Source organism: Citrus sinensis, chromosome 8 (assembly GCF_022201045.2).
Source record: "Citrus sinensis cultivar Valencia sweet orange chromosome 8, DVS_A1.0, whole genome shotgun sequence".
NCBI classification, from domain to species: Eukaryota; Viridiplantae; Streptophyta; class Magnoliopsida; order Sapindales; family Rutaceae; genus Citrus; species Citrus sinensis.
The window spans coordinates 4529824-4670000 of NC_068563.1; the positions used below are offsets into that span (position 1 = coordinate 4529824).

A 140177-nucleotide genomic window follows, 5' to 3' on the forward strand; every position below is an offset into this window, starting at 1 on the left:
TGTTGAGGATAGCGATGATAATGAGGGCAATGATAGTGATGCTGATGTATTACTGGATGATGATACCAGGGAAGTCGAAATGGTTGTTAACTCTTCAAATGAAGACAAAAATGCTGGCAGTGTGCAGTTTAGAGATTATTTAGAGAAACATGAGTATAAATTAGATGCTGATGGGATTCACAGGCTGAGAATGGGTGATGTGTTCAGAGATGTGGGTCATTTTAGAGAAGTGTTGCATGAGGTGATGGTTAGGAAAGTGTTTAACATTAACATAAAATATAGTGAACCAAAGAGATATTATGCAACTTGTAAAGAGCCTGGCTGTCCATGGTTTGTCAATGGTGGAAGACTGAATGACAAAAATGGTTTTTGGTTGTGAGGGTATCACAAAAAGCATGAGTGCAGGCTTACGAAGCAATCTGTGAAAGTGACCTCAACATGGATTGTTGAAATGATAAAAGGACATGTTGCTATTGATTCTAATGTCAAGATATCTCTTCTCAAGACTTATATGAAGGAAAAATTCAGATTGAAGATTGAGAAGCTGGCAATGTATAGGGCTAGAGAAAAAGTAAGGATTCTGGTGTATGGTGATCAATCTAAGGGCTATCAGAAGCTGTTTCAGTATGCTGCAGCTATTCATCAGGCTGATTCGGGAGCTATGTGCAAGGTGCTTTGTGATACAGTCAGTTATCCTGAAAAATGTCTGTTTCAGAGAATCTTTGTTGCTTTTCCAGCACAAAGAAATGCTTTCCTGAATGGTTGCAGACCGTTTATTGGAATAGATGAATGCCACTTGAAGGGGAAATATGGTGGAGTGTTGTTGGCTGCTGTTGCTGCAAATGTTAACAAAGGGATTGTCCCATTGGCATTATCTGTATGCGAGATTGAGAATACCGAAACATGGAGTTGGTTTCTTGAACACTTACACAATTATTTCGATGATGGAAGGCAAGTAACATTCATTAGTGATAGGCAAAAGGGGCTGTTGAATGCAATCCCAAACACATGGCCTTTTGCCTATTACAGGGCATGTTACAGGGATGTGTATGCTAACTTTGCCAGAGACCATGATGGTGCCAAATTGCGAAATCTTTTTTGGAGGGCAACTAAGAGCAGTAACAAACATGATTTTGATGAGGCAATGGCACTGATCAAAGATGAAAAGATAGAAACTTATAATTGGTTGGAAAGAGAACTGCAGGGGTACACTTGGTCTGTTCATGCATATGACAGAAACTGCAAGGTAGAGAGAACTGACAATAATGCGTCTGAATGCTTCAACAATTGGATTTTGCCTTATAGAGATAGGCCTGTTTTGTCAATGCTTGAAGAGATTAGATGCAGATTTATGAATAGATTTACAAAGAGAAGAAATGAGGCAAATAGCTGGCCAAAAACTATTGCTCCCAGAATTTACAAAAAGCTGGATAAAACTTACAAAAAATGAGAGAAAATGACTGTGCACCCTTAAGGAGACTTGAATTTTCAAGTCATTGATAAAGCTTATTATCCAGCTTGAAGGTTTGTAGTAAAATTAGAAGACAAGACCTGTGATTGTGGGTATTGGGAAATTACTGGCTTACCCTGCTCTCATGCCATGGCTAGCATAGGTTATGTAAGACATGAAACTGAGGAGTACATTCCTTTTTGCTTCACGAAGTAGGCTTATATTAATACTTACTTAGTTATGTTTAGTCCCACTCCTGATGAGCGTACATGTGAGCGTGATGAAAGGCCATTGATTGATCCCCTAATTGTGCAGAAAAAATTTGGAAGGCCAAAGAAATGTAGGAAGAGGGCAGCTACTGAACCTAAAAAACGCAGCATGAAATTTTTTGTCAACTGCTCGATTTGTGGTGGCTCAAACCACAATCTAAGATCTTGTCCATTGAGCCCATCAGCTAGAACTACAAGTACTAATACTCAGTCAAGTACCAAAACGAGAAATACAGCGATGACATACCGTGTACCAAGTGGTCCAGGTGAGGGCTCCAGTGTTGGATCAAAGAAAAGAAAAACTGCAAGTATTGCTGGAACAAACAAAACAAAAGGTTGAATTTCTTTTCTTGTATTTCATAGTTCATAATTGTATATATAGAAGTTTAATTTATTTTAAATTTTATAATATAGGAAGGGCTGTAGGTGTCAACTTATCCCCAGGTGAGGGCTCCAGTACTGGATCAAAGAAAAGGAAAATTGTTATTGCTGGACCAAACAGAAAAAAAAGTTGAACTTGGTTGAATTTCTTTTCTTTTATTGCATAGTTCATAACTGTATATATAAAAGCTTAATTTAATTTAAATTTTGTAATGTAGGAAGGGTTGTAGGTGTCCGCTTATCCCAAGTCAACCAATCTCAAAATCCATCACAACGGTCGACTGTAACAGGTGCTTTGTAATGAGTTCGATGCTCAATTTCAGTTTCCTAAACTATGTTGGTTATCTTATTTCAACTGAACTTAATTATGCTCTTGCATGAGCCAAATCAGATTTTTTACCCGATTTTTTTAATGTGTTTTATTTGTTGGAACATGTATTAGAAGAGATTCTAATTTGTCATTTCAATATTTTGGATGTCTCTACTGGATTATTACTATTGAAGATACATTATTTATTGGATGTTTTTTTGTTAAAGATATATTTTATTTATTGGATGTGTTCTGTTAAAGAAAATTTATTTCGTGGATGTGTTTTGTTTAGATGATGGTTGTTTTAACTGGATTTTACAGTCCAATTCCAGATTATTATTGATTACTTTCTCATGAAGACAATTACAAATACACATACTAGCACAATTAGAATATATTTAAGCTTTCCCTAAATGATTTTCAGCCTCTTTTTTATTTTCACCACCTCGTTGGCCAGCTTTGAGTTTTGCTTGTATGACATCTCCTCATTAGTATTAGGATATATGAGAGATTCAGTAGTGAGCCATTCCCAAAAATCACAGTGCTGCGCTCCACAATGCTTCCACTTGCATGACCAAAACGTTGCATTAGGATTTTGCAATGTAGTTGACACCATAGCCACTGCCTGCACGCCACGCTTGCAATATTTTGGCTGGCATTTCACTTTTTGTATCTTTTGAATTCATTGACAGCAGAGCTTGATGCTTCACTAGAGGCCATTTTCAAATGAGAGTATTTTTTATTGTATTTGAAGTGAATGTTATGTGTGTGGTGAAAGAGAGTAGGGGTATGCTGCTGGTTTTTGGTTATAAAGGGATAGCAAATTTTTTGTTTGTTACAATGTAATGCACGGTTGATTTTTGGTTATAAAGGGATGGCAAATGTTTTGTTTGTTGCAAGGAAATGTGTTGCTGATATAGCTCATTATATAGCCAAAAATATAGTCGTTATTGCCTCTAACGGATCTATTTTTCTTTGCTTGAATTGTGGGGTATTTCTGTCTTTCTGTGGTTTTTTTAGTTTTAAGGGCATATTTGTCATTTCGCAACAATTCTGTTAGTTTGCAAACGGTGGCTGATGGAATAGTGGTTGGTAGATACATTTTGGCATTTTTGGGTGGATGAGTGATACACCTTGAAAGTGTTGTAGTATGTTTGATAAAGATGCATCTTTAGGCTACACGAATGATAATTTCCCTTAAAAATATAATAGATTTTTCATTATACAAATGAAAAATCATATCAATATATCTTACAAGCTATAGCAGCTGGTGTTTATCAAACACTTTAATACTATATCTTTTAAGATAGAGCTGTTCAATATCAATTCCAAACATACACTTAGTGTGTGTACGCGCGTTTTAATTCAAAAATGTTGAATTTCTATCCAATATCATAAAATAAATATAAAAATCCATTCTAACTAGTTAAAAATATATTTAATATATAAAAAAAAACTCTAAAAGTAGCTTTGAGAGTATAATAAGAAAATATTATTCCCCCCAAAACAAGGTTCTAAGATAATTTAGGTATAAAAAAGTAATTGAACAAAATTACAAATCCATGTTTACCCGTAACCGTGGGATTTAAAATCATTAGTTAATTAGCTCGATTATTTTTATTATGAATCAACTTGACCAGATTATCTTCTTGGAATGGTATTACCTTTCACAATTAAGTCACCATAGATATGACATAGATCTTGTCTTCACTGATAATCCAAACACAACTAGTTTCCATGACCTAAAGATTCTCTATTATAATATGAACTCGAAAACTAATTTCTTGAACATGTAAGTTATATTAGGAGATTGATCATTAGATGAATCTATGTTATCGTTATAAAATAGAATAAAACAAAAGAAAACAAATTTTAAACAACGTGTGTTAAAAAATACTAGATTTGAGAAGGGTTTGGTCACGTACAGTAGAGTATTAATGGATATGTGTGGGGGTGGGCGCCATTTAAGTTGATATAAATCTCACGCATCCACACCGATGTTGGGAGTTTTCGTGAATAAGCTAAATAAAAAAATTTTTAAAATGGTGTCAATTAAAATTGAAATATTATCATTTGTATACCCGATAAATACTCTGTTATCAAAAATACTATAACACTTTAAGTGTGTATCAATCATCCACCCTAAATTGACAAAAGTTACGTGCCGACCACCAAACCATTAGCTGCCGTTTGAAAGTTAACGGAATTATAACGAATTAACGATTTTACCCTTGAAAAGTATCACTTGTATACCCTTAAATTCTTTTATTATCACTTGTACATCCTTAAATTATTTTATTATCACTTGTATACCCTTAAATTATCACTTGTATCATATGAAAAGACCAAATTACCCCTCTGGCGTTATCCTATTTAAACGGCAAATAACGGTTTGGTGGATGGCAAATATATTTTGTTAACTTAGGGTGAACGATTGATACACCCTTAAAGTATTGTAGTATTTTTAATAACAGAGTGTTTATAGGGTATATGAATGATAATTTCCCATTAAAATTTAATGGTTTAAATTATAAATCCAGTGAGTTAGGTTTTAAATCTGGAACGGTTTGCTCACACAGTTTCTGCATTTTGCATTGTGGTCAATCAATCACCATACATATTTAGCTAATTACAAAAGTTTAGGAACCAAATAAAGGCAGAAGAATCATCTTGTAGTACAATGGCAGATTTTAAATACATGCATGCAAGTATCCAAGGTAGGCAAAAACTGGTTAGGGTTCATCTCTCAGCCAATTGTTTCCTATAATTCATTCTAAAGCAACATATATTTGCTTTTCAACAGATCAATTGATGTTAACTCGAAAGCAATAGGGACTAATTAAAATGTTCTCATTTTTTTTAACTAAATTTTTGTGCATTGATGTGAATGTGGAGACGCATGCATATCAGTATCATATTATTACACCAGTTGTTGCCTGAAATTTAATTTTATTATTTTCAGGATTTAAACAAGATTTTTTTCGTTGCTTTTGTTATTATAATTTATTCAGACAATAGTTATTAAAATATAATCAGTTAGAAAAGCCACATTATTGGCACTGCAACTATTTCAAAGTTTAATTAACAGTTGTTTTCTGTTTTTCCTACGTTTCAAAACTTTTGAAGCTGTTCGGGTGCAAAGTGGTGGTTTTTTTTTTTAAAAGAAAAAAATAGTCACTTTCTAAAGTACAGTGATATATTGATATTTTTTGCATTAACATTAAATGTTGCTAGTGACAAGATTTTTTATTCTGGATAATAAGGTAATTTCAAAAATTTCTAGTGACATTTATGATCACTTACGTATATTAGGTTGTTACCAATCAGCTTAATAATAGTAAAGCAAGAATATTTTATATAAGGATTGTTTTGTTGTAAATAATAACTAAAAGGGGTCAAAAATAATGAAAGCTGCTTTAAAAGCTTAATTTCAAAAAGACATAGGAGTCCTTTCATACTTAATGACTATTAACGGTAGAGGTGGCAAAAATACCCGCCCGGTCCGGACCCGGACCGTACCCGGGTGTTGCGGGCCGGGTAATACCCGGCCCGGGTATGAAGCCGGGTCGGTCTTGGGCATCACTTGATAAACCCGGAATCCGGATTTTATTAAAAAAAATTATAAAATATATATTATTTTAAATATTTTATATTTATTTGACTTATTTATTATACATATATAAAGTTTTAAACACTTAAAGTTTATATTTTCATGTCAAATTTTATTGAAATAAACTTAAAACTTATAAAATTATCAAAAAATAAAAAATATATACACATAAAATATTAAAAAATATAAAATCCGGGTACCCGGATGAAAACCCGGCCCGGACCCGGACCCGGACCGGTTGCATCCGGGCAGGGTCCGGTCATGGCAATACCCGGACCCGGCCCGGGGTTTTGCCATCTCTAATTAACGGTGACCAAAGTATAGCTATTCTGATATGGAGGTTACATCAATAAAAATGCATAATCTTTTAATACTTGTGCAATTTAAAAAAAGTCTGATTATTTTGGACTTGCTCCATTGTGGGGTATTGATGATGACCACACAATCACAGAGATAAATATTATATCTAAACTTATTGTTATAATTTGACGGTCATCATCAGTCTTTTACGGTGGAGCAATTCCACAAGAGTAGTACTAGTGTAGAGAAATATGAGAGAAATTTACCTTTTCTCTCTCTACCCACCCACTATCTCTCTTCCCTTTTCTTCTTTATTTCTTTCATCTTTCTCTCATCTTTCTCTACACCGAGTATTTTCTATTCCACAATATCCACTACCTTTTATAAAAAAAGTTTATGTCCCACTATATTTTGCGTATTACAATTCTCTAGTGTTGTATCAAATCAAGATATATTATCGATTTAAAATTTTAAGTCAAGTGATTTATCTAATGTTAATTATCAAATTTATTATTATTATTTTACTGTTTTAAAAAGCATAAAATAATAAATGAGCGTAAATTGTATGGGATATAACACTTTACATCTATATCATAACAGAACTTTATATTTTACACTATACTACTATTCTTACTGCTATGACATCGGTATGATATAATAATTTTAGTAAAGTTGTAACAAAAGTGCAGTAAAAATATAAGATTTTGCGAAGTCATAGTATTAAAGTATTACCCTCTAATACTATTAAGAATTTTAAACTCACCCAAATTACATGCAAAAAATATCAAACAAATAATAAATAAAAAAATGGATGGAGAATAATATCAATCACACAACATAAAAATTTGCATGGAAAATTCCTATACTAAAAGAAATATGTTGCCAAGGACAACAAGACGAAAATTCACTAGGTGAAAAATTATTACAATCACTCTAGTTTTTTTTTTTTTTTTTACACCCAAAGCCCCAACAAAATACTCAATTTATCAATAGACTTACTGTTTCTTTCACGTTAGAAATTGTCTACTTGTAGAGGACTGATTGCGTGTTATAGAAACGATTGAACTCAACCTTCCTACATATAGTGATTATTTCTTGTAAGAGAAATATTTGTTTCCTTATACTAGTTGTACTCCTCATTAAATAAGTCAAATCCCAAAGAAAAATTACTTATTCCTTAAATAGGAATCTTACTGAAAAAGAAAATATCCTAGAAAATTCTTATTAAAAAATAAGACATATTTTCTAACTACCTTCACTTTGGCGAGTTTTTCAATTAAGTAACAAAACATGATCCACCGTGTATCCACACAACTACGTTGTCTTCACATTTTTTACTCCACCGTAGATAAAATCTTGTGACAATCACTCCATCATAGATAAAATTTTGTTTCTATCTAGTAACCATAATTCTTTATACCAAGAATCATCATACTCCACTTTATCCAGAGTACACATATGGGGCATACGTCGATCACCTTATTGAAAGTAGCTACTCTTAGGTTTAGCTTCTTTGAGAATCTCTAGCCATTGACATAAAAAAATTCTTCCACACTTTGCATAATGTCAAATCATGTCTCGCGTGCAATCTTGTGGACCCGCTAGTAGTAACACATCCTCTTTCATGGCATGCCAAAAAGGATAAGTCAGTCTCTCATGGAGAAAAAAAAAACACACCACTAGTTGACATTATCAATATCTATATCTACTGATTTAAAACTATTTGGTGAACTTGCTCTATTATGACAATCTTTTTTACGTCGTCCTGCTTTTTAATGTGTAATCAAACTGAACCAATATATCCTTAACTTGAATTTGCCACAAGTCAAAATTGATTTTTCTATCAAATTTTTATATTCCTACCTCACAGGTTTTGAAAACCTCATTGCTGACATATTTGTATTGTGTTGCAACCTTAACGCTGATACCCTTTAATACTGTTAAAAAATTTTAATCTCACTTAAGATTTTGTAAGCAAAAAATATAAAAACAAATAATAAATAGAAAATAGATGGAGAATAAACTTAATCATATAAAACAAGAATTTACATGGAGAACTCCTATACCGAAGAAAAACCACAGCCGCCAAGGATGATAAGAGAAAAATCTATTATATAAAAAAATTATTATAATCACTCCAATATTTTATTGTCACACTTCAAATCTCAATAACACTTAGTCTTTGAATTAGTCTTTGAATAGATATACAATTTCTCTCACATTAGAAACTGTTTACTTGCAGAGAACTGATTGTTGTTTTATATAAACAAGTGAACTCAATCTCCTTATATAGTGATTATTTCTTGTAAGAAAAGTATTTCTTTCGTTATACTAGTTGTGCTCCTCCTTGAATAAGTAAAGTCTCAGAAGGGAAAATTACTTATTTCTTAAATAAAAATCCTACTGAAAAAGAAAATATTATAGGAAATTCGTATTGAAAAATAAGACATATTTCCTAAATAATACTTATTCCAAATTTTCATTGTTTCACTTTTCTTAAAGTAGTGAAATCGTAATAAAACTCATCAAATTTTTAATGTTTCCAATGTTTTATAAAACAATGAACGTCGCAGTCATAAATAAACCTATGAACCAACTTCGGGGAGTTTCCAAAAGATCAAACAACTTGCCCACGCAACAAGCAACATGATTGCAAGTTGCAATTACTAGACATTTATTTATTCATTTATTAATACTTTTCATTATCTTTCCTTAATGAATAATTTTTCTTTTTTATTTTTGATTAATCCGAGATTAGACCAATTGATCGAATAAGATTGAACCTGCTCTGCCAATCTTTCGGGTCAATGTCCCGATATTAGTTTTTAGTTATTTCAAGTACCAAATGGATCAATTAAAATTGAAACATGATTAATTAGAAAAGATTCGTGAATCTCACTATAATCAAGGAAAAATTTAAAGTTCTTCCAATTGACTCAGCAACTAATACAAGTTGTGAAAAGTTATAAACAACTTGAATCACACCAGCATGCTGGGTTGAGGACTTGAGGGCATACAAACTTGTATCAATTAAATTATCAGTAAGAGTTTATTTATAGGATAATTAACCTGCTTGTAATTTCGTTATTGATTTGGATACGACTGCTTGAGTGTATTTTTTTAAATAAAGAAATGATTTTATCTATTATTATGAGGATTAATTAAAAAAAAAAAGTAGCACATACCTTGTAAATGTTGGGTAGAATAGTCGAAAATAAATCTGAAAAAAAAGTGTGATATGTACGATTCAAAAGGGCGTGCTTGTTTAATTATTTTAAAAATGTAACATGATAAGAGTATTGTTAATAAAATAAAGAATAAACAAAAAAAAAGGTCTATTGTTTCTTTTTATAAGTGTGAATCGGAAACGTAAACGTAAGATAAATTGTGAATATATTCAATGTTTCTGTCGAAAAGATCCTCACAAAAAAATAATTAATGATCCGCTCATAATGAATAGTTTTTAAATGAAATCAAAATAAATAAAGTACTTTTACTTTTCAATAAGATTGTGATTGTCCTTATCGTAAAGCTTAGATACGTTCTTTTGCAGCACTGTCGTCTATCCAATAAAGTCCCCAACTCAATCACTCTTGTAAGTCCACCATTTCCCTTGAATATATATATATATATATATTCAAATTTTAAAGGAAAATGATGATGTGTTTTGAAATTGAAGGTCCTGTAGTCAAATTGTTCACTCAAGGATCCAATTATATGAGTATTTTTATATCAAAATTTCGTCGGTTTGTAGGAAAAAAACTAAACAAAAGAAGATTTGGTTTATTATATAATATGAATATGAATACGTGCTATAAATCTAACATCTATTGGCACGTACATTAATTTAACGTGTGAAGTTGCAAAAATGAAGTGAACGTTTGCGTTTTTGCATCTACCTAATTTGGGTCTTAATCACTAGTTTTAAGTTGCTGGGTAAATGTTTTACAATATTATTATATGGATTCGATGAAAATTATTATATGGAATTAGAATATGGGCATGGATACGAGAGATTCGACAAAACTAATATAGATGAATTATTTAAATAATTGAAAGAAAAAAGGTGCATATATACTAGAGGTTCGAACACTAAACCTAGGATTATAAATTAATGTTGTATGAGATTATTACACTTTATACAACTAATTAATTAAAGATTAATGATCATTCATTTTAAAATTTGAAATAGACAATAAATGAAGACAACTCACTCAATTTGCAAAGGGTAAAAGCTTGTTTAGTCCCTATATTATGAGGTTAGTGTCCATTTAGTCCCTGTATTTTTAAAAACACCTCAAAATGTCCCTGCTACTAAATATTGACACTTATGCCATTATTTTTAACTTGTTTTTACAATATTACATTTTTACAATAATGTTTTTTTTTGGATATTAATAAAAAATTAAATTATCAAATTAAACTCAAAAATAAAATAAAAACAAAAAAGGTATATATTAATTTTTGTGGAAGCTCACGTATGTCTAAAAAATTAATATCATAAAAATTATATTATCAATTTTTTAGAAAAATTAATATTTTAACTCAAGAGTGTGTTTCACAAAAATTAATATATTTATTTTATTTTATTTTATTTTTTGGTGTTAAACTGGTAATTTATTTTTTTCTTTTTAATAATGTCTAAAAAAATTATTATAATAGGGTTATTTTTTCTTTTTAATAATGTCTAAAAAATTATTATAATAGGACAATATTATAAAAATAAGTTAAAAGGAACAAAAGATAATGGCAAAAGTGTCAATAATTTAATAGTAGGGATGGTTTGAGGTATTTTTAAAAATATAGGGACTAAACGGGCACTAACTTTAAAATATAGGGACTAAACGAGCTTTTACCCATTTGCAAAGAGCCAAGGGAGGCGTCTTGACTCTTTTTTAAAGTGAAGTAGGCCATTTATTTTTATTTTGGATAAGGCAAAGGCTGTCTTTGTTGACCCATGAATTTTGAGAAGACTTTATTAGCTCACAATTGGACAAACGAAAATCAAAATTAAACCAACCACCATACTTCATAAGACTGTATGTTTTTGTCTTATTCATTGACTTGCCTTTGCTTGACTTAAAAAAAAAAAATCAGTACAGAGATGTTATTAAACTGGCCAATAGGCTTAGATGTTACAGCATCTTTAAAAAAAAATTTTAAATAAAATTTTATTATTTATTTAAAGAGTCACATCAATATTTAAAATTTTAAAAAATATTCTAATTAAAATTTTTTAAATAAAAAATATTATCTCTCATAGAATTACTTTATCCTTCTTAAGTTTATATTTTATTATTTTTTATTGAAGACGGAGAGAAGTCTTTTAATTACCATTTATTTTTCCTTTGAAAAGATATTTATTTGATTAAAATAATATTTATTAACTTATTTATATTTAAAGAGTCTTTTGAATAATAACATATTTTTTATTTTTTTTATCACATAGGTAAGTAAATATATATTTGAAAAGTAAAATTAATAGAACATTTTGGAGATTATCTTAACACATTGGCAAAATACCTGTACCCCAAAGTTGAGAAGTTGGGACTCTATTTTTCACCTAATTGGGTACCGATATTTAAATTCTCCAACTACTATGGTAGAGAATATGTATCTCTTAGATATTAACATGCTCATTTTGGCAAAGGAATAAATTTATGTGCTATATCATAATAAATTTAATCTAGGTTAGTTATAATAAATTTTAAATTATAAATATATGTATGTTTCTAAATGTAATATAAATACTTAAAAAATTAAAAAAATATATTACAAATATAAATTTTATACACTTATTATAAACACTCGTGATCTAACTTATTTTTAAGTGTGACTGAGACTTATGAGTTTTTATATACTATCAAAACCAAACTTGTGCACTAATGGACCTACATTATTTTACCAAAGGGTAACAAACATAAATTTTACTTATCATATGTTTATAACATAAGTTTTATTTATCTTACACATAAATTTATGTTTATAACTCATGCACGAGTACTTCTAAGTATTAGTTAGATTAATAGTTTCACCATTTGAGTACCTTTTGTCAGGAACCTGCTTTTATACTCTTATATTTGTAGCTATTCGAGACGAAATACAATTTATGTTTTATTTGCACCAAAATACAAAAATACCCTATTTACGAGGTAATTAAAAAATTATTTAAGTTTTCTATTTTAAACGAGGAAGTGAAATATGGCATAATTCAATAAGGGGTAAAATTAAGAGACACAACTTGCAAACACAACTTTAAAGGTATGGATTAAAGAATAATAAAGAGTTAAGATTTGACGACATGAATTAATGAATAAAATTCTCTCTCTTCTAATTAATGTTAGAGATTAATAAATGGTCAAGATTAGATGAGGCGAATCAACAGTCATTTAACTTTTTTTTTACTCTCTCTTATTTATTCATATTCTCTCCAACATTATTTACCCTTTGTTTCCTGTCAAAATATTTTTTCTTATCTGGCCATCGTCTCCATCTGCTTCTCTCTCTCTCTCTCTCCTTTTTTTTTTCCTGCTCTCGTCTTCTCTTCTTCTTTCTAGCCATTCAAGATATATTTAACATGCTCTCATCTTTTCTTCTTTTCTCAAAATTAAAGATAGTCACTCAAGGTATATTTGACATTAATTTTTTTTTTTTTGAGATTGACAAAAGACAATCCGATATTATTGAAAATGAATATGAGTTCATATGAATGACTCCTAAATTTGGATTCGGACATAGTCTAATTTGTAATTCAGTAGAATTTCAAGGTTGTGCAAGTGTTCAATTTAGAGTTTGTTTCAGATTGCTTTTGGAAGGTTTAAAAGTGATTTTGAAAATTTAAAAGGTAATTTTAGTGTTTGGTGAAAAAAAAAACAAAATCACTTTTGTCAAAATTAGCTCCTCCACCAAAACAAAATCACTTTTGTCAAAATTGGCTCCTCCTACAGCTGATTTTGAAAAGTAAGAAAGTAGTAGCTTTTAGATTTTGATTTTGAGAATCAATTTTATCTTTTAATACATTTCCATAAATATCCTTAAAATTATTACTTAAACCCAAAATTATCTTTATTCAAATTGGAAACAAAATCAATTGTTTAATAAATTTTTATTATAATTCATCAATATAAATTTAGTAATATCAATTTGTTAGTCAAATTATTATTAAATTTGTTTAACTATATTATAAATTTCACTATCAATTGTTTTAAGATAAAAAATAAAAAATAAAATCAATATATTATAAATTTTATTTTTAGTAAAAATTATCATAATACACAATTAAATTTTTTTTATGTATATGTTTCTATATGTATAAGCAATTCTATATTATGTATATTTTAGTTATTTGTTTTCTCTCAGTAGTTTAACAGTAAAATTTATCAAATATTCATAATTATTTTCAAAACTCACAGTACTTCTAAAAATAAAATTTACCAAACACTTAACTGATTCTCTTCATAGTTAATTATTTCTATAACACAGCTGACAATAATTATTTTAAAAATTACAGTATTTCCAAACTGGCCCTTAGTTTATGATTACTTTATAGGCTTCACAAAAACTAAAAATTTTCACTTTTAGATCAAATTTTAACGCATGTTGATGAAAATTTTGATAGATATGTTTCTTTTTAGAGTTATTCATTTTATGCTCTATTAAGCAATTATAAGATTAAAAGAAAACAAGATTATTTAGAAAGTAAAATTTACTATGAGAGAAGATGTAGTTTAAAAAGAGAGAGAGAGAGGGTGAAAATAATAATAAAATATTTAGTAATTAATAAGGGAGAGAAAAGAAATTAAATGAGTTACAACTCTTCCCTTATAACGAATCTTAATTAGTAATCTAATGGCCCAAAAATTGTGTTTAGAATTATGTAAAAAAATTTATTTCTTGAACCTGCCCCTAATAAACTATAGATGTAAACATTCTACCTAAAATATACTTTTAGATTTAAAAGATGGAGACAGATTTTTTCAGTCCTAATCCGAATGGTTTCTACTGAACTGATTGGTCGCAAAATAGACCGAAAACGTGTTTTTGTCAAACCTAATTGTATGTTTTTGTCAAAAAGCTTGTAAATTACTAATCGAAACGTACAAGTAATTTTTTATTTTTTTTTTGTTTACAGAAACGTACAAGTAATTGGTCCCATATGTTTTTGCAAAGCACGAATCCATCCTCTTCAAAAGTTCAGATCAAATTTAACAAGGAGACATAACAGTTATAAAATTTGATAAAATCGTTTTATTTATTGCAATGAATAAACTTTCACTTAATTTTGATGTCTTATTAACAAAAAAAGAAAAAAAAAAGATTTTTCTCGAAAACTGACATAGGTTATTTTGTTTTCTAACATTAAGTTTAATTTTAAGGAGTAAAATTCATTGTTCCTTTAATTTTCTTTTTTTCTTTTTATAATTCTTAATAAAGCTTCTCCCCTTTGCCGAAGTTGGACAAAAAAAAAAAAAAACTCTGATAGTCAAATTATTTGTGTAAATACAAATATTGTACTAATTAAGGGCATGTGTCTTTAATTAGAAAACTTAAAAGATAATTGGCTATGCATATCATTTATTAATTCTTCCAAAAATATCGTAAGCTAACAATTCCGGAGAATATCTACTATCTGCAAGTTGATTTTTGTAGCTTTTCAATTGTTAGGATGGCCTATGTTTTCCAACAACCGAAAACTAAAGCCAGCTTGCTACCATTTCCTTTGTCGCACAAACCAATCACATGCTCAATCGAAGGTGTGGGGAAAAAATTTGCCTTCTTGGTGCTTGAATTAATGTACATTTTTTTTTTCAAAATGCAAAATTTGCCTAAGATGATAATTAACATGCATCATGTTTGCTATCGTTATTGATTTTTCTTGTTTTCTTTAATTATTTTTCTAGAATTTTAGGTCTCTACTCCTCATCAATTTAATTTCATAACAATAAAATAACTTTATCAACTTGAAACAGCGTTTCTAAATTTTAGAAAAATACGTTCAAATTTCGAATTCCTAATAACCTGTTTTGTGGGATGCTATGAGATATTCTCGCAGCTCACTGATTTTGTAAGAGGCATTAAGCGTGACATGCCTAGATACTAGTTCAGCAATTAAGAATTTGAGAACTTAAGTTTTAACTTAATTTGAATGGAATTTGTTATACTCTCAGGGAGTGTCTTTAAATATCATCATGAAGTGCGAGCACAGTTAGATTGATCTAGAGTTAGTTTTTAATAGTTTCTAAAAAGTAAAATTAATATTACTATAAATGACATTGATTAATTGATTGTCACTTCCTCGCTTCATTCTTTAGGGAATTAGAGTAAAGATTGGAATCCTTTTGTGTGCATATTTATAAATAAATTTGATCTATTTTAGATCCAAATATCTTTTCTACACTATTATAAAACTAACATATTATTTAGAACATCAAACTCATATTAATTCAAGCTAACCATATAAATGATCCCAAGAAATATATTTGCCAACCAAATTGTAAGTAGGATTCTATTAAAAAGCTTTTAAATTAATTCTTAAAAAAAATGAAAAAGGTAGAAGGGTACATAATCTCACTTTCAACAAGCTACCATATATATATATACATTATTAATTAATTTTGAGATCTTGAAGCACTTTCCCTGTACAACGACATAACGTGTTGTAAAATCAAGCTAAAACAACACAACAAAAAACTTCGACCCTCATTCAATGACAGTATGAAACGCCAGTGCAAATTTTGTCATATTTTTGGGGGCCACCGCCAATTTGCATCGTTTCCCCTGTTCTTTTGGATGCTCGCTGGCAACCAAGTGGGTCGAATTAAAAAACTAATATTATTATCATTTCATATCTAAAAATAAATATTAAAAAAAGCATTATTATTTACAACCCATTATTCCCTTTCGATCAAAACTATACATAAAATACTAAATATCAAGCAGCAACCATTAATATATTGAGAATATAAATAATTAAAAAGAAAAAAAACAGCACATTGGTTTCAGTTTTTATATATCACATATGCACAGCATGATTGACACTTCTATCCTATTTTACCTAACAGGGTTAAAGATCCACATGGCTTTACCAATGAGTGAAAGTGAAACAAGGACAAATAATCAAATAATAATTAACCTCTCTTTTATTTGGACTCTTTGGTCCAAGCAATGATGTAAGCTTCGCTCTATATAATAAGCTTATAACCTAAGCTGTCCAGCAAATTAAACATACACTTCACACACAAGGCTTCTTGTTTTTGTAGTAGTTTCATGGCAGCTTGAGTTTCTATCTCTTCTTCCAAACCCTAGCTTACATAATTAAACACTCGCAGTCTCTCTCTCTCTCGCTCTCTAGCTAGCTAGCTTAGCAACAACATGGCTGCAGGCTTGGGAACCGAGAGCAACAACAATACTGACCCTCAAAACCAAAAAACTCTTGCGGATTTTGATCCCCAAAAGAAACCAAAAAGAAATCTGTATGCCTCCGGCGCTGCCATTTTGGCTTCCATGACTTCAATCTTACTAGGTTATGGTAAGTTAACTTTACAAGAACCCTTTCTTGTACCTATAAGTTTGCTTTACATATTGATTCACGAAACATGCATCATGGAGATGGAAGTAATAAAGTTTCTTTGAGAACAAAATTAATCTTCTCAGAAAGTGGATAAGTTTTGTGTGGGTGTTAGTCAATTTAACAGAAAAAATCTGTTTAAATTAGTATAAGAAATTAAGAGTTCGGATCTCGCTGTCATAAGATTTTATTTCATGCATGCGTAATTGGTTCTGCATGCATAAATTAATTAATTTTTTTTTTTTTTGTGTTCTTTTCTTGTAGACATTGGAGTAATGAGTGGAGCTGCACTCTACATCAAAGACGACTTGAAAGTCAGTGACACAAAAATCGAGATCTTAATGGGAATCTTGAATATTTACTCACTCATCGGCTCACTGGCTGCCGGCAGAACCTCCGACTGGATTGGCCGCCGGTACACTATCGTGTTAGCCGGGGCCATCTTCTTCGCCGGAGCGCTGCTCATGGGGTTCGCCACAAACTACGCTTTCCTCATGGGGGGTCGCTTCGTCGCCGGTATCGGCGTCGGATACGCTCTCATGATCGCTCCCGTTTACACAGCTGAACTTTCTCCGGCTTCTACTCGAGGCTTTCTCACCTCATTTCCTGAGGTTTGTGCTTCTTCTTCTTGTTTTTGGAAATAGCTTTCTTGTTTCTTAAAACAGAAACAATTTTGAACGGATGATACTTTTACTTTCCAAAGTTTTGAAATACAACCTTCAAACACTCGAATGAGTAACGGTATAAATGCGTTTCTCTCTTTTTGTATTTTAAGATTTTATCGTCTAAATCGTGACGTACTGACGTATTAATTAAACAAAGTAATCTCTAGTCCCATCACTAGTGCTAGGACCTATCTTAAAAACCAAGCTAATATTTGATACTTAACTAAATATAATAAAATATAAGGGATTAATCGATATTATCCTCTTTTCAACGTTTCAGGTTTTCATTAACGGCGGGATATTACTTGGCTACGTCTCGAACTACGGATTCTCCAAACTACCCCTCCACTTAGGCTGGCGCATGATGCTCGGAATCGGCGCCATTCCGTCGGTGCTTCTCGCCGTCGGCGTGTTAGCCATGCCAGAATCTCCGCGCTGGCTGGTGATGCAAGGCCGACTCGCCGATGCAAAGAAAGTTCTCGACAAAACCTCGGACTCGAAAGAGGAGTCTATGCTCAGACTCGCCGATATCAAAGAAGCAGCCGGCATTCCTGAAGACTGCAACGACGACGTCGTTCAAGTACCGAAAATCAACCGTGGCGAAGGCGTATGGAAAGAGCTGCTGGTCCGTCCTACACCGGCCGTTCGTCACATCATAGTCGCAGCCGTTGGTATTCATTTCTTCCAACAAGCATCCGGCATAGACTCTGTCGTTCTTTACAGTCCTAGAATCTTTGAAAAAGCTGGGATTACGTCAAAAGACGAAAAGTTACTCGCTACTGTAGCCGTTGGATTTGTCAAGACCACTTTCATCCTAGTGGCTACGTTTTTACTCGACAAAATCGGACGGCGTCCGTTGCTTTTGAGCAGTGTTGCGGGCATGATCGCCTCGCTCGCGACCCTTGCTATCTCTCTCACAGTCATAGATCAGTCACACAAAAAGATGATCTGGGCCATTGGTTTGGCCATCTCAACGGTTTTATCCTACGTGGCGTTTTTCTCAATCGGGATGGGGCCCATCACGTGGGTTTACAGTTCAGAGATTCTGCCGTTGAAGCTACGCGCTCAGGGAGCGAGTATTGGGGTCATGGTGAACAGGGTCACAAGTGGGGTCGTATCGATGACTTTCCTATCGCTTAGTAAAGCGATCACGATTGGCGGCTCCTTCTTTCTATACGCGTCAATTGCATCAGTTGCGTGGGTGTTTTTCTACACGTGTCTCCCCGAAACGCAGGGTAAAACCCTTGAAGAGATGGGGGCGCTCTTTGGTAATTTCCGTTGGCTGAGGGATTCCAAGAGAGAGAAGAGGAGGAACAAAGCCAACGAGATTAACGGTGACGGTGCGAGTAACGTTCAGTTAGGACCGGTTTCTAACGGTAACTGAAGGGTATTTTAGTAAATACGATGCTTTTTAAAATCTTGGTATAGCTTTTTAAAATGAATACTGTGTCGCGGTGTGTGCGGGCTGATCACTAATGGGCGATTGAAGAAGTCATTATGCAATGAAAATGAAGCACTATGAATCAAATAGATATAATACTTCTTATAATTCCTCTCTCTTTAAAATTTGCGTGAATGGTTAAAATTTTGGTTCGCATTCCAATGATGATTCTAATGCCTCAATTGTCATTCTGGAATTGAGCAAAAATGTTATGCCTAAAACCTTTTGTAATCGTATTTAATTCGATAGACATATTCAAGTTTATTTATTTGATTCGATTGACATAATGTGACTAAATTTCTATGTAAGTACTAACCAAAGAACGTAATTGTACTTCAATAACTCTTGTTATAATGATTAATGAATTAGTGGAAATGGCAAAATAAATTATGAGGAAGTGGGAAAGCTCCAATTATTGAGGAGATGGATATATGTTGTGATCAACAAAGTGTCTTTGTGCATGCATTTGGGGCTGAAATTGCCATGCGCTTGGACACTTCATTGTTGGTGGTGAATGGTGATGGTTATTTTTCTTTTTTGTTTTGTTTGGAAATGTTTTTCTTATTTTTGTTTAAGAAATTATTATAATTTTTGCTTGGCTATGCCCTTTCTTACCTATAAATTTTCGTCTTCTTATAATAAAAGAGATTAGTTTATGTGGTTTATGTTATGTGGCTTTTAGAATAAGTGGTCCATTCGTGCATATGTCGACAGTCGATTGAATTGACTACTTATAAAGTTTATTTGAAGTAGAAACAAAGAGACCTCGCAATTTTTATGCATGTTGCCTTTTCCTAGTTTAGTTTAATTCGGAAATCATGATATGTTTATAATAAAATTTCGGACATGGGCTTTTTACCGAAATATTAGCTAAAGAAGGAATGGTCCCCTCCAAAAAAGGCGTAATTATTAATTTTTTTTTTTCTTGGTGTGTGAATTGTGAGATGCGTGATTAAAACAAGCTGACGCTGTAAATTAAGTAACCTTCTTTGGTTTTTTAGGTAAGACAATGGTTTTAACTTTGAAGGTTTTCAATTCCTTGGAAATTTGTCTTAATAAAACTTACCCATATAAGTTGTGCATTTTGAAGCAACATAACAGGAAAAGATTTCAGTACATAATAAGGTCTACAAAGTAACAAGATTTTCATTTTTTTTTTAAAATAAAACAAATGTACATGGAACCATACGACCCTAATTACCAAAACCAAGAGATGAAAATGCAAGATATGAGCTCCCGTAAGCGATCAAATAATGAGGCATTTGATGTGGTGTTTTCAATACATGGATCAGCGCATAATCGGTCTGTGCTGGGAATTTCAATCTCATTCTGACAGAGCACCTGCTTGATATCTTGAGAGATCACGTTTCGGGGACCCATCATCCTAATTATTATATACCGTCCATGCATTAATGTTAATATGCCCACTGATGAATGGTTTTGCAGCTTGAGTAATATGGTGGCAATTTGCAAATCCTACACGTTTTTTTTTTTTCACTCTATTATCATTTATCACTAGGACAAAGTAACGAACACCGACATCAGACTGGCCTCTTGTCTTATAAAGGAAAACACTACACTGGAGTATCTCTAACCAATACAACGAAAAGGTTCGATAAAAAATAATGTCATGTCAGTTGTATCTGTATGACCAAATTCACACCTTCTTTCACCTGCTGATGCAGTAAGCTGTAGAAGTGTGATTGATCAATCGACACTAAAAATTATATCTATACTGTTGGGAAAAAATACAGGTTTTTAAATTTTTATAAAATCTTTTTCAAATCGCTCTCATATAATATATAAGAATACGTAATTTAAAAATCATACCTTAAAAATTCGATTTGACTTTTTCCGCTGAAGTGATTTACGCTCCTAGATCACGATCCGTCACCACCACTCCTGTTAGATCACGATCTGTCACCTCCACGCTTGTTAGAACACGAACTGACACCAATGATCTTCTAGGTTATGACTCAGGTTTGATCTGCACTTGTCGTGTGGGCGCTTTTATCACTACTAAAGCAACTAGTAAGAAAATTTTTCTCTCAACAATAGAGAGAAAAATCTTTTTCTCTGATCTGTATAAAGTGTCTGCTCACCTTTTTCTTTAGAGAAAATAAACATTTTTATATCTCCCTTTAGTGAAAACCCTAGACTCCAAATAATGAAAAACAAAACTCACGTTACTTGTTTTTTCTATAGGGAACCCACCTTGTAAAATAACATAAGGCCCCTTACACACAAGCTAATTAAATGGAGCTTCCCACTAAATGATATATTTAGGCTTTTGACCCAAATAGCTAGTTATCTTGCTTATTAATCCAGTAGTAGTGCAATCAATTAAATGAGCTAACCCGGGGATCATTTGAGAATATATAATAGTGGCTACAATAATTAGACCTGTAATTAAATTAGCCCAATTATTTAATTCCAAATCTACTCTACTAAAAGATTAGAACTGACTTCCATAATTGTATGCTCGAATAATAATTCGTCCCAAGCCACATTGATTTCTTTACTGCACAATCCTTTGTACCACATCGTTAATTAAATTGATATCTCAAATGTCCAATCAATTTAATAACATCTTATTCCTTGATACTTACTGGTTTTCTCTAATGATCATTTTCAACATACTAAATATGTTGACACACTCTGGCCAGAGAATTCTATAATCAAGTGCCGAAAACCCATCAAGAGATGTGTTGTACAAATTTTATATTGTTAATCTATAACTCCAATACTCATAAATGCTCCCACCAAGATACCGGGTAATCTAAACTACAAGTATGTGTCATGCCCATTGGTAACTCAAATGGAATAACAATTACAATCATAAAATCATAATTAACTCAAGATTAAGATTACAGTAAAATCAATGCCTATGAAATTTAATAAGCCTGACAGTTATTACAAAGTTAATTAAATCTCATATGTGATCCTGTTCAATGTAGTCGTACTACATCAATAAATTCATACATAATTAAGACAAATCATTCAATGAATTTATTACAGTCTATACCTAAATAAAGTGCCTAACTTTATTTATCAACTGCGAACTAAATTTATTTAATCATAAGATAACTTGTATTTATGTCTTATGTGAATCCACGTGGTGATCACATAAATACATATAATATGATTAAATGGACTTTAATAAAAATATTAATATAATTAAGATATTTGAATAAAATACCTCATTAATTTTATTAATCAGAAAAAATATTTATTACAATTAAATAAACACATATGCTTTTAAAGAGCATATTTTCCCAACAATCTCCCACTAGCTCTTAAAGCATATCTAGCATATTGTACATGCTCTAGGGCTCTAAGTGCAGGTTATAAAGGTTTCCCACTAATGACCATTGTAATAAGATCAGCCGTTTAGCATCTAATGCCACTTGGGGTACTGTCATATAACATTTCTACACTATTCCCTTATAAGATGATATTTCCTCTCAATATGTTTTTGTTTCTTGTGGTTCTTTGGTTCCTTAGATTGAGCTACCGCACCACTATTATCTCAAAATAGTTTAAGGGGTGCAGTTACAGCAGGTACCACCTCAAGATCTTGTAGGAACTTGCAGAGCCATACAGCTTCTTTTGCAGCTTTGGATGCAGCCACATATTCAGCTTCAGTTGTGGAGTCTGCGATACAAGATTGTTTCACACTCCTCCAACTAATAGCTCCACTTCCCAATATAAACACATAGCCGGAAGTTGATTTTCTAGAATCCTTATCTGACATAAAGTCAGAATCAATATAACCCACCGGAATAAGTTCATCACCAGAATACGCAAGCATATAATTTTTAGTTCTTTTCATATACTTTATAATATGCTCGACTGCATTCCAATATTGAAGTCCAGGATTAAATTGACATCTGCAAACCATCCATACCGCAAAACAGAGGTCTGGCCTAGTGCAAAGCATGACATACATGAGACTTTCCACAGCTTCTGCATAGGGAACTCGTCTCATTCTCTCTATCTCTTTCAGATGTTTTAGGTGATTGATCCTTAGAGAATGTAATTCCATGTCTGAATGGTAATAAACCAGTCTTGAAATTTTTCATGCTAAATCTAGCCAATATCTTATCGATATAGACTGCTTGAGACAATGCTAAAGTTTTATTCTTCCGGTCTCGTAGTAACTTGATACCAAGAATATAACTTGCCTCTCTCAGGTCTTTCATATCAAATTGTTTTGCTAACTAACTCTTTATTGTAGTCAATACTCTTATATAATTTCCAATTAGGAGAATATCATCTACATAAAGAATTAGGAAGGTTATAGATTTTTCTTGAATTTTCTTGTACACACATGATTCATCAATGTTCTGAATGAATCCAAACAATTTAATTGCTTGATCAAATTTGATGTTCCATGACCGGGATGCTTGCTTCAATCCATAAATGGATCTCTGCAACTTACATACCATGTGTTCTTGGCCTTTTTGTATAAATCCATCTGGTTGCTGCATGTAAATATTTTCTTCAAGATGCCCGTTAATAAAGGCAGTCTTGACATCCATTTGCCAAATTTCATAATCTAGCACTGCAGCAATGGAGAGCAGAATCCTGATAGATTTAAGCATAGCAGCCGGAGAAAATGTTTCCTCATAATCGATTCCCTCTTTCTGAGTAAACCCTTTGGCTACTAATCTTACTTTAAATATTTCCACCCTTCCGTCTACTCCTTTTTTTCTCTTGTAGATCCACTTGCAGCCTATAGGTTTTACCCCATTTGGTGCCTCTACAAGTTCCCAGACTTTATTAGAATACATAGATTCCATTTCTTGATTCATGGCCTTTTTTTCAAAATTCAACATCTCTATCTATTAGAGCTTCGTTGTAACTAGTGGGATCTTGTACATGTTCATCTGAGATAGCCGTATAGGTTTCTCCTTAAAGCATATATCTCGTAGGTAACCTAGTTACCCTCCCACTACGATGAGATTCTAAAAGTGATGGTTGTTCAGGGATAATCCTGTGTTGATCATTTGGTTGTTGCTGTTCTTCTTGTTTTGTAACAAGCGTTGAAAGCAGAGCATCAACCTGATCACCTTTTTTATTTCTCTAGTTTTACCTTACTCTTAGGTAAGAAGTTATTATATAGTCTTCCTCAAAGAAAGTAAAGAATATGTCCACAAATACATTCCTATCTTGAGGACTATAATTCAGACTTTCCTTTATTCCATTAAGATACCTTAAACATGCAAGATTCTGAACACAAATCCATCTTCTCTACCTCTGATTCTAGTAGAAATACTAGTAAACTCCAAATACGAATGTGTCTCAAACCATGTTTGTGACTTTTTCATAATTTCTTAGAGTAGTAGACACCGAGATAGATGAAACTAAGTTCAATAAACTTTGTAGTTTTAAATACTAGTATCTGGAATCAAAAAGGTAAATGATAAACCACTTAGTATATATCTTGTTTTATACAAAAGAATCTTGTTTCTCCATTTAATTAAACTATTGTATCATAGTGTTCATTAACAACCAAATAGTGCTTGAATTCTCCATAGAGATATTCTTTATTTCGATCATATCAAAGTTCTTTTATGTTCCTGTCTAATTGCTTCTGTCTTATCCACGTACTCTTTTGAATTTCAAAAGCAATGGAATCATGACGCATTTAGACAAACATAAATAAAATGAATATTCATCAACAAGATTGATAGAATACTCATAACCTCTTATAACATGTAAACTGATTAGTCCGTATACATTTGTATGCGCTAAATCATCAAATACAATGTTATGCTTTTAGCTCTAAACGAGCATCCTCGTCATATTACTTTTCTAAATAAGATTTATATAGTTACAATGATTAATCTTAATAGGCCAACAAGTCTATCATTAATCATTTTCTTAAAATCTTATTATAGTTTATATGACTTTAGCATAAATATTAGAGGTGATTTTGGTTTGAAGAAACATTTATTTTCTTAGATAAATGCATATACTTTTTATCATTATATCTTGCTTTGAATAGATCAATGGACTTATATGATATAAATTGTCTTTATAAATAACCAAAATAAATAATAAACAGAAGATCAAAAAATAACAGTGTACTCCTGTTTATTAAAACAAGTCACCGAAATTAAATTCCTCTAATATTTGGAAAAATAAAGACAAATATCAAAACTTTAAGTCTTGTAAAATTGATCTAGCCTTTCAATTGATATAAACTAGCATGTCCTCAACTGCTGTTTGAAGTTTTCTTCACTTAATCTCTTGGTTTCCTGAAAACCAAATAAATGAATTACAAATAAGATTAGTTACCTCAGAATTCATTATTGTACGAATCAATAGAAATATGAACTAATTAGGAAGCTTAAAGATTTCATATACATGATTTTAATAATCTTAGGACAATCTTTCTTCCAGTGACCCTTCTGTCCACATTTGTAACACTTGCCTTTTGGCTTGCCACTTCTTTTAGTGGATAGTTTGCCGATCCCAACTCTTGCTTGCTCATTCTTGTCTTTCGACTTAAGCCTTAAAGAGAATCATTTTTCAGAAAGTTTTCTGCTATGATCAAATTCTTCTATAGCATGTAGTTCGTGCATTAATTCAATTAAGGTCATATCTTTATTGTTTAAGATATAACCGACCTTAAACTCTTTGAATGTATCAGGTAAAGATTCAATCACCATGTTAATCTTTGGTTTATCATTTATTTGAACACCATGAATCTCTACCTCATTCAAATATTCCATTATTTTGAGGACATGATCACGAACTTTTGTGCCCTCTTCCATCTTAGTATCCGTAATACGTTTTAATGCTGCTTCTCTAGCAAAATGAGTATTTTGCCCAAACATCTGATGAAGACTAGCCATTATTCCAGTGGCTGTTTCCATGCTTCGATGTTTCTTATGCTGTTCCACAGAAATCGAAGCCAATATATAGCGCTTAGCCATTTTGTTAGCTTCGCATCATTTCTCATAAGGCTCCCTCTGATTTCTATAATCGTATAACGATGGTTCAGGAGGACAAGGCTGGGTCAACACATATTTGCAGCCCTTAGCAGTGAGAATATTAAATAGATTGTGTTTCCAATCTAAATAATTTTCGCCAGTGAATTCATTTTAACAAGGATAATTAATAATTGGTTGATGGAAGACATTTTCTAAAAAAATAAAATGCACATGCATAAATACTTTGAAACAAAATTCACAATAAATGACAAAAATGCAAAAAAAACATAAATGTATTTTAATTTATTGTAACGATAATCTAGTACCATTTTGACAAGCTATCCGTTGAGGAAGTTACGTCTACACTTACTAGACCAAATTATCCATTGAATTATTTACTTTCATGTAAAGACATGATAAATAATTATTGTTATCCCTTTGGGCCTAAATTTGTTAACAGAGCTTCATTGGGAATGTTAATAACAAATTTTAGTTGAGTGTATAACCATTGTTTCAATCTACGTATTTTTCATATCAATAGTCGCCGTTGGGGTGAACAATTGATTGAAAAAATATTTCAATTTTATCTTTGAAGAAGTTCATCAAATAAAATATCTAATATATATACCCTCCGTATGGAGCATCACCGTATCATGAAGTCGAGGTATATATATAATTTTATTATTGAACTAACAATGGAGCCCGTGGAAAAAATTATCTTGAATTTTCCCTCTCCCACTCAATATTTTAAAAATTAGTTTTTCCTTTCTAAAACATACATATTGTTAATTGCATGCTTCCTATAATATTATCTAGATGATATCCAATATTATTAAGCATACGCAAATTACAAACAATATAGCGAGATTCATAATTAATGAATGACATGTATCATTATGCATAGAGTAGCACTACTTATTCTATATGACATGTTATCATGTCATGTTTTTATCCAAAACATAACATATAGAAAAACAATTAAATAATCTTAATTCATGACTTTCCTAATAATGAAAAATACATTAACCCTAAACCTAATCTTCATTGGGCTTCTTGTCAATGTCCATCTTCCATAAGCTTGTCTTTAATGGACTAGGGGAAATTGAGCTTTTAAATTTATAATTGGTTCAATTTTAATTTTGAAAAGGAAATAAATAAATAAATTTATTAAAATAAAACTTTTGGACCAAAAATAAATTTAATGTATTCAATTTTATCTATGCATTTTAAACCATTAAGCCCTATTGAAATTGGGCCTAAAGCCATAATTCATTAAGCCCAAAACTGTTTTTGGACTTAAATGCAAAAAATTTAAACGTGTCTGCTCAAAAGAAAAAACTATGGAGCCATAGGGACCTCAATGATAAAGACCATTGAAACCCTAAATCCATCTTTTTCTCTTTCCTTTCTTCCCTAGCCTCTATATCCAAAAAAACAGCCACTGTTCGCTATTTCTGCACCAGACAGCCACGCCATCAACGCTGGAAACAAACCAACCCTGCGCGCGATGCTTGCTGGAGCGCACGCTGCTGCTGCGCACGCTGCTACTGTGCACGCCGCTAGCCAGGCTGGCTATGCGCATCGCTTGCTGCGTGCAGCGCGCGCTGCTGGCAGCGTGTGCTGCCTGCTACGCGCATTGCCAGCATGCGCTTGCAGCGTGTACTGCACGTTGGCTACAGCGAGTGCGCTGGTCGGTGGTCACTGTCGAAATTTCCGGCCTCCGACGCTATGAGCTCGTTTTCCAGTGATGATTTTTCAGTGATTTGCAAATTTTCTATGCCAATTTTTGGCTTGCAAAATTTCCATTACAGTAAAATAAATAAAAAAGGAAACATGGTGATGAAAAGCCACCCCTCTTGTTACAGATCCAAACGAAAAATACAGCAGAAAATCTAACCATGAATTAAGATAAACCAAAACATGCTTTATTCATATATTAAACAAATAATATATATCTGAATAAATTGTGCCACTCTAATACATAAATTTCAAAAATGATTTCAGACAATATTCTTATATATTAATATGAGATGGCTCTGATACCAATTGTTGGGGAAAAATACAGGTTTTTAAATTTTTATAAAACCTTTTTAAGATTGCTCTCATATAATATATAAGAATATGTAATCTAGAAATCGTACCTTGAAAATCCGATTTGACTTTTTTCGCTCAAGTGATTTAGGCTTCTAGGTCACGATCCGTCACCACCACTCCTGTTAGATCACGATTCGGCATCACCACTCCTGTTAGATCACGATCCGTCACCACCACTCATGTTAGATCATGATCCGTCACCACCACGCTTGTTAGAACACGAACTGACACCAATGATCTTCCAGGTTATAACTCAGGTTTGATCTGCACTTGACGTGTGGGCGCCTTTATCACTACCAAACCAACTAGCATGAGAAAATTTTTCTCTGATCTGTATAAAGTGGCTGCTCACATTTTTCTTTAGAGAAAATAAGCCTTTTTATATCTCCATTTAGTGAAAACCCTAGACTCCAAAAAAATGAAAAACAAAACTCACGTTACTTGCTTTTTCTATAGGGGACCCACTTTGTAAAATAACATAAGGCTCTTTAAAAACAAGCTAATTAAATGGAGCCTCCCACTAAATGATATATTTAGGCTTTTGACCCAAATAGCTAGTTATCTTACTTATTAATCCAGTAGTGGTGCAATCAATTAAATGAGCTAACCCGAGGATCATTTGGGAACATACAATAGTGGCTACAATAATTAGGCTTGTAATTAAAATAGCCCAATTATTTAATTCCAAATCTATTCCACTAAAAGCACTACAAGAATTATATTCTTTCGCGACCATATTTTCTGTGACAATATAATTTTTGTCACAGAATGTCACTTTTTACGACCATAGGCAATCTCATTGCTAAATGTCTTGTTTTTCTATAACCAAAATTAAGTTTATCACAAAAACTCACTTTTTGCGACCAAACACAATTTTCGTCGCAAAAGCATTTGCCAATTATATTTACTTTTAATTTATTTGCGACCAAAAACATTGTCGTCACAAATTCTATACTTTCAGCGACCACCTCAAGATTTCGTCGCAAAAAAGAAAGTGAAAAAAATAATGTACAACTTCCTTTTTGTGACAAAACTAAATTTTCGTCTCAAAATATCTACTTTTTGTGACCCCTTTCAAGTTGTCGCAAAAAGTCGAAAGATTTTGGCGGGTAATCTACCGCCAACCAAATAATAAAAAGATGTTTATAATACTTTTTGCGACAAATCATTATTTGGTCGCTAAAAATGAAATATTTTGGCGGAAATTGAACCGCCTTATACAATTAAACTCAATTTGAACAAGTTTTTGCGACTAAATTTAAAAGTGGTCGCAAAAGACAAGCATGTTATATATATTTGTATTATTCTTCTCTCTTTCATTTTTATCTCTAAGTTCTCTCACTCTTATAATTCTCATTTCCTTGTTCTCACTCTATCTTCCTAGCTTATTTTCCTTACAAACTTTTTTTTTTGGTTACATAATTTTATTTAATTATCATGTGTAGAAGTTAACTAACCTTTGTGCTTTTTTTTTTTGTAGAAATTAAATATTGAAGATCATATACAAAGAGGTGAAGAAAATCAAGAAATTTATGAATAAATATAGTTGTTCCAAATATTACAATGTTATTTGAAGATCATTATGTAATTGTTCCAAGTGTTACAATTATGTAATTGTTCTAAATAATGTAATTTCATTTGCAAAAATTTTTGGGTATTTTTTTTATCAATAATAACTTTTAATTTAATTTTTCTACTTTCATGAAGTTGGTTATAATTGTCTTAATTATTAAAGAAAAATTAAATAAATTATAATTTTATAAAATTATAATTAAAACAAAATATTATATTTAAATTTTTTGCAACCAGTTTGAGTATGGTCGCAAAAAATTCTAAATCCGTGACGAAATAATTGGTTGCAAAAAAGTAACGAAGGCAAAGTGAAATTATATTTTGCGACCATTTTTTTCATCGCGAAAAGTTATTTTCTGTGACCAACTTATGAAGTGGTCGAGGATACTTTTCCTCGACAGACCTAATGTGACCAACTTGCGACCATAATTTTTTGGTTGCAAATTATTTTTTGTGACGAATTTGATATTTTCTGGGACGAATTTATTGGTCGCATATGACCATAATTCTAGTAGTGAAGATTGGAACTGACTTCTATAATTGTATGCTCGAATAATAATTCGTCTCAAGCCATATTGATTTCTTTGCTGCACAATCATTTGTACCATATCGTTAATTAAATTGATATCTCAATTGTCCAATCAATTTAATAACATCTTATTCCTTGATACTTACTGGTTTTCTCTAATGATCATTTTCAACATACTAAATATGTCGACACACTCTGGCCAGAGAATTCTATGATCAAGTGCCGAAAACCCATCAAGAGAAAACCCATCAAGAGATGTGTTGTACAAATTCTATATTGTTAATCTATAACTCCAATACTCATAAATGCTCCCACCAAGATACCGGGTAATCTAAACTACAAGTATGTGTCATGCCCATTGGTAACTCAAATGGAATAACAATTACAATCATAAAATCATAATTAACCCAAGATTAAGATTACAGTAAAATCAATGCCTATGAAATTTAATAAGCTTGACAGTTATTACAAAGTTAATTAAATCTCATATGTGATCCTGTTCAATGTAGTCGTACTACATCAATAAATTCATACATGATTAAGACAAATCATTCAATGAATTTATTACAGTCTATACCTAAATAAAGTGCCCAACTTTATTTATCAACTGCGAACTAAATTTATTTAATCATAAGATAACTTGTATTTATGTCTTATGTGAATCCACATGGTGATCACATAAATAAATATAATATGATTAAATGGACTTTAATAAAAATATTAATGCAATTAAGATATTTGAATAAAATACCTCATTAATTTTATTAATCAGAAAAAATGTTTATTACAATTAAATAAACACATATGCTTTTAAAGAGCATATTTTCCCAACAATCTCCCACTAGCTCTTAAAGCATATCTAGCATATTGTACATGCTCTAGGGCTCTAAGTGCAGGTTATAAAGGTTTCCCACTAATGACCATTGTAATAAGATCAGCCGTTTAGCATCTAATGCCACTTGGGGTACTGTCATATAACCTTTCTACACTATTCCCTTATAAGATGATACTTCCTCTCAATATGTTTTTGTTTCTTGTGGTTCCTTGGTTCCTTAGATTGAGCTACCGCAACACTATTATCGCAAAATAGTTTAAGGGGTGCAGTTACAGTAGGTACCACCTCAAGATCTTGTAGGAACTTGTGGAGTCATACAGCTTCTTTTGCAGCTTCGGATGCAGCCACATATTCAGCTTCAGTTGTGGAGTCTGCGATACAAGATTGTTTCATACTCCTCCAACTAATAGCTCCACTTCCCAATGTAAACACATAGCCAGAAGTTGATTTTCTGGAATCATTATCTGACATAAAGTCAGAATCAGTATAACCTACTGGAATAAGTTCATCACCAGAATATACAAGCATATAATTTTTAGTTCTTTTCATATACTTTATAATATGCTCGACTGCATTCCAGTATTGAGGTCCAGGATCAAACTATCCATACCGCAAAACAGAGGTTTGGCCTAGTGCAAAGCATGACATACATGAGACTTCCCACAGCTTCTGCATAGGAAACTCGTCTCATTCTCTCTATCTCTTTAGATGTTTTGTATGGAAACGTGATGTCTTATTAACAAACAAAGAAAAAAAAAAGATTATTCTCGGAAACTAACATAGGTTATTTTGTTTTCTAACATTAAGTTTAATTTTAAGGAGTAAAATTCATTGTTCCTGTAATTTTCTGTTTTTCTTTTTATAATTCTTAATAAAGCTTCTCCCCTTTGCCGAAGTTGGACAAAAAAAAAAACTCTGATAGTCAAATTATTTGTGTAAATACAAATATTGTACTAATTAAGGGCATGTGTCTTTAATTAGAAAACTTAAAAGATAATTGGCTATGCATATCATTTATTAATTCTTCCAAAAATATCGTAAGCTAACAATTCCGGAGAATATCTACTATCTGCAAGTTGATTTTTGTAGCTTTTCAATTGTTAGGATGGCCTATGTTTTCCAACAACCGAAAACTAAAGCCAGCTTGCTACCATTTCCTTTGTCGCACAAACCAATCACATGCTCAATCGACGGTGTGGGGAAAAAATTTGCCTTCTTGGTGCTTGAATTAATGTACATTTTTTTTTTCAAAATGCAAACGTTGCCTAAGATGGTAATTAACATGCATCATGTTTGCTATCGTTATTGATTTTTCTTGTTTTCTTTAATTATTTTTCTAGAATTTTAGGTCTAATTGATGAGGAGTATCACTCTACTCCTCATCAATTTAATTTCACAACAATAAAATTACCTTATCAACTTGAAACAGCCTTTCCAATTTTAAAAAAACACGTTCAAATTTCGAATTCCTAATAATCTTTTTTGTGGGATGCTATGAGATATTCTCGTAGCTCACTGATTTTGTAAGAGGCATTAAGCGTGACATGCCTAGATACTAGTTCAGCAATTAAGGATTTGAGAACTGAAGTTTAACTTAATTTGAATGGAATTTGTTATACTCTTAGGGAGTGTGTTTAAATATCACCATGAAGTGCGAGCACCGTTAGATTGATCTAGAGTTAGTTTGAAATAGTTTCTAAAAAGTAAAATTAATATTATTATAAATGATATTGATTAATTGATTGTCACTTCCTCACCTCATTCTTTAGGAAATTAGAGTAAAGATTAGAGTCCTTTTATGTACATATTTATAAATAAATTTGATCTATTTTAGATCCAAATATCTTTTCTACACGATTATAAAACTAACATATTATTTAGAACATCAAACTCATATTTATTCAGGCTACCATATAGATGATCCCAAGAAATATATTTGCCAACTAAATTGTAAGTAGGATTCTATTAAAAAGCTTTCAAATTAATTCTTAAAAAAATGAAAAGGGTAAAAGCTCATTTCATTCATATATTTTAAGATTAGTGTTCATTTAGTCCCTATATTTTTAAAAATACCTCAAAACATCCATACCCTTAAATTATTGACATCCTTGCTGTTACTTTTTGTTTCTTTTGACTTGCTTTTACAATATTACCCTCTTACAATAATGTTTCTTTTTATAAAATTAATAAAAAGAAAAAAAATTAAATTATCAATTTAACCCTAAAAATAAAATAAAAATAAAATTCATATATATTAATTTTTGTGAAAGTTTACATGTGTCCAAAAAAAATTATTGTAAAAATAATTAAATTACCTATTTTTTTGGACATTAGTAATAAAAAAAATATATTAACTCCTTCGCATTGTGTTACAAAAAAGTAACATATATTAATTTTGTTTCTATTTTATTTTTTGAGATTAAATTGATAATTAAATTTTTCTTTTTATTAATGTCCAAAAAAATATTGTAAGAGGGTAATATTATAAAAATTAAGCCAAAAACAATAAAAATAAGAGGAAATGTGCTAATCTCACTTTCAACAAGCTACTATATATATATATATATATATATATATATATATTTATTTATTTATTTATTTATATAATTAATTAATTTTGAGATCTTGAAGCACTTTCCCTGTACAACGACACAACGTGTTGTAAAATCAAGCTAAAACAACACAACAAAAAACTTCGACCCTCATTCAATGAAAGTATGAAACGCCAGTGCAAATTTTGTCATATTTTTGGGGGCCACCGCCAATTTGCATCGTTTCCCCTGTTCTTTTGGATGCTCGCTGGCAAACAAGTGGGTCGAATTAAAAAACTAATATTATTATCATTTCATATCTAAAAATAAATATTAAAAAAAGCATTATTATTTAACAACCCATTATTCCCTTTCGATCAAAACTATACATAAAATACTAAATATCAAGCAGCAACCATTAATATATTGAGAATATAAATAATTAAAAAGAAAAAAAACAGCACATTCGTTTCAGTTTTTATATATCACATATGCACAGCATGATTGACACTTCTATCCTATTTAACCTAACAGGGTTAAAGATCCACATGGCTTTACCAATGAGTGAAAGTGAAACAAGGACAAATAATCAAATAATAATTAACCTCTCTTTTATTTGGACTCTTTGGTCCAAGCAATGATGTAAGCTTCGCTCTATATAATAAGCTTATAACCTAAGCTGTCCAGCAAATTAAACATACACTTCACACACAAGGCTTCTTGTTTTTGTAGTAGTTTCATGGCAGCTTGAGTTTCTATCTCTTCTTCCAAACCCTAGCTTATATAATTAAACACTCGCAGTCTCTCTCTCTCTCGCTCTCTAGCTAGCTAGCTTAGCAACAACATGGCTGCAGGCTTGGCAGCCGAGAGCAACAACAATACTGACCCTCAAAACCAAAAAACTCTTGCGGATTTTGATCCCCAAAAGAAACCAAAAAGAAATCTGTATGCCTCCGGCGCTGCCATTTTGGCTTCCATGACTTCAATCTTACTAGGTTATGGTAAGTTAACTTTGCAAGAACCCTTTCTTGTATCTATATCTATAAGTTTGCTTTACATCGTGATTCACGAAACATGCATCATGGAGATGGAAGTAATAAGGTTTCTTTGTGAAGAAAATCTTCTCAGAAAGTGGATAAGTTTTGTGTGGGTGTTAGTCGGTTTAACAGAAAAAAAATCTGTTTAAATTAGTATAAGAAATTAAGAGTTCGAATCTCGCTGTCATAAGATTTTATTTCATGCATGCGTAATTGGTTCTGCATGCATAAATTAATTAATTTTTTTTTTTGGTGTTCTTTTCTTGTAGACATTGGAGTAATGAGTGGAGCTGCACTCTACATCAAAGACGACTTTAAAGTCAGTGACACAAAAATCGAGATCTTAATTGGAATCTTGAATATTTACTCACTCTTCGGCTCACTGGCCGCCGGCAGAACCTCCGACTGGATTGGCCGCCGGTACACTATCGTGTTAGCCGGGGCCATCTTCTTCACCGGAGCGCTGCTCATGGGGTTTGCCACAAACTATGCTTTCCTCATGGGGGGTCGCTTCGTCGCCGGTGTCGGCGTCGGATACGGTGCATTGATCGCTCCCGTATACACAGCTGAACTCTCTCCGGCTTCCACTCGAGGCTTTCTCACCTCATTTCCTGAGGTTTGTGCTTCTTCTTCTTGTTTTTGGAAATAGCTTTCTTGTTTCTTAAAACAGAAACAATTTTGAACGGATGATACTTTTACTTTCCAAAGTTTTGAAATACAACCTTCAAACACTCGAATGAGTAACGGTATAAATGCGTTTCTCTCTTTTTTGTATTTTAAGATTTTATCGTCTAAATCCGTGACGTACTGACATATTAATTAAACAAAGTAATCTCTAGTCTCCTCACTAGTGTTAGGACCTAGCTTAAAAACCAAGCTAATATTTGATACTTAACTAAAATATAATAAAATATAAGGGGTTAATTGATATTATCCTCTTTTCAACGTTTCAGGTTTTCATTAACGGCGGGATATTACTTGGCTACGTCTCGAACTACGGATTCTCCAAACTACCCCTCCACTTAGGCTGGCGCATGATGCTCGGAATCGGCGCCATTCCGTCGGTGCTTCCCGCCGTCGGCGCGTTAGCCATGCCAGAATCTCCGCGCTGGCTGGTGATGCAAGGCCGACTCGCCGATGCAAAGAAAGTTCTCGACAAAACCTCGGACTCGAAAGAGGAGTCTATGCTCAGACTCGCCGATATCAAAGAAGCAGCCGGCATTCCTGAAGACTGCAACGACGACGTCGTTCAAGTGCCGAAAATCAACCGTGGCGAAGGCGTATGGAAAGAGCTGCTGGTCCGTCCTACACCGGCCGTTCGTCACATCATAGTCGCAGCCGTTGGTATTCATTTCTTCCAACAAGCATCCGGCATAGACTCTGTCGTTCTTTACAGTCCTAGAATCTTTGAAAAAGCTGGGATTACGTCAAAAGACGAAAAGTTACTCGCTACTGTAGCCGTTGGATTTGTCAAGACCACTTTCATCCTAGTGGCTACGTTTTTACTCGACAAAATCGGACGGCGTCCGTTGCTTTTGAGCAGTGTTGCGGGCATGATCGCCTCGCTCGCGACCCTTGCTATCTCTCTTACAGTCATCGATCAGTCACACAAAAAGGTGATCTGGGCCGTTGGTTTGGCCATCTCAACGGTTTTATCCTACGTGGCGTTTTTCTCAATCGGGATGGGGCCCATCACGATGGTTTACAGTTCAGAGATTCTGCCGTTGAAGCTACGCGCTCAGGGAGCGAGTATCGGGGTGATGGTGAACAGGGTCACAAGTGGGGTCGTATCGATGACTTTCCTATCGCTTAGTAAAGCGATCACGATTGGCGGCTCCTTCTTTCTATACGCGTCAATTGCATCAGTTGCGTGGGTGTTTTTCTACACGTGTCTCCCCGAAACGCAGGGTAAAACCCTTGAAGAGATGGGGGCGCTCTTTGGTAATTTCCGTTGGCTGAGGGATTCCAAGAGAGAGAAGAGGAGGAACAAAGCCAACGAGATTAACGGTGACGGTGCGAGTAACGTTCAGTTAGGACCGGTTTCTAACGGTAACTGAAGGGTATTTTAGTAAATACGATGCTTTTTAAAATCTTGGTATAGCTTTTTAAAATGAATACTGTGTCGCGGTGTGTGCGGGCTGATCACTAATGGGCGATTGAAGAAGTCATTATGCAATGAAAATGAAGCACTATGAATCAAATAGATATAATACTTCTTATAATTCCTCTCTCTTTAAAATTTGCGTGAATGGTTAAAATTTTGGTTCGCATTCCAATGATGATTCTAATGCCTCAATTGTCATTCTGGAATTGAGCAAAAATGTTATGCCTAAAACCTTTTGTAATCGTATTTAATTCGATAGACATATTCAAGTTTATTTATTTGATTCGATTGACATAATGTGACTAAATTTCTATGTAAGTACTAACCAAAGAACGTAATTGTACTTCAATAACTCTTGTTATAATGATTAATGAATTAGTGGAAATGGCAAAATAAATTATGAGGAAGTGGGAAAGCTCCAATTATTGAGGAGATGGATATATGTTGTGATCAACAAAGTGTCTTTGTGCATGCATTTGGGGCTGAAATTGCCATGCGCTTGGACACTTCATTGTTGGTGGTGAATGGTGATGGTTATTTTTCTTTTTTGTTTTGTTTGGAAATGTTTTTCTTATTTTTGTTTAAGAAATTATTATAATTTTTGCTTGGCTATGCCCTTTCTTACCTATAAATTTTCGTCTTTTTATAATAAAAGAGATTAGTTTATGTGGTTTATGTTATGTGGCTTTTAGAATAAGTGGTCCATTCGTGCATATGTCGACGGTCGATTGAATTGACTACTTATGAAGTTTATTTGAAGTAGAAACAAAGAGACCTCACAATTTTTATGCATGTTGCCTTTTCCTAGTTTAGTTTGTAAATTCGGGAATCATGATATATTGATATGGTATATAATAAAATTTCGGACATGGGCTTTTTTCCGAACTATCAGCTAAAGAAGGAATGGTCCCCTCCAAAAAAGGCGTAATTATTAATTTATTTTTTTTCTTGGTGTGTGAATTGTGAGATGCGTGATTAAAACAGGCTGACGCTGTAAATTAAGTAACCTTCTTTGGTTTTTTAGGTAAGACAATGGTTTTAACTTTGAAGGTTTTCAATTCCTTGGAAATTTGTCTTAATAAAACTTACCCATATAAGTTGTGCATTTTGAAGCAACATAACAGGAAAAGATTTCAGTACATAATAAGGTCTACAAAGTAACAAGATTTTCATTTTTTTTAAAAAATAAAACAAATGTACATGGAACCATACGACCCTAATTACCAAAACCAAGAGATGAAAATGCAAGATATGAGCTCCCGTAAGCGATCAAATAATGAGGCATTTGATGTGGTGTTTTCAATACATGGATCAGCGCATAATCGGTCTGTGCCGGGAATTTCAATCTCATTCTGACAGAGCACCTGCTTGATATCTTGAGAGATCACGTTTCGGGGACCCATCATCCTAATTATTATATACCGTCCACGCATTAATGTTAATACGCCCATTGATGAATGGTTTTGCAGCTTGAGTAAGACGGTGGCAATTGGCAAATCCTACACGTTTTTTTTTACTCTATTATCATTTATCACTAGGACGAACACCGACATCAGACTGGCCTCTTGTCCTATAAAGGAAAACAGTACACTGGAGTATCTCTAACCAATACAACGAAAAGGTTTGATAAAAAATAATGTCATGTCAGTTGTATCTGTATGACCAAATTCACACCTTTCACCTGCTGATGCAGTAAGCTGTAGAAGTGTGATTGATCAATCGACACTAAAAATTATATCTATACAAGCCTCACGATGAAGCCACCAACTAGGTTAAAGCCAACTCAATTAAGTTATGCCTAATATATGATCATTTCCTCAACATCGATTTTGTAGCAGGTCTACAATCTTTTCTGCTGAAAAAAATACAGTAGAAATCCTCGGAAAATTGCATCTACATCACAATAATTAGCAAAATATAAAGCAATCATGTACATTAGCATAAGAGCTTTGAAATTTTGTTTCACTTCTCAATGCCCTGTTGCAGATACTGAATCAAGTCATAGCCAGCAGTAGTCCACTTGTTGTAAGCGTCTGTGCACACATTCCTCATGAAAATTGCAGCCTCACGATCACTCATCTCAGGATGAAACCTCTTGCGAAGATTTCCAATAGGATCACCCCTGCTAAAGCAAGGTAACCCGCTGTCTAGCATTAACAACACAGTGTTGATGATCCCATCCATATAACGGCGAGCAGCTAGATAACCCTTGATGCACAAGCTATTAATGACACAAAGTAATGCAGTCAACTTTCAGCTAAAAGTTCATTCACAAGCGCGCGCACACACAAATAAAATTAAGAATAAAAGAATAAAGCTTCAAAAAGAAATACTTGTACTACCTAACGAATTGATTCCAAGTATCACTCTTCATCACCCCGGATGGATCCAGTAATTGAGTCATTTCATGGCTCAGCTTGAAGTGTGCACTCTCAAAACGCATGTTTCTACCAGGTGATGTCTCCAAAATGAAACCAAAATCAATATGGACCAGCCTCCCGATGCTACAATGACATTATAACATGGTTAAAGATATGTTTCGGTATCTTCATAACAAATACCAGAAAACTATATAATTTTTAAGATATATCTATTGATGGACAACGAAGTAAAGCAATTATAAATAACAGCGACAGTCATCAGAATTCACAAATCTAACTTGATAAATTGCGTGGGTGAGAGAGAGAGAGAGAGATGATGCCTCATACTTATCAAAAAGAAGATTTCCATTGTGCCTATCCTTTGGTTGGAGTAATAAGCTTGCAACTGCATAACCAGCGCTGCTAATGATAAAATTCTCTCGTGCAGCTTCAAAACTAGTAGAACCAACAGGTCCAAAGTCCTGTTGGAAAATCTCATACAAACCACCATCAGTTGTTTCGCCCATTTGACTTCTACTCCGTGTATTAGGCACAACCTGCAAGATAAGAAAGCTAGTTAGGAGAAGAAGCCTGCGCATTGTATACAGAAAGCCTTTTCAAGTTAGAGCCCTTCATACATTTGAATTTCAAATGTCAAGTGTAAAGGGATTTATCGAGAAAATTAAGCTATAAAGACTTCATTTCCTACCTAATAAAAAAATTTTGCATTGCTTTGGGAAAAAAAATTAATTAATATCTTATCCAAGTTATATGGTAAAACTATGATGTATATTTGTTTGGACAGGCTTAATGACACCCAAAAGCCCAGGTAAATCGTACAAGTTGGCAGCCAGGCTGTATCTAATCAGAAATAATGTCTTTTAGAAATTTGGAACAATCAACAAAGTGGGCCCTGATCTGTATCAAAGCACATCATACAAAATCTTGTAAAATCCAAAATATTCCTCAGACTAGAGCACAGAAATCCCAAACAGAAACTGACAAGATATTCCAATGTCCATAACTTATCAAGTAATTATTAATGAGAAATGTTAAAGTGGTACAATTACTAAAACAAAAGTGTTGGTGGGTGTGTGGGGGGTGGGGGGGTGTTGGCAAGGCAGATACTTAAGCATACTTTTCTATTAAACAAACTCACCTCAATTATACCTTTCTCTGGACCAGTTGGGAGAACACCATATGGAAACAGATAGAGATTAAGTCCGACTGCTTCAAATATGTCTCTAAGAAGGGAAATCACTTGAAGAGCAAGAACATCTTGTCGACAATCATCTCCAACCTTGAATAAAGAAAATGTAGTTAAGACAAAGATCAAAAAACAGGAATATCTATGAAGCTTGCAATATGATAAAAATTAATATTAAGTCAACAATATAATAAAAGATCAGGTAGATGAAACGAAGAAGCATGTCTTTTGACTTTTGGTTTCTACTTGAAAACACTTATATGCCATAAATACTGAATAAAATAGATATCACAGAATTCACAGTTAACGGACATGTGTGGCTTGGTGATCTTTCATTTGCAGGTTCTCATATAAGACATGAATGTTACATAAGACAAAAAACTAATTTTGCTCTAACCCACAATGATATATAGACAATGACATATACACACCTTGAAAATGCAAGCTTGGGGCATCACATTGCTTTGATCACCATCCCGGTCCACCACATTAAATGTGATCATAATAGGAACTTTGGCTGCTGACTGTAAAGGTATTCCACTATCCACCCGGATGCCCCTTACAAGCTTGTTAGGGGCAGTTGGTAGATAAAGGTCTTCTCCCGCCATTTCAATTTTTTCCAACTCCCTGTTATAGCAAGCAGGTCAACACCAATTAAAGCTTGCATTGAGCTACCACTTGACCTAAAAGCTTAACCTTGAAATAAAGGGCCCAAACAATAGTATTTAAGCTTGCTGTATCATTCCCCCTCATATGCAAGGCTCATTGGGCCATGTCGTATGAATCCAACAGACCAACACAGGCAGCCCATTCCACTCTGGGGGAATTCAATTTGTGTTCAGGGGGTTTTGAACACAGCATTAAGGTCAAATATGCTCTGAGACAATGCTGAGAAGAAACCACTTGACCTAAAAGCTTAAGCTTGAAGGTAAGGGCCCTAACAATAGCATTTAATATTGCTTTAACAGCTTGAACAAGCAATAAGTATACCTCCGGATACCAGCTCGACGTTCTTCCTTGGGAAGCGGATACAGTGCACCAGAAATATTAGTAACTTTGTCAAAGAAGTCAAACTCTCTTTGAAACAAATCAAGGGCCTTGGGATTGAAACCATCAATAATACGCTGCCGAACCATGGGCAACAATGTTTGAAACGAACCATTCTGAAAAAACAGCAAGTAGGAAGAGATATTGAGCATGAATGACATATTACAGAAAGGCTTTGAAAATCCAATAGAAATATTAAGAACGTTTCCACAAGTTTTGCAAGTTATAGATGCAATAGGTGTGGTACAAAACACCACACCTATTTATCAATATCATATATAAACATAGATATGTGTGTGAAAATATTTTTTATTCAGCACTGTGCCCATATTAGTCATATGCATCAAAACATTTTTAACAGTAAAATTTATCAATAATTTACAAACTCCTCTTAGAACTCACAGTATTCTAAACAACAAAATTTACAACACACCTAACCTCTTACCCTCACAAATGATAATTTCTTCAACACAGCTAACAGGATTATTCTAAAATTCATAGCATTACCAAACTGGCCCTTACTGAATTTTGAATTTATAGTTAGATCATGTGACTCATCAAAATAAGATGTGGAGAATTTAGCTCCCATCTAAAATTATAAGGGATTATATCTTTCAAATTTTTAGAGATTTTAGCCATATATTTCTAAATATTTTCAATTTTCTTGGGAAAATCTGTACAAAAAATGATATAACGAACATATTTCTCACAACAAAAGAAAACAAATCCATACACAACTTAATGAAGGATTTGAAAACTATAACATAGATTAAGATATTTCAATAAGTGGTTTCCATGGCGTCATAATAGATGTTCTCATTGTTCATACGCCAAGGAGTTCTTTTGATCATTCATAAGTCACTTCAATCGAGACTTATGCAAAGGTTCATATCATTCACGGACCAATGGATTCTTGCTTGATATAAAGAGAAGATGAATGTACCTTCACAGAGTTAGCATCTTTCTCTTTCCCAGATTCTGGTACAAATGTCTCACCCTGCCATCCACAAACTCGTGTGTTACATATTCTAATAGAGAAACAGAAAATATAATTTACATGAAAAGCACATTCCATCAAAATTAACCAAAAGCATAATAACTGCAGGCCTTCTAGTCCTATTAATAAATAAATATTCCCACACCTGTAGATGCCATATCAGTATATGCGCAAATATATCACTTCTTTGAGTTGCTCTAAGCAAATACCCTTCTACCAATCTCTGAAAGTTATGAAGTGGAAAATAGATAGATCAATAAATCATAATATATGCTAATAGATAAAGACAGTAGTCATACATATTATTTGGTCTAATTTTAGAATGTCTGACAAGCCAACCGCAACCATACCCACTAAATCATAGTATATGCTCATAGATAATGACAGTAATCTCGTCTCCAAAATGTTATATAGCAAATCCAAGAATTTGCAACTCTTATGCTGTTGCTATAAAAAATTACAATAGAAAAGTTGAGAAAATATCGAAGACCTTACCAATTAAATACCCAACTTACTCTAATCTATATCTTCAAAATGTTATTAGAGAGAATTTAAGGATTTACAACTCTCATGTTGTTAGAAAATGTTATTATAGATGAGTTGAGAGAAGATAGAAGAGTTTGGAATTTGGAAGTTTTAGGGAGTGTAGTCTAGCCCGTCCCTTATTGGGTATCAAAGTTTCCTATTTGCTTATCCGAACCATTTAAATGATTTTGAGGGCGAGTCTTTTGTTGGGACTTGAATGAAGAAGAGATGAACACTAGAGAAATAATTCAAAAACCCTCTTTTATGTGTACAACTCATTCATAGAGTGTGATTGGTTAGAAAAGTATAGAAACTTCCAATCACCTCTTTCTTCTAGTGAATGGTTTCAAGATTGTGGAAGAGATAAGTAAAGAGTACTGTTGTGACTCCCTACTACGAAAATCATTGGCATTTGGAAGGGAGAAAAATTAAATCTTCCCGAATGTGCAGTTTATGCCCTAATATGGTGGTATGAAATGAAATAAACAAATGGATTTTCAAGTTACAAAAAGAGAGGAATTCTGAAAAATTAACATCTTGCTCCAGATAGGACTTCAGAGTTCCAAGGAGTATTAAGATTGATTGTTTATCTTCATTTATCCCAATTGAGAGGGGGTTTTGGGTTCTAGCTATTTGGGTTGTTCAGCTTTAACAGTGGTGGATGGGTATTTTTGCTGACCATCCCAGCATTTCTTTTGACTTTCTTTATATAGCTTTAGCTTCCCCAATATAGGGTAATTTTTGTCATTTGATGGCCATCTGGTCCACACCCTACATAATAACTGAATCTTTCATTATTACTCCAAATTTCAGTGCTTCCAATCATCAAAAATAAATAAATAAATAATGATTTACACTGGAATGAGCATTATCAGTCCTTTAGATAAAAACTTATGAATGTAATTCAATGTCACAGAAGTGGAATCATGCCATTAAATAAAGATAGATCAAGCTCAGATTGATCCAAGTTGCTTAACCTCTTGGCACAATCCAAGGGAAAATTAACAGTGGATCAGGAAATTTCAAAAGCCCAGATAATGCAGTAAGGTCTCAATCAATTTTCCAGACTCAACACCCCTGTGATAATGCACAAAATATAGATAGTAACACACACATAGATCAACATTTTCATTACATTACTCACCTCATCATCGTATCGAAGAGCCTGAACTAGCTGTGGCATGAAGAAAGTAACTCGTTCAGGAGGATAAGACTCCAAGACCCTAAGTATATAGGCCATGACACGCGGATGACCCTTATATGCTGGAGTAAGGAACTCAAGGGCTTGTGTGATTGAACAAGCTGCCCAGTGTGGCAATTGTTGCAGAAGAGCTGAATCTTCATCAACAGCCTTAGGAGTGACAAAATACGGCAATGCTTCAGGTATACAGCGGATGTCCAATATATGCAACTGCAAGAACCACCAGGGAAGATCAAGAGAAATCATAAAATAAACAAGATTAAACATCAAATATAAGCAATGAACTTTTGGGATATGTCTTTTCCATTTCACACAATTAGAAAATGATGTCTCAAACTAGGAATCATATTGAGAAGCTGAATTCATCTTATGGTAATTTAAGGCATGGGTTTCTTTATCACTTCCAAGTTCTGAACAAAATAGGTATCCTAGAAATGGATGTTCAACATTTAGCATCAGATAGATAAACATTACTGCAAATCCTTATTTTACAACACCCATGTATTGTTTTGCATAAAAGCATACTGCTACCGCCATCTCCCCACTCCAACCTACCCACCCCAAACTCAAACCACCACAGACAAACAAACACACCGGGTGCATGCGTATCAAATGGGAGAAAAAAAATACTATGCCAATGATGCCCCATGCAATGAATCATTCGCTCACTGTTCAAAAATAGAATTGTACCCTGAAAAATGAAGAAACAGGATGAGGAAAGAAAATGTTGTGAATCATCCAATATTTCAGAACAGAATAAACCCAGAAAAGAATCTTGGTCATAATAGACGCTCAACTAAATTTAACTTCATATTCAAATCCCTCTTGACAATCCTTCAAACACAAAAACTCAGGGTGAATCAATACATGAAACTCTAAATAATTCCACTCTAGCATGGCTCAAAGGTTCCCACAATAATTTTTCAAAGTATGTTTCTCAAGTTTATTCACACCTTTCTTTCTAAAATCATCGTGCAAATAATAACCACGATGAGCAAATTTAAACTTAGGTAATATCATCTAGTGACTAAATAATTCCTAGTCAACATAACAAACTTGCCTGAACCAGCTGAGTTACTTCAGCCTTCAAAGAAGCATTTGCTGGGAATCTTGATGCCAAGGATAGAGCAATCCTAGGATCCACTTGAAAGGCGGTCCGAGCATATTCAACAAGCTTCTCTGAGCTAATTCTTGGCCGCGAAGATACACTTTCCCTGGAGATGAACGGGAATATGAAAACCATACAATTAACATCCACACATGGGATTCTGGTAAAGCATACAGAGACAAAAATAGATAAATAAAAAAAGACCTAAATATTCATCATGCTTAATAAATTCAGAGAATGATGAAAGACTACTTTGAGATAATGGGATGTGCCCAAACGTCAAGCCTATCAGCCTCATGCTGACATAGCATCAGAAGAAGCTGCTTCCGTTTCTCTCTTCCCACGTCATAATTTTCAATCTGGCCCCAGATAGGATGAAACTGATCATTCTGCAAAATATCTAAGAAAATTTAGTAACAAGTGTGGTATCCAACTCAGAGTTACCATGACAACAGAATTTACATAAAGAATAATATTACAACAAACGGACAGATGTTTACTTAAGTTCAAAAAATCATGAAACAACTGGCTACTGTGGACTCCATGTATTGCAATTATAAACATCTTACCACGTCAACCAAAGCACTACCATTCTCATGTCCCCGCCCTTTTGCATCATGTTGAAAAGCATCCGCTCGCTCATTCAAAAGATAGTGAAGAAATAAAGAAAGGGACTGAGCCTCGCTCTGGGCAAAGTTCACACAATTAATGTCATACCACTCAGGCTCATAAGCAAACCAGCCCAGTGAGGCCCTGTAAAATGCATCAAAGTAAATAACAATTCCTATAAACAAAACTATACTAATATCATTTAATTTGAGTAGAAACAACAAAAGTGCATTTTCTTGCATACATTGTATTTAAGGACTCTTAGTTGTGGCAAACAAACGTAAGCCTTGAATGCTACATGCACAGGGAAAGCAAACAAAATACTTAGAAATTTTGTATATACCCCTAATTACAGTGTATTTTGTGGCATGTTCGTATCCAGTTATCTAAAATTGAGCAAATGCACATAAATCATGCAATCAAGTCATGCTAGGCCCAAAGACTCGTGAGAAAGAGATTGAAATAATTATTAGAAATTTTTTACATGGTTAAAAGTTTCAGCAGATTTAAAGCATAGACCAAGCAGCACAATTTGGCAAACCTACTTGAAAAACCCATTCAAGACATTTTCGAGTTCCATAACAGGAACATTAAATTGAACAATAGATAAGCTATGTGTTGTTACTTGAAAGGATAAGGTAGAGAAATGCATGGTTACATATATGATGATCCCATTTGATAAAGAAAAAAACATAAAGAGTTTAAAACACCAAAACAAAAAACAAAAAGTTGAGCATTCCTAAAACATGCAGGGATGGTATCATAATGAGAGCTAGAGATGACAACTTTTCCTGCTGGGATGGGTTCCCGTAGGATCTCATCCCGTTTGGGACAAGATTAGGACATATTTTTGTCCCAAAAAAAAATAAATAAAGGGACGGAAATGGGACATTTTTTATCCCACTAGCATAAATGGGACAGGACTGGGATTGGCAAATCCCGTCCCGTCCCATCCCATTGCCAACCCTGTTGGTTTGGTTTATTATTATATTATTGAATTATTGGATATTTTAACATAGCTGAAGTTGATTACTATCCAAATCTATAGTTTTTGAAGCGTAAGTCTTAATATTAATGCATGTGCAATGGAAGCACATAGGCGATTAAAAAATGTTAGCATCAAATTATTTTTGAACATGCATATAGTCAAAATAAAACTATTATTTGATTATTCTACTTTGTATTTATTGAAGATTTTTGCTATATTGAATTACGATGACCTTAAAAGAAAAAAAAATCAGAATTTATTTATTTACATTTGGGACTGTTCAGGATAATGGGATGGGATGGGACTAGGACATATTTTTTGTCCCAAAAAAAAATAAAGGAACGGAAATGAGATTTTTTTATCCCATTTGCATATACAGGACGGGACTGGGATTGGCAAATCCCGTCACATCTCGTCTCATTGCCAACCCTAATGAGAGCCAATCAAGCATCACAAAAAATGCAAAAGTAAAAAGATAGAAAGTTAAAGTAAAAAGGAAATTGCGGCAACCTGTAAATGCGATCTTCCAGAAGTTGAAGTCCTGATTTGAAATTCTGCAAATATCCCTGGGACTGGCATGAGCAGAACTTCAGGCCAAGAAGCATGAGAGTGAAGAAAGTGCCAGCGGCTGCAGGATGGCGTGAAAATTTCCATGGGAAATTTGTGGTTCCTTGTAACATCCGACCAAGGAGCAAGAGTTGCTCAACACTATTGTGTCGAACTACCTGTGAAGCCAAACCAGATAGAGAAACAGGGATCATAAGAGTATGATAGAATAAAGAATTACCAGGTACACTATGAAGAGTATGTTTGCTAGAAAGAAAGGAACACTGCAAGAAATATAGCACAAGTGATTTTCTTGAAAATATAGACATGATACAAGAGAACATTTGAAACAGACTACCGGTGACTTAAACACTGTTTTAGGGATAGTATATACAGCAGCTCCATAGCCAGAGGGAAAAACCTAAGTGCAGAATACTTATTAATGATATCATATATTAAGATTGAACAAGGTGTGACCGATTAATGTAGTTATCATGTACTGATCAATATATGAACACATACGAAAAAGGGTTTGAGAATCATTTAGCTTTCCACTGAGATTCTGGGCTCATATACATTTAAAAGCCTAGGACAACCAAAAACACAACAAGGATGTGTTCACAAACCTTCAACTACATATGACATCCCAAAAAAAGGGGCAAGGGCGGGGAAGAGGTGGCGAAGAGGATGAAACAATGGACATGAAATTCAGTGAGAGAGTGAGCGGACAACCAAAAACAAAACATAAACCTTCCACTGATAGAAGTATGAGCTACTGCCTACCATATATAGATGACATCCCCAAAAAAACAAAAAAAAATAATAACGAACATGAAATAGAAAGAGAGCAAGAGAGAAAGTAATATTTAGTTCAATGATTCCTAACCTCAAAGCGATCAATAAAAAACCCAAGCCATAGTCTATGGGCAATTATTTGTTGAACAGGATCAATTTCAGGCTGTGGTTCTGGTTCCCCAGGTGCAAGATGTGGCCGCAATTTTGCAGCAGGTCCAGAGTATCTCACATCAGTTGCAAAGAGACCTCGTTTTGTATCAATTGTCCATAACCATGCATCAACAAGCTCAGCGAGGACAAGGGACCCCAGTTGGGGTGCAGCTGACACTAACCATGTCCAAATGAAAACGCCAGTTTCCATTGCATCAGGGGTGGAAATATAAGCTGGACACCAACACAGCAGCCGTAGAAGCTGTGAGAAGCCCTCTACATTTGATTTTGAATTGGAATCCTGGCACAGAAAAGAAAAAAAAAATACATGTACACGCACATATATCAGAATAAAGCATTGCCTGAGTGAATAGTTTTCAATACCAAGAATATGGAGAAATGAAGATGAAAAATATATTGTTACCAGATTAGAAAGAAGCAAGGCTGTTGCCTGAGAACAAGTTTCACGAAACTGTCCCTTATCCACTTCCCCACCCTTTTCTGCAACATTAACAAATTGCTGAAGAAGGTGAACAAATTTGGAAAGCAACATCTCATTGAATGAATCATCCTCTGTCTGTGGCTGTTGGGAAAATGCTCCAGATATCAGCCTCTGAAAGCCACCGCCAAACCCAAAACTACCTGTTGGCATGGTACCAGATTGAAATCCGCCAATGCTGTTATACAACCTTCTCATGCCAGCAATTTCTCCAGCATGGTTGCACTTAACTGTTGCACTGACAATACCAGTGCTGAGCACCTCCAAGGCCTCTGCTGGTTTTAAGGTTGCTCCAGAAGCTGCAGCTGCCGCAGCTGTGACTGCAGGAATGTTTGCTGTTCGTATACCAGGCCAGCAATCATTTTTACACGTACCAATTCGTATTTCAGATAAAAGAGAAACCATATCAGTCGTAGGCTGCGCTCTCTGCCAATTATTTGCTTTACAAAGCTTATCCTGAAGTATAAATTTGGAACCATAAAAATCGAGATAGAAATACATAAACTAAACCAAAGAACAAATACAGCATCACCAATGATGATAAATTTTGGGACCATGAAAAGGGGAATAATGATGATACAGAAGATGTATAAAGTTAGCTGACCAAAGATCATTCAAAGAATTCCGTGTAAATATTCCCGCATAGTATAAAGTCAGATAATCAAAGATCATTCAAAGAGTTCCAAGAAAATACTTCCACATGGTCTAATAATAGCCAACTGAGCATGCAAAAGAAGAGTAAGATTTCACATAATGAACAAACGCATAGTCAAAAGCTTTCCATTACAGCAAGAAAATAAACTAAATTCCAGAAGACTTTGGTGTAAAAACATTAACCACCAATATTAGCTTGTAGCATATATACCATAATTCATAGCATATAAGGACCAACCAGCCTAAGGGCTGCAGGGCTGAAAGTGAAATTATTTCCTCAATTTTCCACAGAAATTAGCTTGCATGCAGAGAAAGAAAAAGGGGGGGGGGGGGGGGGGGAGGGGAACTCTTTTTGGAATACTTTTGCATTACCAAACTGTTTGTCCCCCAAATGCAGGACAAAGCAGAAGATTATAGTGTAGAAACAAGATCCACCATGAAGTGTAAGCAAATCCATTCCACATGACTAACTCTACAAATGTAAGAGAAATTGAGATGATGTATAGGACTGCATATGACTAACCTATTCACATATTGAGAGGGGAGAAAAAGAGAAAGAGTGGTGGTGGGGCAAACTCAACTTAAACTGGTTTCCTTGCTTTTAAAATAATAATAATAAGCACAGTCATCACCTGAAGCAGGCCCTGGGTAGTGCACGGAGCATATGAAAGCGATGTGAGAACCCATTCTCGAACAAGTCGCTGGTACAAAGAACGAACAGTTGCAACCCATGCAGGATCATTGATAACGGCAGAAGAAGCATCACTATCAAATGAAAATAATAGCGAATCTAAACAAGATGAATGCCACAAAACCTGCATTATAGAGTTCCACGTGTTTCAAAATGCACCAGAGAAATTGGGCATAAATGGAAACTTATCATGAACATAACTTTACCTGAGGAAACTTATCTCTAAGCTGAGTTAACAAGTTAACGGCAGTATCACGGAGGTGTTCCTCCCTCTGTGACATACTTTTTATGAGGAAACAAGCATGAGCAAAAAGAGTAGATTCTTTGATCTCAGCTTCATTGCCTGTTTCTGCTGTCCGTTCTTCCTGTACCCAGATCAAAATGTCAATGATGCCCAAAAGCAAGAGAAAGAGAACAGCAACAAACATCATATTTGATGGAACAGAAAGAAAGCATTTCTAATGCCTATATTTCAGCAAATGAGGGCATAAGTCATGCAAACAAGAAACTATTAATTAAATATCACATCCTAGAAATCATCAAAAGTCAACACTATAACACTCATTCTAATTTTCATTCATTTTTGTAGTCACCAAAAGAGCAATATTACCGCAAAAGTCAATAGCTCTATCTGGCAAACTTAAATGCAAGAAAAGCACCAAAAGCGCACCACCAGAAGTGCAAGCCTCAAGGCATAATGCACAGTACTTACATTTTAACTATAAATTTTACAAGTACGTATAAACAAATCAATATTAAGGAAAGTTAATAAGAATCTAAAATTTTGTTTGGACATTAAGAATCATACTAAAATCTAGAAAAGAAATTATCAATTTATCACCACCAAATTGATCAAAATTGTACGTAGATTTATGATATTTAAAATATAACACATAATCAAATACAAGCAATAATACACAAAGAATAACCCCCAAGGACCAAAGACCAATCTTAGTGTGACGAGAGTACTCAAACACTTGAACTGGTCTTTCACCATATTAAGAACATAATTTAAAAAAGACAACATTATATCTGACAAAAATCAACATATGTGCCTCATTAAAATTTCAAAAACTAGGCAGGCCTCAGAAAAGCTACTGCCGCCTCAGAGAATACGAGGCAGGGCTCAGAATTCACCACAAAGACACCGATCATATGTGGTGTGCAAATTTAAACTAACAATTAACCAATACGGGGAACTGAACCATATGGAAAATAAAGATTACATATAGCTCTAGAACAAATTGCAATCCAAGAATAAATGTTTTAACACACAATGTGGCTAACACTCATACATAAAGATAAAAAACCAAATCAGCTGCACTTAACTTTGACAACTCGGTCTAAGATCTATACCCTACCCCATCAAAGAATGAACCTTCCCTATATGAGAAAACAGAGGAAAGCAAAGGGCATTGCTCCAAAAGCTCCAGTTAAAAGATGAAAAAATACCAGCCATGATACTGCAGTTTCAAATGCCCTGAGCACAATTGCATTCAAACATTGGAAAACAGAAGGCATAAGGTTTGGAGTTTTCAAGTATTCAAAAACACAACTGAATGCACTTCTGGCGGCAGTCAAACTAGTGCCTCCATTAAGTATGCCACCATTGCTGCTGAAACGTATAATCTCTAAAAAAGCAACTGCAAGAAGATAGGTCGCCTTCACGCCTACAAACAAATAATAACCAATGTCTTTTTACGATTATAAGTGAAATATACAAAAAGCAACAATCTATATACCCAATGGAATATAATAGAATTTATAGAAATATAAAAAAAAAATCTTTGATATCAACAAAAGAATTGAAGGACCAGGTAAATCATGAACTTTTACGAATTAGTTAAACTAGACAGCATTCAGTGAACATAGAGGATAAGCATTTAATGCTCCAGAAATACTAAAAACCCCCATCAAACCTCATCACAAACATTGTCATTGGTCTGGTTTCTGTATACTTAAGCTTTTGACATTTATAGTTTCTCACTATGATATTAAAGTCAGGTTCGAGAGAGAAGTCTTTTGTTTGAGTCCAGATTTTATTAATGAAAATTACAGAACTAGACAGACCTGGGTTCAGATCCCTGTGTATGTCATGTGTGTGTTTCTCCTGTGTATTTAATAATAAGTATGCCAGTTAAATCCAGCTATGCAGGAGAGAGGTTGAATTGGACTTCAATACTATTGTTGGTACCTTCCTATAAGCTTAAAATTTTGAGATTAATAGTTTCTAAACAAACCTGAAATTGTGCTCATCGCTGCAACTTCAACTCGTCCTCCTAAAGCAGCAGAAAGTGCTGCTCTTTGGGTTCCCGCAGCTTTCTCATTCCCACTCCCTCGACGACTACCAGGATTGTGAAGAGCATTGAGTTCCAACTCATCTTCAAGCCATTTCACTGAGCTGACAACCTGGAAAAGACATTATTTATTTTCTTACAGCGAACAAGAGAATATTATAAAATAATAATTAAACAATCATGGAAACAAGTCATCATAAAATATCACATTACAATATAGTTATATTACTGCAATCACTATAGATATTAGCCCAATTCACAAACAAAAATCATATCCATTCAGGCTAACTTGACAAGTGCAACTAAGAGCACAACTCTCATAACAAGAAAGCCCAGTCAACTAAGTAATGCCAGGGTATTAGGCATCCATACCTACAGGACCACCAACGAACAAAGTAGTATTATCTAGGAATCCAAAGTAAGGCTTTACTCTTGAACATCAAAAAGCCTTTGCATATTCACACAAGCTAAGAATACTAATACGTGCCTGAAAGTGTTAAGGGCAACACTTTAAAAGCTTAAATTACAAGGCTCCCCTAATGGTTGAAAAAGCTAATAACAGAGGAAGTCCAGGAAGCAATGATGTAACTAAACAACAATAAGATATGATGAGGGCATTGCGATTTGGAAAGAATAGAAGCCTCTATCATGAAGTAAAGCCCTCTTTCTTTAACAGGATAATAGGTAACTTGTTCCTTCAAGATTTTAATCAGCTTTGCTTGTCTTGCATCCATAATTCCAAAAGAATGGCGACTTCAAGCGCATCCTAGCATTCACTTAGATCTCAAACTTGTGCACCACTGCTAAAATGCTGACTAATCTGCTATTCCTACACATCAGACCAGACTTCTCTCTACCAGATTTGTATCCTAAAATGCCCTGATAATCACCAGGCGACCCTTACTAAGTATTTTATGCAAACAGAAGTTAGACTGCCAACGTATTCCAATTTCCCACAAACACATTGAAAGGAATAATAAAAGCATAAAACATGAAGGAGGGCATTTATATGGATGGAAAATCAAAGACAGAGATGTCATATCCGATCTGAAACAGCAATCTGCCACAGCAAATTTTGGAACCAAACCGAACTTCCATTAAAGCAAATTATGCTTCTACTTACAAGGGGAGGAGTCCCTTGAGCAATATGCTGAACAGCAGACGACCACTGTGTATTCCACATATAAGGTCCAGTCACTGCTTGAAGAGGTATTGTACCCATGCTGCCAACACTGTTCAATGTACTGGAAACTGACTTTACTGGCGGTTGAGTTTTCTGTATGGGGGGTGCCAAGCCAAATAGAGCAATATAGAACCACAAATTGCGAAACAACTTCAAAAGTGATGGTTCCACATCTACGGTAGGATCAAAATCAGAGCATATTGCAGCAACAGCAGGAAGTAAAGGCCCCAGAAAATCAGCTCCACTCCTGCAGCAGTGAAGAGTATCAGATATGAAATCTCTAACAAATAAGACAATGAGGCCAAAAAAATGAGCACGAAGTAAGGCAAGGATTACCATATCCAGAAGAGTGCATGGATACATAAAAATAATTAAATAGGGATATCACAATCATTAAATACGATTTCCTACCAGCATTCAAATAGGCAATACTTACCTCCCACTTTTAGACTCAGCAGCCAGGCCTACATCGGAGCACAAAGATAGCAAACGGTGTCGGTAGTCAGAACGTAGTTTAGCATTTCTAAGACCACCAGCAATAAGAAGAAATCCTGCAGGAAGAGTCTAGCATGTAATTGAAGCAGTGAGCAACAATTAGATAGGATAAACTGTCAAGCAACTTACAGTATCAAATAAGTTCTATATCGCAGAAGCAAGCATACCTCAACACGTTCTGTAGTAGCTTCAGCTGCCATTGTTTTGCTTTCAGCAGATCCAACAATTGATAGTTTACTCAAATAACTTCTTGTCATCAGAACAACTGTTTCACGATAGGACTTCTCGAAACCTAAACTTGCCATGTGAGACACAGCATCTAGAAGCTGTAGTAAATTAAGGAGAGAAGAGTTGAGAAACCATGCCACTATATCACAAACAAGTAATAGCCATGACATTATGGTTTCAATGATCCACATAGAAAAATTTGAAACAAGGGTGCAGACTAAATAATCAGCAAATATATGGTCTCAGGATAAAGGTTCCATACTCTGAGCCGCAATAAACTAGGAGTTGAAGCATCACCCTCTTCCAAGCTCTCAATAAAAAGTGGCAATATCATGTCTACCACTTCAGACTTATTAACAGCAACAGTCAAATCAGCTAGCAAGCGTATAACATTAAGCTGCACGGCTGGAACTGCCTGTTTCTCTTTCTCAACCTGAAATTGGCTTGACGTATAAGCATAGACCAGTAGTTAGCTCTGCAATTCAAATTTTATCACTCGAAAAAATAATAATAATAATAATAAATGAAACAAGAAAAACAAATTATAGCAGTACAGGTTACAAACATAATGAATCTTTAGATAAGGAAATAAAAATGCATTAATGATGAAGATTTTAAAACAGCTTGTGGACCAGCTGTCCACTAAGAAAACAAAAAAATAAGACTATTTGGGCTATACAAAAGTATACCCATAAGGCTAACATCAGCTACAACTCCCTATCTCAAAACCCCATCCCGCTTTAGATGAATGAAGAAAAAAGATGAATCTTGAAACTCCTAAGAAACTGAAGCCCAAGGTGAAGCAAGACAACAAACTGTTACAAACATCATGAATTGACGAAAGAGAAACAAGTCTAATGAGAAAACTCATTGGCCTATGCACTGTTAAATTATTTTTTAAGTGGTCATCTCAAACCGAAGATTACAATCAGTACAATCCAGAAGTGCACAACATTCTCCAAGAGTAACTTAAGCAGAAGTAAAACTCAAAATCAAACATAGGCTTGAAGGCAAACTAAAGAGCAGAAAATAAAGTTTATTCCCAAACGAATAGTAATAAATGTCTATACATAAACACTTACATACATTATTATATGGTAACATAAATGCATGCATACATCTATATATACCACAAGAAAAATGAACAAATGACCTGCTCATCATAATCATTTCGTTCGCGAATACTTGTAGCCAATCCCATGATAAATGTGTCCACAGGCGCCCGGTCCTTGGTCCAGCCAGATTCAATTATTTCACAGCTCGTCTTCATGACAGTCTCAAACATGGCTCCCTTGCTGCTGCCCCAAGTGTCACCCTATCACAAATAAATTGTAGAAGAACATAAAAATGATAGAAGATAAAAAAACAATTTTATTTCTAAAGTGACCAGAATTAGCTTTGTCATGGTGCAAACTCATAATACAAACCAGTACCTGCGCACAGGCGGTTAGCACAAGAGGCTTCAGACGAATAAGCAAAACTCGCAGTGGCTGACCTCCCCTAATAACAGCAATCTGTGCTATCCCTGCAAGCAGGGAACTGAACAGCTCCTCACAAACTCTCAACTTTCTCCAAACAGAGAGCAAACAAGATTCGGCAGCATCAACTAATAATGCAAGAGTCTCCAACACCAATCGCTTTGAGGTTTTCCCTTCCATATCAAGAGATGAAAGACTCTTTATTTTCAACCTTGCCACAGATTGATAAACAGATAGCTTTGCATTTATTCTGGCTTTCAGGAGAGGTCCCTGTTCAGTCCAATCCCGCTTCCTTATCTGCATATATAACCAATTAACCTTACTAATTTTTTTTCTTTTATGAAATCAAAATAAAAACTTCTCCTACTCAATAACCAATAACAAACCTTTTTTTTTTTTTAATTTTCAAATACAGTATATGCTTTCGCTTTTCCCATACAGTTTCTCTTGCTTCCCCTTCTCTTAAAAAAGTTCAAAAGTTAATATGCACTAAGAACTATCTACATATATTTACATATAACAATCAAGCAAACATTGTCACACGGAATTTAACCCAAACTAATGTTTTCTTCAATAAGGTATTCCCGCACAACGCACTACTATTTCTCTACTTATCCAAGTATTAAATTGATTAAATGCAACAAGAATTATCTAATTCTATTAACAATAAATGAAATATTTTATAATATGAAATTTATCTATTGACATTGGTACCTTCAGAAAAGCAGACATGGACTGGAGCTGCCTCTTTGCCAAAAACCTAATCTGCTCCAAAAGCTTAGTGTCGATCTGTACTTTATCCAAAACATGTGTAATCAATTTAAACGCAATCTCTTGCTTCTCCAAGCTCTCCACAGACTCTTCCTCGAAAGAAGCCACCTGTTGCCTGAATTGTTGCCCATCGTTCATAGTGAATCCACCAAATATGCTTGCCCCACCATTCATTGACACACTTGAGCCCGACACGATGCTCGCCCCCTCATTTCCAGGACTGGACTCACTCCCGTTACTTTGACTGGGCTGAAGATGATTTGCACTCAATGGGGAGCTCTGAGACGACGAAGTTCCAGAGTTTATAGGTATATGTTCTCTCGGCGAAGCCGGAATTGGCAATGCCAGCTGTTCGAGGAGAACCGTTACCAATTTATTTGCATCGGAAGGCAAAATTGGCGGGAAATTCTTCGATGAAGCCAACAAAAAAGCTCTCGTGATTCCCGAATCTTCAGCTCCATAACAACAGACCGCCGAAATAATGACCTCGCCAGTGAGACCAGCGACTTCTGCAGCGAAATCGGGGCTTTCGTCACAGGATTTGGACACGTAACCTAAGAATTCCGTGAAGAAAGACGAAATCGAGTCGCTAGTGGAGAACGCCTGCGGCCAGAAGGAGCGGTTAAAAGACGACGGAATGGCGCGGATGAACTCGAGAATGACGGATTTGGGGCGGGAATCGGCCGAGTCGCCGCATTTTGAAAGGAACCGAGCGACGGCGAGTACGGCATTGAGATGAGAACGAGAAACTCTCGGGGATCCGGATAACAACAATTCGGGTTGCGGACATCGGTTGCAAATCCACGCGAGTTTCTCGGAGAATTGTTTTGGATTTTGCGCGATCAGATCACACAGCTCGAACAATGCCTCCATCAAACCAAAGACAAAATCAAATGCAGAAATTAATTCACGAAATTACGATTAAAAAATTAGGGCTCCTTGATAAAACTCGCCCATTTTTTTTAGTTTTCGAGAAAATTAAAAAAAAATCAAATATTGTGATGAGCTGTTTTCATTTCTCTACTTATATATTTCCGTTGAGGTTTAATAAAAGTCTCCACACACACTCTCTTTAGGTGCAAATGTGCAATTCTGGCGCCCCCCGGGCATTCCTTCAATCCGGCACCGTTGAGAGAAATTTACGTCTTCTCCGAAAAAATAAAAAATGGGGAAATTTAACGTACGGTCATAAAAATACGAGCTAGTTCACTCGGAGACAGTTAGCTGGTTTGGTTGCGTGGGGAGTCACGTGACAGTTAATTTTGAAATGTAGCACGATGTGAAATAGAAAGAATCTCAGCTGGGCTATGCTCTCACTCTGTACAGTGTAGTGACAAAATTGTAATTAATGAGATGGTGGGTGATTTTTATCATTATGGTGGCGTTGGAATATAATATAAAAATGGATCGTGCTGACACGTATGCGTTTTTTTTTTCTAATCATGAGCAAAAGCATCGTAACATTAAAAGTCCTTTTCTTTTTTTAAGCAGCAATCATGCTGCTCGTGCATCATGCATGGGTAACTTGGAGAGGAATTTGGTTCTATTTCCTGACTAAAATTTTGTCTGAATTTTTTCAAATAATATGAAATTAAACTTCATTGCACAACTTTATTGGGGTCCGAAAAATGCTTTGTGCACACGTCTTTTTTTCCCCCTGCCGGGTGATCATGAAAGGAGGATTGACGTGGATGGTCATGATTGGAGGATTGACGTGGCAAGCAGAGGTTGGTTGACTAGTGGAGGCCATTAGCTTCATGAACTTTTCTATTACTTGAACACACTTGTTAAAAAATTACTGGCTAAATGCTTTTGGGCCTACACACGGCATGATATGATTTGCTGAGACTATTTCTGTACGAAAGAGTTGAGGACAGTCATTCGTTGTCAATTGGAAGAGAGATACACACTTCACGTAGAAAGAGAAACTGTTTGTGAAAATAACTTAACCAACAGAATGACACGGGTCCTCAAAATTTGCCATTGCAGTCTCAAAGTTACGTGGTAATGCTAAAAAAATATATGGATTCACAGAGTAGCTCACATGTAAATTTATGAAAATTGACCTTGGTCAAGCCGTAGAACCTCTGCATATATCAAGTGGTTCAATTTTTTTTTTTTTTGGTTTTGTCAACGAAATATCTTGGGGAGGGCTCTAACTATGAGAGGCACCTTTAAGTTCGTACCACAACTTAGACTAGAAGTCCCCGCTCGAACCGAAAGGTATAGGTTCTCCCAACAAAGGCGACTTTCCTGCGACTCGAACTGGAGAGCAAACCCAATCAAGCCACTTAAGGGGACTCCATTGCCAGTAGAGCCAACACTTTATTGGTGGTTCAATTTTTCCCATCACACTAGATTTAATACACCATCATTGCAACTTCATTGAGCAATACTTGGACCCAGCTGCTTGATGAAATCGAAGCAGTCAAAGCATAGACTTTGCATGACTCTCATATTTCCTTTAGACCCTTTGCCGTTCAAAAATCTTCAAAACTACCTACAAATCAGCTAAATTTGAATTGATAATTCATCTATGCATACATAATTTAAAATTTGAATAGATAATTCATCGAGACATAATTTAAATATTGGATAAACAATATCAACGTAAACTGATATCAACGCAATTTTGACAACAGCGACTGTTAATCTAATCAAATGATAAACAAGAAGAAATTATCAAGATTCCATAATCATAGAACTACGAAAAGAAACCATTTAAAAACTAGATAAGAAGCCAATTGATTGATTAAAATGATAATTAGCGACCAAAGGGACCATTGGGATCAAGTTGCTTGCACAAACCAAGATAGGTAAGATAAAGCACACGATCTTTAGCCCCAGTACGATGATTCTTAGTATGCTTGCAGAAATACTTCAACTGATCGAGAGTACAGCAGCCCAGCAACTGACCCAAGAGCAAAAACAACCAATTGATCTGCTTCTTCTTATCAGGAATCACCGGCTTCGCGCTATTCTCCTGATCACAGAACTTGCACGTGGGCAGCACGGGATTCATCCACACACTGGGCGCCCTGTCGTGCATGCTACTCTTATTCTCAGCAATGAACCTCCCCACTTCGTAAAACTTGTCCCTCAAGTCATACCCCATCTCGTACTGGTTCTCACATTTCTTGCACTGCATCTCGCCGGTGATGGTCGTTATTTGCTTGGAAAGCAAGTAGTTCAAGTTGTGCACCGTGGCACGGTGAGTCGTGGCCCAGGGGTATAGGGCCGGGACCGTGTCGCCCTTCCCTTGGCCCGGGGCCTGCGTGGGGTTGCGTCGAGGACGTAATGGCCGAGAAGGCGGTGCTGCAGCGGCGGGGGCGGGGGAGGGGATCTCTTGGCGACAAACGGGGACCACGGAGGGGTCGGGCATGAAGGGAGGGATGTAAAGGGAGTGGGAGGGTGATATTTGGAGAGGGAGTTGTGGTGGGGATTGGGAAACGAGTCGGGTTTGCATCGAGCAAGGCTGTGATAACTGGAGAGGTAACGGGGATGGGGATGTTTCTTCGTCGGGGATGGCTCGACGGGGACGGGAAGCGGGGCGGACGGATAATGAGAGGGCAAGCAAGTCATTGTCTTCTTGATCGTAGTGGTCGAGGTTGATGTTTTGATTGTTATTATTATTATTATTGATTCTTTTTGAGCTATTGTTGGTGGTGGCGGTGGTGGTGCTTTTTCTTTTTCTAGTGATTTCTTGGTTGAAGTCTTCTTGCTGGTTGTTCATGGTGACAAAGAAATTAGGTTTGTTTGTTTTTTTTTATATATATTTTTTGATATTGGGTTGGGAGGAAAGGAGATGATGATGGAGAGAGTGATAGTTTAGGGGGGGGCATGCAAGATTTGGTGATGGAGATTTGAGAGAAAACAGAATGAAAGAATATGTGTGTGTGTGTGGGTAAAATACAAGGAATTGGGGTTGGATTAGAGTTCTTTAAATTTGAAAACGGCTATTCAAATTCTTGCAGGTTGTTTCTGTTGCACATTTTTTGTACTGTTGTGGCTTGCGACCGGTGCCCGTTCGGGATGGAATCGTGTGGGTGCATGCGTATGGAAACTTATTTGTACATGGTATGGGGATGAGTGATTGATTGCTAAATATTTAGTAGAGAAATTTAAGAATGCTTTTATGGCACACACATTCACCATTTATTGGATTAAACAAATTCTCTCAATGAATTGTATTATGTGAGAATTCTTTTTTTCCTTTTGAGATAATAAATCAACCATCCCACCTTAGATTAAACATGCATGTGTACGCGTTAAGAGATAATAAAGTTAACTACTACTTCATCAATGACGGTGAAATACAAATAATTAATTATTGATAACATATCATTTGAAATACAATGATAAGGATAACAATAAAAACGAATTTATCCATAGACATGAAGTTACTAATGGCATTGTTAATCATGGAATTAATACAATAAATTGATCTCGGGTTATGTGAGCATATTAATTAATGGAGTACACCACCGTTGCTTTTTTATCTTAATTCAGCGAATACGTCCAATGTCGTGTAAATGATATTAACGAGAAATTTATTAGGGTGATCATTAAAATATAACAATACTATTTTTCCTATTACGAAATTTATCAACCAATCAATCAAACATTAACACTCGCATATCCTGAACTCTTCACATATATCAACACGTATCTAATTAAATTTGTGTTTAAAGGCATCCATCTAAATTTAATTTCCATTGATTAAGAGAATAAGGTTTTCCTCATAACTTCTTGTCAAGCTTAATTAGAAAGTTAGTTAATGCTGCCTAAAATATATAAACTAATATGAATTATTTTGAAAATTATGACACCATCCACGCCAAGTCACCAATCGAGTGAATGTCACATAGCATAAGATCACAATTTTTAGAATTGATTGAAATTACTTTAAAAAAAAAAAAGAACAAGATACACTCTCATTTGAATAAAATCTTTAATTGTGTAATACCTTCCATAAAAATAGTTAAGAGTTTAAGTGTTAGTATATATCATAGCTTAGGAGATTTTATTCCAATTTTTTGAGTTCGATATCACATAATTTAGTCCAATCAATTTAGGTTTATGCAAACTACATCATGGAATTTGTAGTAGATCCAATGATTACTTTTGAGTGGACCTTTTAACACAACTCTAAAATTTTGATAACATTCTTTTTGAACTTATTTCCTAAAATACACTCTATTTTATAAAATACAAATTCACATATTAAAATTAATCATTTTCCCATAAAAATTTACCCTGAAAAGATGTTTCTTTTTAAATTACATTTAAATTCTGAAATATCAAATTTATGTATCTTCATAAATCTCCTCTCTTATGTTTTTTTTAAAAATATTTTTTCAAAAATTTAAAATATAAATTATTATGAAAATGGTGGTCATAAAAAAATTATTAAAAGAATAATTTAATTTAATTTTTATTTAAATAAAAAATAAATTCATTTATGTTAAGTTATTTAAGTGATTTCAATTAAAAAAAAATTACGACGATTTTTGAGGAAGTGAAAATTTACTCAAAAATAGAGCGCTCTCATCTCAAGGAGCCTCAGTAAATTCGTAGTAACCTCGTTCTCACAGGCCAATATTCAATTCAGGTTTTAAGTTAGCCCGGCCCAAAATCATATTCACAGGCGCGTGCATCGCTGAGAATCTCCCCTTTACGTCATGTTTTCATAAGCTTTCCTTCAGTTCCTCTGTATCTATTAACCTTCTACTGCTTTTATTATTATTATTATTATTATTATTTTAATTTTATTCTGCGCTAAGTTTCTTCCAGAATTTGCTTCGGCCTCAGTCTCAGCTTCCAAGGTAGCAGTTCTTCTTGTTTCACTAAAATAATGGACAGAAATTTTTAGTTTTAAGGTCTATTATCCTATTCAATTTTCGAGTTTTCTTTTCGATAGTTTCTTTTAGTTTAGGGTTTTAAATTCTCGTGTGCTGCAATTGTTAGCTCTTTGCAATCAAAACACATAAACCAATTATTGGCAGTTTTAATCGTAAATGAAGTGTTTAGACTCAAAATTTGACAATTTAGGTTTCGCAGGGAATTGAATTAAATTAAAAATATATATATTATTTTGTTTGTTGCGGGATAATTTCTTGATTTCCAAAACTACTTGTTAGAATGAGATTTGTTAGATCAAATTTCGGACTGTACGGACATTTTTATTGATATTCCATTATGTAGTTCTCGTTTACTCTCAATTCTTGAATTATTAAGCGGAAAGTTCATTATTGTCGTTACCTGCAGTTCAAGTGGGCGGTGATGGACAACATTGTGGATGCTTTAAGTAGTGCGTATAAGGAGTTTGTTGCCGCTGCAGCTAATGTGCTTGAAGCTAAGGAACTTTCAGTTGCCCAGAAAACAGCAGCTACTGATGCTGCTTTAGAGAACTTCAAGCAGAGGTGGGAGTTGTTCAGGGTGGCTTGTGATCAGGCCGAGGAGTTCGTGGAGTCTGTAAAACAAAGAATAGGATCTGAGTGCTTGGTTGATGAGGCTACCGGCTCTCTGGCTGGAAAGTCGGGTCAAGCTGCCACTACTGGTCTCCCTCCTATTAGTGCAGTTCGGTTGGAGCAGATGAGTAAAGCTGTTCGGTGGCTTGTCATTGAGTTGCAGCATGGTGGAACTGGTGGTAGTTCAGCGCATGCACATCCTTCTGTTCCTTTTGATGCGAGGTTCCCTGAAGATGCTGGTCAATAGGTATGTTTCATGGGAGTGGTTTTGTGCTATATTGTGTTTGAAAATAGATGTTATGCTTACTACCTCGTTGAAGGCCTTTGCCCTGAAGATAACAATTTACCAAGAGCACATGAATCTGAAAATAGCAAGATACTGTGAATGAAAGTATTTGTTAATATATGTTCTCTTGATAAAGCTAGGATTAAAGTGTAGAAAACTCTCTTCGATGAGCTCAAGATGAAATCTAGTTATTCATAATCTATATGGCAGTGTAATGTCTCCTTGCCGTCAAATAGAACATCGCTTTGAGATTGCTGTACATAATTCGTAAGTGCTGCATGTCTAGCAGGTTTGGCACTCTGTTATTATGATCTAGTTTGATATGCGGGAAAGTTCAGTGGTCATGGTTATAGATGGTCTCTTATATGTTCTCTTTGCTTTAGTTGAGGTGCTGCATATCATCCATTGATTTTGTTTATCTCAACTAACCAAGAGTTTTGAAGTCCATGACCCGCAAATATTTTGCATTCAAACTTTTAACTTGGTTGATTTTGTTTTCTTCATCCTCTTTCTGGTACTGATTCTGTCTCCTTCTCCACTTATCCAGTGGATTATCAGATGAATAACTGACCCATAATAATTTCAGTTGAATCCTTCATTACTTTATTCCTTTCAAATTTCCACATTGGCGGGACATCCTGTTACGATGATACAACACAGACTCAACTTCCAATTGAAAACACACACAGTGTCACCCACCATTGTCCATATCCTATTAGGTCAATTGGTTCTGTATCCATTGTGGTGGAAGCTGAAGATTGGATTTTCATTTCCATTTCTGTTTCTGTATTCAGGATTCTGGAGATGAAAGTTACTGAATCAAGAAGAGGCAACATGAGGATGTTGCGCATGCAGTCACGTCCATGCTTTCAAAAAGGGTTGATAATTCCTTCATGAAAGAGCTACGAAATGTGCAGAGGGCTTTGTGAAACAAATGAACTACCATTTTATACGGATGGAGATCTTCTTTGTAAAATACAGGATGTGAATAGCACTGTGATTGCAATTTTACTTTGTGCAAATTAGATTCTGATCGCCATTTTATTCTTATAAACAATCAACTATATAGCAGAGATTTCTATTCTAGGCATCAATTCCTGGTTGGAATGATATGCTGCTGCAATATGGGATTATTTCTATTTTGAACCCATAAAACTACCATCCACACAATTTTCTTAAACAATTTTTATAATCACAGATCGTTCAATATAAATACAGAATCATTAATGGAAGGAAAAATGGTCAAAATAGAAATAACGAACACAAAGGTTGGGCTACCATAAATTTTTTTTTTTTTTAATTTAAATTTCTGTCGTAGCAAAGACTCTCCATCCACTCAAGATTCAACAAGTCATTGCATCACAAGATCGTCTGCTTGACCTTGGAGATTTGTCGACCAAAGAGATCAAATCCTTTATGTATAAATCTTACGAATAGGTGTATAAACACACACTATCCGGTAAGAGATCTTTTAAATTATTAAAATGGCGAGATAAATTAAAACAAAATAAAACACATATTTTCATGTTACCTGTTTTGTCATATAAATGTGTTTTATTTGTCTTTTAGTTATGTCTTATTTTAATAATTTAAGGAACCAAACACACTATTTAATAAGGATCTTTTAAGTTATCAAAATGACGAGATAAACTAAAAGTAAACAAAACACTTACTCTTATGTAATGTGTTTTGTGATATAAATGTGTTTTATTTGTGGTTTAATTTATGTTTTATTTTAATAATTTAAAGAATTTCTTATTAGATAATTATATATATATATATATATATAATTATCTAATAACCATTAGTACTGTCCATTGTATGGTGAGTATACGAGCATATTATATAATTATGTGACTTGTTATAAATAATGTTAAAATATAGATTAAATGATTAATCAAACAGCATCCGTCGCTCATCATGTCACAAGGTCCACTAGATCCGTTGAATTGATTATATAACGTTTTAAATATTTGAAACATAAATATTCTATATGGCCATCGAATACGACGAATAGTACTGCTGCTCTAGCGTACTAGAGCACCGCGTTGATTACGTTTTGAAGTGATAGTTAATCATATTTGTGGTCTTCCTGTTTATTGGATTGCCCCCAAATTAGATTTTTCTTTGCATCGATGAGCTTCAGAACAACGTGGGAAAGCAATTTTTAACGAATACCAAGATCTGAGCTCTGCACTGTTCACACACAATGTTTTTGGGGTCCAGTTTTAATTATTTTACTTCAATATTTCAATAAGAGAACAAAAAAAAAAAAATTTCGTTCTTGATCATAAGGAGAACAATAATGGAGATTGAAAGCTCAACAACATTAATTATTTAATTTATATAAACGTACATGCATTAGAATTAGAAAGTAATTATAGGAGCAGAATCCTCTAAAACTGAAGTTAATTGAACTGATCTGTTATTGGATTGCTTTTATTAGATTCACATTCTTCAATCTCGCCTGAAATCTCCTCCAATGATCTCCCATTGGGTTCAGGCACTAGAAAAGTGAACAGCAGCCCTAATACATTGACTGCAGCAAGCAAAAAGAGAGTGTTTTTAATTCCGATACCGGCAGGGTAACCCGGATCAGCCTTAGACTTGTCTTGATCTTGTGCTGCGTACAAGAACCCAAAAGCCCCAATGATGGCGCCTGCTTTTCCGGCAGCTGCTGATATTCCATGGCAAGTGGACCGAAACCTAGCCGGAAAGATCTCCGCTGGCACGATAAACGTGGTGCTGTTGGGCCCGAAATTGGCAAAGAAGAATGTAAGTGCATACATAACCACAAATCCAGTACTGTTGTGTTTTTGAATCCAGTGGTGATACGGAATGGCCAGTGCAAGCATGAAAACGGTCATGAAGAAGAACCCTATTAATTGAATTGTGACACGACCAATAATGTCAATGAGAATGACTGTGATCCAGTAACCAGGAATTAGGCCACATAGAGCAACTAGGGTTTGAGCCCTAGCAAAATTGAAAAGCTCATCAAGTGCACCCATTGTATGCGCTGCCGGCAACCAACCAACCGCTGTAAAAATCTCCTTTTGAAACAAGTTCTGGCTGAAGTAAGACACATCTAATAGGAGCCATGTACTTGCAGTTCCAAGTAAGTGCAATCCATGTCTGCGTGCAAACATCTTGGAAAACAGCCCGAAAGAAATGCCCTTTTTATCATCATCGTCGGCAGCTCCGCATACGACGTCGTTTCTCTGATCCACAGCTTGGACTTGCTCAATAATATTGTTGCTGTTGTTGTTGTTCATAACTAATAACTTGAGATGTCTTCACTAGCTTTCCCAGCATTCATTGCTCCTAATGCAGTGTAACGAGGCGTCTCCGGCATCTTCATGCGCCAATAATACGTAAAAGCAATCGGTAACGCCCCAAACATCAGAATAATCCTCCATCTTGCGGAACAGTTGAATTAATCGGATCGATATATTAAGCTGGAGCTTTATACAAATTACGAAATATACCAGAAACAATCAGAGCAACCGTGCCACCAGCAATGATTACAACTTAGAAAAGTGTGTTTACTCTATTATAAATAGAGAGGTCTTGTTATTATTTTCATAAATTCAATTATTCAATAAAACCTCTTTTTTAATAATTTCCTCTGAGTATTATACATTAAAATCTCTTTTATAGAGTCGTTTGGATTATAATGTAATTTAATTTTGCTTTACGCGTTATTAAAAATTTTATTGAGTCATTGGATTAGAATGATATTTAATCACGCTTCGATTAGAACCTAATCTAACCGCATTAGTTTGGTCCAGTACTAGAATGATATCTAGTGTTTTCTATTCAATCAATTCTGCTTTCGCTGCCTCACTCCATCAGAAAAATCAAGTTAGAATAATCTTGTTAGAGTAGTCTCTTGCTTGTGGTTTTACTTGCTCCTTATCTCATGTGTTGTTTACTTAAGTTCATTTGTATGAATTTATGTATTTTTCTATTTAATGTTTTGCATTTACCGAATATTAAATTTTATATAATTCATTGAACTGAATATTATTTAGAGTAACGATATAGCCACAAATTTTTGTATAAATTTATTTTGTACAAACTGATGTGCCGTGATAAAATTGGTTGAATTAAATATTTTCTTGGCCCACGTGATTTATTTTTATTATTTTATATTTTCATTCAACTAATGAATTAATGTCACATCAATTTATATAAGATAAGTTTATACAAGAGTTTATGACTGTATCATCAATATATTATTTATCGACAAAGTTGCTTCAACCTATTGTCGTTGTTATTGATATTGAACGGAGCCATAGAATATGGATGAAGTTGGATATTCTTTATATTTTTATTACTAATAATGAAATGAATTTGAAGTATTTTCTCCAATCTAATAGAATCAGTTCATGCTGTTGGTGTTGGTACTTCAATAAACACATTTGATTTTAAATTTTACACACTTAAATGAGTTTCACGAATTTCGTGTGCACCATTATTAATAATATTAAGATGCGTTTGGTACACTATATTATATTATATTTTATTTTATTATTTTAATGCAGGTGTATTGTATTATATTATATTGTTTTAACATTGTATTATAATAATATTGTATAATATTTGATTCTATATTGTTCTGTATTAATTTTTTGTGACTAATTTAAATTATATATTTAGAAAATAATTTTCATTAGTACTTAGAAAAATATGAAATATAGAAATCTTAAATTTTAGAAATCTAACTTTTTTTTAATATAAATATTAAAAAAATTCATAATTTATTATTATTATTATTTATATTATTAATTTCAAATTAATATTATTCAAATTTATTCATATTTAAACATTTATTATTAGTTATATTAAATTATTATTTAAGTATTTATTATTAGTTATATTAAATTGTTAAATAATAATCAATTTTTATATACTAATTACTATAATATAATTAAATAATATTCTAGTTAGTTATATTTTTAATGTGATAGAATTAAAATATAATATTATTTAATAATAAATTGCAATTTTATTAATTTATATTAATAATATGTAAAAAAATAAAATAAATATTATATTATATTATATTATATTTATTTTTTATTATTACTTAAAACAAAAAAACAACCAACTAGCACGATCGCTGAGGGCAATCCCACACGCCAAACATACCCTTAAGCCACACGGAAAGAAGACCAAGTTCACACTAATTGCTTTTCTCAAAAGAGCAGCTAAAAGGAAACCTCAAAAAAGCTCTCTCTTCTCTGCTAACTTTTCGATTAAAGTGCTTTTCAGCATTTTTCATCTGGGTTTTTAATTATTCCTCTGAAGTCCGCTTTTTTCCGTTTTAGGGGTATGTCCAGACTGGTTGCTTGAGATTTTTGTCTCTACTTGAGGAGCTTTTTAACCCTATTTGCTTCATAAGTGGCTTCTCGGTGTAAAAATGGATACACCCTTCTGTCTTTGATCTTTATAGAGGTGTAATTTCATTTTATATCTTTTTCTTTTATTCTTTTTTAGATTCTGTTTTTTCGTTACTAACTAGGTTGATCTGATGGTTGTGTTTTGGTTAGTTTGATGGATTTCAGAGATTCAATGCAGAAGGTGTACTCTTGGGCTTGTCAAGTAAGTGCATTAGCTTCCTTTTATATCATTCATGTTCTAGGATTCTTCTTTTTTTAGTGATATTGCTATATTAAGTTTTGTCAACGTAAAACTGTTTGAATTGCCTGTTTGTTGTTCATATTGATGGAGCAAAACGAGAGTAGTAACATCACATTTGGTGTGTCATATGTAATGCAATTGAATTTGAATCGACTGAAAAATTTCTACTATATGGAATTAGGGACTGGCAATTTAATCAATTCTTCGTTTTCTTTTAGAACTTAACTTATTGTTCTACTTAAATTAGATTTTCATTTTGGTTCAAAAGCTTTTTGCAGATTGGCAATCTAGGTCTCTGGATAATTTGGCTTTTGATTCATTTTGCTGTCGACTTGTGGTACTTTGCCTTGCATATAGCTTGTGCAATAGAGAGTTATCTTATATCCAGTGGAATACTAAAAAGATACAAAGCCCTTGATATAGACAAGCTTCGGTACCTTGCTATAGTAATAGAAAGTGAAGAAGCTTACCATATTCCGGCAGTTATTCAGCTCTTGCAGTGGCTGGAGGATATTGGTGTAAAGCATGTCTGTCTCTATGATGCTGAAGGTATGAATGATTGGATAATGTGATCATCAACATCCTTTCTGCTGTATGATAATGCAACAACATTTATGCTTTTTGGATATGCAATCTTTCTCTGTAGCTCGGTGTTATCATATTATAATTTGTAAACTTCTTGTTGATGTAGGAATACTGAAGAAATCAAAGGAATCGATTCTAGGGAAATTGAATAATGCAATTTTGTTCGAGGTACTATGTTGCTACATATGTTGTATGGTAGCATAATTTCTTTCTTTTACTCAGTAACATTCACAGAATTTCTAGATATTTAGAGTTACTATTGAATAGATGTGCTTTATTGGCCAATCTACTCGTGTAATGTCTATGAAGCTCATAATTTTTGTGTAGTGCTGGACTGATCTATTGTTTTATTAAATGCGTTATGTGTATTAGTTGTAAGATTGGCTTAGCTGGACCTCATCTGATGAAATTAGGTGGAACTCTTAATGGCTCTGTTCTTTTTTAGTTAACTGTCGATTTATGTTCTTTAAACAGTGATGTGTTTGCTTACTTACAAATATACTTTACGCAGCTATTCTTTCTTGTATCTTGCTTAGCTTTTATTATTGACACTTGACGGTAATGGTAAAATATTTTAGATTATCTGCAAAATAGACTTATGTTGTTAAAATGTCAATAATGATGCAAGAATTTTTGCTGAACTTTTGTGCCTATATTATTTAGGAAGATGGTGAAAGCAATCTGCTTCTTGACTGTAAACATATTACTCTGGAATTTGCTTCATTCCCTGATGGGAAGGAAGCAGTGGCCAAAGCTGCTAACTTGCTTTTCATGAAGTATGTGAAACTGGGTGGCTCTGGCAAAATTCAGGAAGAGAAAATTTTTACTGAAGCTCACATGTCTGAGGCACTGAGAGCTGTTGGTTTGTGTCGTTTTTCGTATCTCCTCTATAGTTAACAGAAATGACATCGTTTCAAGTTTTAATATCTTACGTTTTGGGTGTTGATGTTTTTCTACCATCAGGTTGCAAAGGCCCGGAACCTGACCTGTTATTAGTTTATGGACCTGTAAGATGCCACCTAGGTTTCCCTGCATGGAGAATTCGATATACTGAGATTGTGTGAGTGTTACTTTATTAAATGAAGTTATATGTTAGTCTCTTGTATATGTTTTATTGCTGATGTTTGGGGTGTTTTAACAATGGAGCATCTTGTAAGATGCCAAACAGTTGAAAGAGTCCATAAAATATAATTAGCAAATGAAATATGCACCTGGGAAATTTGTTTCAAAGCTTTATTGATGTCAGTATATCTAACTGTTGAACTGTTAGATTACCTGCTTTGAAACTCAATTAAAAATAGGCACGTGAAAGATCAAGTTAAAAAAGGGAAAAAGAAAAAAGGAGAAGGTATTTGTGAGAATTGTTTCTATATACTCTCGGCATATGTTTTGGAGTTTGTGTTTATGTGTTTGCATGGATATGTGATACTATAAAATTTAGGAACTTATGACTTGGATTATGGAGATTGGAGAATACTAAGAAGTAAGAAAGTTAAAGACTTTTTCCTATAGAAAATTCCTTGATCTAGGGCTTCTGGTCGGGTGATGGCAAAATTGCCTCACTGTCTTACTCGGATTTGCTTATGTGCAACTTAATTTTGGCTGCATTTTGTGTTATAGACATATGGGACGCTTGAAATCCATGAGGTACGGTTCCCTATTAAAAGCCATTTACAAGTTCACAATGGTGCGCCAAAACTATGGTAAGTCTTGTTTTAATTACATTTTACTTTTACTAGTTGTGTCGCATGTCTTATTAAAAAGCTATGAAAGAACTAGAGACCTGGATAGGAAGAGTGAAAGTGTGACCTAGTGATACATGAAAGTCTATTCACAACTATGGAACATCATGTTTGTTAATCCTACGACTGTGGTAACTGGTTGTAATCTTGATTGTCAGTTTGATCTGCAAAATACTGTGCTTTCATGGCTTTGGTTAAAGATCATGGGTTGAATAATTGGTATTAGTTTTATGTAGTTTGCTAACCATCATGTACGTTCAACTCTTGGCACATCAAAATGATTTTCTTTCCATAACATATAACATATCGATGAGGCTGCTTTAGACTATGATGTTAATTTGTGGGAATTGGCCGAGTGGGGATTGTTGAAGACAGTTTTCAACTGAGTTTCAAATCCCCCTTATTTTTCTTCATTTCTGGACAGGTAAATGAACTGCTGCTCTGCGAGTTCTTCATCCAAGGTAATTGATACAGAGATTCAAGTTATAGCCAATATTTGAGTCCTCAAACTCTGCCAACGAATTGTGGCTATGATTTTTCTACTTATCTATTTAGACTCATTATATTTGGCTTATAATCCAAGTAGATAATGAGAGCTTCTGTCTGCTTTACCAGTTAGCTATTTTGTTTCTTCCTTGTGTCATTAAATCCCCGACAATAAAGCTTCTGTTGGTAATTTGGTGGTCTGTTTATTTTCAGGGAGCTGATCAGGTTTTGTGTGTGTGTCAAGCACCCATTGGGCGGCTGTGAGCTGCACAGCAGAGCTTCCCAAATAAGAGCTTGACAAACACGCAATTACATACTTGATCATTATACTCTATTTTTAAGTTGTAAAGATATTTCTATAAAAAAAAGAAAGTTGTAACAGATATTATAAGCAAATCAGACTTAGCAAAGTTATCCTTACAGTGAACAAAGTTCATTATGAGTTTCCCAACGTTTAGTAAATCTTAATTTCTTATTAAAAAAAGTCCAAATAATCTGAAAATATTGTGATCAAATGTATAATTCTATCAAATGAAAACGGCTGAAGCCACAATGTATTATGTCTGACGAAAACCAAAATACTATTGATTGCAAAATCAAAATTTCATATAATTAGCAATGAAACGTTGTAAATCACGTTGGAACTTGATTACAATTGTGTGATTAATCATGGAGATAGTACCCGAATATGGGTGTTTTGCACAATTGTGTAATTAATCATGGAGATAGTACCCGAATATGGGTATTTTGCTTGAAGATGTCCCGCATTCAGTATTCTGTTTCCAGGATGCCATCAATGAGTCCAAACTCCATAGCCTGTGATATGGCAGATGGGTGAAAATTAGAGAGTATAGAGGAATGGAAATTTTGCACTTGGCCATTAATCAGCCTTAAGATGAAAAATACAGAAGAATATAAATGAAACCAATCCCTTGTTTTCAAGAGCATCAAATGTCCTTTCCTTGACCAACATATCAACTGTTTTTTTTAAATTCCTGTACTGGCATTTGGACTTATCTTTTTGAGAGAAATGGAGATGATATTCTCACCAATTAGTATTATAATAAGCCCTCATAATTTAAGGAAAACTAGGATTAACAACCATTACCTCAGCGGCAGACAAGAAACGATCCCTCTCTGTATATTGTTGCACTTTCTCAATAGGTTGACCAGTGAAAGCAGCATACATTCTGTCAATTTTCTGCACCAGATTTCCAGGTAAGAACACATTAATTAAGGGCTTAGCACTGAGCAGAGCCCTTATAACTTGGAATTTTCTAAATGACCAAAGGCCATAGCAAGGTGGTCATGGATACACCAAAATTTTGCAAGCACAGCAGAGAAACAGAAGCACATCAAGCGCTCCAGAAATTGGAAGATGTAAAAGCAAACAAATCATGGGATAGAAATTTTAGCAAACAGAATAGTAACATCTAGAAACATCTCAAAGTGCTCCAGGATCTGGAAGATGCAAGGACAGCAAAAGAATTACTCTGAAAAAATCATGTGAGCTTTGGCACCCATGGTAAGTGTATAACACTAACCTAATACTCAGCATAAAGCACCAGAAAAGGGATCTCAGATGACGTCTCTAAACTTCCAAAAGTAGCCATAATTGATAAAGCTAAGCATACCTCTGACTTCTTCAGTCAAGATGATGATAAAATATTTAGAAGACACATTGATTGATTTAGGTTTCTATGTCACCAAAGAAAGCATTCACTTCTATGCCAAATGAATATTATTTGAATCGTCCGGCCTATTATAACACCAAACTAAATTTTTCTCCCAAATAAGTCTTGTGACATTCAAAGCTTGAAAGAAAAAGAAAAAGAAAATCTAGTTTAAAGGTTTACTAAACCAGATCAACAAGCATACATGACACGATCGACTCATTTGGATTGCACTTGAAAATAAGTCAAAAGCTGCACTAAGATTGTTCAGCTGTCATTTAAAGTATGTAACAGTGAGGAAGAGAGACTCACATGGCGAGATATAACTGCTTCGTTGACTTGGCGTTTCACATCTTCCACATGACCCTAACATAAAATGAAAATTAACCATGGGCACTTTACTGAGTCAAGCAATCTCTCAAGACAATGAAAACTACAAAATCAAGGACAACTCATACCCCACTTCCACTTTGCGGTTGATTCAGCATAATGCGTGCATTTGGCATAGCATATCGCATCCCCTTTTCTCCACCAGCGAGAATAATTGCTGCTTGGCTTGCAGCTACACCAAAACAGACTGTGCCAACCTTTGGCTTTATCTGTGTACATAGTGTGGCCACTAAAAGCTTGTTAAGAAAAAGAAGGAACTGAGGGAAAAACAAAATAATAATATACGGACAGAATTAACAGTGTGATGCATTAACTAGGATGCTTTACTTGAGCTGCCATACAAAGCTCCATTTATATATAAGAAATGAGTGTTGGTCCAACTAGTTTTCTAAAACACAGAGAAGATAATTGCTAAAACCAAGTCCCGAAAGAGTGCTTGTCAATAGTATATTGTTGCCTGACCTATGCTAGAGTTCTTTTCATTAATTCAGAGGTTCAGACAGAAGCTAACCATCAACAAATTATTTGTTGTTCATATCGGCCTCAATTTGGTTTGATACACACATAAAATCCAATCTCAACATAAGATTTGTTGGCAAGAGTTTACAGCCATGTATTTTAATCACTATTCTATTGTTCACCATAAATTTTGACAACAGTTGCTTGAAAATGAAAGGTCATATTCATCACAAATATGAAGATATTAAGAGATGCTAAAAAATCAAGAAATGTTACTAATGAGCAAAGGAGTGGATCCAAATAACAGACATGAAAAAGCAAAATATATCAAAAGATTAAACAAAAAGAAAGAAAAAGGGGTAAAATCTTACCCAAGACATGCAATCATAAATTGCCAACACAGAGTAGATGCTTCCACCGGGGCAGTTCAGATACATCTACCAAAGTACAGGACATGTTCAAAAACTTATTAAAAGCGGGATTCAAAAGTTTGGGTTTGTAACCCCTCTTCGTATGATGATTACAAGAGTGAAATCTGATAATATTTAGGTGTTCAATGGGATTAGATTTTGTCTAATCCAAGTCCAATCCATCAGGTATTGGATTTTATATTTTGGATCCAATCCGATCTAATCACCGATTGAAATCTAATATGACCAAAACCAACCATGAGCTAAATCCAATTCAATCCGATTAAAATAAAAATTTACAAATAGAAATTGCCAATTGCTCTCCACAGTAATAATTACTAATAATTAAAAAGAAAAATATCAACTCCTTTAATATTTCTTGATTCATGTATTTAATTATCATATGGTTGGGAAAAAAAAAGTTGAAATTTGAATATTAAAAGCAAACACTGGTTGCGGCTTGCAGTTTGTATTATGTATTATTATACAAAATTAGGTTTTATTCTTTTAGAAAAATTAGTTTTTATTTTTTTAGCAAGTTAAATATAAAAATCACAGGTAGCTTTTTTAAAAAATAAATAAAGAAAATAAAAATTAAATGGTTGGATTGGTTTATATTGGATTTAAACACATAAATCCATAAACCAATCCAATAACATTGGACTTTCCATTTTGCAATGCAATCCAATCTAAATCAATCAAAGGTTCAATCCAACAGAAATTGGATTGGTTTGGATTGGATCAATTGGTTTGATTGGAATGGTTTGGATCTTGAACATCCTTAATTAGTATTGTATAGCCATACCAGAATATCTGCATCCTCATCAATAGTTGCCAGAGTTACAAGCTGAGATATAACTCTTTGAGCAACCATAGAGTTGATCGGCTGCCCAATGAAGATTATTCTATTCCTAAATAATACACTTGAAAGATCCAAAGGTCCTCCTGGAGTCATTACTGCTGGCATTAAGGGTGGATTGTCGTTTTTGCCTGCTATAATCTTATAACTGCAGAACACAATGTTATAAACTTATGTATCCACCAGACAAGAATAATAAAATAACGCAAATCAAAGAAGAAAGCATATGACACATTCAAAATCATGACATCCACTATCTAAGAACCATGGGTAGAGCTATTTAATTTCACAAAGTATTCATGAGGTATGCTTAAGACTAAAAGTGTAATATCCATTAATAAAATTATAGCATAACTGCAATCTTTGCCCATAAGTCAATTCTTCATTGCATAATTATACTTAAGTTCAAAAGTTCATTTCACATGGAAATGCACATTAAAATGAACCTACGCATTCCATGAGCAAAATTATAGCTCTAAAGTTATTTTACACCCCTAACAAGATATTGGCAAAAATTCCATTAAATCACACGACATTAACCAAAGACTATAAGAAACACTCCAGCAAGAGGAAACACACCTGTGTTCAGTACTACAAAAGTCCTTCTCGTCAATTTTTAGAGGCAAACCACGATTTCTAATTGATAATCCTGTATAAACAAAGTACTTTAAAGAAAATTACTTCAAAATCACATACATAAAATCAAAAGTACATGTAAGCATTGCATAATTAAACATATAACAGTCTCAAAATCAGGAGCGCGTATCATTGAAAATCCCTACTAAGTAAATTTGAGCCTTGTCTAAATTTGGGGCAAAATAACTCAGATGAACCATATTGAACAACAAATTAAGTTTTAATATGAACTGGCTCAATCCCACTAAAAACATGCAATTAAGAAAAGGCACAAGATTATGATTACCACCACTTGAAGAGTCACCATAGGGACTTGGCAATGCAGAAACTATAGACCTTGAAGAGTTTCTGTGTACAATAACAAAATAATTTAGAAATAAAACTAATTGCAGACAATAAAAGTAAAAATTGAAGTAAGTGAATTGAATATAAAATAAAAACCATATCATATAAGTGGTTGGGTACCTGTTAGAGAAAAATGAAGCGAAGGTTCTGTTGAGAGAAGTGGCAGAGAAGCTCAAAGAAGCTGAGATTGCTGAAGCTACCATTTTTATTAACTAGTAAGCAACAAAATGACAACTTTTACAGAAACAGAGAGAGTCAAGGGGTAAGGGTTTTGAAGGGATAGAGAAAGAAACCCAAAAACGGAGATGACTGTTTCTGTTTAGTGACTGTGTAAACAATTAACCGGAGTTTCTATCCAAAAAATCAAAAAGAACTAACCGGAGGTTTTTTTGGGATAATAACATTTGGAGCCAAGTACCTTCATGAATTATCGTAAAGACTTATAGATTATCTATTTTATTTAGTTGGTCCCTATTGTCTGACAAAATGACTGAGATACCCTTTATTGTTGGTGAACAAAAGCTTGCTCTACGTTGACTTTGTGACGATCAAAAATTCAAAATCAAATACAATAATAGTATATTTACTTATCAGATCGAGAAATCTAAATTCGAATCAAAATCATTAATAATATGGGTCGCCTAACTTACATTTAATGCAACCTACGGTTTGATCGTAAAATTTTGTCCAGCCCCTTATATTTTATGTGATTTATAATGTATTTATAAATATTATAAAACTTTTTTATTGTAAAATTTCATTTAATTCTTTACAATCAATTTTATTTTATTGAACCCTAGAGCATGTATTCACTCCCCTATAATTTTAAATTCTCAAAATAACCTCTATTTAATTAAAAAAATATAATAATTATTAAATAAATTATAATTATAATTATTATTTTATTGTAATCATAAATATAATTATATTTTTAAAATAGATGATTATATTTAAAAAATATATATAATCATCTATTTAAAAATTGATGATTTGACATATTCACATTATGCAATTAATTTGTTTAAAGTTCTCCAATAATGCACCACTTTCTCCAATGACTTCCATTAATTGCAATTAATTTTCTCTTTATCACAAAACTTTTCATACTTTTTTTTGCTTGGATGTTCTATTAATGGTGCCATGCCAAAATGTTTAGACAACACCAAAAGTAGCAATGAAAATTTGTGTGAGCTTCATTCACAAAAATGTTGGTACTTTGCATATCAATTAAAAAGCAAGTCATTGCGGGAGTTACTATAAATACACCCACTGAAACTTTTAGTATCATAGGGCTTCTTTTGCAACCGTTAATTGGCTCCATAAATTCTATTACATAAAAGAAATAGTAGGGACTTGTGACTCTAATAACCTAATTGCTCCCTCAAAGTCGTTTCCTTATGATTTGTAATTCACAAAAAGAATGTAATAAATAAATAAATGTTTAACTCGCATATACATATAAATAATGTGAATACGTCAAATTGTTTAAAGTTCTCCATCAATTTTCTCTTTATATTGTTAAAAAATATAATCATCTATTTAAAAAATATAATTATATTTATGATTATAATAAAAAAATAATTATAATTATAATTCATTTAATAATAATTATATTTTTTTAATTAAATGGAGGTTATTTTGGGAATTTAAAATTATAGGAGGGCAAATTAGTACTTTAGGGTTTCAATAAAATAAAATTGAGTGTAAGGGGTTAAACGAAATTTTACAATCTATAAATTTTTATAATATTCATGAACAAATTATAAATAATATAGAGTATAAAGTGCTCGACAAAATTTTACAGCCAAGCCGTAAGTTACATTAAACTTAACTTAGGCGGACCCTAATAATATTTACTTTATAAAATAGGGATCGCCTATATTACAACTGTGGTATGGTACTACAATTTTTGTCCTTATCCCAACTAACCATTGGTTCAAAAGTCAATAATCTAACGAGTTTTAAATTGCCACGCATACCTTCAAGTATACTGGTGAAATCAGGTGAGTTATAACTTGACTTTTAAGATCCACTTGCACATATCATCATCTGCCATCGACGAATAGGATTAACATTTTTTTTATTTCTCAATTTCTTTTGCCTAATAAAACTTACTTTAAATTAAAGGGTATTTGATACACTTTACTGCTAGAATTCAGAAAATGTACCAATGATTGAGCACTCTTCGAGCGAGTGACAGCTCCAAAATAAGAAAAAAAGAGAATAAGATAGAGATGAAAAAGAGAAGAACTTTCATTCATAAAACATGTCTGACACAATATTCCCTTTTACAAACATCTCGTGACTCCTCTAGAGTATTCTAAGGCTAAAAAACAAACATGAGCTAGCAATTGTAAAATATCTAAGTTATAATAACAGAATTCAGATAATCGTTTAAGAGGAATTATCCATCCACCCTTGTTGTCATGGTTCACGTGGCGTAGTACTTCATCCAGCCTGGCTGTTTCTTGGTTCTCTCGGGTCTAAAGTTGAGCTGCTGTTTTGCTTCTGCGAATTCATTATTGGGCTCCTGAGTCATGGTTTTGGCTCCTTCTTCCTCTCTTGGCAAAATGTCCTTTGCATCCAATTCAATTGGCAAGCCCGTATCATTTTCTCCCTCTTGGAAACTAACCTTGTCCTCAAGGTTGAAAGCAGGATATTGTTGACAAAAAGCTCCAAAATTTTCCCAAGTGGCGTTTTCAGGAGAACTATCTGTCCACTGCACCAAGACTTGTGGGACCAATTTTCCTTGCTGTAACACTGTGCGAGTAGCACAAATTGCTGCTGGTAAAGTCAAGGGGTGATTGTCAGTGCTATATTCTGGGAGTGGAGAGATATCACGAGGAGTGGAGCCATGAAATGGTTTAAGTAAAGAAACATGAAAAACAGGATGAATTTTCGATGCTGGGGGTAACTCAAGCCTATAAGCAACAGGACCTATGCGCGCGATGACTACAAAAGGCCCATAATAGCGCTTGGCCAATTTATGACATGAACGTGAAGTTACTGTATACTAGCGGTATGGTTGGAGCTTGACCAGCACCTTATCTCCGACAGAAAATTGAACTTCCCGGCGATGAGTATTAGCTTTTTGGGCCATCCGATGCTGAGCTTGACGCAATTTATCTTTCAAAGATTTCAGCAGCTTATCACGCTCGAGCAGGATTTCATCTAAAGCTTGGATTGAAGTAGAGCTCTTCACATATGGCGAAATTGTGGGCGGGAGTCTACCAAACAAAGTCTGATATGGGGTCATTTTCAAGCCACTATGGTAGCTGGAATTGTAACAGAATTCTGCCCAACTGAGAAGTGAAACCCAAGTCTTTGGTTTGTCTTGTGTGAATGCACGAAGATATTGCTCAAGACTACGACTGACAACCTCCGTCTGGCCGTCCGTTTGCGGATGATAGGCCATACTGTGGTGTAACGATGTGCCACTAAGAGTCAACAACCGATCCCAAAACTGACTCAAAAACACAGGATCGCGATCCAAAATAATAGAGCTAGGGAAGCCATGAATTTTAACTACAATTTCAACAAATAACTCTGCAGTTTTATGAGCTGTGAAGTTACCTGGTAATGGTCCGAAATGGGCCGATTTTGTCAGCCTATCTACCACAGCCAAAATAGCCGAATAACCGCGAGACAAAGGCAGTCCTGTGATGAAATCCATAGTGATTTTGTCCAAAACCAAACTTGGAATAGGTAATGGTTGAAGGAGACCAGGAGGGGCTTTAGTAGAATACTTTGTTTGTTGACATATTAAGCATTCAGTGACAAATTTGTCAACATCACAATGCATGTGAACCCAAAAAAAATTTACTGACAATCTAATGTAAGTCCTATTGATGCCAACGTGCCCGGCCAGTGGAGTTGAATGAAATTCCTTTAATAAGATTGTTTTCAACGAAGATTCAGCACTGATATAATATTTCCCTCTGTAGAGAAGTATTCCATTATGAATGGAATAGTCAGTCGTGAAATGCCCGGAAGAAACTTGGTGATGAAGCTTGAGAATATCATGACAAATTGAATTTTCCCGCAATAATTCCGTAAGGAGATTGAAGGAAGGGCTACTGTGAAGAGATAAACAAAAAAAACTCGCATACTTGTTGTCAATTGGCTCTATTTCGTCAGAGGTTGCATGGACTCGGGATAAAGCATCAACCGCTCGGTTTGCATGCCCAGGTTTATACTCAATTCGAAATTGAAAACCAAGTAACTTCCGTAGATAAACTTGCTGATCCGGAGTCTGAATCACTTGCTGTAGTAGTTCCTTGATGCTTCGATGGTCCGTGCGTGTTACAAAGAACATGCCCAAGAGATATTGCCCATTTGGAGACGGCTTCTACGATAGCGTGCAATTCTTTTAAGTAAGTGGATGAAGCTCTCAGTTTGGGCCCAATATTTTTGCTGAAATAAGCCACGAGATGGCCTTGTTGCATAAGTACTGCTCCAATTCCCACGTTACTGGCATCTGTTTCAATCACAAATTCGGAATCAAAATCGGGTAGTTTGAGCACCGGAGCTTGAACCATTGCTTGCTTCAGAGATGCAAATGCTGTTGTGGCTTCAGAATTCTAGTGAAATGCATCTTTACATAGCAAGTCGGTTAAAGGAGCGGCCAATGACGCATAGCCACGAATGAACCACCGGTAGTAGCCCGTAAGGCCTAGGAAACCTCTCAACTGCTTGGTACTTTGCGACAGTGGCCACTCAAGCATGGCAGTCACCTTTTGGGGATTAGCTTGCACTCCCATAGCAGAAATAATATGACCAAGATATTCAATACTTGACTTACAAAAGAGACATTTGCTCAATTTAACAAAAAAATGATGCATTTGCAAACATAACAATACTTGTTCAAGTTGAATTAAATGGTTAGCAATGGTAGCGCTATAAACCAAGATGTCGTCGAAGAAGACGATCACAAATTTCTGAAGATAGACAGCAAATATCTAATTCATAGTGGCTTGGAATGTCGAGGGTGCATTTGTCAAATCAAATGGCATAACCAGAAATTCATAATGGCCTTCATGTGTTTGAAATGCAGTTTTGTAAATGTCTCGAGAGTGGACCCGAATCTGATGGTATCCAGCCCTCAAATCCAATTTACTGAAGACCGTAGCCTTGCCAAGTTCATCAAAGAGTTCGTCAACAGTAGGAATTGGAAATTTATCCGGGATTGTAACCGCGTTTAGAGCACGATAATCCACACAAAAATGATACGTGCCATCTTTTTTTTTTACTAAAAGCATTGGGGAAGAGAAAGGGCTTTGGCTGGGTCTGATGATTCCCTGGTCAAATATCTTTTTAATTGGTTTCTCCATTTCATTCTTCTGGAAGTGTTGGTATCGATAGGGGCGCACATTGATAGGGGAAGTGTTAGGGAGGAGATGTATTTTGTGGTCTATAATTCTATGTGGTGGAAGTGTTGTGGGTGATAAAAATAGATGATGATGTTGTTAGAGAAGGTCACGGAATTGGGGTGGTAAATCAGTTGGAAATTCTAAGTGAGAGAGAAGTGTTTGGCTTGGAGAGGGCTCTGTTGGTAGTGAAGATAACGGTTGAAGAGCACAAAAACTTGAAATCGCAGCGCGGTGGATCAGTGCCCGAAATTGATTATAAGTTACTAAAGTTGGAGATGTGGACATGTCACCTCGAAGAGTAATCGGTTTTCCATTAAAAGAAAATTCCATGAAAAACGTCGAATAATCATGTGATACCCGCCCTAGTTGTTGCAACCACTGTATTCCAAGAACAATATCAGCTCCCTCAATGGGCAACACAAAAAGGTCCATTGGAAACTCTGTGCCTTGCAGTGTTAATTGAACTTACTGGCAAAATTTAGTGCACAACAAAAAATCACCATTTCTTATGTAGACGCGAAATGAAGTTGTGGGCTGAATCGCAACGCCGGCACGTTCCGCCACTAATGGTTTGATAAAGTTATGAGTGCTGTCGCTGTCAATTAATACTTGGAATGTGTGGGATCCAATCTTGCCCTGTAAACGAAGGGAGCGAGGATTTGCTTGTCCAGCGAGAGCATTCAGACTTGAAATATCGCCAGTGACAGCAGATTCTCGCTCGTCTGGTGGTTCCCCTTCATTGGCTGGGTCTAAATTATCATCATCGGCTCCGATAAGTAACAAGAACCGGTGACTGCAATGGTGATTGGGACTGTATGTCTGGTCACAAGAGTAACAGAGACCTTTCTCACGTCTCTCGTGTAGCTCAGCAGGGGACAACCAACAAATAGGCAAATTTGGTATAGGAAGAAGTGCGGGTAAAGTGTTTGTTTTATTGTGAATGTGGGGTGGTGGAGGTTTTGATGATGGTGGGTTAGCACTTATGGTGGAGGAATGTGAATGGGAAAGCAAGGGTAAAGGAATAGTTTTGGTTTATGTTGTTGTCATGGAAGGAAATGTGGATTATGGCTGCCATTTAGACCAGGAGCGAGTGTGTGGTTTAGTGTCATTAAATTTGGCTTCGAGCGCTCGAGCCATAACAAAGGTTGCCATGAGTATTGCTGGCCGATTAAAGAGAAGTTCTCTTATGATGTCTTGCTGCAGGCTAGTTATGAAAAAACTGATGAGAAGTTGCTCGGAGATGCTATTAACTCTGTTTATAAGTTCTTCAAAAGCCGACTGAAATTCGGCAACAGTGGTGGTTTGGGTGAGTTTAGACAGCTCACCTTGTGGATCATCATAAAGAGTAGTTGCAAAAAGATACTTCAGATTAGCCAAAAATTCTCTCCAAGTGGTGAGTAAATTGTTGGATTTCATCCACTGATACCAGCCTGCTGCTCGACCCTCCATTTGAAAGGAAATGATACGGAGGCATTGATGTTATGGAGTACCATGAAACTCGAAAAACTCCTCCACTCGAAATACTCAGCTGTGTGGATCAGAACCATCAAAACGTGGAACTTCCATCTTCATGGATTTGACCATCGGAGAGAGATCTCGCCCATCGAATGGGATATATGAAAGTGGTGGCACTGTTAATGGTTATTTCGAAGAACTAGCCACGTTTGTTGGAGCATTAGGTATTTTAGATCGAATTTCATCAAAACGGGCATCTACTGTAGTCATAAATTGCTGCATCATCTGGTGAAAAGATAAGGCTTGTTTGTCAATTTTCTCACTAAGTTTCTTTAATGTGCTGCTCTCATGAGAATCGGCCATAGAAAGATTTAATGAAAGCACCAATGATACACTTTACTACTAGAATTTAGAAAATGCACCAATGATTGAGCACTCTTCGAGCGAGTGACAGCTCCAAAATAAGAAAAAAAGAAATAAGACAAATGAAAAAGAGAAGAACTTTCATTCATAAAGCATGCCTGACACAATATTCCCTTTTACATATATATCTCGTGACTCCTCTAGAGTATTCTAAGGCTAAAAAACAAACATGAGCTGGCAATTGTAAAATATCTAAGTTATAATAACAGAATTCAGATAATCGTTTAAGAGGAATTATCCGTCCACCCTTGTTGTCCTGGTTCACGTGGCGTAGTACTTCATCCAGCCTTGTTATTTCTTGGTTCTCTCGGGTCTAAAGTTGAGCTGCTGTTTTGCTTATGCGAATTCATTATTGGGCTCCTTAGTTATGGTTTTGGCTCCTTCTTCCTCTCTTGGCAAAATGTCCTTTGCATCCAATTCAATTGGCAAGCCCATATCAGTATTGTTACAGTTTTTTTGTGTTTGGTAATCTATCGAACAGGAACAAATTGGCGAACACATAATTTCTTTTCTTTTTCTCATTTTGCTTTTCATTAACTCCTTTAACGTCTTCAGTGCATTATCTTTCTTCTTTTTGCTAGAATCAGTTGGTCGTTGATGGTATTGCCCTAAAATTTCATCTTTACATCTTCAAGTTCTTCCTTTTATTTTTTCTATCTAATTCTTCAATGTAACGATCCATTTCACTTATGCAACTTTTTTGCGTGGACTTCAAGATTGATTTTTGTGTGTTATCTTACATTTAAGTTGAAAAGAGCTTAGATATATTTCATGCCTGCTACATGTTTGACGAAATTCCTCACAGAAGAAAAAACTAAAACAAAAAAAAGAAGAAAAATACAGTTTTAAATGCCATTCTTGCTAAAGAGAGTTCAACAAAGGAGATATATTTCGGGTATTAAACATGAAAAAAAAGCAATACATAGAAAATTAATTAATGACAACTTCTCCAAAAAAAATCCAATTGAATTTTGCTATTGTTGATGGGTACGATGATGATGGAAGTCAAGTGGGTTATGTAAGACGAAAGAGGAGAAATCAATGATTAATTTCGGCGCTCAAAAGGTTATAGTTGTAGTATGATACACACACCGAAGACGAAAATGAAAAGATGAAATCAATTCATTGCAACCCACTCAAAGGGTTACCGGTGTAAGTCCAATTTATCCAATAATTAAGTCCAGCCGTTGATTAAATAAAGAAGCATCCAACTGTTTTGTTCAATACAGACAAAAGAATGTGGTATGGTGCAACTGTTGCAACATAAGAGGACCCCACAAAATAAGAGTGGAAATCAAAATCAAAATCGTGGGGCCTATACCAATTTGAGAACCATTCCTAATGAGGAGGCTGGGAATCAAAATTTAATTCCCAAAACTATCCATTTTACCCTCATTAAATTTTTACAATTTACAAATTGTTCGTAATCAAGTTCTATCATTGATGATGATGATGATCACAATGATTAATAATAATAATAATAATAATATTATTATTATTATTAACAACAATGATGACAGTAATATTAACATTAATTATCATCATCATCATTAATGTTACTATTATTACTAATATAATTTTATTATTTTAATTCTTATTATTTAATAATGATAATAATAATATTATTATTGATTTTATTGTTTTAATTAATATTATTGTCATTATCATTATTATTTTCAGTTTTTTTATTATTTTTATTCTTATAATCGATACAAATTAGGGGTGGACAAATCGAATTTTTGTTCAGGTTGTTCGGGTTTCAGTTTGGGTTTGAACCCGATCGGGTTGAATCAGTTTGGAGAATTCAACCCAATCGGGTTCAAAATGCAAACCCAAACCGAACCGAATTGAATTTATTTTGGTTCGGTTTAGTTTGGGTTCACATTTCGAAGTGGTTCGGTTTGAAAATTCGGGTCTTAATTTCGGTTTGGGTTCAATTCGAATTGCAACAATTCCATTTACCAAATATTTGCCAGTAACTAGCTGTTTAGGGTTCGTTTGGTATTGTTTTTGAATTTGTATTTTCTGAAAATAAAAATGAGAATGAAAATGGTGTTTTGCAGTTGCTGTATTTCAAATTTAAATATGCGTCTGGTATCATTTTCTGTATCCTGTATTTTAAAACTGAAAACAGTAATATGTGTTTGGTAGACACATTTGAGAGGATAAAAACAGTGAATATGTGTTCGGTAATATCATTTTCAAAAATATTTTTTATTAAATATTTAAGTCATATTTATGAATAAAAAGTAATTGTTTAACTAATACATACACAACCATTCCACAAATAGTTTAAACAAAATAATTATAAAAAATTACACGATAATAAAATTTGAGTATCAGCATTAATTAAAAAAGTTTTATATTGTCATTATTTTTACACTAATTAAGATATTACAACACATGATTTAAACATAATAATTATAAAAAATTACATGATGGACATCATGCATTACATGTATACTCATGCTATATAGAAGTTGCAATTCTATTTCCCATACTATTCATCTCCGCAATTCAGATTTCATATCAAATCATTCATTGAAAAGAATTAAAATACAACAATATGTAATTTACAATATTCACATTTAATCAATGGCGAATACAACAACAATAAGTTATTTACAAATCCAGAGCTTGGGACCATGCCCTTACTATTGCTTGCTGCGATGGAAGGCCCTGCCTCAGTCTCACTAGCCATTGTGACTTCGTTTGGGTTTCAGGTGCTTTGTCGAATGCAATAACTACCTATGAAGTGAGGGTGGTTGGTAGACATTAGCCATCAAGTAAAAAGTACTTGTTTAGCAAAGAAGATGCAAAAGCACAACAGTTCCAAACATAACATAAAGCCAACACAAAACCAAATTGTCCAAAACACAGAGTTGAAAATAATATATGGTATATGTATACATAGGTGCCCAGTGTATTTCATATCCAATCACAACCATTTTGTAGTAATGTCAATGCATTCAGTAAAAATTAAACTGAAAAATGAAAATCCACAGATAATAACAAAATGTACCTGTAAAAGATAAGTTTGTGATTGTGAAGACATAATAAGAATCAATATTATCATCATCATTGCTATCACTTTCTTAAAAAAACTCAAGATATGCAAGTCCTCTAATTGTAAAGAAGACTAATATCAACTGAGTATCTGCCATTTGAATTAATCAAGCCTATTTGACAGAAGTCATTCTTTCTATCCCCAGACAACTCTATTTCAACCTTCAATTATTTATCTGCCACTGTACTATTTTTAGAATTTCATCCCTTATTCACCCAAATTCTTTACAACCCAAGTGAATTAATTTGCTTATCTTTTATTCTCGATAACAAGATTTTCCAAATTGTCATCGCCAACTTATTAATTGATTCTTAGTATGGTATAATAAAACAAACGAATCATATGAGCTAGCAAACAAATACCAGTTTATTTGATGATGGCTTTACTAATATTGCAGGCAAAACATTTCCAGCTATTCCAACTGTAAGACACAAACAGGAAAGCAAAAACCAAATCCCATAACTAAAAGTATAAAAAATCTTGCCAAAATATTTACCGAACCCACGACTGTAACTTGCTTTCTCATTACTCAGCAACAAAGATACCACCACCAAATCCCACATCCATAATAAGAGACAGAACCAAAGCAAAAATGAAACATTTCTTCTTCATGGACGACATTGCCATTTCCACTCTCATTATTTCTCTTAAACTACTTTTCTTTTCTTGTTCCTTAAAATGCAGAGACAAGTAAAGCTTGGAAATATAAGAATAATGAAATCACATGCACAAAATAAATAATAATTACTCAAAATTTACCCAAATAGAAGAATAATACCAGTGAGCCAATGTCGATTCTCAACATATATGCTCTGATCTCTTTATAGGAGCAACTTGAGAGAGAGAGAGCAGCAACGGCACCAACACCAGTCGACGAGACAGAGCAAAGACGCAGCACCACCACCACCTCCATCCGAGACGGAGCATAGACGCATCAGTAGCAGCATCACCAATTATTCCTCAAGAGAGACACAACAATAGCAGCAGCACTGGTCGATCCTTAAAAGAGAAGCCGTAGCAGCACCACCACCACCAATCGAGAGAAGCTGGGACACGGCAGCAGTCGATTCTGGTTGAAGAACCGTGATGGAGAGGGAGACAGCTGTGACGAATCGTGGTTGAAGAACTCTGACAGAGAGAGAGATGTGAATTTCGATCGGGATAAGAAGATTAGACTTGGGTTTTGTTTTGCAATTTCTTTTGTGATATAATTTGTGATTCAACTGAGAACGTGTTTAACACGTTCTCAGTTTTATAACAATAAAAAATAATATGAATTATTTGTTTTATAATTCATTTTTGGATCCAGCCCACCGAACAAGAATTACATCTGTACCCTCAAAACGAAAATAAAAACAGGACCCTGAAAATGATACCGAACATGCCCTTATAGTTCCAAAATCTCAAATCCCAAGCCATATCAATGAATAATAAAACAAATATCAACTACATCATCAACATTTCAACAACTCCCGATTGTTTTTTTTTTTTAACTTATAGTCTCTAGATGTTCTTGCTTTGCCATGCCCGATTGAATTCTAAAATAAAAATGGCATTATATATTGTCTTAAATTAACAATATCTCCCCTCTCCTATTCATCACCAAATTGCAAACATAACCTTAAGGTTATTTCCTTGTGCAGCTGACGACCACGGAGGTTTCCTTGTGCGGCTAACGACAACGAAAGGAGGAAAAGGCAGCAAGCCAGCGACGACAGGTCGATAGCAGCTGGATCGAAACTGATAGCAGTGCAAGGAACAGGTAGAAGCTGCAACGCTGGTGCATGTGAACGGGACTGACAATGGCGGCATCTTACGGTTGTGTGTGAGTAAGACTGAGTGTGTTTGTGCCCTATAGTGTGTTGAGCTTGCTTGGCTAGGGTTGCGCGTGGCTGCTACAGGCAGCATGGGGCAAAAGAGAAATTTGGAATTCAAGGATTTTGTTTTGAAATTTGAATCTTCTGATTTTGTCGTTTTGTATATGTGTATAATTTCTTTTTTTTAAAAAAAAAAATCTACGGCTAACCCGATTGGGTTTCAATTTCTGTTTCAGTTCAACCTGAACCAAAATCAAAATCGAACGGGTTCCAATTTTGAACCGATCCGAACGCCCACCCTTAATACAAATAATATTATGAACAACAAGTAACAAATGACATTCTAGTAACTTGTAACAATCTATTCTAATTTCAAGATATAGTAAACACGTAAATAAAAATGTAGTTCATTTTTATTCTGATTCCTATAACTCAAATAAACAACTTATTCTGATTTCAATTTCTCATTCCGATTCCAATTCATTTTGATTACAGCTCATTTCAAATTCAGCTTATTCCGATTCCCATTTAGTAAACACACTGTAAGATTAGTTTTGGTCATTCTCTTATAATGGAATAATACCTTTTGGATATCAATGAACAAACTATGTCCTTATTTGAATAAATATAACATATCAGGGATCCCAACCTCATTACGAAATTTGGTTAATGTTTTTTTTATTCCTAAGGTTAATATATAATATCTCTCTAATTTATTTAAATCTATCAATTTAGCTTAAATGTACTTGTTGTCTTTTAATAGAAGATTTTTTTCAACTTATATCATTCTCTTTCGTTCATTGGAATTTTCATCTGTCCACAAGAGTTTGAATTTGACAGACAACCTAAAGTTAACTTATATGAGGGCACGAGATTAATGATTTTCAAGTAATTTTATTGACATACAACCTGAACTCGAATCATGCAAAGGTAAGGGATTAAAAAATTAATTTGCGTTTTACTCATTTCTCAATTTAAAACAAGAAACATTAAAAAAAAATCAATTTCATGTCATGTTGTGCAAGATATTGATGTTGGGGAAAAATTAGGTTTTTAAATTTTTATAAAACCTTTTGAAGATCGCTCTCATATAATATATAAGAATTTGTATTCTAGAAATCGTACCTTGAAAATTTGAGTTGGCTTTTTCCGCTGAAGTGATTTAGGCTCCTAGATCACGATCCGCCACCACCACTCCTGTTAGATCACGATCCGTCACCACCACGCTTGTTAGATTACGAACTGTCACCAATGATCTTCCAGGTTATTACTCTTGACCACAAGGATGTGTCGTGCCTATTGGTAACTCAAATGGAATAACAATTACAATCATGAAATCATAATTAACTCAAGATTAAGATTACAGTAAAATCAACGCCTATGAGATTTAATAAGTCTGACAGTTATTACAAAGTTAATTAAATCTCATATGTGATCTTGTTCAATGTAGTCATACTATATCAATAAATTCATACATGATTAAGACAAATCATTCAATGAATTTATTACAGTCTATACCTAAATAAAGTGCCCAACTTTATTTATCAACTGCGAACTAAATTTATTTAATCATAAGATAACTTGTATTTATGTCTTCTGTGAATCCACATGGTGATCACATAAATACATATAATATGATTAAATGAACTTTAATACAAATATTAATGCAATTAAAATATTTGAATAAAATACCTCATTTATTATATTAATCAGAAAAATTATTTATTACAATTAAATAAACACATATGCTTTTAAAGAGCATATTTTTCCAACAACTGAGACCTAGGATTATACAATTGGGCTTTCACTGGAGCCACTGAGCCAATACAGTTACGTTTAAGGCTGCAATGGAGCCACTTAGCCAATAGAGTTACGTAGAAGGCTGCAATGGAGCCACTGAGCTTGCAAAGGAGAAGCCTGCTAGAGTGCCAGCAATGTTGAGCCCACGGCAAGTAATTTTACTAAGAACTTAAATAGCCATATCATGTACAAATAATCAATATTTTTTAAATTAATAATCGATGTGATAAAAATTTTATTGGATGAATGTAATCAATAATTTTTCTTTCGTTATAATTAAGAGCAGATTGAACAAACTGGTTTTTACTTATCTGGGGTTTTCTTTCTAAAAGTTCCTCGAAAGGACGTTGAATTCAAGCAAGACAGATGAGAACAGAGAAGTAGAGTAATGGGGATTAAAATGTGTGCCAAAATATATGCTGTTGTGCGTTTGATATTCCTCATTCGTTTTCTACATCTTTATTAACTCATTTGATGATAATTTAACACACTTGAGGATAATTCTTCTATATAAATATAATCTTCATCTCATATTTATATTTTAGAAAACTGATCTTATGTTGTTACGTTTATTTCTCATATTTATCAGACTAAAAAAATCACTTATAATAAGATCGATCTGTTTAATATATGACTAGTATCAGATACTTACGAGCATTTGTTCGTATGCTGATTTGGCTAATGATTAATATTATATTAAGTATCCATTGTTTATTACTGAAATGAAATTTTCTCACATTAATTGGGGTTGAGGGTTGTCACTTTTATTGTCTCTTTCTTTTTCTCGTCCTCTTAGATTTGGGTCTTCTGTAGGCTTGGCAAAACTCCAGGTTTAGTCCGGGTTTGGACTTGCTTGGGACGAGCCGAATTAATTTAGCAAATGCCTGAACTTAGGTGTTAGAACAATAAATCCTTTAGTGAAAGCCATCACTTATAATTCAGGACATTCATGTCGTATCACCAATAATCAATAACAAATTATACAGAAGAGTACCTGAATTTATAACGTTGAATTGCTCTTTCAAGTAGTGTGGTTAGTCTTCTAGATCTACACGTTCTCCTAAAAAATTCTGTAATTTTCTCTATGCTCTCTCTTTGATGATAGAATGTTAAAAAAAATAAAAAGATACGTGTGACGTAATATATGTAACATAGGAACCTTGACCAGTTACATAAACAAATTTTCCTATTATCTTTAGGTATTCTTATTTCAGCTCATCATAAAAATAAAAATTACCTTTAAGTCTCGACACATTAAAGGCTCACACTCTATTATCAAATACATCAAAGGCCAAATTACCAAAAAACCTTAATATATCACTTTTAATTGAGCTTAATCCTAGCTATATGACAATCCTTAATATATAATTATTTACATAAAAGTTCAATATTGGATTAAGGATCCAATAATGTTAGATTAAAAAAATCCAACACCGAGTTCATGCCCAGCTTTTTCACACACATGCCGCATCAAGCTTGGCACCTCCCAAGCATGGATTTTAATTTTTTTTTTAAATTATATCTTTGCAAATAAAATTTTAAAATACATGACAAATAAAATTAAAGAATTATTTATGTTTTCTTTTGTATTATTTTTTAAAATTTATTAACTAAAATTAAATAATTTACCAAGGCACAAATTCGAGTTCTAGATTTTTTGTGTCACGAACAAACCCATGCTTGAGAATAGCTGGGTATTAAACATCAATACCTGAAATCGGTTTTTATGTTAGTATAGGTTGGGTTTTAACCAAACTTCATAGGTTGCGTTCGGTACGAATCAGGGCAGGGCGAGTATTCTTGCCATGCCTACACTATTTTAATAGTGTAAAAAGCACATCTACTTAGCTTAATTCAAGTATCATCATCGCTTTTGTGTTTATTGGGTTTGTCGGCAATCTTCTAATTGTAATATTAGTAGAATTATATTGTAACACTCAAAAAAAAAAAAAGAAAACAAGTATCATTAACATGTATTACATAAAAACACACTCACTCGCAACATACACATTTTACATATTTGAGCTAGCACTCATACATACAAGACAATTAATTGAACCTGCTCTGAATACAAGATTCTGTAGCATCACGACACATATGGCTACACACATACATATAAATAATAATCATAGGTTAAACAATTAATTAAGCGGGCAATTGATCAGGCACCCAAACTAAATTATCAACAGGCAAAAAGTGGCACACAGGGGAAGTTCCAGGCTCAATTTTGAGCACTCGAAATGAAGCATGATCACGATTCCATTGAGAGGTGTCCATGTGACAAACAGCAGCAGCTTCAACTCTTACTCCATTTTCACCGGTCAGAGAAACTTGAAACAACTTGTTCTCACTCTCTTGATAATGGCAATAAAAGACTGCATATGGGTAAGGCATAGAATGACATGCTACCATTTTTGGAGCATAAATTTCTTCAGGCAATTTCAAGATGGTATAGTTTTGCAAAGGATTACCAATTAACGGGTTTGTGATGAAATTAGTGGTTAAAATTTTGAAGTTGGTTTCCAATCCGAAGACGCCGCGTGTGAAATCAAGCATGGATTCTAAGGAGGTAACACAAAACTTGGTCTCTCCTTTGAGGGGTTGAAGTTCGCATTGAGTAAGTGTGTATTTCATGGCCTGGGCTTGGTGAGAGTCTTTTGAGAAGGAGAAGAATTCAAGAAGATAAGGTAATTCAGATGAAGAGAAAGGAATTGAATTGGCTTCATCTCTAGGTAACAAATGAGGTGAAGTTGAAGGATCTTTGTAAGAGAAATAAATGGGCAAAGATTTTCCAATTTTAAGATCATTAATGGTAAAGAAAATTTGCTCTGAAGGGTCCATATGACTATTCATCATGTGTGATGATGACGGGTGACCATCAGTATTAGCTAAAGCTTGCTGATTATCTTTAGTCACTACCTTCCTGGATGTACTCTTTTGAGCAAACTGTCCATGAGATTTCACAGCAAAAGCAATTATATATATTATAAAACAAGAAAGGAAATTCAGAACTTTCAGATCATTGGCATGATTAAAACAAATTAAAGTACTATGAACAATAAAGTATTCGAAAGCTTAAAAGGAAACGGATGTTACCATTAAAACAAGAAGGATGCAGAGGGTGAAGCTCCGGGAAGATAAAAGAGAACCCATATCTGTGCTTGGTCTTGAGAGCGCTTGCTGCTGCTATTCAAAGAATCTGGTTAAGCGTATGGGTATTTTATTTAACTAATATACATAAAAATTGGGTAACATCTTGTCGTATATTATATCATAAAATATAAAGTCAAAATAACAATCATTAATTAGGATTTTTTTTTCTAATCTAAGCTTTTCAGGTGCAAATTAAATTCATAGATCATGGTGGATGGTTATTGTAGACAAGAAAAAAAAATCATTTAATTTTGTTAATGCACCATAAGAGTTGGGAAAAAAAAGTCTCTTAATGCTAATCTTTTTTTTTAAAGTCTTAATCCCAATTTAAAATCCTTTTCAAAGGATTAGACTTAGGCTATTTAAAAAGAAAAAGAAAAAAGAGTCAGCAACTTCATTTGTCCTTATTCTTTTAAGATTCTCAACATTTTTTCTTTGAAAGACCAAATGCAAACACATCAAAATTCTTTTAGAAGTACAATGAAAACATAAATAAGAACTCAGTAGAGATAGCAAAATCCTCCATGAATTTGTAGTTTTATAAGGCCCCATCTCAAATGAGGTGAATTTTGAATAATTTTTAAAAAATGAGATGGGAAACGAGAGAAAAATAATCTCCAAATTCTTAACGGGATGTATTTAGTTTTGTATTACTCACTCCACCCCCACCCCAATCCCCATTATATATGAATATATTTTTAATTTTTTTCAATAATTTTTGTTTTATCAATTACAATGTTAGTTAATAATTTTTATTTTTATTTTTACCTAATATAAATAAGTTATAACTAAAAGGAAATCCTACATTATAATATTTATTTAACCCTAAAATATTGTTATGTTTTCTTTTCTCTCTTAGGGTGTTGCTCTCTTCAAACAGTTTTAGTTTTAATTTTTTTTAACCTTTTGGAGATTTTTTAAAATAATTTAAACACTTTATGATATGGTAATGATTTTATTTAAGTGTCTAATTTCAATTTATTGAAATCATTTATATATCCCTACTATAAAACAAGTAAATAGGGAATGAGATGAGGATGAAGAAATTATTCCCTACATGCGGATTCCTTATCCTCACCTCCACTAAATTTATTGGGAGATGAGATGGGGGATGAGATGGAGAATGAAGGTGAAATTTTTAATGGGGTGGGGAATGGGGTAGGCCTCCCCACCTCCACCCTACCCTACCCCATTGCCATCCTAAACTCTAGCTAGATTTTTCATTCTAATAGTATAAAAAGCTTCAAAGGCTTAAGGGAATTTTGGTAACTGTAGTTTTTTTTTAAATAATTGTTGTTAACTGGACTATAGAAATAATTAGATGTGAAGAGAATCAGTTAAATATTTGGTAAAATTTATTTTTAATGGTTTTGTAAATTTTAAAAGCAGTCATATATGTTTGGTAAATCTTATTTTTATGTTAAATTGCTGTGAAAATATAAATGATTGAATTTGATATAATAATGAATAAATTTTATTAAAACATTTATAAACATACAAACACACACATAATATTTTTAATTGTGTACATATAATAACTGATAATTAAAATAAATATTTTATATTATTAACTTTATTTTTTTTGTCATCTCAATATAATTAGTAATAATAATAATCTTTTTAAAGTTAATAGTTTTATTTACTAATTAAGAAGGATAATTTTAGATTTTTATAATATATGTGAAGATATATATAAAATTATAAAAAATAAAAAAGTAATTCTCAAAATCAGATTTTGAAAAATTATTCCTTCCTTACATTTGAAAATCTGTTATAGAATGGTGATTTTATCAAGAATGATTTTTTAAAAAAATTACCAAATATCAAAATTAACTTTTAGCTTTTTAAATAGCTCAAAAGTAATTTCAAACAAGCTCTTAAAATTGATAAAATGAACTCTCTTTAAATATTATCACCCAAAATAGGAGAGTGGAGAAAATAAGTAATAGGTAATAAATATATGAACGATTAAGGGTTGTTATGAATTTTACCAACAAGGCGTGTCTCATAAATTCAAAGATCTCTTAATAAAAGGGAGATATATGATCATCTAAGTAAGAGCTGAAGGAAGAAAATAAAATAACTCAATGAAAAAGAGGATGACTTCAATCTATTCACAACAAACTCAGTAAACTCAAGAAGTGAAAAAAGATCATCTCGCACAAATAGCCTTAACAAAGTAAGGACAAAATCCAATAAAAAATAAATAAGTCTCCTATGAAAAAAAAAAAGAAATCTAGTAAAATATGAATATCATTTTATTATTAGTATGAAGATGATATTGAATATTTCTCCCTCTCCCATGCAGAGGAGGAGAGAAGAAAGTTCTGACGACTAGAGTTTTTTTTTTTTCCTTTTCTTACGAATTATATTTTTAAAACTGATATATATGTTATATTTAGAACTATAATAATATCTTTATGATGTATTTATAATTTGAATGCGGGTTGGGTGCTAGCTCACTATAGCTTTGACGACTAGATTTGTCTGAGAGAAAAAGAGTGCGACAGAAAGATAAATTTGTATATCCAAAGATGTATCCATTTGTCCTTACCTTACTTACCGACTAGACTTAAATTAATCTATTTGAATCTAGATGTGGACCAAAATCTTAAGTCATAATGGCGAGCAAGATTTGATTATATATATCTGGAGACCTCTCTTATGTCGGCCTAAAAGATTTTATCAGTAAAATAAACGTGTATTCATTGTACAAAACAGACTCCTTTTGACAAATCACTTTCATTTAAAACAATTAATTATTTTTCTAGCTGACGTGATTAACAGATTAATAAGCTAATAATATTGTCTGTGCTCTGTATATGCCGCCACAGTGGCCTAATCTGAGCTGCACCTCAATTCAAATGGACACTAAAATGTGATATCGACCAAATGACTCTCTTCTGTTAATTAATTTCCAATCCGTACTGTAATTATTAACTATAAAATCACATGTAGTAAATCATAAAATATACCTAATGGTGGATTGTCAGCTACCCTGTAAAGAAAATCTGACCATTTGCAGGGCAGCAACCGGTATGGCTGAGTCACATTTTCTTAATCAAATCTTAATTAATATATTAAGCACTGCAACCTCGCCGAGAATTAGCATTAAAAACAAAAACAAAACAAAACAAAAACGAAGAAGCGGAAGAAGCAGGTCATGTGGAAATTTACTTCAAAAGAGCCGGGGGCAGACCTCGAAGTAAAATTTCGTAGAGCTAAATTCAAACTTTAAGTATTAATAAGGGATTAATTTTAGAATATTTTTTCATTTATAGCTGCGGTATATTTGCCAGAAATTTTGGAATTTTGCTAGTAGCTGTAGTAATTTTAATTTGGAAATTTAATTGATATGGGAATTTTAATTAATAATTGAGACTACTGTTACAAATAAAAAATAAACTAAAACAATAATTAACAAATAGAAATCAAAGAGTTGGGTCTAAACTTTATCAAACTTTAAAAAAGTTATTTGCTACTTTTTCATAATGAATAGCAATTAATAAAATAAAAATCAAACAATTAAGTTACTTTGACTTTATTTCACAAAATATAAAACTATATTTTCATCCTATATATAAATTAGTTGGGCTAGAGCCAAATCATTAATTTTATTTTCATCCTATATATAAAGTTTAGAAATTAGTTGGGTAAGAGCTAAATCATTATTTCTATTTTCATACTATATATAAAATTTAGAAATTAGTTGGGTAAGAGCCAAATCGAGATTTCTTTAAATCATGCAAGTGCCATGGCCTCTTCTAGTCTTACGCACCCTCCGCCCCAAAAAAGAGCAACTAAACAAACTAATGAATGCACTAAATTAAATAAATAAAATTGCACTAATTAATTGTTTAATTATTATTGACTTATTATATTAGCACCGATATAAAAATGATTCTCTGTTTCTATAGTTGGAGGTTCAAGTCTTAGCATGTGAAGATCTTTCCCAAGTCTCATATTTTTTTCTATGTCGAGGTGCATTTTTATATGGTCCTACACACTAATATTTTAAAGAAAAATCCTAATACAAAATTGAGACAACTATTACTGATAACGTCTATTTCGTACATAGGGAAAATTGCTTAATAATAAAGACTCAACGATGTTGCCATCGGGATGCCAACACACATAAAGAAACATAGACCTAACACAAAAGACATTATCTTATCTACACTTGGACGATAATTATTGTATTGGACTTTTCTCTCAATATAAAGTGAAGGATTCGAGATGGTTCACTTGTTAATATCAGAATCAACGAGAATGATAGGTACTATGGAGCTACTTTAATTTTGGGTCAGCAAAAATTAAAATGTATCAACTAAGAAAAGCTTGCACGATTAATACACAAAGAAATGTTCCGAAACCAAACTCCACTAAAATCTTACATAAAAACTTTGAATCCGCAGATTACAGTTGTCACCACTTTCATAGAAAAATTAAGCATCAATCACAATCATTATCACAACATTTGATGAAACTTTTTTTTTTTTCATTTTTTCCTCCTCTCTCTTTGGGTTGACAATGTGAATGGACATTGGAATTGCCGACGAAAATCTAATAAAAGTACTGATGATATATTTTTGCACCGCAAACACACGACATTAGCACCAATTTCGTGGACCAAAATTAGTCATCTCTTGACAATAATACCAACCCCACATAAGAAACATTGTGACTTATTTGTTCATAAAGCTCAAAATAAGATAAATTAGCAAGTTGCTAATGATGATTTTCTTTCTTTTGCACTAAGGAGTAATAACTAATTTGTAAATAATTAGTGATTTATTACATTTAAGAATATAATTTCCTTTTGACGCATCTACAATTTATTTCACACCTTTAATGCTTGGGAAGCAGCTTAGACATTTTAGTTTAGACTTTAGAGAATCCTAAGCATAAAAATTAAAATCATTTGTCACTTGAATATCTGGAAATTTTTTGATAATCTTGATGTCTTTTACATTGTCCAACAACGAATACGTTACAAGAATGAAAAAGTGGATTTTGAATTAATTAATTAGGATATGTTCGAAAATATGAATACAACATAGCACACTATGTTAGTATCGTCATTAATTAGATTATTACTTTCTATTCTATTTTTCATTTAATTCGTGCATAAAAGCTATCCTTAAAGAATTTTACATAAGTGAAGAATGATGATATTTTCGTGAGAACGTCTGTACAATTGCTTAGTTAAAATATATACAAATATATAGATTATATTGAACTGATGTGGTACATGGTATAACATAATTTATTGATAGATGTTATATAATTAATACATTAATTACGAATAATAAAGTTAATCGATACCTAACACCATACAATTTTTCAATTAATTATATACCACATGCTACACAAATACTATGAAATAATGACCCGAAGATCATGTGATATTGTCTCCTTAATTTTTAACTTTATGTCTATTATAAAGCACTACAAAATAATATCATGCGTACATTTAGTCACTATATCATCATTTCTATTAGAATAGGTATATCCGATGCATAAAAGAAAATATGAATAGGTACATTTAGTCACTATATCATCATTTCTATCAGAATAGGTATATATAGTCGCTATATCATCACTATATCTTTTGTATATTTTCTTTTATTCAATGAAAGCTAAGCTTTACTATCAAAAAAAAAAAAAAAAAGAAGGTATATCCGATGCATGCACTGACGCACAAAAAAGTTGACCTAATCAGACAAGGCCAATGTAGTGCCACGTTAATCATAACACAAGCAAGCAGGGGAACATCAATCAAAATGAAAAGGAAGACTTAAAAGAATTTAATTTAGAAAAAGAACACATACAAGATACAACATGCATGAATGCAATATTGCAATTGGACAACAATACAAATTCTTTTGACAAGTACAACTACACTTATATTATAATATTATTAATTCAATATTTTTATTACAATGGTGCACATTTCAAGTTGACTTTGAAGAAAGAGCCAACAATTTCTTCTGTAGCTAGCAATCCAAAATCTAATATATCTTTTGAGTTGTATGTATATGAATTTTCAACCCTCTCTGAGTCTCAGCTGCTCCACTTCGCAAACATTTCAACTTCTGCCCGTTGTTTTCTTTATTAGTCAGCAGATAATCAAAATGGAATCATTCAATATGCAATAGTGGATTGAATTTTAATCTTTCAAAATAAGAATATATATTTTTATTTAAAATCAAAGTTTGACTACTAAAAATAAATAAATGATATATCATGTTAAAGGTACGTGTAGCTCACAGGATGTGAATGAATGGTTTTTAAATAATTTTATTTAGTTGGTTATCTAAATATAAATCTTAAAAGAGATAAGCCTCTAAAATACTGAATTTTTGGGCATTTTCCGCTTTCTATCTTTGAAAACAAAATCATATATGCTATAGATACAAGTGGGATAAGAGTTGACATGTTAGTGGAAACAAAAGAATGGAGACGTATCTTGCATTTTCCTCTTGGAGAATGAGATTTGGTGGCTTATTTTATTTACCTGTTTATTTATTTTTAGTGATGTGTAAAGGTCAACTTCTCACTATTGTGGTGCCCTTTATTTTTTGCGTTCATATGTCATCATAACTTCAATTATTGTCATTATTTTTAAGTTATTAGGAAACATCAATTTATTTTGTAAGATTATCAAGAAGTGCTGTATATGCTAAAAGATTATCAAGTGAGGACCTTGATCGTGCTAAATGCAAGAAGTACAAGTGTGTTTTTACTATTGTGTATGGTTAAGATTCCACTATTTATATATTATTATTTAATAACCATTAATTACATATGTCCTCTTATGTTGCCCAAAATAAAATTAGTTCTACGCCTAGATGATTAAGATCAACATAGAATCCAAGTTCCGGTTAGATCCAGATGATTCCAAAGGCTCAGTACTATAATGTACTTTTATTTTTTAAAATTTTCCTTTTTTTTTTCCGGGTATCTTCTCCTTAAGTCAACTTTAAACTCAATGATCCCTATTTTATTCTCTTGAATTAATTAATAAGCTGTCCAGTACAAAACAAAGAAACATCAATTACTAAATAAAATGCGAGTGTTGACAAGGGTGTCTGTCAAACTATTCATCATGTAAATCCTCCGTTGTTAATTGAAATAAGCCAATGTCAAGCATAAGTCCAAATGTCCAATGGACGTTTACCTTTTCATTTCTTTATAAAAATCATTTATATGTCTCTGTTCCTGACCAATGCATGTGTCAAACAATATTGTTATATATATATAAATACATACATACAAACCAATATTTTTTTTTTATTGCCTCTTCTTTCAAATATGATTTTTAAATTGACTTTTTTTGACTATTTAAGTCAAACTTATAGAATTGCTTCCAATGAAATACAATTTCATGAATAATTGTATAAATTATATAACTAATGAAATGATTAAGAATAAGGTTCTTCAGTGCTTGAAAGTTGAAACGTTTCTGGAAAAGGCTGGAGCCTGGACAAGACTTAGCTGATCAGTTGCTCTCTGTGGTTGTAGTTTTAAAATTATTTCTAAGACAAAGACATCCATTGAACCTGGGATTGGCTCATTTTGGTTTGAGGTTTTGTGGTTTTAATTAATTCATAGTAGTTGTGAAATATAATCATCACTAGTAGGGTCAGCTTACGCTAAATAGCTCCAATGTTATATCTCACTGGCTTTTATTTTTATTTTCTTAACGTGAAAAATTTGGAAAAAAAATTGTATAGGCTGGTCCTACTATTTCAGTACTTGATAGAGTAATGAGTCCAATTATGAGACCCGCAAATTTTTTATTAGTATAAAATTTTAGAGTGTCTTAATATGGGATCCACTAATGGTCTTATATTGAAATCCATTGCTCTGTAAGTGACAGAAAACTAATGACTAGTCTTGCTGAGGTGGTAGAACCGACTTATATAAATTTCTTTGATTTAGAAGCACGTATAATCAGAATTACATGAAAATACTTCCTAATTCAAATATATATCAAAACCATTATGTGATCCAAATATGACAAGAATCAAGTCTATTGCGCATATAAATATAGAAAATGAATCCCAAGATATCTAATGATTATTATAAAATTAAGCTGAAATATAACGCACACTTCCAAATGGGTTATTAGTTCCAAGTTCTGGGCTCCAGCCTCCAGGCACAATGTGGCTTTAGATCACAAGTTTGCAGCCAATGGTCCTTATCATGCACCACCGACCATGAAGTCATTACCGAGCAGCATTTGTATTAGTATCAATTCTTTATTAACTTTGACTTTTGGATATTTAATAAAAACAAATAAATAAATTCAACAAATTAAATATAATAATCACCTTCTTTTGTCTTCGTACTTGGCTCTATAAATGGAAAGTGTCCGTGTTTGAATAGCACAATGAAAAAAAATTAAGAGAAAGTAGCTAGCAAAATAAAAATTTCTGTAAAAATTAGCAGAGACATGAAGTCCATCTTTGCTTCTTCCATTATCATCTCTCTTCTTTTGGTAAGCATTAATTTTATATACATCTTAACAACATCAAACAACCTTATGTAAACTTTCACTACTTTGTTGTTTCTTCATTAAGCACTTATCAGTAACAAACATCATTCAACTTTATGAAATTTTCTAAATCATTAAGCTTTTTTTTTTTCTTCTTCTTCTTCTTCTCTTTGTAATACGCAGTTTGCTAGCCTCGGCTATGCAAGAAAGGAACCAGGGGACTACTGGAAGGGCATCATGAAAGACAAACCGATGCCAAAGGCACTGAAGGACCTTTTTCCTCAAGCTGATGAAAGGATGGTCAAAATGGATCATTTTGTTAAGGATTTTGATCGTAAGTCTAGTTCTGTTAGTATTATCTATCACCGCCGTTCGGAGCCGGAGACAGAGAAGCAGAAGCATCAGGAAGATAAGTCCTTGAAGACAGAGCCGAAATTTCCTTCTGCATATACTCAGAAAGCGAAAGAAAATTCAAATCAATTACATAACTAGAAAGCATAAAAAAGAGGGCTATCGTATTCAAAAATTAGCTGGCTTAATTAATTTGTTCTTCAATATACATGAAGTACTGTGCCCAATGTTCAGTCAAAGATGCAAGATAGTGAAACTCTGTAGAAATTAATGCTGTAAGCTACTAAGGTTGGTTAATCGTGAATAAAATCTTTAAGTACAGTCATTCAGGTCCTTGTGCTTAACAAAATTAGTTAGTTTGTTTTATTTTTTAATTTTTTGGCTTCCGGAATAGTTCTGTTGACTGTGAATATACTTCTGAAATCACCTCCGTTCGATACAAGGATCACCTAGTTATTCAGACTTTTTTTTTTAATTAAAAAATGTTGACTTGTTTTATTTGCATGCCCTATAATATTAACATAATTATAGGGATATATTTTTTAATTCATTTCCTTTGTTGGGTTGTTACAAATAGCCCTATAATTAAAAAAAAATACATATATTCCTATAATTATGTTAAACAAATCTCTAGAATCATGGATTAAATATGGACATAAAGTGAATTTCCCCAAAAAAAAAAAAAAAAATTGCATCTGTATACTTATAACTTACATATGGACATAAAGTGAGGTAAGAATCAAGGCTTGAAATACAGAAAATAAAATTGGTATTGGTTAAGTGAAAAAAAATATTAGAATATAAAAAAAATTAAATAGAGGATAAAAATATTCCCTACAAGATAAAAAATTTTCTTGTCCTTTGTGTCTTTTTTACTTCTTTTTTTTTTAGCCTAAAAAACTTGTGGTCATTTTCATACGCCCAAAATCATCATGTTCATGGGCTTGTTTCAGATTTTCGGATCAACATCTCGTGGGCTTACCAGAATTTATGTTAGGCTGAAGATATTTTTACTTAGTATGTGTAATCACACCGCATCAATAATAATTTACAGTTGACTCCTTATTGTTCGTATGAAATTCAAATTAATCATTAAGGGTGTGTTTGTTACACGTATCGTACTATGCTGTATTGCATTATTTTAATATTGGTGTATTGTATTATGTTGTATTGCATTAGCATTGTATTATAATAATACTGTATAATGTTTGGTACTACACTGTACTGTAATAATTTTTTTGATTAATTTAAATTAAATATTATATTATATTAATATATTTAAATTGTATTAATATTTATATTATTATTAATTTTAAATTAATATTATTCATATTAAAATATTTATTATCAGTCATAATAAATTGTAAATTTATTAATAAATTAAAATGTAAAAATAAAAAATAGAATATAATATTATTGAACAATAAATCATTTATTTATATTAATAATCATAATGTAAAAAAATAAAAATATTAAATAATATAATATTAAATTAAAAAAATAATATTTTTTATTATTATTATTATTATTATTATTATTATTATTATTATAAAATTAAAGTAAAAGCAAAAGTTAGCAAAAGTAAATAGAAAGTTGGAAACGAAAAGGAAACCAAAAAAAAAAAAAAAAAGGAAAGAGCAAGCAGCAGTTTGCCACAGCATTAGATTGGCCCATAATGTAGTGTTTCTGTAGCTTTTAACTTACCAAACATGGGCTTGTATAAAGCTAATGCAATGAGGAGTTATAATACAACAACCAAACATGCCCTAATTTCACAATTAAACGAAGCGCAATACTTTTCCTCTGGTCACTTAATTCCAACGCTTTTGAGGGTAATGTGGTATACTTAAGTTAATCTTTAGTTGAGAAAATCTTAATGGTTAAAGATATTTAAGAAACCTAAGTGACAAAAGAAAATTATAGTCATAGACTCATGGAAGATTTAATTAATTGATTGTCCAAACTACCAATCTATTTGGATTTTAGGTAAACAATAAGGGTCTTTTCATAAACTATCCCATTAGTTAGTGTAATTATTTAAAAAAAAAAAAGGCCGGGGACTCGGGGGTGGGGAATGTGACTCACGCCGAGCATTGCTCCTTTTTAATTGGTTCTTTATAATGGGTGTATCCTTATCGTTAGTGATTGATTAAAATATATACATAAGAAGTGAGTCAAAAGGAGTAATGTTTTAAGAGCACTAAAGTATTTTCCAAGATGTTAATGAACGTTGTAAAATCTGAAATTTTCGTTTAAAGACTTATTATTATTATTATTATTATTATTATTATTATTATTATTATTATTATTATTACTACTACTATTACTATTTTTTTTAATTATTTTTCTCCATTCATGTGAGTGAAGTTCAAGCCTCAACCGTCTTATTTTCAGCAAAAAAAATTTATCAATTCAATTAGTTGGCATCACCAACAAATTGTTACTCTTAATTTCTAATAGAAGCAAAAAATTTTCACCATTTTTCACAAATTGTTACTCAACTTTTGGCAATATAGTCCAAACTTGCAACAATATTTGAGAATTATGTTTTCTATAAATGCAGAATTATAGTTGTTATGGAGCAAGGAAAGCCATCAATAAATAAATAAAACTAAAACAATAAAATTATCTACCAAAAAATCTTTTCTGATCTTTAGTTCATTCAGTGTTGATCTAATTTTTATAGTGGTTTTTGTATAAAATTTGTGATTAATAGTTGTTCGACGATGATATATATGAGATAAAATCTTATTTGTGCGTGTTACAAATACACACGTGACAATGATTATAAAAAAATCAGCACAATTCAAATCAGCAATGGGTGGATTATGGTGATTTATAATAAATGACTAATTAAGTGATATCAAATATGTATTGCCATACCCAAACTCTGAAAATTTGTCATCTCTCCATGCTAGCTATGGATGGATGGTATTAGAGATGGCCAATGGGATGAGGCGGCATCAAAGGAAGGTCCATGTGTGTTCGTGCTCGTGCCGTGCTGTACTCAGTATGTGTTTCATCCGTGTCGTGTTGTGCTTAAATTTTTTTTTTGTTTATGCCTAGCCTAGCATACGTACCATGCCCACTCGTGCCGTGCCGTCTCTAAGAAAAAAAAAAGCCCCATAAATTTTTTTCTTTTATTTTTTTATTTTTTAAGAGTAGATGCCAAGTTGTTAGTGTATTTTTTTTTTCAAGTTTTTGTACTTTTTTGAGTCCATGTGCTTTTATTCAAATTTGATAAAATCAAAAATTCAAAACTGAAGTCTATATTCAATAATAATAAACTAATAATAATAAGAGAATGTAATATTAATTATTAAGTTTGAACATTTTGTATTAGAATTCTTTTTTAATACTTAACAACAACAACAACAATAATACTTTTTTCTTTTCTTAAGGGTTAACTTAATTGTTAACTCGGACTTACATAGGTCATAAACTATAGTTCATAATAATATTAATACGTATTTATAAATCATAATATTTATAATATTATTTATTAAAATCATGACACCAATTATTTATTAATAAATTATAAACATAAATCAATTATAGTATTTTTTTAACTAAGAATTTAATGAATTTAGAAAAATTGCAGTAATAAAATATATTAAAAGATTCGATTTCAAGTTATTTGAAAAATCATAAAATTTTAAGTTTACTTTCATTAAAAAATGAAATGTGCTTATATTGCAGGCCTTTTCTTGTGCAGTGCTTTAACCCATCTCTAATCTTCCCATGCTTTTAAGGCCCACGTGCCTAAAATTCTAAGCCTAGCCAAGCCCACATATGTGCCGTGCCTTGCCGTGTCACGTGCCATGCCGAAACGTACTCGTGCCATGCCGTGCTATACGAACATATGTTGTGCTTGTGCCGTGGCACGTGTCATTGGGCCCGTTGGCCATCTCTAGATGGTATTGGGTTGCTTGTATTGATTCCCATTACCAATACGTATTTGAGCAATTGATAGTATTTCTTAAAAACTTTGGTTTGTTGTTATTCTGATACTCATTTGAAAGAAAACTCTTCAGAAATTGAAGAAATTAATTAAAACAGAAAAAAGTAAAAAAGAAAAAAGAAAAATAGAGATTAGTAATGCTATGATCACTTGGTTACCAAGATGCAAAGAACAAGTCAATTAAATAAAAATCACAATTTATTTATTAGGGTATATTAGGAACCAATAGCAAGATTAGGCATCACAACTGCATTACTCAGATTATCAATCATTACAATTTTACAAATTACATATACTCTTCAGGATCTTTACTCTTAGGCAGCAGGAACAAATATTAGATGATATGTTGGGATATAATGGCATACTGGGGAATAAAAGATAATTTGATACAGATTAAATAGCTAAAGAAAAATATTATTTTTTTTTCACACTTTTTCTTTATATGATCCTATACAATTTATACAAAGATAAGGATGTATTTTAAGACTATGTTATGGCTTGACATAGGAGAGTTTTCCTATTATATCCACAAAGATTGTGATTTGAGAAAGTTTAGGCTAGAACTAATACTAGTCGTTGTTGTCAAGTCTTGAACTTGGTAAGCCTTTAGCTGGAAAATTTATTCCTTCCTTTTGTAGAGTTCATGATTGCCTTGCTACCATTGTCTTGATTGTGGTTGATTTGAAATTGATTCTTATCAGCCCCCTTCAAAGTAGGAATTGCCATGGGGTGTATTCCAAGTTTGTGCCGAAATTTTGAGAACAATGCTTTGGACAATGGTTTAGTGAATAAATCTGCCGTTTGCTGTAATGATGGAATATATCTTGTGTTAAGTAATCCACTTGTTACTTTTTCACGAACAATGTGATAATCAAGCTCAATGTGCTTGGTCCGTGTATGGAAAATAAGATTTTTTGACATATGGAGGGAGCTGATATTGTCACATATAAGAACTGGAGGCTTTATCAGGTTTATGCTAATCTCTTTGAATATGTACGTAAGCCAAGTGAGTTCGACTACCGTAGATGCCATGCAACGACATTCAGCTTCTACACTGGAACGAGCAACAGTGGTTTGCTTTTTTGAACTCCATGAGATACAATTTGATCCAAGGTAAATGCAGAAGCCACTAGTACTTCGTCGAGTTAAAGGGCAACTCGCCCGATCTGAATATGAGAACCCATAAAGTGTCAAGGAACTTTGTTTCAAATAGCGAAGTCCAAAGTTAAGTGTCCCTTTGAGGTACCGCAATATCCGTTTGACAGCTTGAAGATTAGCCTTCGTTGGTTGTTGGAATTTTTGACACACTTTGTTGACTGCATGTTTGATATCTGGTCTGGTAAAAGTGAGGTATTGAAAGCTTCCCACTATTTGTCGATACTCAGTCGCATTGACAGGTTGTGGATCATTAAATCTTGGTACCTCTTTCACAGCCATTGGTGTGGCAACAACTGTACTATCTTGCATCTTTGTTTTGTCAAGTAAATCCTTTGCGTATTTGGCATGCGAAAGAAAGATACCTTGTTTAAATTTCTTGATTTCAATACCTAAGAAATAGTTTAATGAGCCAAGATCTTTTAAGGCAAATTGAGAACTAAGAGTATGAATGAAGTGTTGAATTTTTTTGCTATTATTGCCCGTTATTATCACATCATCAACATAAAGCAATAATAAAACAATATTAGATTCAAAATGCAGTATAAAAAGGGAAGTATCAGCCTTGCTATTTTGGAAGCCAAGATTAAGAAGTGCACGACGCAAGCAATCAAACCATGCTCGCGGGGCTTGTTTAAGCCCGTAGAGTGATTTGTTCAATTTGCACACATGTGATGGTAGTTTAGGATTGATAAAACCTGGTGGCTGCTCCATGTACATTGTTTCATTTAAATGGCCATGAAGAAATTCATTTCTCACGTCAAGTTGTTTTATTAACCAGTTGAGATTCACGGCAAGGGCTAAGACAAGTCTAATTGTTGTGTGCTTAATGACTGGACTAAAGGTTTCTTCATAGTCAATTCCAGGAACTTGTGCAAACCCTTTTGCTATCAGCCATACTTTGAATCTTTCAATGGCTCCCATATCTGTGTACTTAATTCGATACACGCTCTTGGACCCAATAATATTTGCATTTTTTGGCCTAGGAACAAGAGTCCATGTGTTATTTTGATTTAAGGCTTGAAGTTCTTCATTCATTGCAATAACCCATTGAGGATATTTGAGTGCACTTTTCAATGTTTTTGGCTCAGTAGTAATAGATGTTTGCAATGCTAAACTGGGGTTATTTTTTAACTTATGACGGGTGACCATTGGGTGTGTATTTTTAATTGTTTCGGTTGAGGTCACATGCTGATTGTTTGTGGTGGCTTTTGTTTGGGGTAATGAATTCACAGGTTGAATTGGTAATTCAATGGAAAGTCGATTAGATATATCAGGGAAGTCATGGTTGGTAATTTCAATCAAATTTTGGGGTTGAGTTGGCTTGGCTACTAGATGTATTACAATTTCTTTGCTAGTGTTGGAGACATTTTCTCCAGTATCCTCAGAGCTGTTATTGCCTTTAGAGTTGTCTTTTTCAGTTCCAGATGGTAAGTTTGGCATCATCACAACTTCTGAAATGTCCATGTTTTCAACAATTGTAGGCCTTTCACATGACTCTAAGCAACATTGTGGAAGTAAAGATGAAGAATTTGATGGCATCAAATTGTCTTGCATCAAATTGTTTTCTTCACTGCTAGGATATTCTTCATTGTTAAGTTTTTCCTGCAAATTCATTAAAGGGGATAATTCAGCAAAAGGAAATACTCTTTCATCAAATTTCACATGTCTAGATATATAGACACGTTTGGTGTTCGGATCCAAACAACGATAGCGCTTGTGTATAGGGCTGTATCCAAGGAAAATGCATGGAAGAGATTTTTTGTCAAATTTATTTTTATTGTAATCCCTTAAGTAAGGGAAACACTTGCATCCAAAAATTCTTAATTGCTTGTAATCAGGAGCCTTTTTGAAAAGCTTTTCATAAGGAGATTTCATAGAAACAGTAGAGAGAGGCATGAGATTAATTAGATATGTGGCTATCATAAATGCTTCAACCCAAAGAGTCAAAGTTATTTGAGCTTGAAACATTAATGTCAATGCTGTCTCTGAAATATGCCGATGTTTTCTCTCTGCCACTCCATTTTGCTGTGGTGTGTAAGGGCATGAAATTTGTCTTGTAATACTGCAAATCTGCAGATGATCAATAAATATTTGTGAACTAAATTCACCACCCCCATCACATTGGAAAATTTTAATTTTCCTTTCCAATTGATTCTCCACTTGACGCGGAAACCTTAAAAAACAATCAAAGAAGTCAAATAATAATCAATTAACATTATAAAACCTCATGGTATTACAGTTCAATCATTCTTCCTTATATATATTCAATATTTTCTATAAATTTACTCTTTGGACATCTCCATTTAACTAGTATTAGTGTGTGGCATTGTGCCCCCCTACTTTTAGAATTAACATATAATGACTTTTTACCAATATTCATTTTGAAGTCTCTTGGGAATTTAAAAATATAGATTTACTCATTTGCAATATAGTTAAGAGTTCTATCAGACTAATTCAGAAATTCACATAAATATTTAGAAAAATATTTATCCCAACTCACATTTGTGGATTTGAGTCCTCGTGAGACTTTTATGAGATCAATAACCAAGCCACCACCAGGCTAAGGCTTTAGTGGCTTAATCAGTTAGATTTACTATCACTAAAGATTTGCATTTGCTACTCTATTTATCCAGAATATACTGAAAGTTTCAAAAGAAAGCCATTCCTTGGTACAATCTCGAATATACAAATATCTCCTTTCTGCAAACTATTGTTCCTAGTAAGTTTTGCCCATAATAGAGCAAAACCCCCATTACGTCTCCAATTGTTTAACAGAGTATGCTCTCTTTTCTTATCATCTTCAATTTTGATGGATTTGACATCTCTACTAAAAAATTCATTAGCGAATTTTCCCGGAACATACTGCACAAATGAAATAAAATGAAAAACAAAATTGCAACTAATTAAGAAAATGAATGCATATCAAAAGTAATTAATATTTGTTATCACATTTAATTGGAAAAAAAAACAACAAACTCACCGCAGCATTATGAGTAATGTCACTTGATTGCAAGATAACCATGAATGAAGGAATTTTTGGCCTCAATGATCCGGCAATTTTTACTGCTCTCCTGCTTTCTTCTTTAGTAACAGTTCTTTCTTTTCTTGCAATACACATTCCCATTTCTTCAAGTGAAGCCCACAAGTCAAATTCATCATAATCATCTGATTCATTTTTCTCCACCATCAGCTCTTCATTTTTTGATTCATCACTCTCATATGGTAATTAATCTCGCAAGCGGTCAAATCAAATATGAGAACATGAAAAGTTGTGTTATTCACATACTTGAAGATCACAAAGTATCTGGCAGAGATTGAATAAGATATGATGAAGTCATACAAACCATGATGAAACCAAATATTACTTGTCCTGTTTTTTCTCAAATGAACTTTCGAAATACAAACATTAGGATCTATGGGTGTAGCACCGTTAGAAAGTTCATGTCCGAACTTTTTCACAAAGTTTTTTGGAATGCTCTACATTTATACAATTAACATTACATCAGCAATACAAAAACAATTTGAAGCCAAAGTCTAGTGGCAGTGGTAAGGAGCAGCCTTCCAGGAATGAGGTCTTAATTCGAACTTTAACGGGTGTGTGAGTTAATAATTTAAAAAAAAAATTACAGAAACAATCATTCAGCATTATCATATGAGTCAGCAACCAAGATGCCATTTAGATTGAATTCAAACTTCGGCATGCAAAGTAAATTTTAAAAGTCTAGCTAAAACAATCAAATCAGCAGTATCATACAAGTCAGCAACCAAGATGCAGTTTAGTTTGAATTCAAACTTGGGCATGCAAAGTAATTTTAAAAGTCTAGATATAACAATCAATCACATAACAGTCATCAATAGTACCATGTAGTAATCTTTTAATGATTTAAAAGAACATGCATGCAAGCCTTGCAAATACAAAAGAGAGAAGAGACCAATAGCTAAAGGGAATCCTTTTGCTATCATTACCATTGGTTCTAAAGTGGTAACAACTTATGAATCCACAAAGAATCAAACAAATTAACAAGTGGAAACTTCTAAAATTAACCAAAAAACATATGCAGAGAAATGAAAAGAAGTTGTAAGAATTTACATTGTCTTCGAGGGAAGAGTGAAGAATAACCTGGAAGAAATGGGAGGGACTTGACATATTGGGTTTCATTCTCTTGCCAAAAGCCATTGATTTGTTCTGTCACAGGATATTTGGTCAATGTTAATGGCTTAGCTTTATACTTCAAGAGCTTGCTTTCAATGAAATGTAATGTACGTTTGGTTTGGTCTACCCTTCAAATTTTAATTGTCATTGGGATCACCCACTGAGCTCCCCTCCTGGCCTAATCAAAATTTATTTTTAATATTTAAGTATGTATAAACAACTGTTATTACAGTATTTTGGAATTGATTCTCGTTATTATCTTGTTACTTTTGTCAATTTTCCCTCATTAAAAAAAAGGGCTGTGTCCCAAGAAACTTTCGCCTTCCAAGGAAAGATAATGAATGTTCATTGATAGTTACAGTTCCAAGCAAAAATTTACCTGTAAATGAGTATTTAAACAAAAAAGGAGACGCATGCAGTGCCTTATCTATTATTGGCCACTCAAATCACCCAATAAGCCTAATCTGCTCGAAACTTAATTCAATGCTACTGGTTTAAAGAAAATTTAATCTCTAAACAAACATCTTTGTTTAGATTAATGCTGACTTTGTTTCTATTAGTTCCTTACACAGTCTGTTTTCAAGTTATAGAGATCCTTCTTTGTTGTTGGATTATTAAGAAAGAATAATAGAAAATCCACAAAGGAATACAAAGGCTTACAAATTAGGGTGGCAAACTGATGCAGCAGAAGTTTAATGTTCAAAATATTCCGTTGATTCTAGAGAATGTCGGAATAAAAGAACAATTAAATTCACGTTGATTCAAAAGAATGCAGTGAATTTAGGGGTTAAGACTCGTTGATTCCGCATAATACCGATAATTAATTGAACTCAAACACTCACAAAGAAATTTGAAAATTGAAAATATTATTGAAATCGAATATGCCTTCAAAGGCTACAAGAAGAAGCTATTATAGTAGCAATAACTATCCTAAATCACAAAGGGAAAACACAATTCTAAATTGAAAAGTAAACAAAATTCTAAATTGGAAAGGAAATTAAAAGTCTTTAATTAATTAGGAAACATATCCTAGTATAAATTCTTATTCTGCATCATTCCCCCCACGATAGAGAGAGTTTGTCCTCGAATTCAGATTATCAGCAACAACATCTTCATCACGATCACTTTTGTAAGGTATAAGATGCTTGACATTGAACACATCTATTGTGCGGATATCACTAGGAAGCTTCAGTTTGTATGCATTAGGATTTATCTTCTCGATAATCTCTAAAGGTCCAATTTTCCTAGCAGAAAGCTTGTTGTACTCGCCAACTGAGAACCTATCTTTGGTTAAGACAGCCCAAACAAGATCTCCCACTTGAAATTATAAAGCTCGACGCTTTTTGTCTGCCACAATTTTATAACCTTCGGTAGTCTACTTTAAAGACTCTTGTGTTAGCCTAAAGGGCTATACATAACGTAATTTTGATGATAACAAACATGTGTCTTAAGTGATTTAATAAATATTGTATTTCACATTTTTACTAGTTTTTGAAGGATAATATTTATGCAAGTGAATCAAGTGAAATCAATTTTAAGACACTCAACGGACAACAGAGAAATCAAGAATAAAGTTTAGAGCTCAATGGACAAATTATTGCAACAAATCTTGTAAAGCTGGTATGATTTAATTTATGCATGATTTAGCATTTGAGAAGCTTAATAGTTTATTTAAATAATCACTTTTCATAAACTAAAAGGTTTTATATTTATAAGATAAAGTATTTTGTGGATTTGAGTAATTTGGACTAAAATGAAAGGTTTTAAAATCTTTAAATTTAATAAGTATTATTTTGAATTCTGGAGTTGGACTTATTTGCAAAATTTGAAACGTTTTAGGTCATATTATAATTTATGAAAGTTTGAGGACTCGAATATAATCCAAACATTTGGAATCCAAAATTGAACAGAGAGTGAGCGGCTAACCACCTGAGGGCTAGCAGCTAGCCGCCTGAGGAAAATCTCATATTTTCAAATTTTGGACTAAAGTGAAAGATTTTGAGAGCTTCGAAAAATATGGATATTGTGCTAAATTTTGAAAGAGGACCTTTTTGAAAAATACCATTATATTTGGGGCCATATCATAATTTCAGAAATTTTTGGGAATGTCAAGTATTATTTAGAAATTCTAAAATTGGACCTCTTTGCAAAGTTTAATGACTTTTTGGGCCATAGTATAATTACATAATGTTTTGGGCGAAAATATAATTTGTGAACAATATTACTGTAGCAATTCAAATTTAACAGTAACATCATTGTTCTAGGCGGCTAACCGGATAAATCAAGCAGCTAACTACTTGGTTGTGGGAATTTGCCTAGAACGGCTAATTTTTGGGTTTTAACAATAAAATCTCAACTCCAACTTCATTTTAGAGACTAATGCAAGAATAAAAAACATCATATAACATATATTGAGATTCAATTTCACAAATCATCATTTATTGAATCATTATTGTGCTATTATTTGTATATCCACTCTTGAAGAGAGTTTTTATTGTAATTTTCATTTATTATCAAATTATGAGTGTACAAGTGTGAGAAACACTTGAGGTGAAGAGATTGAAGAGATAATATCTTGATTGTAAAGGTTCATTGACACCTTTGAAGTCAATTGTAAGAACTTGAAGTCTTGGGAGGCTTGGATAGTGAAATCCTCGAGCTTGGTTGGCTTGGAGGCGTGGACGTAGGCAGAGATTGCCGAACTACGTAAAAATCATTGTGTTTGTTTTCTCTTCCTTTACTCTTTTATTATTGTGCTATATTGAATTTATTGTTTTTGTATTTGATTAAGGCAATAAATTAAATTGTTGTGCGAATTGTTTAGCATAAAATTTAAAATCCCAATTCACCCCCCTCTTGGGTTGCATAACTTGCATTTCATCTTGCGTAATTTCATGAATCTTCTTAAGCTAGTCAATAAAGTCTTCTGCCTTATTGCTTTGGCGAACTAAATTTGGAACTGGAAGCAAGTCAATGAGAGCGTAGATTATATCCGTAATTCACCTGAAAAGGGCTTAAACCAGTACTACGCTTAACTGCACGGTTATAAGGAAACTCGACTTGATATAACTTCTGATCCCACGTCTTCAGGTTATCGCCAACTAGACTACGTAGATGGTTTCCTAAAGAGCGGTTGACAACTTCAGTTTGACCATCTGTTTGAGGGTGATAAGCACTATTGAAATTCAGACAAGTGTTAGTCAACTTCCATGATGTCTTCCAAAAATGGCTAAGAAATTGTGTATCCTGGTCAGAAACTATAGAACTCGGTAAGCCATGCAATCTATAGACTTCTATGAAGAATAGACGAGCAACAGTCAAAGTGTCTGTAGTCCTCTTGCAAGCAATAAAGTGAGCCATTTTTGAGAATCGATCAACAACAACAAATATTGAATCCATACCCCTCTGAGTGTAGGGTAATCACAAAACAAAATCCATGCTAATGTCAGTCCAAGGTTGTGTTGGAATCGGCAGCGGCAGATATAACCCAGCATTAGTTGTTGTGCCCTTGGAAACCTGACAAATGCGGTAAGTCTCGACAAAGTGTAGACATCACGCCTCATAGTAGGCCAAAAATAAGTGTTGGCTATTAGAGCTAGAGTGTTGTCACTACCCATGTTCCCTTCGTTATGTAACTCTACAATGATTTTCAATCTCAAACTTGAGTCAGGAACACATAACTGATTACTCTTGAAAAGAAATCCGTCATGTAAATGATAATCTGAGCAAAACCCTGCAGCAACGTCTTCTAATATAGGAGCAAAGAAAGGATCAAAAGCATATAACTCTCAAAATGTGTCAAATCCGAGAACTTGATTATGCATTTGTGTTAGCAAATAAGTTCGTCGACTAAGTACATTTGCTACCCGGTTGGATTCGCCAGAGGTATGCTTCCCCACAAAAATAAACTGTTGAAGGAATGTTGTCCACGTGGCATGTCTGTGAGAGAGCTTGTCTTTACTATTGAGATACTTTAACGCAGCATGGTCAGTGTATAAAACAAAGTCTCTATGAATTAAATAATGTTGCCAATGTTTTAACGCTTGGACTACTGCGTAAACTCCACGTCATAAATGCTGTAGCATGCCTTTGATCTATTCAACTTCTCACTGAAATAAGCTATAGGCTTACCCTGTTGGCTAAGAACAACTCTAATGCTTATTTTGGAAGCATCACAATGTACCTCAAAAGTGAGCGAAAAATCTGGTAGGGCAAGTACTGGGGCAGTAATCAACATTTCTTTGATAATCTTAAATGTCTTAGTAGCTGCCTCTGTCCAAGAGAATTGTCCTCCTTTCATGCAATCCATGATTGGTGCCATAATAGTATTGAAATGAGAAATGAATCGCTTATAAAAAGAGGCTAATCCATCGAAACTTCTGGTGGTAGATAAAATAGTTGGTTGAGGCCAATCTCGAATAGCATCCACTTTTGATTGGTCAACATAAATATCATCCTTCGACACCACATATCCCAAAAATAATACTTTCTCTGTCAAGAAAATACACTTGCTGTGTATAAATCTGCTGCTCTTAAGGCTGAAAGCACTTTTCTCAAATGTTGTAGATGTAACTCGTGACTGGTGCTATATATAAGTATATCATCGAAGTAAACAACTACAAACTTTCTAATGAAAGGGTGAAAAACTTGATTCATAACTTGCATAAAAGTACTCGGAGCATTGGATAAGCCAAACGACATTACCAACCACTCGTATAACCCTTCGTGAGTTTTAAAGGTTGTTTTCCATTTATCTCCGAGCTGCATTCGAATAGATGATAGCCACTTTTCAAATCAAGTTTGGTAAAAATTGCTGCTCTACTGAGTTGATCTAACAAATCATGTAATTGAGGGATTAGAAAACGATACCGAACGGTAATTTTATTGATAGCTCGACTGTTCAAGCACATCCTCCAAGAACTATATTTCTTTGGAGTCAATAAAGTAGGGAATGCACAGAGACTAAGACTTTCACAGATAAATAGCTTTTTTAGTAACTCTTCCACTTGGCGTCTTAATTCCTCATGTTCTGTAGGACTCATACGATAATGAGGTCGATTTGGTAATGTAGAACTTGGTACCAAATCAATTTGATGTTGTATATCCCGAAGAGGTGGTAAACCCTGTGGTAGCTCATTAGGGAACAAATCTTAAAATTCCTCTAGTATAAGTGTCACAACTTCAAAAATCTTTGAATCATCGTTACTCTACTTTCCTAATAAAATGTAGACTCTCTTTTTCTCTACTACAACATCTATAAACTACTTTTTGCCTAACAAATAATTACCCAAGTCTTGCTGGAGAGTAAGCTCCTTGTTAGGTAGGAGAATGATCTTAGTATTGTTAAACATAAAGCTGTAGGTGTTTATCTCCCCATTATGCACTATGTTTCGATCATATTGCCTCGGTCTACCTAGTAACAGATGACAAGCATCCATAGCCACAACATCACACCAAATTTTGTCTTTACAAATTGAACCAATGGATAAGGAAACTAAGCAATGTTTCGATACTGTCACTTGATTTCCTTTCTTCAGCCATATAAGTTTGTATGAAGTTTGATGAGGTTATGTCTTTAAATTTAGCTTTGTTACTACTTCTTCCGAAATGACATTCTTGCAACTACCTGAGTCTATAACCATATGACATACTTTACCCTCAATTGTGCAAGTAGTCTAAAAACTATTTTGTCGTAACCACTTTTCTTTGTCTTGACCTTTAGGAGTGAAGAATGCGCGGTTCACGATCAACATTGGTCTGCTATCACCATGTTCTTCAATAGATTGAGCGCTACCACTATTATCAAAAGTTGGCTCTTCAGCGAACTCTTCAGTTTCTTCCTCTTGGTAGTCTTCACTTTCCTCTGGGCTTACGAATAAGCCTTTACCGTATTTTCCTCCATTTTAATATTCTGTCATTCAGTGCCCATTTTCTCCACAATTAAAACAACATAATCCTGAACCCAAGGATTGGGTTTTGGTGCTTTGACCGATTTTACTAGGTTTACTAGTTTTATTTAGAGGATTTAGAGAAGTGAAATTATGGAATTGGGAAGTCGGGTTTGAATTATCATGAACAACACTTCAAGCACCTCGAAAGCTTGAGTCATTAGTACGTCGACTAAATTGCTTCTCCAACTGCAAGGCTTGTTGGCGTGCCTCTGAAACAGAGTATGGGTCAAGTAAATTTAATTGGTCTTGAAACTGAGATTGTAAGCCTCCAATGTAGCGGGAAACCTGCTGTTCTTCTGTATCTATCAAGTCATTGCATGCTACCAACCAATGGAATTCTGTGGTGTAATAATCCATTGATCGATTACCTTGCTTTAAATTATGTCATTGTTGGTATAACAGTTTGGCGTAATTATGAGGCAAGAAAGCTCCACGCAAGTGCTTCTTCAACTTTTCCTAAGAATCAATCTTTTTTTTCCTTGCCTAATCCTTGTGAGTTTAGTTTGTTGCCGCCAAGCTACTGCTCTTTCACGAAATCGAGTTGTAGTAAGTAAAACTAGTTTATTTTCAAGAACTTCCTTGTATTCGAAAACTTCCTCAATGACATTAATCTAACCCAATAATTCTTCAGGTTGACCACTTCCTTGGAATTCGGGAATGTCAATTCTCAACCCAGATTCCCATTTTCCGTCATTAGTGGACTCAGTTCTAGGCCGACGCCTTGAGAATGGGTTAGCAAAACTTTCACTTGATTTGTCTTCGCATTTTGGAGTATAATGGCGTTTGTCAAGTAACTCTGTCATTTGTGCCATTTGTGCAGCTAACAGATCAATTCTGGCTGTCATGCTAGCCATGGCTTCATCTTTAGAAACATCATCTTGATTGCAATTTGCAGCATGAGCATCACGAGCTTTTCTTGGAGGCATTTTCCAAATTCGGGTTTAAAAATGTGGTGGGGCTAAACTGAAATTAAATAAATTTTAGGCTGAAATTGTAATTAAGTAAAATTTTTAGATTTCCGATGACGGTGGTCAGAAATCGAGCAAAGATGGGTGGATCTGAAAGATTTTGGGTTGGTGAGTATAATGGTGGTGATGGTGGTGGTTTGTCTGAGAAAGTGTTGTTTTGGCCAGAAATTATAAATAAAGTCGGTGGTCTTGAGGGCTTTGGTTTCGAGCTGTTGGAGCGTCGATCGGCGGTGATGAATGGTGGGAAAGGTTCAACTGATGGAGAGGAATGGATTGATGGTGTTGCTTCTAGCCAAATCGCGCAGGAAAATGGTGAACATAGGTGGCGGCGATTGCGGCAGTTTTGGCTTCTTTTTTTTTTTTTTCCAGCGATTTGTGGCTAATTGACGGTGGAGGATGCTTGGGGTTTGATGGTTGGCAATTTATGATCTGATTGGTGGTGGTTGCGTCTAGATCGGTGACGGAAAACTAAAACTGGCAGCCTTGGACTGTGACCATGGGCTGAAGCTTTTGCTTTTTTTTTTTTAAGCTAAACGGAAAAATCAAAAAGGGAAAAATGAAAGGTTTGGTGGTAGTTGTGTCTGGATCGGTGACGAAAAACTAAAGCTGGCAGCCTTGGATGGTGACCACGGGCTGAAGCTTTTGCCTTTTTTTTTTTTAAGCTAAACGGAAAAATCGAAAAGAGAAAAAGGAAAGGTTTGGTGGTGGATGGGGTTAGAGTGGTGATACTAGATTTTAGCTCTGATACCAAGTTGATGCAGCAGAAGTTTAATATTCAAAATATTTCGTTGATTCTAGAGAATGCCAGAATAAAAGAATAACTAAATTCACATTGATTCAAAAGAATGCCATGAATTTAGGGGTTAAGACTCGTTGATTCCTCAGAATACCAATAATTAACTGAACTCAAACACTCACATAAAGATTTAAAAATTGAAAATATTATTGAAATCGAACATGCCTTCAAAGGCTACAAGAGGAAGCTATTTATAGTAGAAGTAAACATCCTAAATCACTAAGGAAAAACAAAATTCTAAATTGAAAAGGAAACAAAATTTTAAATTAGAAAGGAAATTAAAAATTCTTAATTAATTAAGAAACATATCATAGTATACATTCTTATTCTTCATCACAAACCATAATGCAGTATATGCTTGCTATACTTGGAATAAGAATTATGAAACTAAACTAGGGTATAAAAATTCAAGATTTTTCAGTCACTCATAGGATTTCGACAATTTTAGGCAAGTCCAAATTTATCCATTTTTCTTTTCTTTTTCTCTTTACTGAACATAGCTAGAGACATTTTTTTTTTCACCCAAAATGGTGCATAAATATAAACTAAGGGTGCGTTTGGCACATTATATTGTATTATACTATATTACATTATTTTAATACTAGTGTATTGTATTATGTTGATTGCATTAGCATTGTTATAATACAATATTGTAGAATGTTTAGTGCTACACTGTACTGTATTAATTTTTGTAATTAATTTAAATTATATATTATATTATATTAATATATTTAATTTGTATTAATATTTTATATTATTATTAATTTTAAATTAATATTATTCATATTTAAATATTTATTATTATTTATATTAATGATAAAATTATTAATAAATTAAAATAAAACATATATAATATAATATTATTGAATAATAAATTATATATTTATTAATTTATATTAATAATTAGAATAAAAAAATAAAAAATTATATAATATTATATTAAATTAAAAAGTTATATTTATTTATTTATTTATTATTATTATTAACACAGCCCCTTTAACCCATTCCTATATTCTTCCAAATTAGCACTAGTATTAATTTAATGTGAATAATATTTTAATACCCCATAATGTGATGCACCAAAAATATCCTAATGGTGCATTTGACACATTATATTGTATTATATTATATTGCATTATTTTAACGTAGGTGTATTGTATTATATTGTATTGCATTAGCACTATTTTATAAAAATATTACAATGTTTGGTGCTACACTGTACTGTATTAATTTATAATTATTTTATATTTGGTGTAGCACTATACTGTATTAATCTCTTTAATGATTAATTTAAATTATATATTTAAAAAATCTATAATATATTAGTACTTCAAAAAATATTAAATACAAAAGACTTAAGAATTTTTACATCAATTCTTTTTTTGTTTAAATTAAAAAAATATATAATTCTTTGTAAAATATGTGTAAAATTAACAAATTTTAAATTTTTCGACAACATAATATTTATTTTTCAACAATTCCCAAATATATAACCATGAAAGTACGAGGCATCTACAACGAAGCTACCATGCTCATCTCGTGTATCCACATTGTTATGGCTGATTTAATTCTCGTGGGTAATGTTTTTATCTCCTTATTATAGCTAGCTAGAAAGATAGGCTCTTGTTTGACCGCATAGTGGTTGGTGATAAGGAAAAGGTTGCCGCAAGCCTTGGGCACGACATTGCCTTTGTAAGCCTTGCAGATATAGCCTATTAAGATTTCGTAGTCCTGCAGCAAGAGAAATATTTCATTTCCTGAAGATTCCCAGGTTCAATATATTTCTAATGCAAAAGACTATCAAAAGATTTGATATAATAATCTTTTACTTCGTATCTCAAGAATCGTACATTTTTGTTGAACAAATTTTATTCCCATTTCCACAAACTTGGGGGCATAAGAAAATCAGGAACGTACCTCATAAAATGACTGCACATCAACAACAACCCAAAGCACATATTGATGAGCAGGCACGAGATAATATAATTCAGCTGCACATTTTAACTCAAGCTGCAAGCAATATAAAATCCAATTGCAAATCAATCACATATACCAATTTCACAGGCAGTGGGCAATTTTACAGGCAGTGGACTAGGTCTACTTTCATTTCATTTCCTCCATATTCACTAACTGTGCAGTCCACCATCAAGAAACAAATTTCTTTGCTTCGAATTACAGGGGAAGCAGATATCTAAGAGAAAAATGACTAATATTTAAATGCAGTGGCATCCAGGTTTATAGACAATCTAAAATATAACTTCAATATGTTCTTCTATATTCATGTACCCAAGCGATTATATATGCTATAAATTACTGCAACTTAAAGGCAGTTCTTGAGGAGATAGCCATACTGATTTAGTATCGGTATTGGTTAGACAAGAGCTAGGAAATGTAATTCACAGATAACTTGAGCAGATATTACAAGGTGCAAGACTGACCCGTGTTCCATAGCCACTGGTATAGCAATCAACAATTGGTTTCAGATCCAAACCCAATTTCTGAAAGTATTTTTCCCACTAAGGATGCTTATGCTCATACACTAAACTCTTAATGCATTTGATAAACTAGAAATGCCCACTTTGCACCACAAACTTTGTTGTGCGCGGAATGCGGAATCAAGCGCACCAAATAATTACAGAAAAATAAAGGACACAAGAATTTACGTGGTTCGGTAATTAAACCTACATCCACGGAGGTAAGGAAGAATAATTGTTTATTTAACAATTAATAAAGTACAATATTTGAGTAACGAATCTCACTTTCCAGAAACCCAAATATACCCAGTACTCTCACACTCTGCAGGAAAGATAAATTCCCCAGACACACTTCTCTCACTTCTCTCAAAAGCTTAGAAACTTATAAGCTTAACAATTTTGGGATTATTTTGAAATGAAGAAATGCTCTCTATTTATAGGCTTGAAGCTAGTACTATTCCACCTGACCCAAGTACTATTTCACCTAAACCAAACACTATTCCACCTAACCCATGCAAATATGTCAATGGTGTCCATTTGGCAAATTTGACAAATTTGCCAACTTTCCATTTTTTCTTCAAATGTTTGGTAGCTCTTTGAAAAATTGCCACATGCATGACTTTTCAACAATTCTCTACTTCGGCGAAAATTTGTCCAAATCTGAGCCGACTACCAACCAATCATCATCCCGAAAGTGGCTGCATCTCTGTGACTGCCTACGTACCCAAAATTTGGGATCAAGCCAACCGTAGTTCAAAATTCCCGAAGGACATAACTTAACACAATCGAAGGATTTGAATTAGTTTCAAGCAATGTTGAAACTTAACTCCAGAAACTATCTTCGTCAACATATCTGATGGATTATCTTTGGTATCGATCTTCTTCAATAACACATCACCACCCTCGATAATTTCCCTCATATAATGATATTTCACATCTATGTGCTTCGTCCGAGCGTGATATGTTTGATTCTTCGCGAGAAATATCGCACTTTGGTTATCACAAAGGACCGCAATGTTCTCCTGGATTACTCCTAAGTCACCTAACAAGCCTTTCAACCAGATAGCTTCCTTTACAGCTTAAGTTGCTGCCATATACTCTGCTTCCGTAGTAGACAGAGCAATTGTCAATTGTAGAATCGACCTCCAGCTAACCGGACCTCCACCCAATGTGAATACGTAGCCCGTTGTTGATCTTCGCTTGTCAAGGTCTCCACGAAATCAGAATCACAATACCCAACACATTGTTGACCACAATCCTTCTTGAACAATAACCCAACATCAATTGTCCCATACAAATATCGGAGAATCCACTTTACCGCAAGCCATTGATTTTTACCCGGATTGTGCATGTATCTACTAACGATGCTCACTGTTTGAGATATATCGGGCCTTGTGCATACCATAGCATACATAAGACTACCCACAGCACTAGCATATGGAACACGAACCATGTAATCGCGCTCCTCTTGAGATCTAGGACATGAAGAAGAGCTTAATTTGAAATGAGAAGCTAGAGGTGTACATACCGGTTTAGTTTTGTCATCCATACCGAATCTTTCTAACACTTTCTTCAAATAAGACTTTTAAGTCAACCATACACTCCCATTCTTCTTGTCTCTACAAATCTCCATCCAAAGTATTCTCTGTGCATCACCCAAGTCTTTTATCTCGAAATCAGAAGCCAACTGCTTCTTTAATCTTTCAATCTTGTCTCTATTCTTCGAAGCTATAAGCATATCATCGACATAGAGTAACAAATAGATGAAAGCTCCATCTGGTAGTCTTCTAAAGTAAACACAATGATCGTGTTCACTTCTGGTGCATTTCTGCCCTTGTATAAATTGATCAAATCTTTTATACCACTGCCTTGGCGATTGCTTCAGTCCGTACAAAGATTTAATCAACCTACACACATGATTCTCCTTTCCAGCAACTTCGAAACCACAAGGCTGAATCATATAAATTTCCTCCTCCAAATCTCCATGTAAGAATGCCGTCTTAACATCCAATTGAGCCAACTCTGACTCATATTCTGCAACTAAGGCAAGTAGGATACGAATGGAAGTATGTTTTACAACTGGAGAGAAAACTTCATTGTAGTCAATACCTGCCTTTTGAGCAAAACCTTTTGCCACGAGCCTTGCCTTGTATCGAGGAGTTGTTTGATTAGGAGATCCTTGCTTTTTGGTGTAGACCCATTTATTGCCAATAGCCATTTTCCCCTTTGGTAACTTTACAAGGTCCCAAGTCTGGTTTTGATGGAGAGATTTCATCTCTTCCTCCATGGCTAGCTTCCACTGATCACTTTCACTGCTGCGTAATGCTTCACCGAAAGTGTTGGAGATGTCATCATCAATAACTGGAAGTGCATAGGCTACCACCATATCTTTAGTAAGCCATCCGAGTTTCTTTATCTCTCTTCTTACCTCCTTATTGCTATAAAATCATCATTATCTACATCATCAATTGTTTCTTCATTTTGTGGGACATCAGAAGAAACAACCTCTTCTTCAACTCTTGGTGTCACCTTCATAGTTGAACCCTTCTTTGATGTAGAACTAACGGGTACATATGGAGTTGCATCAAACTCCACCCGCTGCAATACCTCTTTGGTCTTGTTCTCCACCTGCTGAGAACTTGAAGCTTTCATCATTGAAGCTTCATTAAATGCGACATCTCTGCTACACACAAACCTTTTATCTTCGAGATCCCAAAGCTTGAAGCCCTTCACTCTACCTTTGAATCCCACAAAGATAGCTTTTCTAGCACGAGAATCCAGTTTACCATCTTTGACATGATAATAAGCTGGACACCCGAATACACGAAGGGAATCATAGTCTTGTGCATACTTTCCAGACCACATTTCCATAGGAGTTTTACCTCCAATTGCAGCAGAAGGCAGCCGGTTTACCAAGTGACTTGCGTAGCTCACAACTTCAGCCCAAAACTTTTTATCTAAACTAGCATTAGATAACATACACCGTACCTTCTCCAGTAAAGTACGATTCATACGTTCAGCCACACCGTTCTGTTGCGGAGTATGTCTTACCGTGAAATGTCTTTTAATACCCTCGTTCTGGCATACTTGTAAGAATGGATCAGAAGTATATTCACCCCCATTATCAGATCGTAATACTTTGATCTTTCTACTAGTTTGAGTCTCCACCAATTTCTTCCATTTCATGAAAATCTCTAGAACCTCATCCTTTGCTCGCATGGTGTACACCCACACACGTCTAGAGAAATCATCAATAAATGTAACAAAATAATGGCTTCCACCAATTGATGCAGTCTTGGTTGGTCCCCATACATCACTATGAACATATTCAAGGATCTCACGAGTATCGTGATTAGTTGTACCAAACTTGACCCTTATTTTCTTGCATACTACACAATGCTTACAGAAATTTAATTTACAGGTTTTGGTACCTTTTAAGAGTCCATGCCTCATCAGAGTTTGCAAAGACTTCTCTCCAGCATGTCCCAGTCGTACATGCCATAGCTTGGTGGTGTCACTGTGCGCCTCAACAACATTTGCTTCATCAGTTATACCTCCCTTCAAATAGTACAGATTGTAACGCCGAACCCCTTGCAGAATCACCATAACCCCATGTGTAAACTTCATTGTGCCATCTTCAATGGTAACCTTGTAGCCTTTAGGTTCCAAAGCACCCACAGAAATTAGATTTTTCTTTAAAACTGGAACAAATCTAACCTCATTGAGTTTTCTAACCATTCCATCAAGCATTTTGAGCCGAATTGTTCCTATCCCCATTGTGCGACAAGGTTGATCATTCCCTATCACAACTGCACCGGATTCCAGATTACGAAAATCTGTAAACCATTCCTTAATAGGACACAAATGATAGGTTGCTCCAGTATCAAGTATCCACTCACTTAAACTAGCCACGTATGCTGCAGGAGTAATACTTAGTGAATAATCAGAGCCCTCATCTTTCCGTGCCATGTTTGTTGCTGCTGGTTTCTTCCCATCTCTCTTTTGAGCCTTTGGACAATCTTTCCTCCAATGGTGCTTTTCATGACAAAAGGCACACTCATCTCGAGCTATATTTCTGCTTCTCGATTTGGATCGAGAATTCTTTCCACCACGTTTCTTCTGTTTCTCCATCGCCCAATCTCTGCTCACCAAAACTTCAGACGATGCTCGTTCAGAATTTTTATCATTATTCCAAATCTCTAAGCTAGTCAATGCTGTGCAAACATCTTTAAAGACGATCACACTCTTCCCATATATCAAAGTAGTCACAAAATGGCTATATTCATCTGGTAGTGAGTGTAACAGAATCATAGCCTTGACTTCATCCTTAATATCTTCATCAAGATTCTTCAAATCAGCAAGTAACTTTTCAAATCTTGAAACATGATCGTGCATTGACACCCCAGGCTTCATTCGAAAACCATATACTTGGCTCATTGCATGAAGGCAATTTTCAGGACCTTTCACTAGGTACTTCTCCTCCAATGTACGCCACAAAGTCACCGCACACTCCTCATCTTTCACCAAGTATTTCACCTCATTGGTCAAACAAGATCTGATCTGACCACATACTTTTTCATTCATACAATCCCAAATTTCTTCATCATACAAGTGTCTTTTATTTTTCAGAACAACATCAAGATCGATTTGAATAAGGGCATCCATAACTTCGCGCCTCAACATGCCGAAGTTGATTTTCCCATCAAACTTTTCAACAACGATCTTCTGGCCTCCTATAACAGGTGTTGAATAGCGATTTGACAAATCTCGCCTCCCACCTGAAGTGTCTCCTGAAATAGTCTCGGTAGATCTTTCCCCAATTCTGGAAGTTTCACCTTCTACCATTTTCTCAACGAACTATTTCCACTTGAAAAACAGTCTCTATGATGTTAATTTCGCGTGAATAAATGCACCAGGAAAGTTCCCAGGAAATTGGACGGGAACTCGGTCCCAATTAAAAACCAGAATCCTTAGACTCTTATCGCCTTTGTTGACAGAACTTTCCTAGACATGCAAAAATACACACTACTTACAATAGACTGTCTCGCAAGTACAAATGGTCGTCTCCACCGTATTCGTGAACAGTACCGTATACGTGAATAGTACCGTATTCGTGAACAGTACCGTATCCCCCAAGTACGAACCGTCGGCTCTGATACCACTTGTTGTGTGCGGAATGCGGAATCAAGCGCACCAAATAATTACACAAAAATAAAGGACACAAGAATTTACGTGGTTCCGTAATTAAACCTACATCCACGGAGGCAAGGAAGAATAATTGTTTATTTAACAATTAATAAAGTACAATATTTGAGTAACGAATCTCACTTCCCAGAAACCCAAATATACCCAGTACTCTCACACTCTGCAGGAAAGATAAATTCCCGAGACACACTTCTCTCACTTCTCTCAAAAGCTTAGAAACTTATAAGCTTAACAATTTTGGGATTATTTTGAAATGAAGAAATGCTCTCTATTTATAGGCTTGAAGCTAGTACTATTCCACCTAACCCAAGTACTATTTCACCTAACCCAAGCACTATTCCACCTAACCCATGCAAATATGTCAATGGTGTCCATTTGGCAAATTTGACAAATTTGCCAACTTTCGATTTTTTCTTCAAATGTGTGGTAGCTCTTTGAAAAATTGCCACATGCATGACTTTTCAACAAACTTCACTTTATTAATAAGAAGTTTCGATCAAAAGACAAAATTTGAAAAAGAAAAAATTTCCCCCGTAATCCAAAACCTATTAATTTCAATACATAGTGTTCAATAAACAATTCAAAGCAAGACTTCGCAAATGGGAAACATGATTGCAACATACTGACTTCCACATAATTTTGCCGAAATTGACCACCAATCTTTATTTTAAAAATAAAAATCAGTTTATACATTCATCTTGTTGGCATCCAGGAAGCAAGTTCAGGAAACAATTGTTAAAAATCATGCAGCTAACAAGTTTACCTATTGTTTGTTGGCCCACAATTTTAAAACATAGCATAAACTTTTGGTACTTTTGTGACTTGTCTTCAACTGTGCACAGGAGATATTGAAAATGCTTCAATTGATTAATCATAGAAACATTAATTGATTCAATTACAGGAAGAGGCCAAGAAATAATAGGACTTTTAGAAATAAAAGGACTACAGCAGTGAAGTGTTATATAGATGTACAAACATGCTATAATGCACATTATGCACGTACAATAGAAAAAATAATATATTCAGTAGATTTATTATTTCATCCCCCAAAAGCAACCGCAATACTATTAGAATGGCGTCAAGCCATTAGTGATAACATTTAAACAAAGTTCTTAATCCCAAACCCAAAAAAAAAAACAAATAAAAAAAAATCTAATGAATAATGTACTATAATTATGAAGAAAAATAATTCGTTCAAGATTCTCTTTGCTGTGCTAACATGTTTCCCCAGTCACTTCTTTATTCTTAATTTTCATATGTCGGCCTTTAAACAAGAGAAACGATATTATACATTTTACTTAAGAAAAATATTTTAAAAAAATGTCCAGGTAGCTTTTCTTTTTTTCTTTTTTTCTTTCTTTTTTGGGCTAAAGATATTAAAAAAGAGAAAATGTAAAGGAATGCCATTACACAGAGCTGGCTAGCAGCACTAAGTTTCATGACCAAATTTAAGTTTATCCTTTCAGAAAAGTTGCATATTCATTTGACCCTCCTTTAATTCTTTAATTATCAAATAAGCTCTATATAACACCAACCCCATCACAAAAGTTCCACACTTACATACAAGTTTTGAGACTTTCAAGTACTCTAATCACTTAATTAATCAATTCTATAGATCTCCAAACTGTGAGTAAATTAAGGAGGAATGAATACAGAAAGCAAAATGGAAATTACTGTTGTTGATTAGCTGCCTGTAGAAAATTGTAAATTTCTGAAAATTACATGCATTGGTGATTGATTGATTAACACATGCACCCAAAAAAAATCAAATGATAGTTGATTCAAACCTGCAGCTTAATTATTCACGCGGCAATCAGCAGATGTGGCGCGGTAGTGGTGGAGCAGCAGTTAGCGTCGAGCAATTAAAACCAAACGGAGTAGTAGTGGAGCAGCAATTGTTGTCGAGCAATTAAAACTAAACGCGGTAGTGATGGAGCAGTAGTAACTGTTGGAGAAAAATCAATTTTTTAAAAATAAAACTTTTTAGGACCGATCTCATACATTTAATATGAGAATTCGTAATTTAGAAATCGTACCTTGAAAATCTGATAAGATGAGCAATCTTTACTTTTTCCGCTTAAGTGATTTAGGCTTCCAGATCACGATCTGTCACCACCACGCCTGTTAGATCACAATCCGTCACCAATAATCTTCCAGGTTATGACTCAAGTTTGATCTGCACTTGACGTGTGGACGCCTTTATCACCACTATAAGCAACTAGCACAAGAAAAGTTTTCTCTCAAAATTAGAGAGAAAAAATCTTTTTTCTGAACTGTATAAAGTGGCTTCTCTTTTTCTTTTGAGAGAAAATAAGCATTTTTATATCTTCCTTTAGTGAAAACCCTAGGTTCCAAATAATAAAAACCAAAAGTCACGTTACTTGCTTTTTCTATAGGGGGCACCTTGTAAAATAACATAAGGCCCCTTACACACAAGCATATTAAATGGAGTCTCCCAATAAATGATATATTTAGGCTTTTGACGTAAATAACTAGTTATCTTGCTTATTAATCTAGTAGTGGTGCAGTCAATTAAATGAGCTAACCCGGGGATTATTTGGGTACATACAATAGTGGCTATAATAATTAGGCGTGTAATTAAACTAGCCCAATTATTTAATTGCAAATCTACTCCACTAAAAGATTGGAATTGACCTCCATAATTGTATGCTATCTAGGATAGTGTACTCGAATAATAATGCGACCCATGCCACATTGATTTCTTTACTGTACAATCCTTTGTACCACATCATTAATTAAATTGATATGTTAACTGTTCAATCAATTTAATTACATCTTGTTCCTTGATACTTACTGGTTTTCTCTAATGATCATTTTCAACATACTAAATATGTTGACACACTCTGGCTAAAGAATTCTATGATCAAGTGCCGAAAACCCATCAAGAGATGTGTTGTACAAATTCTATATTGTTAATTTATAACTCCAATACTCATAATTGCTCCCACCAAGATACCGGGTAATCTTGACTACAAATATGTGTCGTGCCCATTGGTAACTCAAATGGAATAACAATTACAATCATGAAATCATAACTAACTCAAGATTAAGATTACAGTAAAATCAATGCCTATGAGATTTAATAAGTATGACAGTTATTACAAAGTTAATTAAATCTCATATGTGATCATGTTTTATGTAGTCGTACTACATCAATAAATTCATACATGATTAAGACAAATCATTCAACGAATTTATTACAGTCTAAATATAAATAGAGCGCCCAACTCTATTTATCAACTGCGAACTTAATTTATTTAATCATAAGATAACTTGCATTTATGTCTTCTGTGAATCCATATGATGATCACATAAATACATATAATATGATTAAACAGACCTTATTCAAAATATTTATGCAATTGAAAATATCTCAAATATTTTATTAATAAAAAAATAAATAAATTAATATGCTTTAAAGAGCATATAATCCCAACAATAACGACGTCGAGTGATTGAGGTGGTCGATGGTGGCTGAGTGATGAAAAACAACGTCGATGGTGAAGCAGCAGTAAAAGTGTTAAGCGATTAGGGTGATGACTATGGTGGTGCTTGAGTGATAAAGAACGGCGTCAGTGGTGGAACAGCAATAACAGCTTCAAGGGATTGGGGTGATGATGCCGGTGGTGGCTGAAAATTTGGGGTAAAAGACGTCAGTGGTGGCAACTGAGTGCTGAAGAATCGAACTATTAGGGAGTTTGTCCAAATCACCAGCATAATCAAAATCGACGTATCCAACCACATCTTGACCAAGTGTATCATCTCGCTCAAACAGTAAATCAACATACATGGTCTTTTGATGTACCGTAAAATCAATTTCACAGCTTGCCAATCTCCTTTACCAGGATTATGCATGTTGTGCAAATTTTAATGTACTCGCAAGCGCACGAATCTATTGTAGTATAGACTAATGGTGACGAGTGTCGATCCCACGAGGAGGTGGATTTTAATTGTGTATAGAATTAATTTTGTGAATGGGTGATTGGATTTGTGATGGAAATGATTTGGAATATGCTAAAACTTAAATTAAAATGGCGAGAATAAATTCTGAAATTGGAATTGAAATGGCGAGAATAAATTGAAGAAAATTCTATTGAAATGACGTACTTGGGTATCTGGATCCGTATCAACATGCATCATGGGCTAAATAATCTGTATTAATGCCAATTAAATCATGAGGGGGGAATCCACACCTCATGAACCACGCTCTAATCAATATGGTGCTAAAGGCTTCTCGTGCCAAATAATAATAACCTTGTACTAGAGGGCCGGTGAAACCAATGCGGTACTAGACAAGATTAGTATTATTTGTCGACGAGAAGTCAAAACATCCACAAAAACTAGAGGGGAAGAGAAAATAAATTTACCAAATTAAGCCCATGACACATGTTGAGACTTCACCTTCAACTCAAGTTTGAAAGAAAATTAGCCACTCATAATTGAACTAGGGGCAAAATAGAAATTTATTAAAATACAAAGAAAATACAAGATGGAGAGGGAATTACAGAAAGCACAGTCCAAAAAATGGATTCAGAGGTATCAAATTAGGGGGTGGAGGCCCCCTTTTTATAGATACATGGAGTAAATTATGGCCATCGGATTAAAAACAGTTTGGACGCTCAGGATTGCGCCACGTCATCAGTCAACAGTCCATGGTTTGACCATGCAGATGAACAGTAACACAGTTTGACCTGGATGAACAGTAACGCGGTTTGGTTGAAAATAATCCTGTGTGATGCATGCACCGTACGCGAGATTTTTCGTCTACTGATATGCTGCCACGTCACCATCAACAGTACATAAGAATTTTAGTCCAACAGGATTGTGACACCTCATCAGTCAATGCCACATCATCGGTCAATGCCACGTCATCGATCCTTCTATGTGAACAGTACTGTGAACAGTAACGTATACAGTACCGTATACGTGAATAGTACCGTACATGTGAATAGTGCCATTTTTCCTTTTATGCTCCTCCTAAGGTTTTTGACCGTCCTGAGTTCAAAAGTGATGTCCGTTTTGCCGTCTGATCTCTCCTTTATTGTGAAATAACTATAATGCCCCTAAAATACATAAATTACTTAATTAAAATAAAACACATGTAATTAAATCACAAGAATGTTAAAAACATAAAAGTAAGGGTTGTTAGTAAGACTTGAAATGTAAAATGATGGTTTTCTCCTTTATAAATATGCATTTTCTAACACTCAACAATGCATATACCTACGCACTTTACTAACTGCATGTGAAATGTTAAGCCTTGTACACACCATTGCCTACATCAAGTTAACCACTGCATTTGAATACGGAACTTGTAATATGTATTCTCGTTCCATATCTATCGAAGGAGATAGTTGTGCAGAAAGCTTGAAATGAGAAGCCAACGGGATACTCACTGGTTTTTTTGCTTTGTCATGCCAAACTGTTGTTGTACCTTCTTTAAATATTGCTTCTGAGACTAACTGATTTTGCCATGAGCTCTATCTCTGCATATCTCTATGCCAAAAATCTTCTTGACTTCACCCAAATATTTCATCTCAAACTCTTAATTGAGTTGAGTCTTCAACTTCTCAATCTCATCTTTACTCTTGGATGCTATTAGCATATCAACAAAGCGACCAGGCATGCGAATCTTCCTCCATGGCCTTCTATATGTAATTAAATCTTGTTGATGTGAAGGTTCCTGGGTCAGAATCTCTTCATCATCTTCGGTCAATGGAGAATCATTATCCATCTCATCGACACCAGCTAGATTGACTTTTACCTTTTCAAACTCCACCTGTTGCAAAGTACTACTAGTCTTGTCATCCTCTTGAGAATCTTTTTGTTTCAACATGACTGATTCATCAAAAGTCACATCTCTATTAAAAATAATCTTTTTTGTAACAGAACACCAGAGACGATATCTTTTTACTCCACGAGTTATTACCATGAACAATGTTTTCTTTGCTCTTGGATTTAATTTAGATTCCTTTACATAATAATAGGTAGTGGAACAAAAAATATGTAAAGAATCATAATCAGTAGTAGGTTTACCGGTCCACATCTCTATGGGTGTTTTGCCCTCAATTGCAGCTGATGGCAAACAGTTGATCAGATAGCACACATATACAACTACTTCAGTTCAAAACTCCTTGCCCAATCCAGCATTGGACAACATACACCAGACTTTCTCTACTATAGTCCGGTTCATACGTTCTGCCACCTCATTATGTTGTGGTGTATCTTGAATAGTGAAGTGTCGCACAATACTCTCATCTCGGCATATTTGTAGAAATAGATAATTTGTGTGCTCACCATCATTGTCTGAGTGAAATCTTTTGACTTTTTGACCAGTTTGAGTCTCGACCATCTTTTTCCATTTTAGAAATGTGCCCAAAACTTCATTCTTGTTCTTCATCAGATGCACCCAAACTTTTCTTGAATAATCATCAACAAAAGTAACAAAATAGTACATACCTCCCAAAGAAGTTATTTTGGTAGGTCCCTACATGTCATTGTGAACATAGTCTAGAATTCTTTTTGTATTATGATTGTTGAACCAAACTTTACCCTTGTCTACTTGCCCAAAACACAATGTCCACAAAATTCTAATTTGTAAGAATTTGCACCTTTCAATAAGCCTTTCTTTATCAAAGTCTACAAAGATTTTTCACCAGTATGTCGCAAATGCATATGCCACAACTTGGTTGCTTCTGAATCTTCATTTTTTCAGAAACTGTTGATGCTGATCCAATAACTGTACTCCCTTGGAAATAATAGAAGTTATTTCTTCTTATACCTTTCATCACCATCAGTGCACCAGCTAATACTTTTAAAAATCCATCTCTCAGAGTAATTGTGAGCCCTTTAGATTCTAGGACTTTTAATGAGATGAGATTTTTCTTCAAACTTGATACGTAACGAATGTCTGTCAAGACTTGGATTGAGTCGTCATGATTTTTTAATTGGATTATACCTATTTCCATGGTTTTACAGGCATTGTCATTAGTGATAAAAACAACTCCACCGTCAAGCTCCTTGAAGCTAGAAAACCAGCCCATGTTAGGACACATATGATAAGTACAACCCGAATACATAATCCATTCATCTGAGTGACATGTCAACATCATGCCAACCAGACTAAAGTCTGACTCCTTATTATGCTCTGCTACACATGCATTAGAAGTAGCCTTGACATTTTGTAATTTAGGAAAATTCTTTTTCTAATGCCCTTTCTCGCGATAAAAAGTACACTCATTTTTGGCAGGCCTCCCTTTAAACTTGCTTTTTTTTTTTTTCAGGTTTGCAGCTTTGTAAACAACATCTCACTATCAATGCTTCTGCAACTGTATCTTTGTGATCCATTTTATCTTTCTTTCTGGTCTTAAAGTTATACAATGAACTGCACACAACATCAAATGTGACACTGTCCTTTCCATAAAGCAAAATGGTTATGAGACAATCATATTCATTAGGAAGGGAATTCAACAACAACAATGCCTTATTTTCATCTTTAAATTTCTCATCCAAATTTAGTAAATCCGTCAATATCTTGTTGAATGATTTCACATGGTCATTCATCGACATGCTAGGTGCATATGTGAACCAATAGAGCTTTTTCTTTATATAAAGTCTATTTTCAAGGCTTTTCTTCATATACTTTTCTTCCAACGTCTCCCACACTTTCTTTACTGATGTCTCCCTTATAATAGAGTATTTCTGATCTTTAGCCAGACATAAGCGAATAGTACCACATGTCTGTCTATTGATCTTTATCCATTCCTTGTCATCCATCTTGTCAGGCTTTTCTTCAAGAGCGAGCTCCAAATCTTGTTGACATAAGACATCCAACACCTCACATTGCCACATACTAAAATTATTAGTACAATCGAATTTTTTATCAGTCACAATAGTCCTCACTAATGAAGACAATGACAATGCCTCTGCCATCGTTCTTAACCCAAATGACCAATGCCTTCAACAACGATTTACACTTGAAAAATCACCTCTATGATGTTAATTTCGCGTGAATAAATGTACTATAAAGGTTCCTAGGAGAATGGAAAGGTCACAACGGTCCCACTTAAAACCAAGACTCCTTAGGCTCTTATCGCCTTTTTTACAGAACTTTCCTAGACATGCATAAATACACACTACTTACAATAAGTTGTCTCCTAAGTACAAATGGTCGTCTCCAATGTATGTATGAACAATACTGTATACATTAACAGTACCGTATATGTAAATATTACCGTATATGTGAATAATATTGTATACCTCAAGTACAAACCTCCGGCTGATACCAATAGTTGTGGAAGCACAAGTTAAGCAATTATCAATATTATGGTGACTACGATTTCTGGAGAAATATGAATGTGAGAAATAATTAAAAAAATAAGGCACAATAATTTACGTGGTTCAGCAAAAAGCCTATGTCTATAAGCAAAGATTAAAAGATAATTTTACTAATGAATGAGAATTTACAAAATTAGAAAAAACTATCAAAACCTAACACCCAATACACCCAGATGGATCCTTTTATCACCCAAGGAAATACTCTCTCTGCACTCTTGAAGAGCTCACTTGCTATGCTCTTAGATATCACAATATTTTTTGGATGAGTTACAAATGCATTCTGCTTCTCTATTTATAGGCAAAGCTTACAATATGAATGCATGGACAAATTTTACCCATTTTTCAATTTTAATGGCTTCGGTGTGACTTTGGTGAAGAGCAAGAAATTTCATGCTAGTACATGCAATTGCAGTCAAAATGTTGCTAGCCATATGCATGTGCTCAACAAAAGTTGAATGCGGTGCTGACTTTTCAACAATCATGCCACCATCTTGGGAGCAAATATTGGTTTAGGCACTTGTAGAATAGTATAATTTTGGAAAATGGTAGTTGATTTTGTGAGAAATTTTGTGCTTAGAACTTGGAATTTGGTCTCCGATCGCAATGATTCAGGGTCCCTTCCATTGCTTTGGCTAGAGGTGAATCATCTGAGAATGAGAAGAATTGAAAAAGATAAGGCAATTGTTTTAATGAAAATGGAATGGAATCTACTTCTTCTCTAGGTAAAGCTTGAGGATAAATATAAGGATCTCTCTTGAAAAAATAAACCGGCGTCGTTTCACCAGTATCCTTCAAGGTGAAGAACACTATTACTGATGGGTCCATGTGATTCATGTAGGATGATATTAAATGAGAATCATGAAGATTCTTTGAAAGTACCTGAGCACACTGTAAAATAATTTAGCAATTCAATATCACAACATTGATGAAAAATCAACAACACAAGTTCTACAAAGTGTATAAATGAAGGAACAAAGTATATCTTTTTGAGTTATTGCTTTAAGACAACACGTATGTACATGTATTGCAAAGTAAGCCATTTAATTAGCACACATTGAGGATTATTACCAAAAAGAGTAGAGAAACGAAGAGGTTCCATGCCGAAAATCCTAAGCCCATCATTTTTCTATTATCAATATTTTTTACGTATTTTAGATATCTTTTTCTTTAGAGAGAAGAAACACGGATAACAAGTGAAGCAGAAACAAAAGAGATTGTATAACTGTATATGTCAACAACCAAATTAAATGGTGTGTATTAATTTTCAAATGGAAATTTATAACCTGCATAAGCTAAACTTATCCCAGTTTAAATATTGGCTTTATTGAGTTGTGTTCTACATTGACTAATAAATAGGAGATACTTGAGTTTACAATGTCAAAAAGTGAACGATGGGTACTGCTAGTGCCGCACTGAAAAGGAAAGAGAAAAAAGAAAAAAAAAAGAGAAAGAAAGAAAGAAAAAGTGCCGAGCCGTGTAAGGAAAAATAAAATAATAATAAATAATAAAATAAAAGGCTTGAATAGTAGCCAAATAGTAGCCAATTTTTGGCTATAAAAGAAGGATGCTCCTCCTCATTTTAGCATCCAGTTTTGAGAGAAGCATTTCCTACATTTAGAGAGTTGAGAGTATTAAGCATTTAATAAATTTTTGAGTGATTAGTGAGTGAGAGATTGGGTGTATTGAGCTTTTGGGTAGTGAGCCAAAATATTACAATATTTGTAATTCTCATATCACTAGTAAAATATTTTTCTTTTGTTTTCGCCTGTGGACGTAGGCTAAAAGTCGAACCACATAATTTCTAGTGTCCTTTGTGATTCTGCTGTTTTATTATTTCTCAATTTCACTTTAATTGCGTGTTTGCTTCACCAATCAATTTCTCAACATATAAGAAGGATAAGTCACTTCATCCAAAAAACTAATTTTTTAGGTTGGATACCTTGAAATCTTAGGCCAAGTTCCCTCAACAGACCTTAATAGTTCAGTCCAGCAAAGATTACAATACTCCATTCATATTGGGACACACATATTGTACCTTCATTACGTCTGCAAATTTTAATAGTTTTAACCAAGTGAATGATTATTTCAATTAACAAGATTGCATATTAGATTACTAGACTTAAAATTGATTTCTTATTAAAAAATTTACTGGCAATTTGGAAACTCTCTTTGACACATTAATTACAGCACCGAAATCTTTATCAATACTCGCCATACATAGACAAAACTGAGCAGAAGAAGTGGGAAGCAGATTGTAAACAAATTCGACATGGTAGTTTTCGAGGATGAATAGCATTTTTTTAATCCGAAAATGGGATAATATATCATCGAGTCACGTAACTAAACTCTTCTCAAGCTAGTGTGCGTCGGATATGTGAACCTCAGGTCTCCTGTCTCCCGAGCAATTAATCTTGAAATTTTTTCTCCGTCGAATTAACAGGCCGTACTCAGTATATTTGCATAGATCACACTACTTAAACTGAAAAATAATCAGTATCTTTGGGACTTTACAGAATGATTTTCAAGTAGTTCTTAGCCATTCAAATTCGAAGTGATAAAGAGAGAGAGAGAGAGACTGAAAAATTAATCTCAATTTTACTCACTCCCAATCTTTAAAGAAATAACAAACAATAAGTCATATTAAAAATGTTTAAACGCAATTTTTACTTCACACATCTTTCATTTGAAGTTTAATTATATTCTCCGGTGGGACCTGGATAAGTTGAAACAAAATTTTATTAATAAAAAATGTACATTTAATTGTCTTACCCTGGATCAAGAACAAAAGGTTAAAGGATAATATACGCGGACATGATAATGCAGCAACCGAAATTCAAAATAGCACAAGTTTCAAATGCTAGACAAAGGAAAGAGGCATGTGAGCTGGTCGATTTTCTTCGCATCACTAGCCACATGCACATTGGCAGTGGTTGAACTTCTATTATTTAATTATGTTGTCATTTTCCATCACTACAACAACAGATGATTCATGTAGGATCGGTCAATAATTGTCGCCCAATGTTTGTCTTCTTTAATAATTTAGTTATTTTTGTTCATATGTCTGATAAAGAAGTTCTAATTTTGCAAGTGGAATTCAAGTTGATAAGACCTTGTCGACTTGTCTTCTGCTGAAGAATCTTAAATAATCATGCAAATTTCAAAAAGTGGGAAAAGCAAAAGGCTAACTTCTTAATGAATTCAATATTACTATGAATTTGGTGCTAGCTTAATCTTGAAAATGATCCAAAAATTAAAAAGTAAACATATATAATCACATCTACATATGTACATTAGTAAGTCATTGATGATATATCACGAATATCATTAGCTGATTAATTAAACATACCATGAATATATTAAATCACTTTGATCATCACCGCACCTGCCACCAACTTTTTCATAAATTTCAGCTGGAAATTAAAAAAAAAAAAAGAACCAATAATTGTATGAAATGGCTGGCTTCTTCTCCTCCTCACAAAAGATTTAGTTCTCTTTGAAATTAAAGGTTTGTTCCTGAAGCACATATCCTATTAGACCAATAATCTCTATTACCATATGAATTTAGATCTTCTCCTAACTTAATCTTTCATATACTATTGTACCAATAATTTTTCTCCCCAGAGAGATTAGGATCTTCTCCTAACTTAACATTTCGTAAGTGTTGTATGAGATTATTTGACACGTCATTTAAATTTTTTTTTTTTTGGTTTAAACCATCCGGTTTCCGGCGACCGCATTGGGCCCCGACAAATCCGGATTCGGAGTGTAGTCACAGTTAAGGCTCTTTATCTCTCCCAAATGGTGTGTTTAGTGGGAATCGAACCCGAGAACTCTTCCCACTTATCCAACCTGTGTCGCCAACTAAGTTACAACCGTTTGGTGTCATTTAAATTTTTCTACAGCTAGGATTTAGCATACTTTAAACTTTCCTTATTAAACATTAAAACCCATAATTTTCTAGGCTAAAACTCTGAATTAAAGTGTGCCGCCTTCTAACCAAACTGTTGCTTCTGTCTGTACTTTTTTTTTTTTAATTCACAAACTTTAAACTTTGGAATAAACTTGAACAAAGAAGAATTACTGGCAATTAATTCTTTTAAGAATTGTTTATGTCATGGAATCAGACTGGAACAGCAATATCCGTAGTCTACAATAACAATTGAGGGCACCGGAAGACAATATCAATTAAAGACAATTGTCATTGCAATATTGCAATTCAACGCATTATTGTTATCGCTTGTCTGCAACTAATTTAACATAAATTAAGTTGATATACCTTATTTCAGTTGAACGTTGATGCAGCCACTGATATTTCCCGGAACACAGCATTTTTAGGAGCCATTATTCATACTGTGAGAGGGGAGATTAATTTGTTGGAGAATTAACAAATAAAACACTAAAAAAACACACTATTTTATTTCTCAACAACACTCCTCACCAATTACAAACTCTTATTTTTCACTCTCTACAACTTTGAGATTTTGTTACTTCACTTGATGGATAATCCAAAAGGGAGAGGGGGTATTTATACATGAAACAAACTAATTACAACCATTCATTTATTCAACTAATACACAAATCCTCACCATCTATTAAAATCTACCACTCACCTACTTCACCAACCATACCTACCACACCTACTACAAGTAATTCAAACTTCACCAACCATACCTACTCATGGAGGCTTGAATTTATTTATCTTGGATCAAGTTTATGATCCAACATAATTATGGTAGTAGCTATCTAAAGTTAAAAAAAAAAAAAAT

At 33.8% G+C, this 140177-nt stretch overlaps 10 protein-coding genes and 1 long non-coding RNA gene across 15 annotated transcripts; 5 read left to right on the plus strand and 6 right to left on the minus strand.

Annotated features, from left to right (window-relative positions):
• The first annotated feature begins 16526 nt into the window (after window positions 1-16526).
• Window positions 16527-19261, plus strand: LOC102616424 (polyol transporter 5-like). Its single transcript, XM_052431871.1, has 3 exons — window positions 16527-16848; window positions 17152-17498; window positions 17833-19261. The coding sequence occupies exons 1-3, from the start codon at window positions 16692-16694 to the stop codon at window positions 18934-18936; spliced, it is 1608 nt and encodes a 535-aa protein (XP_052287831.1). The 5' UTR covers window positions 16527-16691; the 3' UTR covers window positions 18937-19261.
• A 14908-nt stretch (window positions 19262-34169) lies between these two features.
• Window positions 34170-36914, plus strand: LOC102616135 (polyol transporter 5). The gene is made up of 3 exons (XM_006487118.4): window positions 34170-34496; window positions 34802-35148; window positions 35486-36914. The coding sequence occupies exons 1-3, from the start codon at window positions 34340-34342 to the stop codon at window positions 36587-36589; spliced, it is 1608 nt and encodes a 535-aa protein (XP_006487181.2). The 5' UTR covers window positions 34170-34339; the 3' UTR covers window positions 36590-36914.
• Window positions 36915-38404: 1490 nt separating this feature from the next.
• On the minus strand, window positions 38405-57667 carry LOC102615841 (phosphatidylinositol 4-kinase alpha 1). The gene is made up of 26 exons (XM_006487117.4): window positions 56409-57667; window positions 55650-55991; window positions 55370-55531; window positions 54479-54649; window positions 54156-54314; window positions 53930-54057; window positions 53434-53740; window positions 52254-52422; window positions 51466-51683; window positions 50220-50378; window positions 49955-50137; window positions 48594-49124; window positions 48111-48470; window positions 47189-47403; window positions 45651-45834; window positions 45334-45470; window positions 45034-45187; window positions 43917-44183; window positions 42393-42470; window positions 42194-42247; window positions 41194-41366; window positions 40635-40830; window positions 40156-40296; window positions 39345-39553; window positions 38979-39140; window positions 38405-38857 (listed from the first exon to the last, which is right to left on the minus strand). Exons 1-26 carry the CDS (start codon window positions 57336-57338, stop codon window positions 38599-38601), a joined length of 6048 nt encoding a protein of 2015 aa, XP_006487180.2. The 5' UTR covers window positions 57339-57667; the 3' UTR covers window positions 38405-38598.
• Window positions 57668-59044: 1377 nt separating this feature from the next.
• On the minus strand, window positions 59045-60527 carry LOC102624245 (uncharacterized). The gene has a single exon (XM_015532914.3). It carries the CDS (start codon window positions 60196-60198, stop codon window positions 59230-59232), a length of 969 nt encoding a protein of 322 aa, XP_015388400.2. The 5' UTR covers window positions 60199-60527; the 3' UTR covers window positions 59045-59229.
• A 1593-nt stretch (window positions 60528-62120) lies between these two features.
• LOC102615540 (mediator of RNA polymerase II transcription subunit 32) lies at window positions 62121-64315 on the plus strand. The gene is made up of 3 exons (XM_006487116.4): window positions 62121-62290; window positions 62733-63182; window positions 64016-64315. Exon 2 carries the CDS (start codon window positions 62748-62750, stop codon window positions 63180-63182), a length of 435 nt encoding a protein of 144 aa, XP_006487179.2. The 5' UTR covers window positions 62121-62290; window positions 62733-62747; the 3' UTR covers window positions 64016-64315.
• Window positions 64316-65548: 1233 nt separating this feature from the next.
• Window positions 65549-66718, minus strand: LOC102623965 (probable inorganic phosphate transporter 1-3). The gene has a single exon (XM_025102295.2). The coding sequence runs from the start codon at window positions 66494-66496 to the stop codon at window positions 65630-65632; it is 867 nt and encodes a 288-aa protein (XP_024958063.2). The 5' UTR covers window positions 66497-66718; the 3' UTR covers window positions 65549-65629.
• Window positions 66719-68395: 1677 nt separating this feature from the next.
• Window positions 68396-72142, plus strand: LOC102614870 (uncharacterized). Of its 4 annotated transcripts, none has more exons than XM_025101936.2 (9): window positions 68396-68681; window positions 68777-68828; window positions 69146-69416; window positions 69559-69620; window positions 70116-70314; window positions 70416-70512; window positions 71073-71155; window positions 71566-71655; window positions 71894-72142. In XM_025101936.2, exons 2-9 carry the CDS (start codon window positions 68781-68783, stop codon window positions 71899-71901), a joined length of 858 nt encoding a protein of 285 aa, XP_024957704.2. In that variant the 5' UTR covers window positions 68396-68681; window positions 68777-68780; the 3' UTR covers window positions 71902-72142. The 4 variants fall into 4 exon arrangements, with proteins under 4 accessions (XP_024957704.2, XP_024957707.2, XP_015388407.2 ...); XM_015532921.3 differs by having other exon boundaries at window positions 68399-68681; window positions 71619-71655; XM_025101939.2 differs by lacking the exon at window positions 71566-71655 and having other exon boundaries at window positions 68398-68681.
• A 122-nt stretch (window positions 72143-72264) lies between these two features.
• LOC102614581 (ATP-dependent Clp protease proteolytic subunit 6, chloroplastic) lies at window positions 72265-76837 on the minus strand. 2 transcript variants are annotated; one of them, XM_015532920.3, is made up of 9 exons: window positions 76573-76837; window positions 76394-76455; window positions 76051-76136; window positions 75418-75619; window positions 74574-74639; window positions 73812-73952; window positions 73666-73719; window positions 72789-72881; window positions 72265-72496 (listed from the first exon to the last, which is right to left on the minus strand). In XM_015532920.3, the coding sequence occupies exons 2-9, from the start codon at window positions 76412-76414 to the stop codon at window positions 72449-72451; spliced, it is 711 nt and encodes a 236-aa protein (XP_015388406.2). In that variant the 5' UTR covers window positions 76415-76455; window positions 76573-76837; the 3' UTR covers window positions 72265-72448. The 2 variants fall into 2 exon arrangements, with proteins under 2 accessions (XP_015388406.2, XP_006487175.2); XM_006487112.4 differs by having other exon boundaries at window positions 76051-76120; window positions 76573-76833.
• Window positions 76838-92327: 15490 nt separating this feature from the next.
• On the minus strand, window positions 92328-93800 carry LOC102614289 (BURP domain-containing protein BNM2C). The gene is made up of 2 exons (XM_006487111.4): window positions 93480-93800; window positions 92328-93329 (listed from the first exon to the last, which is right to left on the minus strand). Exons 1-2 carry the CDS (start codon window positions 93534-93536, stop codon window positions 92529-92531), a joined length of 858 nt encoding a protein of 285 aa, XP_006487174.2. The 5' UTR covers window positions 93537-93800; the 3' UTR covers window positions 92328-92528.
• An 8084-nt stretch (window positions 93801-101884) lies between these two features.
• On the plus strand, window positions 101885-102712 carry LOC102613992 (uncharacterized). The gene is made up of 2 exons (XM_006487110.4): window positions 101885-102039; window positions 102220-102712. The coding sequence occupies exons 1-2, from the start codon at window positions 101995-101997 to the stop codon at window positions 102526-102528; spliced, it is 354 nt and encodes a 117-aa protein (XP_006487173.2). The 5' UTR covers window positions 101885-101994; the 3' UTR covers window positions 102529-102712.
• An 18163-nt stretch (window positions 102713-120875) lies between these two features.
• On the minus strand, window positions 120876-121962 carry LOC127899445 (uncharacterized). Its single transcript, XR_008051302.1, has 3 exons — window positions 121813-121962; window positions 121292-121384; window positions 120876-121105 (listed from the first exon to the last, which is right to left on the minus strand). It is a non-coding gene; the product is annotated as an uncharacterized LOC127899445 (long non-coding RNA).
• Between the last annotated feature and the right edge of the window lie 18215 nt (window positions 121963-140177).

Excerpts from the sequence above, each read along its gene's own strand:
- LOC102616424 (XM_052431871.1), top strand. The coding sequence starts at position 16,692 with ATGGCTGCAGGCTTGGGAACCGAGAGCAACAACAATACTGACCCTCAA. Across the intron at positions 16,849-17,151 it reads TTCAATCTTACTAGGTTATG|ACATTGGAGTAATGAGTGGA; the intron begins GTAAGTTAACTT and ends CTTTTCTTGTAG. Across the intron at positions 17,499-17,832 it reads TTCTCACCTCATTTCCTGAG|GTTTTCATTAACGGCGGGAT; the intron begins GTTTGTGCTTCT and ends TCAACGTTTCAG.
- LOC102616135 (XM_006487118.4), top strand. The coding sequence starts at position 34,340 with ATGGCTGCAGGCTTGGCAGCCGAGAGCAACAACAATACTGACCCTCAA. Across the intron at positions 34,497-34,801 it reads TTCAATCTTACTAGGTTATG|ACATTGGAGTAATGAGTGGA; the intron begins GTAAGTTAACTT and ends CTTTTCTTGTAG. Across the intron at positions 35,149-35,485 it reads TTCTCACCTCATTTCCTGAG|GTTTTCATTAACGGCGGGAT; the intron begins GTTTGTGCTTCT and ends TCAACGTTTCAG.
- LOC102615841 (XM_006487117.4), bottom strand. The coding sequence starts at position 57,338 with ATGGAGGCATTGTTCGAGCTGTGTGATCTGATCGCGCAAAATCCAAAA. Across the intron at positions 48,471-48,593 it reads CCTTGCTTCTTTCTAATCTG|GATTCCAATTCAAAATCAAA; the intron begins GTAACAATATAT and ends TTTCTGTGCCAG. Across the intron at positions 41,367-42,193 it reads AAGATGCTAACTCTGTGAAG|AATGGTTCGTTTCAAACATT; the intron begins GTACATTCATCT and ends CTGTTTTTTCAG.
- LOC102624245 (XM_015532914.3), bottom strand. The coding sequence starts at position 60,198 with ATGAACAACCAGCAAGAAGACTTCAACCAAGAAATCACTAGAAAAAGA.
- LOC102615540 (XM_006487116.4), top strand. The coding sequence starts at position 62,748 with ATGGACAACATTGTGGATGCTTTAAGTAGTGCGTATAAGGAGTTTGTT.
- LOC102623965 (XM_025102295.2), bottom strand. The coding sequence starts at position 66,496 with ATGAACAACAACAACAGCAACAATATTATTGAGCAAGTCCAAGCTGTG.
- LOC102614870 (XM_025101936.2), top strand. The coding sequence starts at position 68,781 with ATGGATTTCAGAGATTCAATGCAGAAGGTGTACTCTTGGGCTTGTCAA. Across the intron at positions 69,417-69,558 it reads CTGTCTCTATGATGCTGAAG|GAATACTGAAGAAATCAAAG; the intron begins GTATGAATGATT and ends TTGTTGATGTAG. Across the intron at positions 70,315-70,415 it reads TGAGGCACTGAGAGCTGTTG|GTTGCAAAGGCCCGGAACCT; the intron begins GTTTGTGTCGTT and ends TTCTACCATCAG.
- LOC102614581 (XM_006487112.4), bottom strand. The coding sequence starts at position 76,655 with ATGGTAGCTTCAGCAATCTCAGCTTCTTTGAGCTTCTCTGCCACTTCT. Across the intron at positions 76,456-76,572 it reads GCTTCATTTTTCTCTAACAG|AAACTCTTCAAGGTCTATAG; the intron begins GTACCCAACCAC and ends TATTGTACACAG. Across the intron at positions 73,720-73,811 it reads AACCGCAAAGTGGAAGTGGG|GGTCATGTGGAAGATGTGAA; the intron begins GTATGAGTTGTC and ends ATTTTATGTTAG.
- LOC102614289 (XM_006487111.4), bottom strand. The coding sequence starts at position 93,536 with ATGGGTTCTCTTTTATCTTCCCGGAGCTTCACCCTCTGCATCCTTCTT. Across the intron at positions 93,330-93,479 it reads GCATCCTTCTTGTTTTAATG|TTTGCTCAAAAGAGTACATC; the intron begins GTAACATCCGTT and ends TCTCATGGACAG.
- LOC102613992 (XM_006487110.4), top strand. The coding sequence starts at position 101,995 with ATGAAGTCCATCTTTGCTTCTTCCATTATCATCTCTCTTCTTTTG. Across the intron at positions 102,040-102,219 it reads TTATCATCTCTCTTCTTTTG|TTTGCTAGCCTCGGCTATGC; the intron begins GTAAGCATTAAT and ends TGTAATACGCAG.